This window comes from Panthera onca, chromosome A1 (assembly GCF_046562875.1).
Source record: "Panthera onca isolate mPanOnc1 chromosome A1, mPanOnc1 haplotype 2, whole genome shotgun sequence".
NCBI classification, from domain to species: Eukaryota; Metazoa; Chordata; class Mammalia; order Carnivora; family Felidae; genus Panthera; species Panthera onca.
In genome coordinates, this window is record NC_138339.1 from 154,698,030 (window position 1) to 154,842,208 (window position 144,179).

General features: G+C 39.0%; 1 long non-coding RNA gene and 1 pseudogene across 1 annotated transcript; one reads left to right on the forward strand and one right to left on the reverse strand.

The window, feature by feature from the left end:
* Positions 1–16,774: 16,774 nt before the first annotated feature.
* On the reverse strand, positions 16,775–116,483 carry LOC145715534 (uncharacterized). The gene is made up of 3 exons (XR_014137751.1): positions 116,387–116,483; positions 20,220–20,301; positions 16,775–17,115 (listed from the first exon to the last, which is right to left on the reverse strand). It is a non-coding gene; the product is annotated as an uncharacterized LOC145715534 (long non-coding RNA).
* On the forward strand, positions 69,497–75,197 carry LOC132680514 (5'-AMP-activated protein kinase subunit gamma-2 pseudogene; annotated as a pseudogene).
* Positions 116,484–144,179: the final 27,696 nt, after the last annotated feature.

The window sequence follows — 144,179 nt, forward strand, 5'->3', positions numbered from 1 at the left end:
GTGTGTGTGTGTGTGTGTGAAAGAGAGACAGAGAGAGAGAGATTCGCTTATTTCATACAACATAAAATCCTCAATGTTCATCCATGCTGTAAAATGTGCCAGAATACTCTTCCATTTTGAGGCTGAATAATATTACTTTGTATGCTTAAACTACATTTTACTTATAAACTCATATCAATAAATGTCTATGGACATTTGTGTTTTTTCCACTCCAGTCATATATTTAAGTAACTATTTAATAGGATTTTGAGTTACAGATGCTCATTATTGGTTATTTTGATTGGCGATATATATATATATATATATATATATATATATATGGCATAAAAATATAGTAATTTGCACTAAATTTTGCTTGCATCATGCAAGATAAGTGTATGCTTTTTTAGAGAATAATTACAGTTTACTTGAGAATAATCACAGTTTTCTAGGTTAAAAAATGCATTTCTTATCATCATGTTTCTACTTGTGGTTAAGTGTATCTTTAAATGTGAAATGGGGCACCTGGGGGGGGGGGGGTTCAGTAAGTTAAGCATCTTACTCTTGATTTCATCTCAGGTCATGATCTCATTGTCTGTGAGATCGAGTCTTGCATCTGGCTCTGCACTGTCAGCACAGACAGTGCTCCCTCAATCTGCTCCTCTTCTGCTATCATGCATATGTTCTTTCTTTCTCTCAAAAATGAACATTAAAAAATGTGAAATAATTAAGTCTTTGTTTTTCAAAAGATATAAGTGATAGCTATACACTTTCTTTCTGGTGAAATAAATATATAAAAACAATTGTCATAATCCTATTGACTACTTAGAACGCTCATAGTGTTTAGATTACTTAATGGAAAAATCAACTAAACATGTCAATTAAATACAATGAATAGAAGTATTTATATTTTCCTAAGATGTGATGATATTTATTTATATGTTTAATTAAAAATCCTATCTGGGGTGCTTAGGTGTCTCAGTCAGTTATGATGTCATGATGTCACAGTTCATGAGTTCCAGCCCTGCATCAGGCTCTCTGCCATCAGTGCAAAGCCTGCTTTGGATCCTCCATCCTCCCCTCTCTCTGCCCTTCCCCTACTCTCTCTCTCTCTCTCTCTCTCTCTCTCTCTCTCTCTCTCTCTTTCTCTGTCTCATACACACACACAAATAAGACTATTTGCCATTAATTGGAATGTTTATAAATTTACACACATAAGATAATAAAGAATAATTTCTAAGAAAATTCACATAAAGTGCAGTGGAAACTTATATGAGGAATTAACTTAGCTTGCAAGTAAGATATCTACAATGGTATTTAATAGAATGATGAAAACTCAACATTGACTAGTGTGGCAATATGAAAATTTAATACTGTGAAAAATAAACACTTTTTTTTCACCTTTGATATATGGCTTGATAATATTAGAGGTTTTTGGTCTTTTTATCTGTTTCCCTAATATTTCACTTAGAATGGTGGTAAAATTATGATATCATTACTTTAAACCACAAACTCATCTCTTTTGTAATACTATTAGAAGGAACAAATACATCTTCTCTTTTCTCTCATAAAATAATCAGAATATTTAGGAGGTTATCTAGAATTTTCCCTTCTGTATTTTTCTGATCCCCGTTGCCATCACTTACTATTAAAAGTATGACTCTTCTTCCCCAGGATACTGAGATCAATCAATTCTTTCTGTACAAAATAAAATAGTAACAGCTAAATCATTTATTTGACTGAATTGACAGGTTAGTACAAGAGTTTTAATCTTACTAAGCTAGCATTAATTTTAGCTCTTTGGATTGTAGGTTAGATAACAATGGATTTTATATGTAAAACTGTATAGAGGATATAGTATTACTATAGTTTTCTAGAGTGCAACATCCATTAAAAATACTAAATATTAAGAGATTAGTGTGATCTACTCACATAAAATTATGACTCCCAGTAGGCTGCATCTGCATCCTCTTTGAGCAGCATCACCCTAAATACCTCTTCTAGTCTGGCCACATCAAACTTGCTCATATCAGTGTCTACTGTGACCTATTAAGGGGATTACCCTCTTGACATCTTTTCTAAAAATACCTTCTTATTAATATGCCAATGCTGCATAAGTCTGACTCTTTCCATGACAATGGTATTTAATTGTCACAGATTTTAGCTTTTTTAGAACTTAAATATAATTTCCTCTGCCCTTTTGGAAAGTCATGATTCATTAAAATAAGAGACAATCATTTACAAGGAAAAGTAAAATGTACATAAGTGATCCTGGAAAAGGATGACTATTTAAAATACATTAAAGAATAGATTTATCTGATTCTGACATTACTTTTTAAAATTTGATAAGGAAGAAAGATTAAAGAATTTGTTGTTAAGAGACAAGCTTTTGTTAAACATAGTAATTAAAATGATGAAATGTATATATGGAATTTAAGAAACAAAACATATGAATATGGGGGAGGAAAGAGAGTCAAACCTTAAAATAGGCTGTTATGTATAAAGAATAAACTGAGGTTTGCTGGAGGTGAGGTGGGCAGGGTGACAGATTAAATGGGTGATGGCTATTAAGGAGGGTACTTGTGATGAGCACTGAATGTTGCATGTAAATGATGTATCACTAAATTCTACACCTGAAACTAATATTACACTGTATGTTTAACTGGAATTAAAAAAAAAAGACTTGAAAAAGAAAAAGAAATGTGAAATTCATTTTGAAATTCAGCTATTTTTTGGAACTTAAATTGACAGAATCTCTGTGTTCCATAAGTTTCAAAGTTTATATTTATATTATTGTGGGGAAATACGTTCAAGAATTCCTTATACTTAAATAAATGGGTTAAAAAAAAAAGCTTAGGGTGGAAAGCCACCGCCACAGGGAAAAAGCACCCAAGGTTATTTAGTGAGATTTATAATGCAATCACAAGTAACTTGTTATATTACCTGCAGGAAACTACTTTACATCGCGTGCCAATATACTTTGATCACAACTTCAAACTCCACTTGCCCCCCAGACCCTTTGCTTCTTACACACTGAAGTTAATTACTATCTGATTGTTTCCTTCTGCACATTCACCACATATGCAAAATCTTGAGAGTTCAATAAATATGAAGATGAAACCCCTGCTGGGGGCTCTTGTCTCCTCCCAGAGATTGGCCTCTCTTGTATTCGATCCTGTGTCTGCTCTCTTGCTGGACAAGAAAACTTCAGACAAATAGTCTGAGACATATTATGTCATTTTTATTTTAGAGTTTATGTTTCTTTGTATTTAAATAATAAAATAAATGGAGTGCCTAAGTGGCTCAGTCGGTTGAGTGTCCAACTTCGGCTCGGGTCATGATCTTGCAGTTTATGAGTTCAAGCCCCACGTCGGGCTCTGTGCTGACAGCTCAGAGCCTGGAGCCTGCTTCAGATTCTGTGTCTCCCTCTCTCCCTGCTCTTCCCCCACTTATGCTCTGTCTCTTTCTGTCTCAGAAATAAATAAACATTAAAAAATTAAATAAATAATAAAATAAATGATAATTGAAACTAACCTACAACAGATTGCATCTGTTGTGCCAATTAAATTTCAGTTTGATTCTATCTGAGTTGTTTCTTCATATTTTATCAATGTTTGGAGTTTAGTTTCTGGGAAAATCTTGGTTCTTGGATTCATTTTTAACACTTCTGTGACTTTGAATTTTGTAAGAGTAAATATAAGTATCACATTCCACACCTGTTAATATATGTATATATAAAATATATGCATCACAGAATATTTCATTGGAAAAAGCTACATCTGGACAAGAGTGTGTTTTAATTGCTTACTCCAGGTGATCTGTAATAATTGGTATTTTATTTGTTTAGAAAGAGAGAACATCATAGATTTTAAATGTGCTTATGCCTTTGGATGTTGAGTAGACTTTTTTCAATGTATATCAAATTATAAGTTCCCAGAGAACATGATAATGAAGATCACAGAAGCTTCATATCAAGAAAAAAGTGGAAATACCTTTCAGAACTCCATAAGAAAACTGAAATCACAGTGAACTGGGGTGTCTAAATTGAGATGCATTTAGTATTATTTTTAATTATGTGGGAAAATTTAAAGAAACCAAGAAATTTTGTACTAGACCTTAATCTTAGCAAGAATAGGATGTATTGTCCACCACTCCTCCTGAAGAAATGTGGGATGAAATTTCCAGACATCACTAAAACAGACTGTGTGGAAAAGTCCATCTAACAAGTGCTCAGACCTGGCCAGAGTGCAAAACCAAGAAGCCAGCAGGATAAAATATTCTGTTGTTATCCTACCCATGCACAGAAAACATTTCATGATGTTTGGGACACAGACTCTGAGACAGAGATAGGTATGCAAGAAGTTATTGTGGAGTTCCCTTAGGAATAAGTCCCTAAGAATGAAGGAAGCAGAATTGGGCACAAGGAGATGTTGAACTGTCTTGCAGTTATAACAAAGTTATCAGCTATCCCAGGAGGAGTTCTAACATGTTCCTTCTAAGTTGCCTTGCTATAGAGAAAGGGGTTCCTCTTGTGCCCCAACAAGAGCATTGGTAGGATGTGGCCTGTCCCCAGGAAGGGAGCATGACCTTGGCCTAGGCAGTGTTCCTCAAACAAGAACAATTCCTTGATAAAGACTTAGTTGAGGGTGTCTGATACTAGCACTCCTATCAAATGGGTAGCAATTAATTTAGTCTTGAAAGGGGAAGTGGAATATGGGAGCACAGAATAGTGAAGTGGATATTCCATGAGTTACACTCAGCCAGAAGTCAAAATGAAGGGAAACCTTAAATACCATTCACACAGTTTTATGTCTGCAAATAGAAAGTAGGTCAGGTGATTGGTGTGCACATAAGACAACCAAGAAGAACGACCAATTCTCAATAAAAATATGGTTTTCTTCCAATATAAGATACAAGGTAATTTGGAATTTGCCCACAAAGACTATGCTGGTATGTGGATCTCAATACATCTACTGGCATTCCCAGGTTTTGGTTTAGAAGAACTGTTAATATGTCTCTTATAAACAAACATTGGTACTCAATAAGTAACCTGGAACTTTATTCAGAAGAGCAAAAGTAGATGTGATGGAGAGCATGAAGTTCCCATATGGGTCAATTGTAGTGAGAAGGGCATTTCATTACAAAACAGAGTCCTCTAAGATTAGCTCAGATTCTGTAACTAACAGCTTTCAAGAGATATCAGGATTTTGCTTTCCCTAGGGTGTCTTGCTCTGTGCATTGCACCATCTCAAATTTCTATGTTGGATACCCTAACTGCAAATGCAGAGAGATTTGGGGATAAGAATGTTATAGAAGTAATTAAGTTTAAATTAGCTCGTATTGGTATGGCTTTGATTTAAGGATTAGTGTGCTTTTGAGGGATACCAGATATAATTCTCCTTCTCTTCATAATCATGCAATGCCATGTGAGGGAGCTTTCTGTAAAATAAGAAGAGAGGTCTCACTGGGAGCCAAACTGGCCTGTAGCTTGATCTTAGAATTCCTAGCCTCCAGAACTTGTGAGAATAAATATCTGATATTTAATCTACCCAGTCTATTGTATTTTTTTCATGTAAGCCTGATCTGACAAATCCATTCTTCTATTTAGGTGCAAGTTTCTTTGGAAAAGGATTGATATATAGTGCCCACATACAATTATTGTGGCATTGTTGGACCTTTCTTCAAGGTGAACTGGTGACTTTTTAATCGGATAAATTCTGGGACTGAGTATGGATTCAAAATAGGAGATAAGAATTTAATTTTTCCTGATGAAAACTGTCATCTGATTTTACTCGTCAAGTCTTTATTTTTAATTAGTTTTATAAATTAAGCAATATTCCTGGTGGCTGCACATATATCTTAGCTTAAGAGTATCAGCGTCCATGTCCCTTTTGTAACCTATGTTCACTATGCTTTTAAAGTGTTTATGGCACCACTTGGTCCATGTTATTCCTGTGTAATTTCTTTACCACTTATATATGTAGCTCTGGTTACACAGCAATATATTTGTCCATTAATTTTGGCCAAAACGGGCAGCTGAATATGAAATTCTCAATGATGTTTTGGTATTCCCAGAAAGCATTCCATAGAACTCTGGGCTCTTCTGGGGATCATAGTCAGATTGCAATGCGTAATAAATGCAAACATGTCCTCTGCTCTTTACTTTTTAATATTTTATTAAGTATTAACAATACTTAATAATACTTAATAGTTAATAATACATAATAATAATAATGCTATGATCAGTCAGGCATTGCCATATTACCTACTATAGGTCCTTGTGGTGGTTACTTTTATATCTCAAAAAATATATATAGTGTACTTTTATACCATATATAGTATACTATATACTATAGTACCCAGTTACTTTTTATTCTTAAGTAATTCTGCTTTTAAAAATATTTTTATTGAGATATAGTAGACATATATCACTGTGTAAGATTAAGGTGGACAATATTATAACCTGATACATGTATAGATTCCCAAATGGTTACCACAAGAAGGTTATTTACACATTCTACCCCTCACATAATTACCATTTTCTTTCTGTTGTTATGATGATAACATTAAATCTCTACTCTCATAGCACCTTTAAAATATACATCGCAGTGATTCTAAGTGTTTATTATAGTTATTATGCTATACATTAGATATAGAAAATGTAATTCTAGCAGTTAAATTCCAGGGCTGCTAAGTTGTTTGTCAATAATATCTGTGACAAGAAAAAGAGGGAAGTTTGCAAAATACAAATTAATTCTGTCAATTAACCACATTTTTTTCTTATTAATAGAGTATTTATTTGTCTTTCCTCTGTTAAACCCTGAGCCAATCACTCTTCCAAGGCTGCCTGGGGAGGTACAGGAAAAGGATAATACAGGGAAGGTGATTGGGGAAAGACCTATGGGAAATGGAGATGGCTCCTTCACATGGCAATAAACACTTTGTTATTATAGTTGTTGATATAATTTTTATAATTGAGGTAAAATTGGTGATAACATTATTTTAGTTTCAAGAGTAAAATATAATAAGACAATATTTGTATACACTATAAAGCGTTCATCACACTCTAGTTACCATTTGCCACCATTCAATTAACCCCCTTCACCCATTTTCCCATTCATGAAACCTGTTTCCTCTGTTCTCCCTGTTCCACCAATCTGTTCTCTGTATCTATGAGTATGATTTTGCTTTGTTTATTTAAATTCACCCTATAAGTGAAATCATGTTATTTTTCTTTCTCTGACATTTTATTCAGAAAAATACCCTCTGAGGAGATTGGAAAGTGGTTGCAGAGAGGGAGATCTTAGGCATGACTTGTCCCATGAATATAACTATATAACCATTAAATCATCCTAAATACCTCAGAAATCAAACTGTCAGAACCAGACTGGCAGAATAAACTCCACAACTAAAGTAAGAGAAGAGGCCGCATCAAAGAATGTGAAGACATGCTTTAGGAGAGAAATGGATCATAGTTTCTGCAGTTAGGAGGGAGCAACAGACATGTAGAAGGGCAAGAAACAGAGTAACATACAGGAGAGAGTACAAGGAAAACAAATCCCTATAGCAATTGTCTTGGAAAATGAGAGGGGCTGAATTTTGTGACTTCTGACAACAAACTGGACTTCAGCCTGAAGTTTCAAAAATCAGCAGCCTTGGCTGGGATAGAGCCTGATGGCAATGGGGCTACTTTTAGAAAAAAGACAGGAAAAGAACTTGCCAACACACAGCATGGAAAGACATTATGTAGAGAACATGGAGCACAGAGTGGAGGTTATTTGCTCATCTTGGAGCCTTTCCCAGAGAAGCAGCATTAATGGAGAGAACTCTCTGGGAGAAAAGGAACTGGCAGACAGCACCTCCCTCTCCACCACTCAGCATAGGCTCAGGACTACCTGTGGGAACCTGTGTAGTACAATCACTAGCTACCTAACTGCTTACACAGAGCTGTGCCCCCATTCTCTAGTAAAGTACCCTTCCTGGTCACACTTGTTTCAGTGCCAACACAACATGCCCCACCCTCAGAAGATCTGCCCAAACCACTGCCCACACCCCAACTCTGAAGAGTTTTGTGGGTGTCAGTTCCAGTAGTGGTGGCAACACATCTCATTTCACAAGCAGACCAAAACACCTATTTAAAATTCACCCCATTCAGGTAAGGGACCAAACACTGTTCACAACATGCAAAGAAAGCCTCAACAAATGATTGGACTGAAGGATAAAGTGATCATAAGGGTACAAACCAAACACATTGGATATATTCCCAGAAGGGTCATGCCCTGGGAAATAGGGGACACTATGTGTATGTGGGGGGGGGGGAGGGGAGACTACACCACGTATTCTCCATTAAGTGATCATAATCCTCATGAAAAGGAGATGTAGCAGACTTTCTTAATACACAGAAAGAGGCACAGAGATGGAGACAAAATGAAAAGACAGAGGAATTCATACCAAATGAAAGAACAACACAAAGGCATGGCCAGAGCAAAACAGATATGAGTAACATGAATAACATGCCTAATGTAATATTTAAAGCAATTATTTTACATATATACCCTGGATGTGAAAAAAGAGTGGAGGACATGAGTAAGACTCTTAATGCAGAAATAAGGATACCAAGGGCACCTGGGTGCCTCAGTCCATTAAGCGGGCTGACTTCAGCTCAGGTCATGATCTGGCAGTTTGTGGATTTGAGTCCTACATTGGGTTTTCAGATGTCAGTGCAGAGACTGTTTAAGATCCTCTTCCTATCTCTCTCTCTCTCTCAAAAATAAACATAAAAAATAAATAAGGAATAACATATAAGAGATAAAGTGTTCAGTAAAATAAATGAGAAACATGCTTGATGGAATGGACAGCAAACTGGAAGAAGTAGAATTAATTGCTGATCCAGAAGACAAAGTATTGGAAAGTAATCAATTTGAACAAAAGAGAGAACAAAAAATGATGCAAAAAGAGAAAAGACTGAGAGAACTCAGTGACTCAGTCAAGTGAAATAACCTTCATATTATAGGAGTCCCAGAAGAAATGAGAGATAAAAAGGGGACAAAAAAATTATTTGAAGAAATAATACCAGAAATCTTCTTAATCTGTGGAAGAAAACAAATATAGAGATCCAGGAGGCACAAAGAACCCTCCAAATATCAACAAAAGCAGATTCACACCAAGACATATTCTAATTAAATTGGCAAAGTATAGTGATAAAGAATACACCTTAAAAGCAGAAAGATAAGTGGCACCTGGATTGCTCAGTCAATTAAGCATCTGACTCCTGATTTTGGCTCATGTCATGCTCTCACAGTTCATGGGAATGAGTCCTGCAATAAGCCTCTGCACTGACAGTGCAAAGCTTGCTTTGGATTCTCATTTTTTCTCTCTGCCTCTCCCACATCCTTTCATGAGTGTGTGCTCTCTTTCTCTCAAAATAAATAAATAAATACATAAATAAATATTAAAAAATATATGGTTTCCCTGAGAGCCCAAGAGAGCCCACAGAATTAAAAGTTGAAATTTTCTGTGTAATTCCCCTTTTTTTTGATCAATAATCTTTCTTCAGGAAACATTGATGATCAACTTTATGTTATTACATCCCTCAAGGCCAGGATCTGCCTTGGATCCATCAATTCCCTCATTGCTAAGTATGATTATGCATCTTTTAACCTAAGGTTCATTGCTGGGGCCTCACTTATTTATACAGTAGATGATGAGAAGTGTAAATATTATATATGTTTTCTATTATTCCAATTGTTGAGCAAACATAATACGTGTGTTTGGTCTAGATTATCTTGTTTTACATTTGATATAGAATTCATAACAATGTTATATGGACAGAAAAAGAGCTCCAATAAGTTACACCTGAAAAAATAAATGCAATGGTGGAATGGCTTTAAATAAACAGGAAAACAACACAGAAAATTAATCACATATAACTTGATTTTTTTTAATTTAAATCCAAGTGAGTTAACATACAGTGTAATAATGATTTCAGGAATAGAACTTAGTGATTCATCACTGACATAAAACACCCAGTGCTCATCCAATAAGTGTCCTCCTAAATGTTCAACACCCATTAGCCCTTCCCCCTACCCAGTAACCCACCAGCAACCTTCAGTTTGTTCTCTGTATTTAAGTGTCTTATATGATTTGTCTTCCTCTTTGTTTTTATCTTATTTTTGCTTCCCTTCCCAAATCTTCATCTTTTTTGTTTCTTAAATTCCACATGTGATTGAAATCATATATATATATTTCTCTGACTTATTTCACTTAGCATAATACACTCTAATTCCATCCACATAGTTCCAAAAGGCAAGATTTCATTCTTTTTGATCCCAGCGTAGTGTTCCATTGTATATATGTATAGCACACGTTCTTTATCCATTCATCAGTCGATGGATATTTGGGCTCTTTCCACACTTTGTCAATTGTCGATAGTGTTGCTCTAAACATTTGGGTGCATGTGCCACATCGAATCAGCAATTTGTATCCTTTGGATAAGTACCTAGTAGTGAAATTGGTAGGCCATAGGGTAGTTCTATTTTTAATTTCTTGAGGAATCTCCATACTGTTTTCCAGACTATCTGCACCAGTTTGCATTCCCACCAGCAGTGTAAAGTTTTCCTCTTTCTCCTAATATTTGCCACCATCTGTCATTGCCTTAGTTAATTTTACCCATTCTGACAGGTGTGAGGTGGTGTCTCATTGTAGTGTTGATTTGTATTCCCCTGATGATGAGTGATGAGCATCTTTTCATGTGTCTGTTTGCCATCTGGAAATATTCTTTGGAAAATTGTCTACTCATGTCTTTTGCCCATTTATTCACTGGTTTATTGGTGGGGTTTGTTTTGGGGGTAGGGTGTTGATTGTGATAAGTTGTTTATAGATCTTGGATACTAACACTTTATCCCATATTTTACTTGCAAATATCTTCTCCCATTCCATCCGCCTTTTAGTTTTGCTGATTGTTTCCATCCCTGTGCAGAAGTTTTTATCTTGATGAGGTCCAAATAAAAAATGTTCACTTTTTCTTTTTCTCCCTTGCTTCTGGATACATGACAAGTAAGAAGTTCCTGCAGCCGAGGTCACAGAAGTTGTTGCCTGTGTTCTCCTCTATGATTTTAATGGCTTCATGCCTTTTATCTCTCATGCATTTTGAGTCTATTTTTGTGTTTGTTGCAAGAAAGTGGTCCAGGTTGATTGTTCTGCGTGTCACTATCATTTTCCCATTTGCTGAAGAGACTCTTTTTTCCATTGCATATTCTTTTCTACTTTGTCAAAGATTAGGGTCCACATGTATACATTTGTGGTCCATTTCTGGGTTCTTAATTCTGTTGATACATTGACCTATGTGTCTGTTTTTGTGCCAGTATCATACTGTCTTGATGATTAGAGTTTTTTTAATACAGCTTGAAGTCCTGAAGTGTTATAGCTCCAAATTTGGTTTTGTTTTTCAACATCACTTTGGCTATTAGGGATATTTTCTGGTTCCATACAGATTTTAGGATTGTTTGTTCTAGCTCTGTGAAGAATACTGGTGTTATTTTAATAGAGAATGCATTAAATAAGTAGATTGCTTTTGGTAGTAGTGACATTTTAACAATATTTGTTCTTACACCTCATGAGCATGGAATGTTTTTCCATGTTTGTGTGTGTGTCTTCATCAACTTTTTTCATATCTTTCTAGAGTTTTCAGCATATAGATTTTTCACCTCTTTGGTTTGGTTTATTCCTAGTTATTTTATAGTTTTTGGTGTAATTGTAAATGGGATAAATTTCTTGATTTCTTTTTATGTTGCTTTGTTATTGGTTGACTGAAATACAAACAAGTTCTGTACATTGATTTTATATCTTGAGAATTTGTTGAATTCATGTATCAGTTGTAGAAGTTTTCTGGTGGAGTCTTTTGGGTTTTCCACATAGAGTATCATGTTGTGTGGGAAGAGTTAAAATTTGACTTCTTCCTAGCCAATTTGGATGTCTTTTATTTCTTTTTGTTGTCTGATTGTTGAGGCTGCAGTTCTAATAGTATGTTGAATAACAGTGGTGAGAGTGGACATCCCTTTTGTGTTCCTACCTTAGAGGCAAATCTCTAAGCTTTTCCCCAATGAGGATGATGTAAGCTGTGGGTCTTTCATATATGGCCTTTATGACCTTGAGGTATGTTCCTTCTATCCCTACTTTTGTGAGGATTTTTATCAAGAAAGAATGCTGTATTTTGTCAAATGCTTTCTCTGGATCTATTGAGAAGATCATGTTGTTTTTATCCTTTCTTTTATTAATGCGATGCATCACATTGATTGACTTGTGGATTTTGAACCAGCCCTGCATACCAGGAATAAATCCCACATGATCATGGTGAATAAATCTTCTAATGTATTGTTGGATCTGATTTGTTAGTATCTTATTGAGAATTTTTGCATCCGTGTTCATCAGAGAAATTGGTCTGTAGTTCTCTTTTTAACTGGGGTCTCTTTCTGGTTTGAAATCAAGGTAATACTGTCCTTTTAGAAAGAGTTTGAAGTTTTCTTTCCATTTCTAATTTTTTGAAAAGCTTCAAAAGAATGGGTGTTACCTTTTATTTAAATGTCTGGTAGAATTTCCCTGGAAAGTCATCCAGTCCTGGACTCTTGTTTATTGGGACACTTGTGATTATTTATTCAACTCATTCAATTTCTTTTCAATCTGATCAATTTATTGTATTTCTTCCTGTATCTGCTTTGGCAGTTTATATGTTTCTAGGAATTTGTTCATTTCTTCCAGATTTCCCCATTTGTTGGCATATAATTGCTCATATTATTCTACTTATTGATTCTATTTCTGGGGTGTTGATTGTGATCTCTCCTCTTTCATTCATGATTTTATTTATTTGGGCCCTTTCTTTTTTTATTTTTGATCAATCTGGCTAGGGACTTATCAATTTTGTTAATTCTTTCAAAGTAGCAGCTCCTGGTTCTATTGATCTGTTTTACTGGGTTTTTGTTTGTTTGTTTGTTTGTTTGTTTTTGTTTTAATTTCTGTATCATTGACTTCTGCTCTAATTTTTATTGTTTCCCTTCTTTTGCTGGTTTTGGGCTTTATTTGCTCTTCTTTTCCCAGATTTTTTTAGGAGTAAGTTAAGTTGTCTATTTGAGACATTTCTTCCACCTTTAGGAATGCCTGGATTGCTATTTACTTCCTTCTTCTGACTTTTCTGTGTACCTAAGGTTTTGAATGGTCGTGTTTTCATTTTCATTGGCTTCCATGTACCTTTTAATTTCCTCTTCAATTTCTTTATTAACCCATTCATTCTTTAGTAGGACGTTCTTTAATCTCCAAATATTCATGGCCATTCCAAATTTTTTGTTGTGATTTATTTCGAGTTCCGTGGTTTTGCATATGTGAAAATACACAAGGTATGATCTTGATTTTTTTTGTACTTGTTGAGGGCTGATTTGAGACCCAGTGTGTGATATATTCTGGAGACTGTTCCAAGTGCACTTGAGAGGAATGTGTATTCTACTGCTTTAGGAAAAAGTGTTCTGAATATATGTGTTATGTCCATCCAGTCCACTGTGTCATTCAAAGCCATTGTATCCTTGTTGATTTTCTGCTTACATGATCTGTCCATTGATGTCAGTGATGTTTTGAAGTCCCCTACTATTATGGTATTATTATCAATAAATGTATTTATGTTTTTGATTATTTGATTTATATATTTGTGTGCCTCACATTGGGGGTATAAATATTACACTTTTTAGATATCTTGGTGGATAGACCCATTAATTATAATGCCCTTTTTTATCTCTTTTTATAGTCTTTATTTTAAAATTTAGTTTGTCTGATATAAATATGGCTACTACAGCTTCCTTTGATGAACATTAGCATGATAGTTCTCCATCCCCTTACTTTCAATCTGAAGTTGTCTTTAGGTCTGACATGTGTCTCCCATAAGGAGCATATAGATGAGTCTTATTTTCTCATCCATTCTTATACCGTATTTCATTCGTTTGTAGCATTTAGTCCATTTACCTTTAGAGTGAGTACTGAATTATATGAACTTAGTGCCACTGTGTTGCATATAGAATTGGAGTTTCTGGTGATGTTCTCTGGTCTTTTCTAGTCTTTGTTGCTTTTGGTCTGATTTGTTTTGTTTTATCTTTTCTTCATTTAAAGAATCCCCCCTTAAACATTTTTGCAGGGCTGGATTAGTGGTAACAAACTCCTTTAGTTTTTGTCTGGGAAACTCTTTATCTCTCCTGTTTTGAATGAAAGCAGTACTGGATAAAGAATTCTTGGTTGCATACTTTTCTGATTCAGCACATTGAATATATTCTGCCACTCCTTTATGGCCTGTCAAGTTTCTGTGGATAGGTCTGCTGTGAACTTCATCTGTCTTTGTTAAGTTAAGGACTCTTTTTTCCTTGTGGCTTTTTATGATTCTTTACGCTTATGTGTATTCTGTGAATTTGACAATAATAAGCCTTTGTGATGTTTGGTTTTTGTTGAATCTAAAGGCAGTTCAGTGTTTCTTTGATTTTGATGTGTGTCCTTCCACAGATTAGGAAAGTTTTCCCCTATAACTTTCTGCACACTTTTCTCTCTGTTCATCTTCTGTGACACCTATGATTCAGTTGTTATTCCTTTCTAATAAGTCGCTGAGTTCTCTAAGTCTTGTATAGTGTTCTTTTCCCTTTATTTTCCTCTTTTTTTATGTTTCATTATTCTCCATAATTTTATCTTCTATATCCCTGATTCGCTGCTCTGCTTCATCCATTCTTGCTGACATGGCATCTATTTGAGATTGCATCTTGGTTATAGCATTTTTAAATTTGGCCTAACAAGATTTTTTTTTTCTTTTATCTCTGCAGACAGGGATTCTCTGGTGTCTTCTATGCTTTTTTTCAACCCCGACTAGTATTCTTATTATCCTGGTTCTAAATTCTATTTCAGATATCTTACTTATACCTGTGTTGATTAAGTCTCTGGCTGTCATTTTTCCTGTTATTTCTTTTGGGGTGAATTCCTTTATTTTCTTATTTTGAAGACAAAATTAACAAAATAAATAATAAAAAATAAAACATTAAAACAAAACAAAAAATCATATAAAGGAAGTTAGATCCTAGGTGTGTTTTGGTCTGCTTGTTGAAAAAAGGTTTATAGACTAGAGAAAAATCTAAAGGAAAAAAAATCTAAAAATTAAAAAAAATAATAATAACACAATTAAATAAAAGAAATAGGAGAAACATTTTAAAACCATAAAAATAATGTAAAAAGAATAAAAATATTTTTTCTCTTTCTGTATCCAAGAAAAAGAAAGAAAAGAAAGAATGAAGAAAATAATATAAGCAAAATCAGAAGCAAGAAAATGAAAAAGAATAAATGAACCAGCCAACAGAATAAACCCTAATGACATTGCATCCAGTTTCCCCTAGAATTAAAACTGTGAAGCCCTCTATAGTCTGTACACTAAGGAGGTTGACTGACTTGTAATGGTATTCTGGGGGTTGTGCTTGGAAGGCACAGATCATCAGGGTTTGTTGTAACAGCATAGCTCTCCACTAGATGGCGCTACTTACTTTAATTGGATGGGTCAATGTGGTGTCCATGTGCATGTGCAGAGGAGGTGGAAATGGCTTCACCCAGCTCCCTAGTCTCTGGTATAGGTACTTCAAGCTCTCACTGACATGCAATCAAGCACCCCTCCTTTGCCTCAGGCTTCTGTCATCTCCCCACCTCTAGCCTGTCCTTGTCCAAACTGTCCATCTGCCAGGCGGTACCTCATACCAGGGTTTTATTTCAGATAGGTCTGTGTTTCGAAACCCCACCCTTCAGAGATTACCCATGGCTTGGACTCAAGCCTATTTTCTGTGGGAGGGCCTCAGTGAGCAATGTCCAGGTGTTTGTATGCCCCAGAAAATTTTCATGTGATCACACAGCAACAGAGGTTCAGAGATTATGACAACACAGCTGGCATCAGGTTACGCTGCACTCTGGTGTCTTAGTCCCAATACTAGCAAATATGGCTGCTCACCAGGGTCCACTGGGACCTTTGTCTGTGGGGAAAATGTATAGCCTCTATCAAATAATCCCCAAGCAGGGCAATCATTTTTCCCTGTTTTGCACATGGATCCCTCAGACCTCACAGTCTGGTCCTTAATTCTTCACCAGAGCATCGCCAGGCACTGAGCTCTGAAACTTCAGACTCTGTGCTCCACTGTTTATAGAATCCTGGTGGTATTGAAACTCTCTTTTCTCCCTGTCAATTGTTTTGGAGAAAGATTTCTTATTCATTCCCCTGTGAGTATTTTCACTCCATCTGTGTTTTTCTCTCCAGATACTTTTGGAGGGATTATTGCACAATCTGATGTGCTGCATTTTCCAGGTTTCATTTTCTCCCTGTTGTCTCTCTGTGAAAACCACTCCCTACTTTCTCTGGCTTTTCTTTCCCCCAGTTCACTTCTCCACATTGCATACATGCTGAGTTCTGTGACTCAGGTTATGCAGATGTTGTGTTAATCCTCAGATTAATCAAAATGGTTTGGTGGTGAAGTAGCTGCATTTCAGGGATAAGACAAGCCCAGGGTATACATGCTTTTCCACCATTGTATCCTCTCTTTATATTCTTGAATTAATTGTAAAACTTGTTTTCTTCTTTGTCAACATATTTTTGTACTTTATAGAATGTTTGTGCTAATTGATTAACATTTTAATTACATTATTAGTTACTATTTGTACATATTCTCTGTCAAATTGGTTTTCATAGATACTATATCTTGGGTGTATGTAGTTGTACTTCCCAGAACATCTGATAATCAACATATGTATATATGTTGGTAAAACTTTTATTAACCTGTGGTAATAGTGTTTGTGTGACAAATCTAGTTTTATACCAAATAGAGGTGAAATCATGGGGAAACATGGTTTCATTAAAATACAACATCAAGATTTTTATAGAGGTGTTCTGTTGACCTCCCCCCCAACAGAACCTTCCTTTACTCCTTTGCCATATGTTAGATTGAGCTGGTGTTATAACAATAAAGTTGGCTGTTGTAAATTCTGGACTCCTTTATTTTTCTGGACAGAGCTATATCCCTTTTCTCATCTCACAAACATATGTAGATATCCAGGTCCAAAAGGTATTATGATGCAGTAAAGATAATCCTGTTCCAATAAGAATACATGTAGAATTAATAATCATCCCAATATCAACAAATTCAACATCACAAATATTATTTGTGACTAATTTATGCATCAAGACAGTGACAGAACAAAAGTATAAGTTACAAGTTTGTTTAGTAATTTTCCATAGGTTAGGAAGACTATGTAATTTTCATAAAGTCATATTTGGGGCTGTTGTTGTTAATGCAGATGACCACTGCCATGGCCACTTTTGATTCCATATGAATTAACCTATCATATAAACCTTGTTTCATTAAACTTCATGCCCTTTCCCATTGCTGAGTGCAGGCATTTGTTTCCATAAGGTTTTGGGCTTGGTTTATCCAATTTATTACTTCTAAGTTATCAGCCCAGGTAGCTTTACAACCTTGACTCTCATCTTGAAGTAACCACTCTAGTTTCCCCTTTTCTACAAATTTGTTTTCCTTTTTGGTGTACCTTTGCTTAGTAAAGACAAATTCTGTTTACCCTAAAATTCCAAGTTCAACCCCAAGGCTCCCAAAGCTCTTTGTTCTTTGGAGCTAATGTTGATTAATCCACCATAGGTGTTGTTGCCATTGTAAAGTACAGTTTGGGTACAAATTTTGAACCCAAAAATTTTGAGCTCCCCATGTCAAAGTTAATTTGGTATTAGTTATTTTGAAGCACAATTTGTTTTGTGTGTATCAAAAGGCTTCCCATAACATTCATGGTCTTATACTTGAATTAGTATATGGGGGAGGTTTTGACCATCAATTTATTCCTAATAGGTTTTTTACTCTTTTCTTTCCTTTATTTTTTATATGTTTTTATTTCTTTTGTTTATTTGTCTTAATCTATTTCATCCAAACAGCATGGCTTGTGTATAGATTGAATATTTTGGCAGCTAGGGCAAGCTACTGCTAATCGTTGTCTTTCATATTCTGCAGTCTATTGCAAAAAAAATCATCCAAATTTATTGAAACACAGTGATCAGTTTGCTGAGTATTATAAATTATACAGGTAGGATTTGAATTTGGTGATATTTATTAGAACATTAATCCTAGCATGTGTTTCCTATAATACATATATCCAAATAAGTAGGCACCAAAAGTTAAATGCCTATATGAACTACTCTATGGAGTCATAAACATGTGGTGTAAGTTGTCAGTATAGTGTATAGCTGTGGTGCTCTTCCGGTGACATTAGTAAATCTAGCATGTAAACAGAAGATTTTATCACGGTGTAATAGAAAAGAGGGTGGAGATAAATATGCAGGCTTATGATAATCTAAGTTTACAGAGTTGCAAAGCATACTGAAAAATAGAACAGGCTTGGTCCTCAATCTGGGGATTAGCTGTCTACTCAGTTTTCGTCTGTTTCTCATCCTGGTTAACAGCAAATGTTGCTTTAGGAGGAGCCCAGTGTCATAAATAGGAGTTGAAGTCCACTCAGGTGAAGGTGACTTTTTTAAAGTGATAAACATGGATCCGTGAGCTTATTTCCCTTAACTTGGAAGCACAGGAATATTTTAAGAGTACCTGGTGAGGTTCTTTCCTTTGCTTTCTCTCTCTGTCTCTCTCTCCTTCATTTGAGAACTAATTTAGGAAGTCAGAAATCAAACCAGTACTTTGTTTTGGGGCCTGAATTAGGCCTTGACAATAGGATAGTATATTCCCTTTTAATAAGGTGGGCTCATATCACCCTTTTTTAAACCTCATAGGTCATCCTGTTATCATTTCAAATGGGTAAAGTTGATGTTTGGCTAAAGGAGTAGACCCGAGAATCAAACACACCAGTGGAAGAACTTTTGGCTATGGTTGGTTAAAATCTTCAGAAAATTTTGTTAATTAAATTTTAATTGCGCCATTAGTTCTTTCTACCAATCCAGAAGATTGAGGATGATAAGCACAGTGAAAATGCTGCATTATTGGCCAAATATTGCATATTGTTTCAATTATTTGTTCTGTGAAATGGGAGACTTTGTCACTATGTAGTTCTGAAGGAACTACCCAATCAGGAATAATTACTTTCAGTTAATATTTTAGCTACTGTGAAGGCAGCAGCTCTCTAACAGGGGAAGACTTTGGCCCAATGAGAAAACATGTAACTCATAATCAAAACATATTTATATCCTTGAGTAAGTGGTAAATGAATACAGTCGATGTGCCATATTTCAAAGGGACTCTTTGGGAATGGAAAAGACCTTGAGATCCACTCAGTAATTGTGTTTAAGACAAATTGTACAGTGTTTATATAGCTTATAAGCAGCTTTTGGGAGAATTTTCCAAATGTATTGTTTTCCCTGTTATTTTTCAGGTCCCCAATTAATTAATTGATGAAAATATAATAAAAGGGGCATCTGAGAGCTAAGAGAAACAATGGGTTTTCTATTGGCCCTTCCCATATCTGTGATAGGGAGTCTAATTCGACCCCGCCTTTTTTTTTCTTAGAAATATTTTCTTATGCCTTCAAAATAAGATTTTTAAAGTTTATTTATTTATTTTGAGAGTAAAAGGAAACAGGGGAGGGGCAGGGAGCAAGGGAGAGAAGGAAACCCAAGCAGGCTCCATGCTGTCATCATGGAGCCCAACATGGACTTGATCTTTTGAATCATGAGATTATGCCCAGAGCTGAAATCCAGAGTTGATCACTTAAACAACTGAACAACCCAGGTGCCCCAAGATTTTTTTTTTTTAATGAAAACGAATAGAGATTAAAGGAACATTCAAGAATATGTGTCAAGTCCACCTTCAAGGCTGCCAGGTTGGCAGCTGAATCAGCTAAATTGTTTCCTTTAACTTCTGTGGTGTCTGCATTTGCATGTACAAGAAGTTTTTAATAGAAAGTTGTTTTAGTAATTGTATAGCTTCTAGTAATTGGGCTACTTATTTTCCATTTTTTTAATAGGTTGTCTAGTAGAGGTCAGAAATTCTCTTTATTTCCATAGTATGCCAAAGTAATGAGTGACTCCAAAAATATAATGGCTGTAACTATACATATTAGCAATTTTATCTTTTGCTAGCTGGCAAGCTCTAATGAGAGCTATCAATTCTGCCTGTTGAGTTTACTTAATGCTTTGTAAATAAGAGCCTTCAATAATATCAGGTAGTGATATGATAGCATACCCAGCTTGGTAATGTCCTTGTTCATCCTTATATAAAACTTGATGGTGGACCATGTTAGATCTTCATTATCAAGAGGCATTCCCTGTAAATAATTTCCCGGTGTAAGAAGATAATCAGTTAACATAATACAATCATGAGTATTAACGTGTTAAGTGCCCTCTGGTGTGGGTAGTAAAGTGAAAGGAGGATTCAGAATATGACATTGCATTAGGTGATGGTAGTTGCAGATAAGAATGATTCATAAGAAGCAAGTCGGCTAGCAGAGAAATGTTGGGTATAATAAGCATTCAGAAGGGCTTCAGCTGAGTGAGGCACATAGATAATTAAAGAAGAGCTCATAATTATTTCTCCAGTGGCTTTACAGTGGAGGGATGTGGCAGAAATAGCCCTTAAACAAGAGTGAAGGGACGCTTTAGCCTCTGAATCTTGTTGCTGGCTATGATATCCTAGTGGATGATAGTAATCACTATGTTTTTGAGCTAATACTCATAGGTAATGCCCTCTATTTTCATGTATAAAGGGGAAAAAAGGTAATTTATAGTTAAGGTGACCTGAAACTAGGGTATGAGTTAATATATACCTTAGTGTTTCTGCAGATTATTGTCCTTCAGGGGTCCAGATCATGGGTCCAGATTGGTTTAACCTTAATAGAGTTTTTAAAGTTTACTTATTTGTGTGTGGGAGACAGAAATAATTTAAAGTAGGCCATGAACTGTCAGTGTGGAGCCCGACACAGGTTTGAACCCATGGGCCATGAGATCATGATTTGAGCCAAAATCAAGAGTCATATGCTTAACTGACTGAGAGACCCAGGTGCCACTATCTTAAATAGATTACATAAAGGTTGAATTATAATAGGAAAAATTAGGTATCTAGTTTTGGCAATAGCTTATAAGCCCTAGAAATCCTCTTAATTATCTCTTGGTTTTGGGCAGATGGAAAAAAAAATTCCTCTTATTTTTTCAGCATCTGTCAATAGGCCATCTTTTGATATCATCCTATTTTGATGGTATTTTACTATAGATAAGTAAAATTGCAATATGTTTCTTGAGACTTCATGGCACTGAGAGGCCAGGTGTTTTAACAACAACAAAAAATAGAGTCCTTTTGAGAATCTGTTTCTGTGTTTAAGCATAGCAGTAGGCGATCTACATATTGAATAAGAGTAGAGTGTTCAGGAAAAATTCATTTCTTCTAAATCAGCTCTTAAGATCAGAGAAAAATATCCCTGTGGCATTACAGTCCAATTATATTGACGACCTTCCCAAGACAAGGAAAATGGATATTGACTATCCTTACCTGCATGAATGTTAAAGAAGAAAAAGCACCACGTAGGTAAACTGGTTAAAAAAAAAAAAAACATATCTATCTGTCTGTATATCTATATCTATATCTATATCTATATCTATATATTTATATTTGTATCTATATCTATGTCATATCTATATCTCTATCTATCTATCTAGGCATCAGTGGGTATAGCAGAAAGTATTGCATGAGGATTAGGAACTATAGGGTGTGTTTGCATGACAATGGTGATTATGGATCTCAAATCTTTGACAAATCTCCATCCTTTATCATGAGCTTTTGTTCCAGAAATATTGGAGTGTTACAAGGGGTACTACAAGGAATGTTTCCTTTTTAATTAATCTTGAATAATTGTCCTAACTCCATTTATAGCTTCAGATTTTAGTGAATATTTGAAAATACTGGGCAATGGTTTGGATTCATCTATAGTTATTTTATTGGAGGGGCAAACTTAAATTTTCCTATATCATTGGAAGAAGAGGATCATAATTATTCTGGCACCTGAGATAAGAAATGCTTGTTAACTTTACAGCCTTTATTAGCTTGACATAAAACCATAACCCTTGCAGAAATATCCTTTTGAGCTTCAATTATATTTTCTGAATTTAAACGCAATTTTCCTTTCTGTGAGAAAGAGATATGAGTATTTTATTTTTGTAAAAAAATCATCACCAACTAGATGAATTGGATCACAATGTACCAAATGGAAAATATATTGTCCTGTTACATCTCTGAGTGGGAAAGTCATAGGTTTAGATTTATATACCTGGAGATGTTGATTTGAAACCCTATCATTTGGATAATTTCTTTAAAGAGGGCAGTGTATCACAGTAGGGTTAAGTACAAATAATGTGTCTCCTGTGTCCCTGAAGGCCTTATTAATTTCACCATCTATATTAATATCAATTTCTCCTAAAGTATTGGTAAGGAATAAGGGGGATATCTCTTGATTTTATATTATCACCTCTATTATTTCTTTTTTATTATGTTGTTTTCAAATACCATTTCAATTTATGACACTCTATTTTAATATGACCAAGCTTTTTATAATAATAACATGTATGGTCATAAGTTGAATTTTATTTTATCCTTTGGAATGATATTTTTCTGAGCTTTAGTTAACTGTTGAAGTTGAAAATTCATGACCTTGAATGGTTTAGATTTCTCTTTTGCTATTTGCATATCAGTCACCTGATATGGTGACTGATATGGAAAAGATATGAGGGCAGAAGTGGCTAAGGAGGCCCATTCCACAACACATTGTCTAATGACAGTAGCCAACTCTTCATCTAAGTCTTCTGAGAAGGTAGAATTTAGCAATGGGTTATTTTGATGATTTTGAAAACTTACAGGAGACATCCCTGAAAACTTTAAAATCATAAAAAATCAAACATGTATTCTCCTTATTTGTGTTTATATTGTTGAATTTTAGCCCAATCAATTTTTTAGGGAATATAGTAGATTTTGCCTGAGATAGTCTATGAGTAATATATCTCTTTCTAAACCAGCTGATTCATATTTAGGAAAATCCTCTATAGGATTTTTCCATTTCTATGTTTTTCATTTATACTTTGGCTTTGCTGTCAGAATCAGCATATGCATAAGTCACTATAACTCATGATACCCTGACTTCTTTGCCTTTAAAATAAGGTAAAATTCCTGAACAAACTTATAGGGATCTGCAATACGTTGGGCAAGTCCTTAGTCAGATTTTTAAGTTCTGTCCTTGTTCATGGAGCATAAATGAGGGCTGATTCACCTTTCCCTATAATGAGCTTTTCATTGAATGGAGCTGCAATAACCTTTATGTCTTTGGTAGCTAGGTTATGAGGCTTAGAGCTTTCAGAAGAAAAAGATTGTGGAGGTAGGGTAAACGAGTCAAAATACGAGTTCAGTTAGAAGTAGGTATAGAAAGGTAGGGAGAAAAAGAATTTCAGTAGTTGTTTTGGGCCCTTTTCCAGTTTTTCTATCACTTCTAAAAGTGTCTCATTAGTTTCCTGTAATGAAAGCAGCTTATCACTATCTCTTTTAAAAGTTACTATACACCAGTTAAAGTATGGTTCCCATTCAGATAGTTTAGTTTTGTAGCCGCTCTCTTAAATTGTACACTCAAGAAAATCAATTTAGACATGTCAAAAGAACCCCATTTGGACCATCTAAGGCTCAGGTTACCCTTGATTAGATCCTCTATTTAAACAATCACTTGCAGGTAGAGGATCCACGTGTGTTACAGACTGCCAGAGTTCCAGTGAGTGCTTGTTGCTTTCTTGGTTTTGCTTACCTTTGATGGATGGTTTCCCATAAATTTTCATTTCAGTTTACATTTAGAATAGAGCTTGAACCCCTCGCCCATCCCCCAGCCAAAATCCCAAAGGGAACCAGTTCCTGCCAGGGAATTTGCTTGCTCCCACAAACACCCAACGCTGTGCTTCTGCGGAGCCACCCCTCCAGCAGCAGGTCTGACTCCCTCCCGCTGCCACAGGGCCCCTCCTGAAGTGGATCACCGAAGGAGAATCGAGCTAAGCCTGCCCCTCCTGCCCCCATGCACCTTGCCTACTCAACCCAGCTAATACACTAGATGCCCAGCATCACAAGCCTGGCAGTGTGCAAGTAGCCTAGACGGGCCATGCCACCCCACAGTGAATCCCACCCTGAGGAGAGAGGAAGAGAAGGCACACACCAGTCTGACTGTACCCCACCGGTGGGCTGGGAGCAGACATCAGGTCTGACTGCGGCCCCACCCACCAACTCCAGTTATAACCACAGCACAGGGGAAGTGCCCTGCAGGTCCCCACCACTCCAGGGACTATCCAAAATGACCAAATGGAAGAATTCCCCGCAAAAGAATCTCCAGGAATTAACAACAGCTAATGAACTGATCAAAAAGGATTTAAATAATATAACAGAAAGTGGATTTAGAATAATAGTCATAAAATTAATTTCTGGGCTTGAAAACAGTATAGAGGACAGCAGAGAATCTCTTGCTACAGAGATCAAGGGACTAAGGAACAGTCAGGAGGAGCTGAAAAACGCTTTAAACGAGATGCAAAATGAAATGGAAATGATCACGGCTCAGATTGAAGAGGCAGAGGAGAGAATAGGTGAACTAGAAGATAAAATTATGGAAAAAGAGGAAGCTGAGAAAAAGAGAGACAAAAAAATCCAGGAGTATGAGGGAAAAATTAGAGAACTAAGTGATGCACTAAAAAGAAATAATATATGCATTATTGGTATTCCAGAGGAGGAAGAGAGAGGGAAAGGTGCTGAAGATGTATTTAAAGAAATAATAGCTGAGAACTTCCCTGAACTGGGGAAGGAAAAAGGCATTGAAATCCAAGAGGCACAGAGGACTCCCTTCAGATGTAACTTTAATCAATCTTCTGCACAACATATCATAGTGAAACTGGCAAAATACAAGGATAAAGAGAAAATTCTGAAAGCAGCAAGAGATAAACGTGCCCTAACATATAAAGGGAGACCTATAAGACTCGTGACTGATCTCTCTTCTGAAACTTGGCAGGCAGAAAGGATTGGCAAGAGATCCTCAATGTGTTGAACAGAAAAATATGCAGCCGAGAATCCTTTATCCAGCAAGTCTGTCATTTAGAATAGAAGGAGAGATAAAGGTCTTCCCAAACAAACAAAAACTGATGGAATTCGTCACCACGAAACCAGCCCTACAAGAGATCCTAAGGGGGATCCTGTGAGACAAAGTACCAGAGACATCTCTACAAGCATAAAACATACAGACATCACAATGACTCTAAACCCGTATCTTTCTATAATAACACTGAATGTAAATGGACTAAATGCACCAACCAAAAGACATAGGGTATCAAAATGGATAAAAAACAAGACCCATCTATTTGCTGTCTACAAGAGACTCATTTTAGACCTGAGGACACCTTCAGATTGAGAGTGAGGGGATGGAGAACTATTTATCATGCTACTGGAAGCCAAAAGAAAGCTGGAGTAGCCATACTTATATCAGACAAACTAGACTTTAACTTAAAGGCTGTAACAAGACATGAAGAAGAGCATTATATAATAATTACAGGGTCTATCCATCAGGAAGAGCTAACAATTATAAATGTCTATGCGCCGAATACCGGAGCCCCCAAATATATAAAACAATTACTCATAAACATAAGCAACCTTATTGATAAGAATGTGGTAATTGCAGGGGACTTTAACACTCCACTCACAGAAATGGATAGATCATCTAGACACACGGTCAATAAAGAAACAAGGGCCCTGAATGATACATTGGATCAGATGGACTTGACAGATATATTTAGAACTCTGCATCCCAAAGCAACAGAATATACTTTCTTCTCGAGTGCACATGGAACATTCTCCAAGATAGATCATATACTGGGTCACAAAACAGCCCTTCATAAGTATACAAGAATTGAAATTATACCACGCATACTTTCAGACCACAATGCTATGAAGCTTGAAATCAACCACAGGAAAAAGTCTGGAAAACCTCCAAATGCATGGAGGTTAAAGAACACCCTACTAAAGATTGAGTGGGTCAACCAAGCAATTAAAGAAGAAATTAAAAAATATACGGAAACAAACGAAAATGAAAATACAACAATCCAAACGCTTTGGGATGCAGCGAAGGCAGTCCTGAGAGGAAAATACATTGCAATCCAGGCCTATCTCAAGAAACAAGAAACATCCCAAATACAAAATCTAACAGCACACCTAAAGGAAATAGAAGCAGAACAGCAAAGGCAGCCTAAACCCAGCAGAAGAAGAGAAATCATAAAGATCAGAGCAGAAATAAACAATATAGAATCTAAAAAAACGGTAGAGCAGATCAACGAAACCAAGAGTTGGTTTTTGAAAAAATAAACAAAATTGACAAACGTCTAGCCAGGCTTCTCAAAAAGCAAAGGGAGATGACCCAAACAGATAAAATCATGAATGAAAATGGAATTATTACAACCAATCCCTCAGAGATACAAACAATTTTCAGGGAATACTATGAAAAATTATATGCCAACAAATTGGACAACCTGGAAGAAATGGACAAGTTCCTAAACACCCACACTCTTCCAAAACTCAATCAGGAGGAAATAGAAAGCTTGAACAGACCCATAGCCAGCGAAGAAATTGAATCGGTTATCAAAAATCTCCCAACAAATAAGAGTCCAGGACCAGATGGCTTCCCAGGGGAGTTCTACCAGACGTTTAAAGCAGAGATAATACCTATCCTTCTCAAGCTATTCCAAGAAATAGAAAGGGAAGGAAAACTTCCAGACTCATTCTATGAAGCCAGTATTACTTGGATTCCTAAACCAGACAGAGACCCAGTAAAAAAAGAGAACTACAGGCCAATATCCCTGATGAATATGGATGCAAAAATCCTCAATAAGATACTAGCAAATCGAATTCAACAGCATATAAAAAGAATTATTCACCATGATCAAGTGGGATTCACTCCTGGGATGCGGGGCTGGTTCAACATTTGCAAGTCCATCAACGTGATACATCACATTAATAAAAGAAAAGGTAAGAACCATATGATCCTATCAATCGATGCAGAAAAGGCCTTTGACAAAATCCAGCACCCTTTCTTAATAAAAACCCTTGAGAAAGTCGGGATAGAAGGAACATACTTAAAGATCATAAAAGCCATTTATGAAAAGCCCACACCTAACATCATCCTCAACGGGGAAAAACTGAGAGCTTTTTCCCTGAGATCAGGAACACGACAGGGATGTCCACTCTCACCGCTGTTGTTTAACATACTGCTGGAAGTTCTAGCATCAGCAATCAGACAACAAAAGGAAATCAAAGGCATCAAAATTGGCAAAGATGAAGTCAAGCTTTCGCTTTTCGCAGATGACATGATATTATACATGGAAAATCCGATAGACTCCACCAAAAGTCTGCTAGAACTGATACATGAATTCAGCAAAGTTGTAGGATACAAAATCAATGTACAGAAATAAGTTGCATTCTTATACACTAACAATGAAGCAACAGAAAGACAAATAAAGAAACTGATCCCATTCACAATTGCACCAAGAAGCATAAAATACCTAGGAATAAATCTAACCAAAGATGTAAAAGATCTGTATGCTGAAGGTAATTGAAGAAGATTTAAAGAAATGGAAAGACATTCCCTGCTCATAGATTGGAAGAATAAATATTGTCAAAATGTCAATACTACCCAAAGCTATCTACACATTCAATGCAATCCCAATCAAAATTGCACCAGCATTCTTCTCGAAACTAGAACAAGCAATCCTAAAATTCATATGGAACCACAAAAGGCCCCGAATAGCCAAAGTAATTTTGAAGAAGACCAAAGCAGGAGGCATCACAATCCCAGACTTTAGCCTCTACTACAAAGCTGTCATCATCAAGACAGCATGGTATTGGCACAAAAACAGACACATAGACCAATGGAATAGAATAGAAACCCCAGAACTAGACCCACAAACGTATGGCCAACTCATCTTTGACAAAGCAGGAAAGAACATCCAATGGAAAAAAGACAGTCTCTTTAACAAATGGTGCTGGGAGAACTGGACAGCAACATGCAGAAGGTTGAAACTAGACCACTTTCTCACACCATTCACAAAAATAAACTCAAAATGGATAAAGGACCTGAATGTGAGACAGGAAACCATCAAAACCTTAGAGGAGAAAGCAGGAAAAGACCTCTCTGACCTCAGCCGTAGCAATCTCTTACTCGACACATCCCCAAAGGCAAGGGAATTAAAAGCAAAAGTGAATTCCTGGGACCTTATGAAGATAAAAAGCTTCTGCACAGCAAAGGAAACAACCAACAAAACTAAAAGGCAACCAACGGAATGGGAAAAGATATTTGCAAATGACATATCAGACAAAGGGCTAGTATCCAAAATCTATAAAGAGCTCATCAAACTCCACACCCAAAAAACAAATAACCCAGTGAAGAAATGGGCAGAAAACATGAATAGACACTTCTCTAAAAAAGACATCCGGATGGCCAACAGGCACATGAAAAGATGTTCAACGTCACTCCTTATCAGGGAAATACAAATCAAAACCACACTCAGATATCACCTCACGCCAGTCAGAGTGGCCAAAATGAACAAATCAGGAGACTATAGATGCTGGAGAGGATGTGGAGAAACGGGAACCCTCTTGCACTGTTGGTGGGAATGCAAATTGGTGCAGCCGCTCTGGAAAGCAGTGTGGAGGTTCCTCAGAAAATTAAAAATAGACCTACCCTATGACCCAGCAATAGCACTGCTAGGAATTTACCCAAGGGATACAGGAGTACTGATGCATAAGGGCACTTGTACCCCAATGTTTATAGCAGCACTCTCAACAATAGCCAAATTATGGAAAGAGCCTAAATGTCCAACTGATGAATGGATAAAGAAATTGTGGTTTATAAACACAATGGAATACTACATGGCAAGGAGAAAAAATGAAATATGGCCTTTTGTAGCAACATGGATGGAACTGGAGAGTGTGATGCTAAGTGAAATAAGGCATATAGAGAAAGACAGATACCATATGGTTTCACTCTTATGTGGATCCTGAGAAACGTAACAGAAACCCATGGGGGAGGGGAAGGAAAAAAAAAAAAAAGAGGTTAGAGTGGGAGAGAGCCAAAGCATAAGAGACTGTTAAAAACTGAGAACAAACTGAGGGTTGATGGGGGGTGGGAGGGAGGGGAGGTTGGGTGATGGGTATTGAGGAGGGCACTTTTTGGGATGAGCACTGGGTGTTGTATGGAAACCAATTTGACAATAAATTTCATATATTAAAAAAATAAATAAATAAAAATAAAAAAATAAAAATAAAAAAAAATAAAACTTAAAAGCTTTGGGGAGCTTAGGTGGCTCAGTCGGTTAAGTGTCTGACTTCAGCCAAGGTCATGATCTTACAGTTTGTGAGCTCGAGCCCCACGTCAGGTTCAGTGTTGACAGCTCAGAACCTGGAGCCTGCTTTGGATTCCGTCTCCCTCTCTCTCTCTCTCCCTCCCTACTCACACTCGGTCTCTCTCTTTCTCTCTCTCAAAAATATATGAACATTAAAAAAATGTAAAAAAATTAAAAAATAAATAAATAAAGAACAATAAATGGTATTTGTTTTGTGATATGCTCTCCCAAGATATTTTTGGAAAAGTCAATGCCCAAGGTGTCAGCTGGGATTTCAGCCCTGGCCTTGAACCTCCTAATGGCACTGAGTAATTTTCCAGGATCACCGTCTCCCCCACAAGGGTTAAAATTCTTGTAAAGCCAGTTTAATTGTAATTATCTCCTTTATCTTTTGTTTGTCTGGAAACTCTTTGTCTCCCTTTCAATTCTGAATGATAAGCTTGCCAGGTAATTGGTTTTGGTTGCCATCTTTTGTTTTTTGTTTTTTGTTTTTTTGTTTTTTTGTTTTTTTGGTTTTTTTTTCCCCTTCAGCATTTTGAATATATCTTGACACTCCCTTTGGCCTGCAAAACTTATGCTGAAAAAAAAAAAAAAGAAAAGAAAAAGAAAAACAGTTGATATTTTTGTGGGGTTTCCCTTGTAGGTAGCTAATTGCTTTTCTCTTGCTACTATCAAAATTACTTTTTATCGTTAATATTTGATATTTCCTTTATTATGTGACATATTGTGAACCTCCTTGTGCTCATCTTGTTTGAAACACTCTGACCTTACTGAACCTAGACATGTATTTCCCTTCCAGGCTGGGGTAGTTTCCAGCCATTATTTTTTTTCAAGTGAGTTTTCTGCCTCATTCTCTATGTTCTCCTTCTTGGACCCTATAGTGAAAATTTTTATTTACCTGATGTTGAACAAAAGATTCCTTAACCTATCCTCATTTAAAAATATTTTCTCTTTTTTTCTTTTTTGGCTATTCAGCTTGGGTGTTTTCCATTAGCTGTCTCTAGATTTCTGATTTGCTCTTTTGCATCCCCTAATCTAATATTGATTTGCTCTAGGGTATTATTCATTTAAGTTATTGTAGTATTAAAAAATTATTGATTCTTTTAAAATATAATTTGTATCTATTTTGAAGATACAAATTGAAGAGTGTTGAAGAGTTCATTCATTCTTCTCTTCAGTCCATTATGTCCATTACTTTGAACTATTTATCAGGTGGATTGCTTATTACTGTTTCATTTAGCTCTTTTCCTGGGTTTTTGTCTTTTCCTTCATTTGGAGCATCTTTATATCTCCTATTTTTGCTTCACTCTCTGGAAGAACAGGTATTTCCTCTCAACTTGAAGGAATGGTCTTATATATGGACATCCTATTTGTAGGCTGTGTGTGATTGTTGTCTTTGGCTGGCTCACTTGATATGTGGTTCATGTTGGCTGTGCATCCCACTGAGCTCTCTGCTGGGGATTCCCTGCTGTATTAGCTGGAGATGAACTAGGAGTAGGCAGGGGCAGGCTGGACTCTCCACAGAAAGCTGGGCATAGCAGGACAGAATTAAATATAGTGTATACAAGCCAACAGGTCCTGGGGCTCCTTGTGCAGTAGTACCACTGGTGGGTTGCCTGAAGCAGAGGCAGGTGGGGGCTGGGTGACCTCAGCCACTCTGCTCAAAGGGCACTCTGGGAAGACACTGGGAATTAAAGTGGTGTAGGCTAGGAGTGATAAGGTGTGTTTTGTACTTGTGTCATCTTGGTGAAACAGCCGGAGACATGGTGAATACTAATCAGGAGTATTTTGGTGTGCACTGTGTTGGGGTAACCTCGGTGGAATGATTATGACTGGTGTGGGATAGGGGCCTGGAGCTCAGTGAGGCAGCAGGGAAGCTGGGTAAACTGAACACTGCTTCTGTTCACACTATCAAGGTTGATGGGAATGTAAACTGTGGAACTCATTAAAGGTTACTCAGACCTTCCAAATTGGAAAGAGTTCTAACTGCTCCCATGCTGTTGGAAGCGTTCTTGAGATGGTTCCTTTTTATTCTAGCTGTCATTTATACTGTGACCATTTACTAGTAATATAGGACTGGTTCCTTTATAGTCCAGTTACCAAATAAAATGCAGCTTTTATTGTTTTATTCCGTGTCCCATGTCAGAGGAAGCTCTTCAGGGTACCTCAGTACTATCCCTCCCTACTGCATCTTATGATGTTGGGGTAAGAATTTCCTTCTGTCTGGTGTCTTTATCTCTCTTGCCCTTCTCTGTGTGCTGTCTTTATTTGTTGTGTAGTTCTTCAGTACCACTCAGTTCTTCAGGGATAATTGTTCTATAAATAGGTTTATATTTGGTGTGTCTGTGGAGGTGGTTAGTGCAAGTTCTTCTTACATCAACCTCTTGGACATCATTCCCTATATACACAAATATAAAAATAATAAGGACTTCCAAAGTCATGCATGTTTCAGAAATTAGAACCCAGACAGCACGTCGGTGGGGAAAAGTGTGTTTCTGAAGTAGTAGGGCCAAGACAGTAGGACATTATGTGTCATAACAGAGTTATCATTGACTGGTAATAATTTATGGATATTACCTATAATTTATTTTGTATTCCCCCATTCTCTTAGTTACCTGTACTTTTATTTATTTGTTTGATTTCTAGGTAAAATTAGTCTAAACATTTGTCACAACATTTCACCTTCTTAATAAAACCCAGGACCAAATAACAATAAAGGGGCTTTCTACTCACTCTTTATTTCTGAAAATAGTCTGGATGGATTAATAAATTATTTCAAGAAGTTGGCACAGGACCATTTATTACTAGTTGGAACAGGGATCCCTGCCAGTGCGAGTGATTCTTTGATGAGTTGGTTACCCCATGTGTATGAAAAATCCTCAACCAGCCTGTCAACCATAAGTATTTTCAGCTTTGGTAATGCAGAACCCTGGCTTAGTGCTTGGTAAAGTAGTCAAACTGTAGGGAAGTCAGACCAGGACATTCTGGATATTCATACTTTTATTAATAGAGGATTATAGAGCCTGGATTAAGTGCAAGACAATATGCTTAGGACAATTAAAATTGCCAGTAGTGTAAGCAATAAGTCAACCTGCCCTGTAGGAAACACATTTTAGTTGGATGCTTTTAACAGCTCTGTTTTATAGCAACCAACATAGAAGTTTGTTCAGGGAAAGGAGACGTGGTAAGGTAAAGAAAGTGATATGAGGAGTCAGGCATAGGGGGTTAGATAGTTGCCAATGGTAATGGACAAAAAAATGGGTGGGTATGGTTATGGGGAAACAGAAGGATCCCAGAAGAGGAGCAAGATGAGGAAGGGCAGAGGGTAAGGGACACATACAGGAAGTCTGAGGAGTTTTCATGAGAAGGGAGAGTCCAGGTGGGAACCAGAATGTGTGTGTCCCTTGCCATATATCTCCTACATGCTGCCTTTTGTAGAAGATGAAGAGTTAGGAAGAAACGATTGAGCAGGAAAGTGGGTGAATCAGAGCTGAATTTTACAGTAGTTATATGGCAGTATTGTGTAGGAAGATTGGAACTCAGAGTTTCATATAAAGTAGACTTTTTATAATAATTCCTTTCAAGTCTTGGTTCTGAATTGTAAGCCTTCTACTTCTTTGAAACTGAAAGAGAGATGGCCTTTCTTAGAGATACTTTCAGCTTCTTACATTCAAGCACTAATCTACAGTTTCCCCCATTAAATTTAATTTTAACAAAGGCAAGGAAGATAGGATAAATCTTCTCAATCATAATGTTTCAGAGTTACATCTCATGTCTCCTACTAGTTTTTAGAACATTCCATGTACTATTCAGGGCACTCCTGACATCCCTGATGTATCCTGTGTACAGAGGTAAAACTTTCATTGATGAGAGGGGATTCCTAAATTCCTCTATTTTTTTTCTGAGGAAAGAAAGTGAGGATGGTGCCAATGGACTCCCTACCTTTCTCATTACCATAGAGACTATGTTTTGCAGCCACATTTGAAGCTTCACAGATCCTAGGTGACTTGAATTGTACTTTCTGCAAAAAGTATTATGACTGGGTCTCTGGGCACAAAACCTTCCTCTACTTGGTCAGGTCAACAGGATGTCATGGCTCCAGGATTTTGGTAAGCTTAGAGATGGAGATTGATGGGAGCCTGCTGGTTCTGTTCTACATTATTTTTTTAAATTTTTTTTTTATTACCTAGTATTTTCTATTGTATTAATACACCATATTTTATCTGTTCAATTCAAAATGGATGATAGACCTAAATGTGGGATAGGAAACTGTGGGGAATAAGCTTAGAAATTCCCTGAGTTTACACCCATGGGTTCACAAGGCATAAAGAAATACATAGTCATAGGATGCTTACACCAGAGTTTGGGTAAACAAGACTGGTACCACAGAATAGGGAAGTGCAAAGGCACCAAGAATAAGGAGGTGCAAAGGCACCCCAAAATAGAGAGGGAGTGCAGAGCCCCCAGAATAGAGAGGGGGCAAAGGCCCCAGAGGGGCGGAAAGGCACCCAATACAAAGGTATGTGAGGTAAGCAAGATTAGACGTTCAGGGTGGAAGCGTCCCCCAATTTAGTGCTATAGCAAAAAGCTGATGTCACAGGAGGAAAGGACCAAGTTAGGTAAACAGGTAAATTGAGCTACAGACCGTTGCACTGCAGGTGAAGCATCCCAGAGTGGAACTGGTTAGCAAAAGACAAGGTGCCTTGTTAACTCTGAGGTTATTACCCCTATCTGCCTTATCCCCTAGGATACCTAAGATAAACAGACATGGCACCTCCTGTCTGACATTAACAACCATTGGCCCATCTGCCTAGCACCAGGATTTTGTTTTATATTGACCCATACTCTAAACACCATATATCTTCAAAATCCTGCTTTTCTCTCACATCCCCAAGTTAATGTGCCCACTTTCTTTGTCTCTTTGTGTGTGCCCATCATGTTTGTAAGCCTTCTGATATTAATAAATATGGGGCAAGGACCCTTACTCAGGGCTCTTGTCTTTTCCCAGACATAGCCATCTCTTGCTTCTCATCCTGTGTCCCACTTTTTTGCTGGCCAAAAGAGAACTTTATACTTAGAGTCTATGACAGGAAACCATTAATATCCTTGAAGGGAACACAGGCAGTAATGTCTTTAACATTGGCTGTAGCAACTTCATACTAGACAAGCCTCCAGAGGCAAGAGAAACAAAAACAATGATAATCTATTGGGACCTCATCAAGATAAAATCTTCTGCACAGGGAAGGAAACAATAAGCATATGTAAATGGCAACCTTCAGGATGGAGAAGATATTTGCAAATGATATATCTGATAAAGAGTTCTTATCCAAAATATATTTTTAAAAAATTTATTAAACTCAATCCCTGAGGGGCACCTGGGCAGCTTAGTTAGTTGAACATCTGACTCTTGGTTTTGGGTCAGGTCATGATCTCAGAGTTTTGTGAATTCAAATCCTGCATCTGGCTCTGTTTGGTATTTTCTGTCTTTCCATCTGTCCCTGCACCTCCCCTGCTTGCATTGTCTCTGACTATCTCAAAAGAAATAAACTAAAAACAAACGAAAACAAAAACTCAGCACCTGAAAACTGAACAATCCAATTAGAACATGGGCAGAAGACACGAATAGACAGTTTTCTAAAGAAGACATCCAAATTTCCAACAGACACATGAAAGATGCTCAACATCACTTATCATCAAGGAAATACAAATTAAAACTACAATGAGGTATGACCTCATACCTTTCAGAATGGCTAAAATCTATATCATAAGGACTTTGGCAAGGATCTCAATTACATTGTTGACGGCAGTGCAAACTGGTGTAGTCACTCTGGAAAATAGCATATAGTTTACTCAAAAATTAAAAATGGAATGACCCAGCAATTTCACTAGTAACTACCCAAAGAGTATAAAAATACTAATTCAAAGGGATTCATGCACCCTGATGTTTATAGCATCAATACCAACAAAAAAAATATGTAGCTAAATTATGGAGAGCCCAAGTGTCCATCAACGTTGAAATGATAAAGAAGTTGCTCATATATACAATGGAATATTACTGAGAATAAGAAAAGAATGCATTTTTTTTTTCATTTGCAATGACATGGATGGAGCTAGAGACGACGATGCTAAATGAAATGAGTCAGAGTAAGACAAATGTTGCATGCTTTCAATCATATGTGGAATTTAATAAAGAAAAGAACATGGGGATTGGGGAAAGAGAGACAAAGGAAAAAACAAACTCTTAACTATAGATGACAAACTGATGTTTATTGGAAGGGAGGTAGGGGGATGGGTAATATAGGTGGTAGGTATTAAGGAGGGCATTTGTGTGATGCAAGTTTTATCAATAATCGCAGACAGGCCAGAGCTCAGGGGCATGTGACTTGCAGCAAACAGAGTAGACAGCAAGTGCTGCACTGAGCTCCTCTCAGGAGGTGGTTCTGCATCTATGCTGAGCCGCATGGGAGGGAAATGTCTGCTGAGTATTCTTTTGTCCCTGGAGAGACATCTATGCAAATGCCACTTCTCACAGATATGCTCCAAGAGTGAACACTGTCTTCCCTGTGAGCCTTAGGTGTTCCTCAAATAATACCTTGTGCCCTTAGGTTGCTTGCCTGTCTTTTCACCAGGAGTAGGACAGAGTCCTCAGAGGTCTATCCCAGGCAAACACACTAACCTTTAAAAATCCAGTCTGAGCCACACTGGTTTCCAAAACTGGTGAAAATCAGTCCCTCCAGTTTTCCCAGCCAATGGCTTTGAGGAAGTGTTGTCCTTGTGCATTAGTCTGTGTTCCTCTTTCTCTCTGCCTCTCTCCTTTCTATATTACCAGGGCTCCCTCCCCTCTGCAGAATCTGTAATCTGGTTCTCCCCCAAGCCACATCTCTGCACTTCCTACATTTCTTGATGTGGTATCTTCTCTCCCTCTACTTGTGCTGTCTGTTCTGTCAGTCCTCAGGTAAAATTTATGGGTATTCAGAATGGTTTCATAATTATCTAGTTCTGTTAGAGTGATGAGACCAGCTTAGGGTGTACCATCTTAGCTCCCTCTGAAGGTTCTATAATGATTGGGTCTTAGTTTCAAATGCTTTTAATATTTTTTTTAATTTTTTTAATATTTATTTATTTTTGGGAGACAGAGTCAGAGTGCAAGTAGAGGTGGGACAAAGAGAGAGGGAGACACAGAATCTCAAGCAGGCTCCAGGCTCTGAGCTGTCAGCATACAGTCAGACATGAGGCTCGAACTCACGAAGCGTGGGATCATGACCTGGGCTGAAGTCAGACGCTCGACTGAGCCACCCAGGAACCCGAAGTGCTTTCAATATTTATTGAAAGTATTAGTTTTAGTTATATAATCTATCAATATGGTGCATCACATTGATTGATTTGGAAATGTTAAACATTTGTCTTTGAGAGATAATACTACGTGTTCACTGTATGTAATTATTTGTAATTTCAATTTTATTAGTTAACATATAATGCAATTCTGGTTTCAGGAGTAGAATTCTGTGATCCATCACTCACTGTATGTAATTGTTTTTATATGCTGCAATTTGCACGTTTTTAAAAAAATAATTCATGTGTCTACATTTATGAGAGATAATGGTCTGTAATTACTCATGATGGTTTTATCTGACTCTCTTTTCTGGGTCTCATACTGGCAGGTCTCATAAAAAGAATTGGCAAATGATTGGTCAATTTCCCAGTTCATTCTCTGTTTTTGAAGGGTTTACAAAGGATTGGCATATATTTTTTAATGTTTCATAAATTAAGAAGAAATCCATATGAGTTTGGACTTTTGTGTGTGTAAGAAATATTTCTTTACTCTTTTTACTTTTTATAGATTTATTCATATATAATATTCCCTCTTGAATTTAGTCAGATAATGTGTGTTTATCTATATAGAAATATAAATTTAGTTTGGAGTATTTCATGTATGTATATACTCAGTTGAGATGGATAAATAAGGAATAATAATATAGAAGAACGAGATTTTGGGGAGACAATGAATACTACTTTCACAGGGTTTTCTGTTTTAGGAAACAAGTATAACTACCACTGGTGTACTTTTTTTTAAATTTTAACTTTATTTATTTTTTATTTTTTAAAATTTACATCCAAATTAGTTAGTATATAGTGAAACAATGATTTCAGGAGTAGATTCCTTAATGCCCCTTACCCGTTTAGCCCATAGCCCCTCCCACAACCCCTCAGGAAACCCTCAGTTTGTTCTCCATATTTATGAGTCTCTTCTGTTTTGTCCCCCTCCCTGTTTTTATATTATTTTTGTTTCCCTTCCCTTATGTTCATCTGTTTTGTCTCTTAAAATCCTCATATGAGTGAAGTTATGTGATTTTTGTCTTTCTCTGACTAATTTCACTTAGCATAATACCCTCCAGTTCCATCCATGTAGTTGCAAATGGCAAGATTTCATTCTTTTCGATTGCCAAGTAATACTCCATTGTGTGTGTATGTATATATATATACATATACATATATATATATACCACATCTTCTTTATCCATTCATCCATCGATGGACATGGACATTTGGGCTCTTTCCATACTTTGGCTATTGTTGATAGTGCTGCTATTAACATGGGGGAGCATGTGTCCCTTTGAAATAGCACACTTGTTTCCTGTGGATAAATGCCTAGCAGTATAATTGCAGGGTCGTAGGGTAATTCTATTTTCAGTTTTTTTGAGAAACCTCCATACTGTTTTCCAGAGTGGCTGTACCAGCTTACATTCCCACCAACAATGCAAAATACATCCTCTTTCTCCTCATCCTCGCCAACATCTATTGTTGCCTGAGTGGTTAATGTGAGCCATTCTGACCGGTATAAGGTGGTATCTCATTGTAGTTTTGATTTGTATTTCCCTGATGATGAGTGATGTTGAGCATTTTTTCATGTGTCGGTTGACCATCTGGATGTCTTCTTTGGAGAAGTGTCTATTCATGTCTTTTGCCCATTTCTTCACTGGATTCTTTGTTTTTTGGGTATTTAGTTTGATAAGTTCTTTGTAGATTTTGGATACTAACCCTTTATCTGATATGTCACTTGCAAATATCTTCTCCCATTCTGTCGGTTGCCTTTTAGTTTTGCTGATTGTTTCCTTCGCTATGCAGAAGATTTTTAGTTTGATGAGGTCCCAGTAGTTCATTTTTGTTTTTGTTTCCCTTGCCTCCAGAGACGTGTTGAGTAAGAAACTGCTGCGGACAAGATCAAAGGGGTTTTTGCCTGCTTTCTCCTCGAGGATTTTGATGGCTTCCTATCTCACATTGAGGACTTTCTTCCACTTTGAGTTTATTTTTGTGTATGGTGTAAGAAGACGGTCCAGGTTCATTCTTCTGCATGTCGTTGTCCATTTTTCCCAGCACCACTTGCTGAAGAGACTGTCTTTATTCCATTGGATATTCTTTCCTGCTTTGTCAAAGATTAGCTGGCCATACGTTTGTGGGTCCATTTCTGGGTTCTCTATTCTGTTCCATTGATCTGAGTGTCTGTTCTTGTGCCAGTACCATGCTGTCTTGATGATTACAGCTTTGTAGTATACCTTGAAGTCTGGGGTTGTGATGTCTCCTGTTTTGGTTTTCTTTTTCAAGATTGATTTGGCTATTCGGGGTCTTTTCTGGTTCCATACAAATTTTAGGATTCTTTGTTCTAGCTCTGTGAAGAATGCTGGTGTTATTTTGATAGGCATTGCATTGACTGTGTAGATTACTTTGGGTAATATCGACATTTTAACAATATTTGTTCTTCCTATCCAGGAGCATGAAATCTTTTTCCATTTCTTTGTGTCTTCTTCAATTTCTTTCATAAGCTTTCTATAGTTTTCAGTGTATAGATTTTTCACCTCTTTGGTTAGATTTATTCCTAGGTACTTTATGGTTTTTAGTGCAACTGTAAATGGGATCGATTTCTTGATTTCTCTTTCTGTCACTTCATTGTTGGTGTATGGGAATGCAACCGGTTTCTGTGCACTGATCTTATATCCTGCAACTTTGCTGAATTCATGAATCAGTCCTAGAAGTTTTTTGCTGGAATCTTTTGGGTTTTCCATTTAGACTATCATGTCATCTGCGAAGAGTGAAAATTTGACCTCCTCTTGGCTGATTTGGATGCCTTTTATTGCTTTGTGTTGTCTGATAGCAGAGGCTATGACTTCCAATACTATGTTGAATAACAGTGGCGAGAGTGGCCATCCCATCTTGTTCCTGACCTTAGGGAGGAAGCTCTCAGTTTTTCCCCATTGAGGATGATATTAGTGTTGGATCGCTCATATATGGCTTTTATGATCTCGAGGTATGCTCCTTCTATCCCTACTTTCTTGAGGTTTTTTATCAAGAAATGATGCTGTATTTTGTCAAATGCTTTCTCTGCATCTATTGAGAGGATCATAAGGTTCTTTTCCTTTCTTTTATTGATGAGATGAATCACGTTAATTGTTTTGTGGATATTGAACCAGGCCTGCATCCCAGGTATAAATCCCACTTGGTTGTGGTGAATATTTTTTTAATGTATTATTGGATCCGGTTGGCTAATATCTTGTTGAGGATTTTTGCATCCATGTTCATCAGGGAAATTGGTCTATAGTTCTTGTTATTAATGCGGTCTCTGGTTTTGGAATCAAGGTAATGCTGGCTTCATAGTAAGAGTTTGGATGTTTTCCTTCCATTTCTATTTTTTGGAACAGTTTCAAGAGAATATGTGTGTTAACTCTTCCTTAAATGTTTGGTACAATTCCTCTGGAGGCCATCTGGCCCTGGACTCTTGTTTTTTGGCAGATTTTTGATTACTCATTCGATTTCCTTATTGGTTATTGGTCTGTTCAAATTTCTATTTCTTCCTGTTTCAGTTTTGGTAGTGTATATCTTTCTAGGAATTTGTCCATTTCTTCCAGAATGCCCATTTTATTGGCATATAATTGCTCATATTCTCTTGTTGTTTTTATTTCTGCTGTGTTGGTTGTGATCTGTCTTCCTTCATTCTTGATTTTATTTGGGTCCTTTCCTTTTTCTTTTTGATCAAACTGGCTAGTGGTTGTTTATCAATTTTGTTAATTCTTTCAAAGAACCATCTTCTGGTTTCATTGATCTCTTCCACTGTTTTGGGGGTTTTGATAGCATTAATTTCTGCTCTAATCTTTATTATTTCCTGTCTCCTGCTGGTTTTGGGTTTTATTTGCTGTTCTTTTCCAGCTCCTTAAGGCATAAGGTTAGGTTGTGAATCTGAGATCTTTCTTCTTTCTTTAGGAAGGCCTGAATTGATATATACTTTCCTCTTATGACCACCTTTGCCACATATCAGAGGTTTTGGGTTGTGGTGTTATCATTTTCATTGAGTTCCATATACTTTTTAATTTCCTCTTTAACTTCTTGGTTAGCCCATTCATTCTTTAGTAGGATGTTCTTCAGTCTCCAAATATTTGTTCCCTTTCCAAATTTTTTTCTTGTGGTTCATTTTGAGTTGCACAGCACTGTGGTCTGAAAATATGCGCGGTTTGATCTCGATCTTTTTGAACTTACTTAGGGCTGATTAGTGCCCCAGTATATGATCTATTCTGGAGAACGTTCCATGTGCACTGGAGAAAAATTTATATTCTGCTGCTTTAGGATGAAATGTTCTGAATATATCTTTTAAGTCCATCTGGCCCAGTGTGTCATTCAAAGCCCTTGTTTTCTTGCTGATTTTTTTATTAGATGATCTGTCCATTGTTGTGAGTGGGGTGTTGAAGTCTCCTACTATTATGGTATTACTATCGATGAGTTTCTTTGTTTGTGATTACTTGATTTATATATGTAGGTGCTGGCACATTTGGCGCATAAATGTTTACAATGGTTAGGTCTTCTTGGTGAATAGACCCCTTGATTATGATATAATGTCCTTCTGCATCTCTTGATACAGTTTTTGTTTTAAAGTCTAGGTTGTCTGATATAAGTATGGCTACTCTGGCTTTCTTTTGTTGACCATTAGTATGATAGATTGTTCTCCATCCCCTTATTTTCAATTTGTAGGTGTCTTTAGGTCTAAAGTGGGTCTCTTGTAAACAGCATATAGATGGGTCTTGTTTTCTTATCCATTCTGTTACCCTACGTCTCTTGATTGGAGCATTGAGTCCATTGACATTTAGAGTGAGTACTGAAAGATATGAATTTATTGCCATCATGATGCTTGTAGAGTTGGAATTTCTGGTGGTGTTCTCTGGTCCTTTCTAATATATTTTTGCTTACATACATACATATATATATATATATATATATTCATCTTTTCTCCCCTCAGAGAGTTCCCCCTTAAAATTTCTTGCAGGGCTGGTTTAACCACCACTGTACTTTCTACTTACATTTACTGTGTGGACAAATACAGTACATAATCAAAAACAAAAACAAAAAAAAAAAAACAAAAATAGGGAACTGTGCCATTTGATTGTGAATTTTATCAAGACCAGAGACTAATCTGACCTTCTCTTCTACATCAATAATTAGAGAGCCAAAATAAATTTGAATAAAGACATACAAAATGACATGAATAAAGAATGGTGTTGAGATGTGAAAATTTTATGCAAGAAGTGGTTAACAATTACACATGCGGGACACCTGGGTGGCTCAGTTGGTTAATCATCCTATTTCCACTTAGGTTATGATCTCATGGCTCCTGATTTTGAGCCCTGTTTCAGGCTCTGTGCTGACAGCTCATTGTCTGGAGCCTGCTTTGAATTCTGTACCTCCCTCTCTCTTTGCCTCTCCCCCACTCACACTCTCTTTCAAAATAAACATTAAACAAAAATTTAAAAAAGGGGTGCTTGGATGGCTCAATTGGTTAAGTATCTGATCTCAGCTCAGAGCATGATTTTGAGGGGCCCAAATTTAAGCTCCACATCATAGTGTTTGCTCAGTCTCTTTCCCTCAAAAATAAAAACGCATTTAAAAATTATTTAAAAATAGAACAATTACACATGCAAGATGTATACTCATATAGATATAATTCAAATGAGTTCAATATTTAAAACAAAAATTCATGTAAGACAGACACTAAGACATTTAAAATTACATTAGATGACAAAAAAACCATCATAGTCATAAAGTAGTTTGTATATATGGCAAACAAAACACTCTTTACAAGTGCTAAATAGCTTTATTAGAAAGTTTGAGTAATTCAGGAGATAAATTGGAAGCATTTTTGATGAGGAAAAGGAGGATTCCAGAGAAACACATGCCAGAGAAATTAATTCAAAAGGCACATTTTAAGGCTTAAAAAACCATAAAATATATGAAAGTAGAAATCTTACGTGTCATATTTCTGGGCTCTGTGAAATGACAATAGAAGCTATCAATTTAAGGAAAATCAACAAGTAGCATCTCACTAAATAAATATCTCAAATAACATCTTTTGCATAACTACCAGGTAGAAAATCCAAATCGAGATTACTTCTACAACTTGTATATACTAATAAATCATATTAAGTGAAGCAAAAGGACTTGAATACACAAAGTAGTTCTACCAAGAGTAACATAATGTTATAGGAAAACAGTAATGCATTGTGATACACAGACACACTTCATTAATAGTGACTGATTACCCAATCAGAAATTTGTGCAAAACACGAAAATACTTACAAGTATTATTAAATTAATTATGTTGTAAAAATTATATTGTGATACAGTTACTTAAAATATGGAAGAAATTGCCCATATGTATTAAAAATAAATATTTATAAGATTTTGTTGTCTGTCAAAAAGTATGTATATGAAATATTTTCCTCATGTGTACTTGTGAATATCTGCAGTTTTAGTAAAATAATAATAATAATAATAAATGTGTTCCAAATTCCTTTAGTGCAGATAACTAAAAGTACTCAAAATTTAAAAGAACCCTTAAAATATCCAACAAAGCTAACAAAATATAAGAACATTCCAGGACCTGAAGTGAGTCCATAGCAGGATCTAAAAGAGTAATCAAACTAAGAACCCACTTCTCCATCCAGATCCTGGTTGACCACAAGGCAATAGATTGAACCTGTGTCGATTTTCCAATCTGCCCTGAGAGTGGAACAAACAGAGAGAGTGGAGAAATCCAAAATGTGATATGTACAAAATTTGTAACCAAATTAGAAAGGGTGAGACACACAGATAAATAAGCTAATGAATAAAGGGTTACATAATACAGATATAATCAATATATTCAAAATATTTAAAAAATAAGTTTATTTATTTTGAGAGAGAGAGAGAGAGTGCACAGGAGCGGGGAGGAGCAGAGAAAAGGGGAGACAGAATCCTAAGCAGGCTCCATGCTGTCAGCACAGAGCCTGATGCAGGCCCAAATCCACGAGCTGTGAGATCATGACCTGATCCAAGATCAAGAGTCAGAGGCCCAACCAACTGTGCCACCCAGGTGCCCCTGTTCAAAATATTTCAGTAAATACAATGGAAAAATAGGAAATCAAAATACATGGAAAGAGAAACAAGCTATACTCTGGTGAAGAATATTGGTAAAAGAGCTTATATAATTAGGCTAAAATAAGTTAATTTAGAAAACAAAATTGTAATTAAACATTAAATGAGTCCAAGTTTATGAAAGAAATAGTAAACTAGAATATTGAGCAGAAATATCTCAACCAAGGACATTAAAGACTGGACATTCATGTAAAATACAGTAGTCACTACAGATAAATAAAGATCAGGATAAGAAAAAAATCATTTAATTGTTGCACTAGAGTATACAATAACAATAGTATAAAATACAAGAATGATTAATAAGTTTCTAATTTAAAAACTAGACAAAGATGTTCAAATCAGAAATGCACTGTAACAAAATAGATAAATAATGAAACAGCAAAGAAAAGGAATATCCATAGGGTATACTAATTGAAAGGGATACATGCCCTCAGATATTTACAGCAGCATTATCTACAGTAGCTAAATTCTGGACACTGTCCAAAAGTCTATAGACTGATGAATGGATAAAGAAGATGTGGTGTGTACACACACACACACACACACACAATGGAATATAACTCTGCCATTAAAAATTAATGAAATTTTGTCATTTGCAACAATAGCAAAGGAGCTAGAGCATATTATGCTAAATGAAATAAGTCTGTGAGAGAAAGGCAAATACCATCGGATTTTACTCATATGTGGAAGTTATGAAATAAGACAAACAAGTAAAGGCGAAAAAAGACAGAGAGGCAAACCAAGAAAGCGACTCTTAACTATAGAAAACACATGGCTACTAGAAGGAAGGTGGGTGAGGGGATGGGTTAAATCTGTGATAAGGATTAAGGAATGCACCTGTTGTGATGCATACCAGGTGTTGTATGGGAATGTTGAATCGCTATATTGTACACCTGAAAATAATATTTCATTGTATTTAATTATCTGGAATTCAAATGAAAACCTTAAAAAAGAAAAGGAAAAAAAAATAAAAGCATTTAGAGAAAGAGAAACACATTTGAAAGTAGTGAAAGGTAAAATAGAGAAAACATACAAATGTGGGAACAAAAATCTTTGTAGCCTTAAAAGAAGCCAGAACAAAAGAGAAATAAATGTAAATAGTGCAGAGAGAAAATGTCATTTCATCTAAAATTGTATACATAAGTAAATATCTTGAAATTAAAATTGAAATTAATATGAAAATATTATGCTATCTATAAGGAATACCAACATTGTACTAAAGTACAATAGTGCTGTATTAGAGTATAACTTCATTGTATAGAGAGAAAATTTTCCTTAAGGGAGATGAGAAATAAAATGCAAAATGAATGAACTTGTAAACATGGGACTACCAAATCTTCCTGAATACTAAACTACTGACACTGGAATGTCCTTGGCATCATAAGTTTCAAAAAATTTAGATAAATTAGGATATGATGTTAAATTATACTTAAATTAAAATTGAATTTTAAATGTTACATAAATACTCTGCTGTTTGAATAAAAGCAAAATAATCAGTTTTGGAGGCAACTATTTCATGAATATGTAGTTATACATTGGTTGAAATTTTTCCACACTTTTGAAGCACATTTTTATCCTTTTATCAGGACAAATTACCACCAATGCATTGACAGTGGCATACACATTGGACACAAGCTTCTGAAAATCCAGGATGACTGGATAATATCCCCGTAACAAACATGAAGAGAATGAGATGATGATGTCCACCCGGTATATGACCACAGAGAAACTCACCAACAGGACAGTCTGGTTGGCCCTTCTCTCTGTGGAGACTCTTGAGGAGGGGCTGGTACTGTGAAGGTGCTGGTACTGCCTCTGATGAATGGGCAAGAGAATTGCCATGTATTCACTTGACAACAGCATGACTCCTATAAAGAAAACATCCCTGGGTAATGTCAAAATGAGGAGTCCCCTGTTGATAGAGCTTATGGAGGAAAGTGAGCCATATTTACTGACATGCAGTAGATATCTCTGGGTTACAGTAGAAGAAGCAGCAGTATAGAAGATGCAGTTACTATCAAGAGACAAACAGAACTCCTAGGATGATAAAAAAAAATGCAAGATGTACTGTATGTACTTATGTTTAAACCCTGCCAACCAGGAGGTGCTGGGGCTGCTGCTGATGTCCTGGAGGATGCTGTAGTGCTCATGGAGAGACCACACAATACAGGCCTGTGCTCGCTTTGGCAGCACATATACCACACAATACAGGCCACGAAACTCATCTCACAGCTTACACCATGCTCAGTGGTGGAAAAACTAAAGCTTTTCCTTATATAATTTAAATAAGGAAAAAAATGTCCATTCTCATGCCTCCTATTCAATATTATATTGTAATTGCTAGCCAAAGTAATTGGATTAAAAAAAATAAGGGCATCCAAGTCTGAAAGGAGACAGTAAATATATATTTGTTTGCAGATGGCTTAATTCTAAATATATGTACATAAAACAACCACAGTTAGAACAAAAACAAATTTAGTAAAGTTCTAGACTAAGATCAACACATATAAAGTCTTTATACTAAGAACCCTAAAACAAAAAGATTAGTAAAACTAGACAGGAGGAGGCAGGTAAATTTGTGAGTTGTGTGGGGTAGTGTTCCCCATCAAGGGGAGAATTAGGCAAAGGCCAGGAATGGAAACCATATGGACTGAATAATGACCTAATGCACCGGAGGATATGGGTCAACAGGGGAGAGTTGTAGGATGCAGCAGGAGAGGCAAATGGGAGTCCCACCAGGTAGGACCTTATAAACATGGTATAAGGTATTTGAACTGCACTACAAAGACAAAGGTGCCTCTGGAAACAGGTCCTCTGGGAGCTGTGAATTCATGCCCACTCCCATATGTCCAGGAATTGGTTATCTCCATAGGGATTCAATGCATGGTTCACCCAACAATGGAAAAGGAGCACACTGTGTCCTGGGAAATACACTGTCCTGTTCACTGGGACAGTGCTTTGTGGCACAGGCACTTAATACAGTTTAAAGAAAGAACCTGGATGGATAGCTCCTGTTCAACTACAACTCTATACTGCATAGTACTAAATTGGCTTTGTTTCTTTAAATGTGGCCTGCCCTAAAGAACAATGCATCTGTTAGGGCAAAATACCTACTCTGCATGGACTAGATTGAGGAGTTCAGTCCCTGTGCCCTCGGAGGTCACATTCTGGGGGTAGGGGAACTATAGATAGAAGAAGCAATCACATTTACTGTAGCATCCTGATGCCACCAGTGTGTGTGCACAGGAGAGGGGCAGGGTGGTCTGGGATATAGGCTAGATTGGGGGGGGGGGGGGAGGGCGGCACTCTCTGTGAGGATCCTAACGGAGGTCACCAGGGGATGAAGAAGATGGAGGCAACAGAGAGCACATGCTCTCAGGTCATGCACTCATACAAAGAAGAGCATATGAGCAGACGGAAAGAAGTTCTTGTTTTAGTTTCCTTGATGTCTTCTCATTTTTATTTTTTTCCTTCCTTCTGCTTAGCTTGGGTTTATTTTGTTTTTCCTTTTTCTAGTTTGTTGTAGTACAACTTTAGCTCATTGACATAGACACTTACAAAACAATCCTACCAATAACTACAAAATTTATATTGTTTTCTAGTGCCTGCAGAACATATAGGAAGTTAGGCTGTATCTTGGGTCATAAAACAAACCTCAACAAATTTAAAAGAATTAAAATCATACAGACTATATTGTTCAACCACAATAAAATCATACTAAGGAATGAAAGAAAAAATATAAGAAAACCCCTAAACAATTAAAAGATAAAATAAAACTCTATATAATCCATTGGTGGAAGAAGAAGTCTCCATTGAAAGTAAAACAATTAAATTATAATAATATATGGCATACTAAAATTTGTGGGGCACAGTTAAAGTTGCCCTGAGAGGGTGTTAATGCAAGGATTAAGTGCTTACATTGAGGAAGAAAAGCCTCAAAGCAATAATCAAAATTCACATCGTGAGAAACTTATAAAACAGAAGGGCAAAATTAGCCCAAAATAAGTAAAAAATAACATTAATAATAAAAATTAGAGCAGAAATTAATGAAATTGGTTGAAAAAAAGGGGGAACTCAGTGAAAGAGTGATCCGTAAAGTTAACCAAACTCTGGCAAACGGATGAAAAGAGAAAACACAAATTCTCAGGATCAGGAATGAACTAGTGGTATGAATTCAGACTCTGCACATACCAAAAGATTAATAAGGAAATACTGTACCTACACAAATAGGACATCTGAGAAGAAAGGACCAAGATTGCAAAAAGCACATACTACTCCATGCCCTCCGTTGAAATAGGTATTTGGGATACTCCTATAACTATGAAATAAATCAGATTTGTAATTTTAATACTTTAAAAATGTTACATCCAGATGTAGATTATTTAAATGGAGAATTCTTCCAAGCATTTTAACAAAATTGACCTCTGTTTTGCATATTTTCCAGCAAATAGAAAGAAAACAAGGAAGTACACTTTTTTTTTTTTGATGAAGCTGGCATTACCTTGAATCTAAACATGAAAAAGAATATAAATAAAAAAATACAGGCTAACATCTTTCATGAATACACCTCCCAAATTCCACACAAAACATTATCAAATAGAATTCATTCCTACAGAAAAAGATCCATACACCATGCCCACCTGGAGATTATTTCAGAAATGTGAGACAATTACAATACTTAAAAATCAATTAAAAAAATAACCCATCCTATCCGCAGGCTACTAAAGAATAACCACATGATGACGTCAGGTGATGCAGAAAAGCAATTCACAAAATTCAATACACATTCACAAAAAAACCCTCAGAAAACAGAAAAAATAGAAGGAATTCCTCAACTTCATGAAATATGTCTATAAAAAACTCTACCCACATTAAACACAATAGTGAAAAACTGATGTTTTCTTCCTAAAGATCAGAAACAAATCAAGGTCATGTTCTCCCACCATTCTTATTCAATGCAGTGCTAAAATTCTAGACTAGCAATAAAGCAAAGAAAGGTGTGAAGGAGGTATGTAGACTGGAAAGAGAAAAATAAAATTGTCCATACATTAGTATAGCATGTTTGCATATGTAGAAAATTCCAGCAATTATCTATCTAGAAAGTTCTAGTGAACCACAACAAAACAGAAACTGCTTTAGATCTAACGTGAATTCAGGAAGCTGTCAGGGTACAGGACAAACATAGAAGAATACCTTTATTTCTATTCACTAGCAATGAAAACATTGCAGATGAAATTTTAATACACAATTTGTCATCATTACAACACTAAGATCAAAGACTAAAAACCATGCACAAGACTTGTATGCTGAAATCTATACAGCACTGATGAAAGAAATCAAACATCTAAATAAATGAGAGACATATCATGCTCACAGGTAAGAAGATACAACATAGTAAAAATGTCATCTCTCCATATTGATAGATAGGTTTCACACATTTCCTGTGGAAAGCCAAGTAATATTTATTTTATAGACACAGCCTCATCTTCTAGAAATGAAAAATGAAATGGAATGGAATGGAAATGAAAAGGAATTAGGAGAGGTCAAACAGCTTTGAAAAGGAATAAAATTGGAGAAATTAATATGCTCCATCTGAAGATGTGGTGTTGGTGGAGACAAAGACACAGATTCAACAGGGAAGAGGGGACAAAGAAATAGAACTATGACAATATGAATCACTGATTTTTGGCAAAGGTAAATAATGCACTTTGTGAGGAGAGTCTTGTCAGCAACAGGTGTCAAAGCCATTAGACATTCATTGGCAAAGAAACAAAACCAAAAGAAACAAAAATACCTTGATCTAAACTTCACTGTTTATACAAATGTGAACTCAAATTATCACAGCATAGATTCAAAACAAAACATAAAGCTATAAAACTTTTACAGTGGAGGCACAGGAGAAGATCTTTAAGACCTAGGGATTGGTGGGTTCTTAACCCAAGCACTAAAAATGAAAACACTTGATAAACAGAACTTTACCAAAATTGAAAACATTTATTCTAGTAAGAGCATTTGCTCCTATAAGGAGCATGAAAAGACAAGCTATAGACTAGGTAAAAATATTTGCAAACCACATATCTGATAAAACAAACAAACAAACAAACAAAAAAACTTCTCACTGGAATATTTAAGGAACATTCAACACCCAAAAGGAAAAAAAAAAAAACTACTCAAAGAGAAAATGGGCAAAACAAATGAACAGACATTACATCAAAGAGAACATGTAGGTGGCAAATAAGCACATGAAAAAAACAAAAAAAAAACATCAACATCACAGCCATGAGGGAAATGTAAATGAAAATGCCACCTGTTAGAAGAGCTGGGGAAAAAAAAAAAAAAAAAAAACACAGTACGAACATGAAATGTTGGAAAGAAGCAGCTCTCTCAAACATCATTGATGGGAATATAAATGAAATGGCACAACACTCTGGTAAGAGAGTTTGATACGTTCAATACAAGCTATTTTTAAACTTTAAAACACAGCAATCAGTCTCCTGGACTGATTGAGATACCATAAAACACTGTGCACAGATATTCACTGAAGGTTTATTTGTAATAGCCAAAAGAGTAGAAAACAAACAAAATATCCCTCAAAAGGTGACTGGATGAACAAACTGTGACATATCCACACTAGGGAATCCTACTCAGTGATAAAGAGGCCATAAAGCTGAAGCTGTGATACACAAAACTTGGATGGATCTGTAGGGTATTACCCTGAGTGGAAACAAACAAATAACATCACAGGTCATGGCTTTAGGATTCCCTTCATGAAACAAAAAAGACAAAACTCCCCAAATGTAAAATAAATGGTTAATTGTCATGGCCAGTGATGTTGGCGGGGAGGGGTGAGTAGCATGAGGGGGATCTTTTGGATGATGGAGCTGTTCCACACATGGATTGTGCTGTTGGATATGTGAATGTACATGACAAACTGACAGAGCCAGACATGCCCATTGTGCCACTGTCAGTTTCCTGATGTTAATATTGTCCTGCAGTGATGTAAGATGTTACACTGGGGCAAAATGAATAGATGCTGCCTTTGTGAAATGACCTTTCTGTACTACTTGCAGCTCCCTGTGAATCTATAAATCTACCTACCTACATACCTACCTATATTAATGCTCTACCTGTCATCACTTCTCAGAATAGTTGCCTAAATCTAGCAGTCCCACCCTGGCTCCCTGGAGCTCCAAGCCTCCCCAGAACCATAACCTGTGGTGTCAAGCAGCAGGGAAAGAGATAAAAGGGGTCTGATGCTGGGCTGTGACTGGGCAGGTGCTGAGCTGTGACAGACTTTAACCAGGTGTGTAACAGAAGCAGAACCCAGACTACTCCTCTAGAGCTGATGCTTTTCCTTTGAGATGGATGGGCCAGAGCCAAGACCTGGCTCACAGTGGACTGTCCCAATTTTTATCTTTCCTTAGGAGACCACCTCTCATTTGCCCTTTTTATCCTCTCCTGAACCCTGACATCTCCTGTGTCTCCTTTTCACTTGACCACACCCCACTCCAGGTTGTCTGCATTTTACATATAAAGGAATGGAGACTCAAGGAGTGAAGAGTTCTGAGCTCTCAGCCCATCCAGGAGCCTGATATTTCTGGAAAACCAGGGTGTGCTGAACAGAGTCTGAGCTGCTATAACCAGGAGTTTCCAAAGGATGGGATTACAAAAGCGACCCACATCCCCCTTACATCTAAGTGACTTGGACTCCACTGACCTCCCCACAGGCTCCTAAAAGCAGGAGCCCTCATGTCATGTCAGATGCCACCCACCTTAGAGAAACAAGCTTCCTACTTCCCATGTCCCCCTGAAATTCATGTTCCACCTCCAGAGTTATCTTTCTCATGGTTTCCATCAGTTTATGCCCAGGTGCTAGGAGCACCCTGTCCTGAGCACAACTCAGTAGCCATGGGACTAGACTTTTCCCCTGCACCTCAGCTGGAGTCACAGATAGGCCCCAGCCTACTGTGATCTGCACCTCACCTAAGCTTCAAATCCACATTCCTGGAGCTAAGAGGGACCATTTTCCAGGAAGAGCTGAGCCTGGAACCTTATAATTCAATTCCCTTCTAATCCCAAGTGCCCAATTCATCATGGAATCTCAACTCTGTTCTTTTTGTTTAATTTTTTTTTATTTTTTAAATATTTATTTATTTTTGAGACAGAGAGAGACAGATTGTGAATGGGGGAGGGACAGAAAGAGGGAGGGAGACAAAGAGGGAGGGAGACACAGAATCCAAAACAGGCTCCAAGATGTGTCCAAAACAGGTTCCACAGAGCCTGATGTGGTGCTTAAACCCACAAACCATGAAATCATGACCTGAGCTGAAGTCCAATGTCTGACTGACTGAGTCACCCAGGTGCCCCAACTCTGTTCTTGAGAGTAGCCACTTTCCTTCATGCCCATGCACACCCTACAGTCTCCAAGGCACACCTGTTCCCACCTCTCTCACTCTCTGCCTTACTCTGCCTCCCAAACCCTTAAAGACCCAATTTGAATCCCACATGTCTCTCCCAATAACTGAATTGCTTCCTTGGTCAGAACAAAGCCCACCATCATAGCTCCTCGCACCTCTTTCTTTGCCTACCACACTGATACCACACACTCTCAAACAGAGACAGGGAATGGTACAATGCCTCTGGCCTCCCTCCATCCTGGTTCTCTGCTCTTGTCACATTTGCTCTCATACTGCTTTTTACTTTCTATCAGAATGTGCTGACCTCAGCAGCTGTGCTTGAGTTCTATAAGTCAATGTTTGAGAAAGTGTTGATGCGTACAGGCAGGTTGTACTCAGTGTCAGCTCTCTATAGTTCAATGACACATTCTCAGAGCTGTGAGACCCCTATCCACCACCATGACAATATGATGAGTCATAAGATGCAATATTGCCTGCAACCTGGGATGTGCATTACAATAACCCATGGATTGTTTCTCTTAATTATTCTGAAATGACCACCTTAAATTATTTATTTAAAATTCATGTAAATTGTAAACTCATGCAATGCTCCCACTTCTGGAGATGATCACACTTTTCTCAGCCCCCCTTTTATGCCATCTTTAGTGGGTGGGAGTACGTTACCCCTTGGACAATATTGCCTAGGAAGCAAAATCTTCCAGGAAGTCCTTTGTGTGCACAATGAATCTCTGCACTTCATGTAACTGAGTCTTCCTGTCACCCCACTAATACACCTGTTCTAAGGTCTGCACCTCTCCCTCCAGGTGGAAGCACCTCCCTTTAATCTGGAGGACCTCAGACAGTGACCCCTCTGTGCTAAGGGCCTGGGTCGCCTCTACAAATTCCTCACAACCCCCTCTTCTCCTGTCCTGAAGTTTAATACAAAGTCTTCAAATTGCAGGTTTGTCTCATCTTTTAGGGCCTGGTATTGTTTTCTTCTGAGGAGAACTCCCTGAAAGAAGAAAACTTCAGGTGACAGGCCAAAAGGACTTAAGGCTGAAGTCAATCCTGGGTGATAAGGACTCAATTGTCCTGTGCTCTGCTGGCATGCAGAGATTTTGGTGGAAACTCTCCTGGTCAGCACACTGTCCAGGGTACTCATTGGCCCAGTGCCAATCTAGAACAGAAGGCCTGGTCTCACAATGCTCTTAGTGGGCCTGTTGTCCTGGGAAATCAATTGCTTACTTGTCTGCTGAGTTGGAGGGCTCCCAGTCAAAGAGCTACCAGTTCAGGCTAGTTTCCCAGTGAGTTTTCTGTCCAATGCTAAGCTGAGATGGAGGGCTTATAGTTTGAAGGCTCATTGTGGGCAATGGGTTTGCCATCAACAGGGGAAGACAACCAGGCAAACAACAGGAGGAATAGCAGGAACAGTTGTGGCTGAAGTGTCATCACTCTCCTCAGTGCCACTTGGGTCTTGACTGGCTTTTATAACAGCACTGGTGTGTCACAATGTCTTTTAGTGATGTCACAACCATGCCTGGAAAATCACCAGGGCTCCCTCAGGTTGGCCTTGTTCAGCTGGCCAATCACTGAAGGCTTTCTCATTGGCCTTCCTGACATCATCACCTGAACACTACATTTTAAAGGAATGTTAACTTTCCTTCATGATGAAAAATTAATATGTGATATCTATTTTTACTAAAGTCATGGTGAGGCCAAAAGAGTCAAACAATACAAACCCAAATGTGTCACTCAGAGTCATCTTTAAATACAACACAGCAAAATGAATCAATACATGGATCATGAGACCCCATGAAAGGTCACATGTCAGTATTAAATCTAACAACATGACTTTAGAACAAATGCTAATCTCAACTCATCCATCAAAGCCTAAAAATAAGTCGAGAAAATGGTACATACTATGCATTGTATATCTTACCATAATAAAAACATTAAACCTAAAGAAGATGAAGCTGAGACAGAAATTATCAACTAATTGCCAAAATGGCATTCAGCACTCATAAGAAGGGTATAAAAAAATCCAGATTTTCAACACTGTCACAGTCTCATGTCCACCCTCCAATAAAAAATTACTTGACATCCAAATAAGCAGGGTAATGGGACTCATGACAATGAGAATAAGCAGTCCACAAACAAAGACCCCAAATGGCCGGTGAAAATGTGAAAAGAGCCATTATAAATATGCTCAGGAATTAAAGGAAAATATACATGTGATGCAGGGACAAAGGGAAATCATAAAGAATAATAAAATAGAATTTACAGAGCTGAAACTAGGATATGTGAAATGAAAAACTATACCAAATGGGCTTTAAGAATGAAGGGATGAGCGGCACCTTGGTGGCTGAGTCAATTAAGCATCTGACTTCGGTGCACGTTATGATCTCATGGTTTGTTGGTTCAAGCACCACGTCTTGTTCTGTGCTGACAGCTCAGAGACAGGACCTTGCTTCAGACTCTGTGTTTCCCTTTCTGTCCCTCCACTACTCATGTTCTGTTTGTTTCTCAAAAATAAATAAACATAAACAAAATCAAACAAGAAAGAATGATGGGTTGATGCAGACAAATAAAGTGTGAGAACTTGAAGATACAGCAATAGGAACTATGCAAATGTAAGCCCAGAGACACTAAGAGATGGGAAATAAATGTAAAGAGCATCAGTGATTCATGGGACAACACAAGAATGGGTGAGACCCAACAGTAATTGCCTTAAATCTCCAAACAGGATAAAACCATAAACCCATCCATGCAAAAGTTTCTGTGAACCCCAAGCAGAAAAACACAAACACAAAATCAGACAGTGACCTATAATAATGAAATTGTGGAAATGAGTGAGAAAGAAAAATCTGAAAACACTCAGAAAGCACACATGATACATATGTATGTACATACATACACACATTTACATATGGGTAAAGGCTAAATGGGCTGCCAACTCTTTATTAGAATAAACTATAAACCAATAATGTTAAATGACATCTTTAAATCATGAAAGAAGGAAAATGCCAATGACAATCTCAAATTCCACATCTAGAAAAATTTCCTTAAGTAAATGAAGACAAATAAATCCATTTCAGGCATATCAACACTGCAAGTGTCATAGAATAGACTCATACTACAAGAAATGTTGATGAGAGTTCTTCAGGCCAACAGACAATGGTAACAGATGGGCACTGGTACGTAGGAAGTAATGAAGAGGGTAGAAATAGTAACTGGAAAAATATCAGATTTTCATCATCTCATTTAAAATTTTCCTTTAAAAGATACTGTAAGGTTTAAGGAAATGTAAAAGCAAAATACTGCTTAGCCTATAGCAAGTGTCAAGTAAAACAGAAGACATGAATGGCACAAAGGTCAGAAAGGGGAAATGGAAGTTTATTATTGTGTTCGGTTGTATATTGTTCATCTAGTGAAGTAACATATATATGTGAGGAAATATTATTTGATGGCAGAGGTGACAGATTAAAGAATCAAGTTATAAATCCTTGAGCACATACACCCCAAAGTTTATAGTAGTTATATGAATAAAATATAAACTATGGAAAGAACCCAAATGTCCAAGAGCTGATGAATGGATAAAGAAGGTGTAGTGTATATAGGCAATGGGATATTACTCAGGCATAAAAAAAGAATGACATCTTGCCTTTTGCAATGACATGGATGGAGTGTCAGAGAAAGACAGATATCATATTTCACTCGTATGTGGAATTTAAGAAACACAACAGATGAACACAGGGTAAGGGAATGAAAAATAAGATAAAAACAGAGAGGGAGCAAACCATAAGAGATCTTAAACACACAGAAGAAACTAATGGTTCCTGGAGGAAGGGTGGGTATGAGAATGGGTTAAATGGGTAATGGGCATTAAGAAGTGCAATTTATGGATTGAGCGCTATGTGTCATATGTAAGAGATGAATCACTAGGCTCTACTCCTGAAGCTAAGAATACAATTTATGTTAACTAACTTTAAATTGAAAAAAGAAGGAGAAGAAACATGAGGAGGAGGAGGAGAAGAAGAAGGAGAAGGAGAAGGAGAAGGAGAAGGAGAAGGAGAAGGAGAAGGAGAAGGAGAAGACAAGGAAAACAAAAAGGAAGTATGCTTAGGATGGAGCCATTGCCTCAATAGTCAGAATACCTAAGTGCTGGTCCTCATTTGCACAAACCAAGGGTTTGTCTTTAGGCAAGTAATTTCTCTGCTGAGAATCAGTTTGTCTATCCATAAAAGGAGGGGATGAACTCCAAATTTTCCTCCCACAATAACAGTACATGATCACAACAAAGTCATTCCACCACAAGACATTTACCAAGCAAGTAGAAGGAAAAGACCAGAGACCTCAAAGGGAAGTATACTCATAGAAATTAAAAGCTGGCAAGCAGCTGCCATGACCCACTGGAGGGAGTATAATAGAGGCTCACACAGATCACAAGGAGGGAGATAAGAAATGAGAATGAGGCCATGGAGCTCAGTCTTGAGAGAAGACAGGGTGGGTGATTAACCACCAGCAGAGGGAGCCTACAGTAACTCCTCTCTCTTCCCTTTCCCCTGGCTTTGTGCAAATACCCTTTTGAGTTTCCTTTTCTCTGTGAAGGTGTTTTTGACAGACACACCCATGTGTTTTCTCAGAGTGCCCTGGGTTTTCTTCTGCTAGAGCACTGATCCCACAGCACAGCTATCTGTTTCTTCCACTGCACAGTCAGGAGTTCCTTGAAGACAGGGATGAAAGACAGGGTCTGACACAAAACTGCCTCCTTCCCTGATTTGCGAACACTCCTCAAGCACTTGCTATCTGCTACTACTGTATTAGCAAAGAGACACATGAGGGGCAGAGGGAACACAGGTGGTCTCTGCTTCATGGAGCCTGGTTTACTGGTACATGTTAAAAAGGGCACCAGGGACAAGTCCACAGAGGAGGCGATGCATGTGTTGGGGGAGGGTAATTGGAAGACCAAAGGAAAAAAAAATGCCTCATTGGTCAGAGGAGGGATTGGTTCTGGAGTAAAGAATGGAATACACAGAGCTAGGGAGTCCATGGTCAAAATTTGGTCTTATCTCAAGAAAACATGTAGCCACTAAAAGGTTTTATGTTTTACAGCCCTAGTGGTCAGCTTTGGTCAAGACATCTACAGGGCTAGTCTTCCAGCAAATACTCATGACAGAGCCACTTCTGTCATGCTGCTAGATGCTGCTTACTTTCAATAGCCAAATTATAGAAAGAGCCTAAATGTCCATCAACTGATGAATGGATAAAGAAGATGTGGTTTATATATACAATGAAATATTACTTGGCAATGAGAGAGAATGAAATATTGTCATTTTCAGAAACATGGATGGAACTGGAGGGTATTATGCTAAGTGAAATAAGTCAGACAGAGAAATACAGATACCATATGTTTTCACTCATGTGTGGATCTTGAGAAACTTAACAGAAGACCATGGGGGAGGGGGAGGGGGAAAATGTTACATAGAGGGGAGGGAGGCAAACCTTAAGAGACTGAGAACAAACTGAAGGTCAATGGGGGGGTGGGGGAGAGGGGAAAGTGGGTGATGGGCATGGAGGAAGGCATTTGTTGAGATGAGCACTTGGGTGTTGTATGGAAACCAATTTGAAAATAAATTGTATTTTAAAAAATAATAAAAAATTAAAATTTACAAAAATCTAAATTCTGCTCTACATCTTTCCCACCCCTTTTCTTTATGGCGTAGCACACCACAAATATGTCCTATCCTCCTCCCAGACAGAATAGATTCATCTGTGCTATAAATCAGTTATCTCAAACCTTTGAATGTACACTCCAACAGGAAAATCTTTTTGCCCATGCAGCCTGAAACACACATCCATTTTCAAACTATATTCATGCTCAACTGTGTTTTTATACATAGCGTCAAACTCACATGACCAGGATTTAAGATATGGGGAAGTTGGCGGCAGTTAAAGTTTCTTTATCCGCACACAGGAATGTCTCTTTTTCTCTGAGTCTGACTCCCATTTGTGAGCTGGACTTGGGCATCACCAGGAGACAACCTGCCCCTGTGCCACTTACTAAAATCCCCTATCTGCTCATAACATAACTACTATCAAAATACAAAAGCAACTCCAATTACAAAGAGATATTACACAAAACAGCATGGTACTGGCATAAAAATAAGCACATGGATCAATGGAAAAGAATGGAGAGAATAGAAATGAAACCACATACATATAACTAATGAATTTACAATGAAGGAGCCAAAAACACACAATGGGGAAAGGAAAATCTGTTCAATAAATGGTGCTGGGAGAACAGACAGCCACATGCAAAGCAAACAAACAAAAAGAAGGAGCCTGGGCCCCTGTCGTCAACCACACCCAAAAGTCACTTCAATATGTGTTAAGGAGTGAAACATAAGACCTGAAACTATAAAACTTCCAGAAGAAAACATAGGTGGGCATCATCTTGACATCAGTCTTTGAGATGATTTGAGGGGAGGGGGGGAGGTTGACACCACAAGTAAAGGATAAATATAAAATAAACAAGTGGGACTACATCAAACTAAAAAGTTCAGCACATCAAAAGAAACAATCAGTAAAAATTAAAAGACAACCTTTTGAATGGGAGAAAATATTTTCAAATCATAATGTGAAAAGAGACTTGTGTGTGTACTGGATAGGACTCAATAGCCAAACAATGAAGCTGTGGAAGGTGCTGAAATTACTAACCAGCATGGAAATGATAAGCAACATCACAAAGGCTATCACCTCACACCTGTGACAACAGATCTTACTAAAAAAGACAAGAAATAACAAAGTTTGGCAGGACTGTGGATAAAAGGAATCCTGTGCACCATTGGTGTGAAAGTAACTTGGTACAGACCTTCTGGAAAACAGCATGGAGGGTCCTCAAAAACATTAAAAATGGAACTACCACAAAATCCAGCAATTCACTTCTGGGCATTTATCTGAAGGAAACAAAAACACTAATCCTAAGAGATATGCCCACCCTCACATTCACTGCAGCAGTATTTACAATAGCCAACATCTGGAAACAGCCTATGTGACCATAGATGGATGAATGGGTATAGGAGACATCACACACACACACATACTGCAGTTACTATTTAGCCATGAAAAGAATGAAATCTGGCCACTTTGTCAACATGAATTGACCTTGAAGTCATTATGCTCATGGAAATAAGAGACAAATACACATGATCACTTATATGTAGAATCTCATAAAGAGAAAAAGCTCACAGATACAAAGAAGAGATTAGTAGTTGACAGAAGTGGGGTCAGGAGGTGGGCAAATTGGCTGAAAGTGGTTAAAAAGCAGCATGGTGACTCTAGCTAGTGATCTTGTCTATTTAATACTTGCTAAAAGTTGATTTTCACTATGAGAGATATTGTGAATATTCATGGTGGTGAATATTAACATGTATTTTGTTGGTATTTTTACACTATATATCAAATCATTATTTTGTACACATAAAACTAATGTAATATATCATTTACATCTCAATTAAAAAAGCACCATACAAGGTGTAAGAAGATACATTGGAAGAACATGAATATTTAATGATTAAGGGTATATTACCCTTACTGGTGATCCTTATTGGGTACTTTCTTAGGATAGACAATGTGCTCAGTATTTAACTCAGATTATCTCATTTAAACAATAAACAACCCTAAAAAGACCTGCACACTAGCTCATTTTGTAGACAATGACACTCAGGCTTACTGAAATTAAGCAATTTTCCCAAGACAGCAAACAGTAGGGCAAGGATTCAAACCCAGGACCTTCAAATAGCAAAACTAATTCAGAGCACAAGTGATGAACATTCCCTAAAAAGTAACTCACCTGAAGCAGATAACTGCAGGCTCAGGTGACAGGATATCTGAGGAGATGTGGGAGGGAGGGACTCCAGGGGGTGGAACTACAGGAAATATGCGGCATGCCCACTGTGGGGAGGTTCCCAGGTCCAGGACTGTGGGTACCCTGGAAACTCCTGCTTCAAACTCTGTCTTCACTCCCAACCACCGCCACCCACCAGAGGACCACAGGCTGGGGAGGATTCTGATTGGCTGGTCCTCTATGACATCATGTATGCCCAAGGCATACTGCTTGGGATGTTGCCATGATGTCATTTGTGATGCAATCCTCCATTATTCTTCCTAGTGCACACGCCTAGCACACACTAGCATGCACACACACACACACACACACACACACACGTATACGCTAGTGTACACATGGGTGTACATTAGTACACATCTAGTACACACAGTAGACCACAGCATCATGTCTAGCACACTCTACTACTCACTAGGATACAATAGCACACAAATTAGTACTCATATTAGCACAAATACAAGTAAATGGCTAGTAAACACATGAGTACACGCTAGTATAAAACTGCTATGTCAGTACACACAATAGTATGTCCAGTACATACTACTACGCATAATACACTGTAGCACACAAGCTATGCTCAGTGTAGCACAAATACTAGCACATAGCTAGAACACATGCTAGCTAGCACACAGAGTTGTAAACCTATTACACACTATCAAACACTAGTATATATGTTAATACTAGTGCATGCTAGTATATACACTGTCATTTACTAGTACACACACTAGTACATATTAGCATATATTAGCACATCTCATATACACTCATACACACTTGTACACATGCTAGTTCCCAAATGTTATTTCACACGAGTACAACTATTAGCACACACACAAGCATATGCAAGTACACATGTTAGTATAAACAAGAGCACACTCCAGCATTATTTCTACACTCACTGGCACACCTAGTACACATACAAGCAAACACAATAGCAGACACAAGTACACTTGCTATCTACACATGAGTGTGCACTAGTGCTAGTTGTACACTCTTTGGCACACTTAGTACACATACTATCACACACTCTAGTACATATGCTGGTATACACACAAGTGCACACTGGCACACCTACAACACATTAGCACACACACGTATCACATGTTAGTATACACATTATGACACACTAGGATTAGTTGTACACTTACTGGCACACTGAACACACATACTAGTACACACACAAGCACACACAAATACACATGCTAATATGCACATGAGCGCACCCTAGCACTAGTTGTACACTCACTGGCACACCTAGTACACATACTAGCACATACTGTAGTACATATGCTATTATACACACTAGTACACACTGGTACACCTAGAACACATTAGCACACACAGTGGCAGACATAAGTACACATGCTGGTATATACACTAATGTAGTGAACACAACTATCAGTGCACACAATAAAACTCCTGATACGCATCAAGTGGCATGTCTGACACAAAACTTGTGTGTCTAAATACTGAATTTACTGTTCTCAGTACCAAAAATATACACTGCAAGGGGAGCCTGGGTGGCTCAGTTGGTTAAACATCCGACTCTTGATTTCAGCTCAGGTCATGATCTCACACTTTGTGGGTTTGAGCCCCACATCAGGATCTGCACTGACCGTGTGGAGCCTGTTTTGATTCTCTTACTCCTCTCTCTGTCCCTCCCTGACTCTCATCCTCTCTCTCAAATAAATAGTTTGGTTTACAATTAAAAGTAGCTGGCAATTGAAGAATGTCATTTGAGACTTTTCAATTAAATTTAGTCTCCTGCAGGTATAGTATGTATAAGTTCATGTGTGCAAATAATAGTGGGTAGGTACAAAATATCAATTTGTGGCTTCCAGCAAGAAATTGAGTAATTTATTATGATTAACAATAATTTCCAAAAAGACATTTTTGGTTTGTTTTGCTGTTGAATAACATAAACCAAGAAATGAAACAATTTTTTCAGGTTAAGACCAGTTCTTTGATAGAAACATAATTTTGTGTTATGAAAGAGAGAAATAGAAAACACTTTTCTAAAGCAGTTTTTTCTGTTAGGAGCCATGATCATAAATGTATAAATACCAACACTCACACACACACAACCTGTGGAAGCTGCTCTGATCATCTAGAAAAGGAGATGTGGGGCAAACAGAAAAAGAAAGGCAAACAAGGTCACCACAGAGAGAGGACACATGCACACATCTGATGAAGTAGGGCATTAGTTTTCTACCCATTTTAACATGTTTATGCTAAAGAGTTTATAGAGGTGTGGTGCATTTCTGGGACACAGAACACTTCAGGGTTCTCCTTGGCAAACCTGCCCTCTTGACTGTATGGAATCAGAGTGTGACCCAGTGAGTGTATGAGAATTACCCTCTCTGTACTTACATTAGCACAGAGTGTGTTTCTGAAGGACAAGTGCCTGGATCACTGCAGTGTAACTCCCGTCCTTCCAGTGTTGCTTATCATTAAACACTGTCAGTCTTAGTGACATAAATTTCAAAGTGTTCCCAACACAGAAAGGGTTAAGGGCATTTCTGTTTTCACCAGGCCCCTTACACAAATTAGTATTAATAGTATTCAAAAACAAAGAAAGCTGGATTGAAATCCAAATAAATTTAAAACACCTTGATTTCAGTGTATTTTTGGAAACAAGACTATTATTATAGCATGCTTATTCAATATATTTAGCTTACACTTGTGAAAACAAACAAACAAGACAGCAAACACGGTTTTCCTGGGCTAGGTTTAAACGAGGGAAGGGAAGTATCAATATAATAGGTGACCCTGGTGGAAAACCTCATCATGGATTACTTAAATGCCTATCTATGGGTGCCTAACATTTACAACAACATAGGATTATATGCAAAGAAGATGAAATCTCTCTTAAATGATACTTTTTGGTAATTGTATGGGGTACAGGCACTGAAACACTTATAACAAAATTTTTGAAATGGCTTTAAATCACTTATATTTCAATGGATGCAGATTGAAATGAAATAGCCACACCGTTGAGTATCTTGACATTGACCAATGGTCCACTGTGAACAACTGGTGGGTACTAAGCATATTATATTTATAATTCAATTGAATCAGACAAGCTCTAAGTAGCAAAGTTGAGAACCCACTGCTGGCATGAAAGATACAGAAGAACACCTTTCTGAAAGTCATCAAAACGTAACAGAGTCACAACAGTTGTATAATGTGTGTGTCTATTGTGGGTATACATGAAATCTTAACAAAACCTGAGCTACATTAGTGACTGACTTTATTCAAGTAACATTTCATTTTACAATATGCTAAATGTATGTGCTTTTTTATGGTTAGGTGTTTTCTATTTTATATTTCTATGTCATACATGTGTCCCTGTGTTATTTTCATCTCTATATAGTTTATTTTTTCCACTGAGAATTAAATTATACTGTTTTATTAATTGATCAAGAGCAGGATTGGTCATTGATACATATGTTTTTCAAACTCATATAACTGTTTCAAAGCATACACTGAGGAACATTTTCAACTTGTACGTACAAAATGAATTCTGTTACACATTTCAGTGTCATTGATGAGAAGTTGCTACAACCAATGTCAAAGAGGTTACTGCCTCTGTTCTCTAAGATTTTGATGACTTCAGGTCTCATCTTTAGGTCTTTCATTCATTTTGAATTTACTTTTTTGTATGCTGTAACAAAGTGCTCCAGTTTCATTCTTCTGCATGTTGCTTTCCAGTTTTCCCAATACTAGTTGCTGAAGAGATTTTTTTCCCATTGTTAGTTCTTTCTTGATTTGTCCAAGAATAATTGACCATATAACTGTGGGTTTATCTCTGAGTTTTCTTTCCATTCCACTGATCTATATGTCTGTTTCTATGATGTCATCATATTGTATTGTTTATGACACTTTTGTAATGTAACTTGAAGTCCAGAATTGTGATGCCTCCAGTTTTTCATTTTTAAGATTGCATTCGATATTCTTGGTCTATTGAGGTTCCATATAAATTTTAGGATTGTTTTCTCTAGTTCTGTGAAAAGTGCTGGTGGTATTTTAATAGATATGGCATGGATTTGTGGATTGCTTGGGGTAGTAGATACATTTTATTAATATTTGTTCTTCCTATCCATGAATATTTAATGGCTTCTAATTTATTTGTGTCATCTTCAATTTCTTTCATCCATATTTTGTAGTTTTCAGAGTATATTTTTTTCTGGAGGAAAGACTGAATTCTCTTTTTATTCTCTCTTTGCAAAACGTAACAGAAAAGCATTGTCACGTAAAAAGCAATCAAAGAATAGGCAAGCGAAAAACATAGAAAAAATATGGAAACTTGACAGGTAGTTATTTAATAAAAACATTATATTTTCTGAATTTTTTAATGTTTATAGTATTTGACAACTTTGTTAAATTTGTAATTTGTTATAATTTCTTTGTTATTCTAAGTAAATTCTTATTTCTATCTAAAATTTTATTTGCAACTTTGTATTCTTATTCTTTTCCTTTTTTTTTTTTTTTTTACTTTGGATGAGTATGATCTTTCATATTCACGTTGATTATTTTTTATATTAAATATAATTTATTGTCAAATTCGTTTCCATACAACACCCAGTGCTCATCCCAACAGGTGCCCTCCTCAATGCCCTTTCACCCCTTTGGTTAGGTTTATTCTTAAGCATCTTATTATTTTTGGTGCAATTGCAAGTGGCATTGTTTTCTTAGTTTTTCTTTCTGCTATTTCATTAATAATGGATAGAAATGCAACAGATTTCTGAACATTCATTCATTATCCTGAAATTTATTGAATTCACTTATCAGATCTAGTATTTTTTGGTAGAGTGTTTAGGGTTTTCTCTATAGAGTATCATGTCATCTGCAAATAGTGAAAGTGTTCATTCTTCCTTAACAATTTGGATGCCTTCTCTTTCTTTTGGTTTCCTAATTTCTGTATCTATGACTTCCAGTGAATCATAGGGCAATTGAGTGCCCACACACCAGGCTTACCAGCAGCACTCTTGCCAAACCCCTACAACCAAGCTTAGCACCGGACAAACATGACACCTGGACAATGGAGCCATTAGGAGCCTTAAGAGCATAAGAACTGCAACCCATGTCTGCACTGGGAAAAAGAATCACCCAGACAGTGGGCCAAGTGGGAGCCCTCAAATGCAACAAAGGACAGGAAAATTGAGTGCCCAGAACACCAGGCCTTCTGGGACACCTGAGACCTCCAACCCAGCTGGGCAATGTGCAAGTGAAGACCCTGGGCACCCGGCTGAGGGACATTCCTCTGAAGAGTAGCCCTCCAAACAAGAAGATCAGAAGGCAGGGGCGCCTGGGTGGCTTGGTCGGTTAAGCGTCCGACTTCGGCTCAGGTCATGATCTCACGGTCCGTGAGTTTGAGCCCCGCGTCGGGCTCTGTGCTGACAGCTCAGAGCCTGGAGCCTGTTTCAGATTCTGTGTCTCCCTCTCTCTCTGCCCCTCCCCTGTTCATGCTCTGTCTCTCTCTGTCTCAAAAATAAATAAACGTTAAAAAAAAAAAAAAATTAAAAAAAAAAAAAAAAAAAAAGAAGATCAGAAGGCAGCCAAGTCCAAGAATACCAGGCTTGGGAGGAACCTGAAAACCATGAGCCCTCCAACCCAGATGGAAACTGGCAAAGGAGACCCCTAGACATGGTGAGTGGGAGTTCTCTAACTTGGAGTTCTCTTTCCCAGAAGAGAATAATGCTATTGGGTCCTCACAACACCAGACCAACTGGAATCCTTCGGCCCATGTCCTTGTACCCAGCTCAGCACTTGAAAAAGGAGTCATCTGTACACTGTGCTGACAAGGAGCCCTCAGCTCATGAGCCTTTCATCCAAGCAGAGCACAGGGTCATCGAGTCCCCAGAACACTACACCCACCAGGAGCCCTCAAACCACAAGCCTACCAAAAGAGCTGAGCACTGTACACAAGAATCCCCTGGATACCAGGCTGACCAGAAGCCCTCTTATCAAAAGGCCTGACCAACAGAGCACAAGGCAGTTTCCCCAGAAAACTGGTTGACCTCAGGCTGGGAGACCTCCAACCCCATCTGGCACTGAGCAGATGAGTTTCCAGGACATTGGACAGTGCAGGAGCCCTCAGACAACAAGCTCCCCAACCCAGCAGAGAATAAGGCCATCAAGTCCCAAGAATACCAAGACTTCCAGGAGTGCATTGACCCAAACCTCTGCAACCAAGCTTGGCATTGGGCAAATGAGTCCCTCAGACATTGGGCTTACTGGGAACCCTTACATAATAAGCCTACCAGCCAAGCTCAGCACTGGGCAAATGTGTTATCTGGACAACAGGATGACCAGGAACCTTAGGTGCATAAGTCCTCCAACCCAACTCTGCAGCAAGAAAAGAAGTCACCTGGACTCTGAGACAAATCAGGGGAGCCTTCTAACTTAGCAGAGAATGGAGCAACCAAGTCCCCATAATACCAGGCCCACTGGAATCCCTGAGACCATGACATTTCCATGACACACGGACAACTCAGACACCAGACTTACCATATGCCCTCTATGGGAGACCTCCAAGCCAGCAGAGACCTGGCAATCTAGTTGTGAGAACACCAGACAAACTTGGAGCCCGTGGACCATAATTACCACATCCCAATGCTGGAATAGAATCCCCCCAGACAACAGGCTAGCCAGGTGGCTTCAGAACAAAACCCTTGCCACCCAACACATTATACAATCGGATGCACAGAATACCAGGTCTATGGGGAGCCCTTTGGTAATGACTCCTCTAACCCAGCTTTATACTCGGCAAACAAGTCTCCAGGACACCAAGTCAACTGGGAAACCTTCAACACAGGAAGAAACAGGGCAACTGAGTTCCCACTGGCCTGAGATGGACTTCAGCAAGAGGTCCTTGTGGACTGTCACCTGTGCAACCTTTCTCTTTTGGGGAGTTCTCCTCACAAGAAAACACCACCATTCAATCAAAGAAGAGAAAGACAAGTGGTTCAAAGGCTTTTTATTAAAACTCATTTCCAGACATAAGGATGGGGGATGGGAGGAATTTGCAGAGGAGACTCAGGCCTTGGGTACAGAGGAGTAATTGGCTGAGGTCCTCCAGATAAAGGAGAGGTGTTCCCACCTGGAGGGAGAGGTGGAGGCCTTAGAAGAACAGGCCAAGCAGTGGGGAGAGAGACAGGTTCAGCTCCATGAGGTGGAGAGATTCTTTGTATACACTATGGACTTTCTGGAAGCTTTTCCCTTCCAGGAGATGTTGTCTAAGAGGTGATGTCTCTGCACTCACCCACCCAAGATGTCATAAAATGGAAGCAGGGAAATGTGGGATCATCTCCATGACTGGGGGCATGATATGAGTTTACAATTTATATGAGAGTTAAAAAATAATTTTGAATGATCATTTCCAAATAATTAATTTAGGAAAAACAACCCCTGGGTGATACTGATGTGCAGTTCAGCTTATAGTTATGAACACATCTTATGAATCATCACCATTGTCCTAATTGTGTGAGGAGGTCTCCATGGATCTGAAAAAGTGTCAGTGAACTACAGGGAGCTGACACTGAGCACTGAGCACAACCTGCTTGTCCCCATCAATATTTCCCAATACATTGACTTCTAGAGCCCACCACCACCTGCTGAAGTTGACATTCTGATAGAAAGGAAAAGAGAAGCAGTATGTCTGTACAGGTATTTCTGCATAGAATATTTCTAGGCTGAGACCTCCCGGAAGATTGTTGCTAAACTTGAGGTTGGACCCTGATGTGAAGTTTCCAAACTCTGGCCACCACAGCAGATATTTCCTGACTATAGGTTCCTGTCTGATGCAGACCTTCTAAGATCAAATGTGACAAGACAACTAGGCAACCAGGGCAGAGAGATTCCGTAGACCAAACCCTGTCTCTGGATGAGATGCTGTGGGGTAAGGCAAGCAGTTAGAGGCTAGAGGAAGTCACATGAAGGGTGGGCTTTCTTCACTGAGCCACAGAAGCACTGCAGGATTTGGGGGAGACATCCACATTCCTACTGGTGGATCCAGGTGGAGGGGTAGCTGGATAAAGTAAGGCAGAGAAGCAGACAGGTGGGAACAGGAAACAGATGCATCTGGGAAACTAGAGGTAGTCTGAAGATATGGAAGAAGTTGGACTCTTCTAAAAGGCAGAGATGAGAATCAGTCATGAATGGGACAGAAAGAAGGTGGAAAGTAAGGTTATCTAAGAAAACCTTTATCCATGCCAATCTTAAGTCTTTTACAATTTACAGTCAGTTATTCTTTTACTCAAATCTTTTCACAAAAGTGTTACTGCAAAAATGCTTCATCTTCAAGGAGTTCATGAAAAAGATCCTAGAGAACAGGTTTCTGTTAATGTTAAGGTCATAAAACTGACCTGGGTAAAACTTTCTAGGACTAATTTAAAAATTTGAAAGTGCAAAAATTAATTACATGAGCGAATAAACTATGGATGATCAGAATTGTTATCAGATGATCAGAATTGTTATGACTTGTTGGAAAACTTGTTGCTGTTTCCTTAGTATTTTGTTGCCAGATATAAGAACACCTTTCCTTTCCAGCTAACTATGACTTACAGAAATTTGGGAAATGATACCTTAGTCAGCAGAATGAACACATTTATTTTTTCTCCCTCCCCCTCTCTCCAATTCTTCCAGAACTCAGACCTGGGGTTATAACCTTCTCCAGTCTATGATCTGCTCCAATCTCAACCTTTTTTTCCTTTTGTTTCCACAGAAATTCCCTTTAAAAACTGGATCCAAACACTTACACCCCAACTTTGGTGCATCTGCACCCCTACCACCTGAAATGAGACACCTGCACTGATCTCTTCTCAGGATTAAGAGACTGGCTTGATGACATAAGAAACACAACCGATGCAGGACAGGTCCAACCCTGATCACACTGCATCCCCCAGGACCTGTGAGCCTCAGGTTACTGTCCCACCTACAGTTTCTCACCTGGGACAGGAAGGCTGTGCCACAGGGGATATGGGGAGAGGACATGCGTTCATGCTGTTTCCTCTACTGCAGGATCCATGATGGTCCCTGGGGAATGAGAGAAGGAGGGTGGGGTGAGAGCTGCCTGGTGCTTGGACACAGGAGTGACACCATTGTGAGAGCTGCTTTGTGATTGGCCATTTGAGTTAGAAAACGCTGAGAGTTTCCTGGTGATTGGCCCAGCAACCTGTCTGATGAATGGCTGGTCGATCTGCCTAATGATTGAAGAATTTAGTGAGACCACAGCTGACAGCCACCTGCTGATTGTTCAGAAAATGAAGGGGACAGCCATCTGGTGATTGGTCCTGTAAGCCAGCCCATGCTGAGAGCCGCATGGCGCTGTAAGTGATGCTAGGGGCAGTAGGCTATTATAAAATCCAGGCACTCAAGACTCCCAGTGTAGAGAGACAGGGTTACATTGCCCCTCCCATGCCAATGGTTCCTTACCACACAGTCAGCAAGGGACAGCCCCCAATCTGCCCTCAGAGATTCATGAAACAAGCCCACATCCCTTTTCTAATTGTATGGTTTTCACAACACACTCCATGCTCAGCAAAGGGAAAGTTATTGTGTACATGGAGAGACACTTGCACCTCTGTGCCCCTGCAGACACTGCACACAGTAAGGCCAGCTGCCTACCCATCCCTCACCCTCTAAGACCCACCCACATGCACAGTGAGGGTCCAGCCCCAGGCTTTCCTTCACTGTTCTCAGAGCTGTTCTCTGCCTGTGCAATTCAGTATCACTGGCTGTTCCAGGGGAGCTGGCTGGAGGAGTCTGCTACCAGTCCCCACCCATCCCATGCTGCCTTCCATGAACGTGAGCCCAGAAGTTGCAGGCAGTGAGGACAGGGGCCTCAGAAACCTCCCACTGCCTCCTAATAGCCCTGGCCATGAACACGTTCTTGGCCCCCCAAATGGTGCCCCCATTGTCAGAAATGGACAAACTGGACCCAGGGCCCCTTCCACCCTAACACGATCTGTGACTCTGTAAGGCACATGGAAGGTCAGGACACAGCAGGAAGAACAACCCAAACCCAGAAAGGTGGGGCATGTGTACCCAGACATGAGGAATTTGAGGCTATTGCTCAGGCACAAATCCTCCCTCCAGCAGAGGGCGAGGTGTAGGGTCCCCTGTGGAAGTTGAGGTTGTTCCATCTGTTGGGGGTTTACTCCCACATGTCAGTGATTCATGGCTGGATGCCAAAACTCAGCTGGTGCTTTCAGCTATTCAAAGTTCAGTACACACATTGGATCTCTGTGCCCAGGTGTTGGTGAGTCTATGACCTGCAGGCCTGAGGCCAACTTCAGTCTGATGGCCTGGTAACATACCACTTGGGGAAAGTTTATCTTTTGGGGAGTTCTCTCTGCCATGACTAAGGACAAGAGAAAAACCTGCATCTGGGAAGCTGTCTTTGGGAATGAAAGCCATAGATACAGCTTTGGGAGAATTGGGTACAAAGCTCACATTTATACAAATGGCTTATAACATAGGCAGGCACAGTAATAATTAACTCTCCAAAAAAGTCTGAGCTAAAGAATTCCCTCACAGTGTGTGTAAAAGAACATCAAAGTATGTAAAATCTGCTTTTTAATTTTGTGTACCTGAAGGACAATATTGAAAGACCTTGCCAGAGGGTCAGGGCTCCCTGGACATGGCCCAACATGAGACAGGGGCTGGTAGAAAGGGAGGAGACCCAGGACCTGAGAGCAGAGGAGTCACAGGCTGAGCTACTTCAGTCTAAGGAGAGGTCATCCAAACTGGAGGTGGGGATGGGATGTCAGGGCCAGGCTTATGTCCCTGAGCTTCAGAGATTCTTTTTCCAAATTCAGTGCTTCCTTGGAATTTTTGACTTCCAGGCCACATTTTCAAAGGACAGAGGTCATGACACATGCTTACCCCAGGAGGACATAGAAGGAAAGCTGTGGTGGTGTGTGATTTAGCTTCTGGAGTGGGAGTGGCATGACATTCAGGGTGTCTACCAGTTTTAAATAAATAGATGTGTTGGAATGCAAACGAAGAGTTTCTGGTATTTGTAATGCACAGCTCAGGATCATAGTCACCACTGCACAACACTACTCACTGCATTCTCCAGAGAGTGAGCAAGGGTCTCCATGGCTCTGAGAAAGGATACTACAGGGAGGTAACACTCAGCACAACCTGCCCATCGTAGTCAAATTTATTACACATGTTGACTCCTCTAGAACTCAAGGACAGCTGCTGAGGTGAGTGCCATTCTGACAGAAAGGAAATTGGAAACAGAATGTCTGCACACAGGTATTTCTGCATAGACAATTTCTGACCTGAGACCTCATAAACAGTTTGTGACAAAACTTGGCCCTAAGATTGGGCCAGTAAAATTTGTGGTTTCCAACTATGCCATTCACATCCCATTGACCAAAGCCGGTCAAACAGCCAAGCCCATTTGAAAAGAAAATTAAATGTGGTCCACCAGGAGGGCCGTGTCCAAGAAGGAAAGGTGAAAATATGGGGACAAATAAGACAACTTATCTTTCTCTTCTAGCCTATAATCCCTAAAGGGAATTGTCTTATTTATTCTGTTTTTCCAGTGACCAGCACCAAGTCTGGCGTTAATAAAGAAGTCAAGAATATTCTTTTTTTTTTAATGTAAATTAGAGTTAGCCAACATGCAGTACAATATTGGTTTCAGGAATAGAATTTAGTGATTCAACACTTACAACACCTATTCCTCATCACAAGTGTCCTCTTTAGTGCCCGTCATCCATCTAGCTCATCTCCCACCCACCTCCCACATCAATCCTCAGTTTGTTCTCTATCATGAAGAGTCTCTGGTGATGTTTCCCTCTCTCCTCTTCTCATATATTCCTCTGTTTTGTTTCTTAAATTCCACAAATTAAATAATGATATGGTATTTGTTTTTCTTCTTTCCAGCTCCATAATGCATTTGTTGTAAAAATCTTGAAGGAAATAATATGACCAGCTTTCTTCTAGACATAGTTATGGTTCTATTTCTTCTCATTTTGGATCCAGAAGGATTTAGGTTTGAATCAAAGCATATTTTTAGCACATGATTTGTGGAAATAACATCAATAATAGTAAAAATAAGAACAACCAGCATTTCTTAAGTGTTTACCATGTGCTATAAACACTGCTAAGGATTTAAAGTTTTTATGTCATTTTAATCTTCAAACAAATTTATGAGGTAGGCATTGCTCTCTCCATGTTGTAGATGACATGACTGAAAATCAGAGAAGTTCAATAATGCACTCAATGTCACACAGCTAGGAAGCAGTGGAGCTATGATGCGAATCCAAGCCCAGTAGGCTCTATAGCCTCCTTTTATGCATCATGCTACATCGCCTCTACATGTTAAGTGAAGTCCAACCAATGTCACTTTCCTCATCTATAAAATAGGGATAAACAAGAAAATGGCCACTTTGTGGAACTGTTTGAAGGTTAACGGAAAAGTCCTATATCAATTCCCTTATCCTTACCCTGAAGCTTACACTGTGGGCACATAACAAATATTATGCCCTTTTGTCCTTGTCCATTTCACATCTGATTCCTGCTGCAAGATTTGTTGGAAACTCTCCTCAGGGTGTGATGCTCATAATCCATATTATAGCTTTGTTAAGCCTATAGTTCTCAACCTCAAACTTCCACATAGGCCCTCTACTGACATTTTCCCCAAAATCAAACCATTAGCAGTGGGTTTCTAAAAACCTTGGGAAGACTTTCCAACTCTCAGTATTAATCTTGGCTGCTAAGTTATGAATGAACCTTGATGAATTCTGAAGTTAGCTTCCTTCCAAGGAGGAGGGTTGATAGAGGAGGCTGGAGTAAGTCATTTTCACATTTCAGTTGACTAGATGGAGAGAAAGCAGGAAAGTGGTATGGGTAAAGTTGCCAAAGTGACCTGTGGTGACCTGAGGTGCCAAGCCTAGGAGGAGGGTGGGTCTTCTCAAACTCTGCTCAGAAATTTCACACATTGAGGGTGGGAGGAGCAATTTGTATCTGCAAAAACAAGGGTCATGTTTGTTTTGGAAAGCACAATGTTGGACAAGAGGAAGAAGAAACATTTAATAAGTACCTACTGTGTGCCAGTAACCTTAGACATGTAATCCTATTAGATCATCAAAAAAAAAGGTCTATTTCACAGACAGGAAGATGATACTAACAAGTGAAATAGCTTGAGCAAGTTTATAAAGATGAGTCGGGGTCCAAGATGGGGACCTAACTCACCTAATCTAAGGTGAGGAGGTAAACTCACTTCCTCCATGGACACACCACACTTACATCTATTTATGGAGGAGTTCCTCCTGAAGAGGAGGTGAGGGCCCTCCAGATAGATTCAGCACAAGGTAAGATGCAGATACAGCACAGAGAGAGGCAAGAGAGACAGAGACCCAATAACACAGAGGATCCCACCCTCAGCATGCCAACCTCAGTGCGGAGGGATAGTTCTGGAGAGCTGTAAGCAGATTTGTCTGCCCTGAGACACAGATAAGAAGCTGCAGTTGAAAAGAGCAACCAGAAGGTAAAGTATCCACCTCTAGAACTTCCCCAAATGGAGGCGAACTACTGGATTTCTTTCTGTGTCAAGGAGCTGACAAGCACATGGTTCACATTCCCCTCAGCCTTGATAACCTGGGCACCAGCGCCCCATGCATCCCACCTGCACTCCTGCACTGTCCCAGACACTGCTGACCCCACTTACCTTGTGCAGCACCCCCAAGTCTCTCACAATCCCACTCCCACCTTCTCCTCCCCCCTGCACCCTCGCATCTCTGCACCGCCCACCTGCATGCCCCCATTGTACTCTCGAGTCTCCTCTTCCCCCATTCCCACTCCTCCCCCATTCCTCCATCCCCACACTCCCACTTCCCTTATCTATACTCCCACACCCCCATATCCCCTCTCCACCACAGCTCCATTTCTCCCTGCACACCCTCATGTCCCACTGGTCCTACCTCATCCCTGGTCTGGTTGGTATCCCCCACGCACCCATGTGCCCACAAACCCTCTCTGGTACCCTCCACTCCCTTCCATAACCCCATATCTCCGTGGACCAGGAAACTGGCACACTGAAGAAATTCCAGTTGGAAGAAGAGGCACAAGACTCAGAAAGTATGTTTACAGGAGATTCATGAGGTCACATAAGTGTTACCACATCAGTCCAACCAGTTCAAAACTTGTTGTCTCTGGTAGTGCATGGTAAGTTAGAAAGGCCTTCTTTATCTTAGAAGCCAATGGTGTTCCAGCAGCATCACTGTGGGAGAGTTCAGAACAAAATCTTGTAGGAATGCTAACAATTAGAATTCATAAATACACCAGTAGATACTATCCATCATGGTACATTTTATGAATTAGAGGAACATAGGACAGAAACTTGGAGGGAGTTTATTTACAAGAAACATTTACCTTCAGTGAATACAGCTTCAGATGCAAGCCTCTTTCATGTTGTATACTTGATCAAAAATGAAAATCCACACATTGCCAATTGTTGATCCTATAAGTGGAATGTACTTCATATACGTACCCACAAAAGAATCCTCAAGTTCCTCAGGTTTGTGTGTCTGATATTCCAAAGTCTGCTTTCATGAAGCGGGGCCTAGATGCTCTTGCATTTGGGACCCACTGCAACATCGCCTTTATCCGCCCAGACACTCCCTTCAGTGGAGCCTTGAACCTCTGTGTAAACAAGTATCAGGCTTGCTTATGTTGCATGAGTCATGAAAAGTTGTAGATATTTACTCTAAATCTGATGTTATTAACCTTGCTGCTGAAAAAACATACACTAACCTAGATATCACAGTGGCCCAGACCCATCAGCATTTCTCACAGCATTTCATGGGTGTTGTGAGGTGCAGTAATCTGGAGATACGGGAGATATCCTGGACAGCATATGGTGGGCTGAGGTGCATGCGCTGCTGGTAGTGAATGATGCAGATAGCATCATGAGTAATATTTCCCTGTCAAACATTCTACAGATTCTTATACTCACACCTGCAGGTGTCAACAAAGGGAGACAGAAACAGAATGTCCACTGTGAATGGAGAAGCCCTTGTAGGAAAACATGAACAAGGATTCTGGGTCTCCTTAAGAATGTATATCAGGGATTGGTGATTGGTATCTATTTCCAGTGATGTTGAAATCAAGCATAAGTAATACATTTATGTGCTTGAAGATTCAGGCTTGCATTAAAAGACTCTTTTCAGACCTTCTTCTGAACAATTTCTGATGCTGTATGTTATTAAAATGCAGTGTCCTGAAATTTTTATATTTTTTGTCTCTAAGAATTCACTGGTCTGTAATAGGTAATATGACATAAGGGGAGTGCATGGCCTATTGAGACCTACTGCCTATGTCAGAACATGCGGTATGTCATCACTGTGGCCCATTGCAGCTGCAGCCATACAGTAGTGAGGTGTGAAATTCTTTGAACCTTTACCAAATCAGTTTATTTTATTTTTTTTTATTTTTAAATGTTTATTTATTTTTGAGAGACCAAGAAAGATACAGTGTGATCAAGGAAGGAGCAGAGAGAGAGGAAGACACAGAATCAGAAGCAGGCTCCAGGCTCTGAGCTGTCAGCACAGAGCCGTACATGGGTCTCAAATTCACAAACCATGAGATTATGACCTGAGCTGAAGTTGGACGCTTAAACAACTGACCTACCCAGGAACCCCACAAATCAGTCTTTTCATCAGATTTGTTGAACACCTATAATTTTAATATAAATAGTTGCTTTATAAAACTTCAATGGCAGCTTTATTTTTAAGTGTTCTCAACTATAATGTAAAGACTTCTTATGATAGCTTTAATGATTTTTACTTACATGCAATATTTCTTCACATTGTGCTGGATAAGCTTCACCATACCCATTAAAAAAATTGGTTGTTATTTGAAAATGGCAAGTTCCTCATTTAAATTTGAATCTGGAAAGAATGGGACTTCAAAAATATCTGCTGTTAGAGATTAAGAGCTGTAGTTTCTACAAGCAAGTTATAAAACATGTACTAGACTGGAAATAGGCAGTGTTTATGGGGAAATATAGTGCTGGGAAGATGTATATATTTCTTTGTTAGGTATTGAAATGTAAAATCATGATGTATGTGTGACTGCTGATGTGATTGTTTTCTAAAATTTTATTATGGCATATGTAGTATTTTCATGTGGTTGAAGAGAAACAATGCTTCCTCATGTAAGTGCTCTGAAAATATTAACGCTCTATATATGAATATATATAATATGGAATCTCTGATGCTCAGGACTTTTGTCCCTTCCAGACCTCCAGACCCTGTGTATGTGCTTGGGATGAGATGGCTCCATTTGGCACCTCACCCTTTCAACAAGTAATACATGGGAGCTTATTATATGACAGTGGGGACAAACATGGAAGGTTCTTGAACACATTTTTGATATTGGTTTAAGGTGCTAAACTTTCTCTACCCATATAAACCCTGTGCTCCTCAGCTCACTTGTCTCCTTCTAGGGTGAGAGAGGTTTCCTCTGGCATGACATACAGCCGATGTCCCTCTTTATCAACCAACAACACTGTCATTTTTTTTGATTTTTAAAGTTTCCTCTTCTCAAAATAATCAAATTTATATGTGCATAAACTTTCACATGCCATTCAGCAGTCTACAAGAGTCAATAGTATATTTTCCCATCGGCATCCACTTTCAACCTTTGGCTGCTTCATCTACTATTTAGTCATCACTCAAAATAACAGCTTCTAATGATACTTTCCAACTTTTTACTCTTGGGTCTTTGACCACAGTGTGTTAGAACAATCTGTTTGTGTATGTCTCTCCCACTGCTGATGGGCCCTTTGTTAGCTCAGATACTCAATGTCTTTATATCCCCAACACCTGGTTGCTCTGTAGCCATTGAGTGGAGGAGAAAGGAGAGCACTTTGTCTTAAGCTGTGGTCTTCAGTGATGAAGTTCCAGACATGTGTTTCTCAGTACACCATGGCCATAAGCTTCATGATCACTTTACCTTGATCCAATCTGCAAAGCTGGGATGCACTATAGGACACCAGTTTATTAGTATAAACTGACACAGCTAATATTAGTGTCATCATTTTAAGAAATTCTATACAAATATGTGAGAGTATTTTATAACACTCTCAGTTTCTTTTATAATTCTAAAGTAAATCTTTTAAATAAGTGAAGTGATTCTGGAGCTTATTGTATAATATCATGTTTTAAAGTCAGAAGAGTTCTTTCCTTCCTAAATTGAATATGCCAGTGCTGTGATTTTATAGAGGACCAGACATGCTTAATCCTGCCTTCCAGCTATTATACGTATTTCTTCTCTAGGCCAGCATTGAAACAGGGGACTATGTCTGGAGGATACCTTTCTTTGAACATATTCAGATGAGATGTAGATTGCCAACTTGTTGATCTTCATAATATTAGAAAACATAGGTTTGTAACATGAGTTATAAAAGTACATTTTTGCAATCAATATTTCCCCAAATGACCAGTTTATGTCTGTTCACATAATTAGGTTTAACTTTCCAATTTCATTTTTTTAATTCATTAATTTATTATTTTTTTTAATTTACATCCAAGTTAGCATATAATGCAACAATGATTTCAGGAGTAGATTGTTTAATGCCCCTTACCCATTTAGCCCATCCCCCCCCCACAACCCCTCCAGCAACCCTCTTTTTGTTCTCTATATTTAAGAGTCTCTTTTTTTTAAGTTTATTTATTTTTTGAGAGATAGAATGCGAGCAGGAAAGGGAGACACAGAATCCAAAGCAGACTCCAGGCTCTGAGCTGTCAGCACAGAAGCCAATGTGGGGCTCAAACCCATGAACTGTGAGATCATGACCTGAGCTGAAGTCAGGTTCTCAACCAACCAAGCCACCCAAAGACCCCATATATTTAAGAGTCTCTTATGTTTTGCCCCCTTCCTGTTTTTATATTTTATTTGTTCCCCTTACCTTATGTTCATCTGTTTGGTATCTTAAAGTCCTCATATGAGTACAGTCATATGATATTTGTCTTTCTCTGACTAATTTCACTCAGCATAATATGCTCTACTTCCATCCATGTAGTTGCAAATGATTCAATTACCTTTGATACAGTGCCTGTAAGCACTAATTTATAATGCCTTTAATTATCAAAGTATTTTTCAACTGGTTCTCAAAATTTTGCATGTTTTCAAATCTAAAGTTCATTTTCAGCAAATGGTAAGGGGAAAAGATGGAGAAGATGGAAATTCATTAACATGTGGAAAAGGAAACTAGAATTTTTCCTTTACTGCTTGAAGCTATTTTTTTTATTTTTAATGTTTAATTTTGAGAGAGAGAAAGAGCAAGGAAGTGGGGGAGGGGCACAGAGAGGGAGGCACAGAATCCAAAGTAGGCTTCGGGTTCTGAGCTGTTAGCATAGAGATCAACACAGGGCTCAAACTCACAAACTGTGAGATCATGACCTGAGCTGAAGTTGGACTCTTAACTGACTAAGCCACCCAGGTGTCCCTAAGGCTATTTTTGAGGAAGAATTTTCTGACAGTCATTTCTGGGTTAACTTCTGACTATATCTCCTAAGCTTGACTTTTGCTCTCTGGTCATAGAGGTTCCTTAGTAAGAATGGAGGATCCTAATGAAAAGTTTGGTGCACATTTATATGGGGTTATACAATGACTCTTGTCTTTCTCTTCAGTTCTGCAGAAGTATGTATAGCTTCAGCATTCCTGAAGGAATCTGTGGCTCACCTAAATGGACACATTTAGACATAGTAGTTGTGATGACCAGCAAAGATGAGGTTCCATATCTGCAGAAGGGCAAGACTGGGAAGCCAGAATGACCCTGACAGAGTTCCTGCTTCAGCCCCATCAAGACAATGTTTAGTTCATATCCTCTAAAATTCCTGCATTCTGCCTTAAATGGGCAAGTGAACTTCAAAGTATGTTTGAATGAATGCATGGAAATCTTTACAAAACAACAGAGAATGGTATTTAAAAATGTAGAACAAAAGGAAATATGATTGCCTTGATTTTTTTTCATTTTACATTGATATTTATAAAGGGAAATATCTTCATATATCTTTCTATCTATATATTGCTTGGCAAAGATTTTTAGGACATTCTATAAATGATAAGTGTTTAAAATCTATGTAATAACTTTTCAGAGTATATATTTTTAATTGAAAAGAAAAATTGTATTCCACATTTGTAATGGTAGAAATTCACTATGTAACTGTCAGAAATGATAAATCCAACTTTTTGTGTCTCTGGTGTGGCTGTGGGATTTTCTTCACTTTACTGTAAACTCAGTGACTTCTATAACTTGTCTCTTTGGGATATGTTATGTGAACTAAGTAATTAAGTTGGGCCATGGTGGTATAGACATTTTCTCAATGTTAATAACTACTTTGGGACACTCAAGGATGCACTTATCAGTTTGTGAGGTATGCACTGTTGTCTCTATATTACAGATAAAGAATATAAGGCCCAATTGAAAGCTGGTAACATGCCAATGATGTCACAGACTAGTAAGGGGAGAGCAAATATTTAAACCATATGGTCTTCCTCCAGAGCTGGCATTCTGAATTATTACATTGTAACTCTTTCCATCAGTTCAGTGACTTGATTGAATGTGGAATATATTTGAAATACTTAAGTAAGGAACAAGTCCATAAAAGAGACTGCCAGTGGGTAAATTGCTTGCTGACCACCTGAAACTACCTGCACACAAAAAAATTCTACTAATGCAGTTCTGAAAAATTTCCCTTCTCTTTTACTTTTATATCAAGTGACTCAAATTTCCCACAAATGAGATCTATGCCCTTAAATTTTTTTACAGAAAACCTGTCTACTGGAGTTATTGTAACATTTAAATTAACACATGAGATAACATTATATGTCCAAACTGGTTTATAAGGAAGGAACACACATGACCATGCATATTCATATTATTAGATTAAGGAAAATCGTGCAAGAACAGTGAGTAAACAGGTTCCTCTGGGAATCTATGTCGAGAAGCAACGTCATCAGGAAAAGTGGAAGAGGAGAGGTAGAACTGCCAGCTTATAAAGGTAAACTAAGCATATTTAGATTTCTTTCTTTCCTTTATAAGTATAGAAAGAAATGGATTTATTTATTTATTTATTTATTTATTTATTTATTTTCTGAAGGCACCTGGGTGGCTCAAGTGGTTAAAGGTCTGGTTCTTGATTTGGGTTCAGTTCATGATCTCATAGTTCATGAGATTGAGTCCTGCACTGGGCTCCATGCTGTAAGCATGCTGTAAGCATGGAGCCTACTTGGGATTCTCTCTCCCTCTCACTTTATGTCCCTCTCCCTCCCCACTCACATGTGTTCTCTTTCAAATTAAAAAAAAAGAAAAAAGAAAAATAGGAGCACCTAGGTGGCTCAGTTGGTTGAGTGTCCAACTTCATCTGAGGTCATGAACTTGTGGTTCATGAATTCAAGCCCTACATCAGACTCGCTATTGTCAGTGCAGAGCCCACTTTAGATCCTCTGTCTGCTTCTCTCTGCCCTTCCCCCATTTGTGCTCTCTCTCTTTACAAATTAAATAAACATTTAAATAAATAAATAATAAGTCATTTTTTCTAATGATTTTTTTTCTTGGTGCATCATGAGGCCCAGTAGGACTGTGACAGTAAGCTTTCATCAAAGTCTTTTTATAAATGACAGAATAGTAGAATTCTTGAGTTTACTAGAGTGTGAGAAAGAAAATACATGGCTGAGCCCAACATTCACATGCTCATTTACTCTGGTGGAAATAAAATTGTGATGTCCTTGCACATGCATCTGCTGGCCAAGTATTTCACAGATTCTTGACTGATCCTTGGAGCCACACCCTGAAGCAGGTGGTATTAGCTCTCTTTGTATCAGTGAGAACTAGGCATGGGTTCAGGGAGCAGCAAATCCAATACTGAAGTTGTTTAGTACACAATAGGGTAAAAAGACAGCTAAAATAGGGAGTCCAAAACTGAAGCATCCACATGACCATTGGAACTCCAGCCTGGGAATGTGTATCACCTCCCAGCCTCAAGAATCCCTCAGTTCCAGGTGGCTGTTGTGGTTGAAGACTACATAAAGATAACAAGCATTAAAAGCATTGGCAAACAAGTAATATCATTTCACTCTTTTAACATTTTTGGTTTTATAAATTCTATATATTAATGTAAGTATTATTTACAGGGGAAAGGAAAATGGTGGCAGAATAAGAGGACCTTAGGCTTGTCTTGTCCAATGAACACAACTAGGTAACTATTATTCATCATAAACCCACCATAAATTGACCTGAAGACTAAAAGAACGAAGTCCAGAACTAAAGGGAGAGAAGAGGCCACATCAAGTAAGGTAGGAAGAATGGAGACATGGTTTAGGGAAGAAATGGACCATGGATTTTGCGGAGGGAACAGAGCCAAGATCATGGAGACAGTTGAGATAGAGAGAGAAGCACACAGGCAAAAGCACAAGCAGAATATTTTCCCAAGGACTCTGGCTTGAAAAATGAGAGGGGCTGAATTTCATGAGTTCTTGCAATCAGCAAGGAAGAAAGCCTGACGTTTTAAAGGGCAGCAGGCTAGGCTGCAATAGAGCCCCAAGGGCACTTCTCTACTCCTGGAGATAAGTCAGGCAAACAACCCAGGGGCAGACAGCATTGAAACAAAAAACAGTGATCAGAAAAACCATTGGGAAACACAGAGGGAGATAATTTGCTTTTCTTGGAGCATGTATCAGAGAAGCAGAATTCATGGAGATGTCTTTCTAGGAATAAAAGAGTTGCTGGAACCATTTTTTCCCTGTCCCTCAGCATAAACACAGAGCCACTCACAGGAAGCATCGTGGCACTGACACTGGCTACTTTACTTACTTACCTCAAGACCCAGAGCCATGTGCTTTAGTGGGACTGCCCTTCTCAGTCAAACTTGTCCAGTGCCAGCATGGTAGGACCTTCCCTCAGAAGACTAGCACAAACCCCTGTTCACACCACATCCCTAACCAGAGAGTTCTGAAAGGCCTCAGTTCTTATGGAGGTGGTGTCAGGTCTCATTTCACAAGCATACCAGAGAACACCTAGTTAAAATTCACAGCATGCAGGCCAGGGACCAAAATTCACACTGCAGGCAAGCAGGCCCTCTGTAGACAACTAGCCTAAAGGATAGAGCAACGAAAACACAACAGGAGAGACACACATCACTCACCAGATCTACTCCATGAATTGTCAGGCCTAGACACGACATGACTTATTCTTCATAAGGTAATTACTCACAAAAGCAGGCAATGTAACTGGCTTTCTTCAAAGAAGACATAGACTTAGACAAAATGTCAAAACAGAGGAATTCATCCAAAGTGGAAGACCAAGATAAATTCATAACCAGACATTTAAGCAGAACACATATAACATTCTTGATGGACAATTTAAAGCAATATTCATAAATATACTCACTGGAATTTAGAAAAGAATAAAAATCATCAGTGAGACTCTTACCATAAAGATAGATGAGTCAAAAAAGCATCAGTTAGCTTGATGCAATGAACATCAGACTGGAGAAATTAAAATAAAAATGGATTAGTGACTTAGAAGACAAAAAAAAGGAAAATACTGAATGTGAACAAAAGACAGAAAGAATAAATATGAGTCATGAGGGTAGACTTAGGGAACTCAGTGACTCCATCAAACATAATGATATTTGTATTATAGAAATCCCAGATGAAGAGAGAGAGAAAAGGGGACAGAAAAGGTATTTGAAGAAATAATAGGTAAAAACTTCCCTAACCTGGGAAGGAAACAGACATCCAAATTCAGGAGGCACAGGAACCCTCATCAATTTCAACAAAAGTAGGCCAACACCAAGACACATTTTAATTAAATTGGTAAAATATAGTGATAAAGAAAAATCCTAAAAGCACCAGGACAAAAGATAACTCTTACTTACAAGAGAAGACCCATAAGGCTAGCAACAGATGTCACCACAGAAAACTTGGCAAAACATAGGGTAGTGGCATGATATATTCAATATGCTGAATAGAAAAATTTTCTAATCAAGAATACTCTATCCCAAAAGGCTGACATTCAGAATACAAGGAGACATAAAGAATTTTCAAGACAACAAAAACTAAAGGAGTTTGTGACCTTTAAATAAAGTACTTCAAGAAATATAAAAAGGACTCTTTGAGTGGAAAAGAAAGATCAAAAGTGACAAAGACAAGAAAGAATCAGAGAAAATCTCTGGAAACAATAATATAACAAGTAATAATATGGAAATAAATACGAATCAATAATTATTGTGAATATAAACTCACTAATGCTCCAATAAAAAGACACAGCAGGGTGCCTGGGTGGCTCAGACAGTTGGGCCAACTCTTGAATTTGGCTCAGGAATGATCTCATGGTTGTGAGATCAAGCCCTGCATTGGACTCTGTGCTGAGCATAGAGCCTACTTGAGATTCTCTCTCACTCTGCCACTCCATGACTTGTGCTTTCTCTCTCTCTCTCTCAAAATAAATAAATAAACATTTAAAAAAAAAAGACATAGAGTGTAAAAATGTATTTGAAAAAGGCCAATCTATTTGTTGCCTACAGGAGACTCATTTTATTTTATTTTTTTAATTTTTTTTAATATATGAAATTTATTGTCAAATTGGTTTCCATACAACACCCAGTGCTCATCCCAAAAGATGCCCCCAAAACCCATCACCCACCCTTCCCTCCCTCCCACCCCCCATCAATGCTCAGTTTGTTCTCCGTTTTTAAGAGTCTCTTACGCTTTGGCTCTCTCCCACTCTAACCTCTTTGTTTTTCCTTCCCCTCCTCCATGGGTTTCTGTTAAGTTTCTCAGGATCCACATAAGAGTGAAAACATATGGTATCTGTCTTTCTCTGTTTGCCTTATTTCACTTAGCATCACACTCTCCAGTTCCATCCACGTTGCTACAAAGGGCCATATTTCATTCTTTCTCATTGCCACATAGCACTCCATTGTGTATATAAACCACAATTTCTTCATCCATTCATCAGTTGATGGACATTTAGGCTCTTTCCATAATTTGGCTATTATTGAGAGTGCTGCAATAAACATTGGGGTACAAGTGTCCCTATGCATCAGTACTCCTGTATCCTTTGGGTAAATTCCTAGCAGTGCTACTGCTGGGTCATAGGGTAGGTCTATTTTTAATTTTTTGAGGAACCTCCACACTGTTTTCCAGAGCAGCTGCACCAATTTGCATTCCCACCAACAGTGCAAGAGGGTTCCCGTTTCTCCACATCCTCTCCAGCATCTATAGCAGGAGACTCATTTTAGACCTAAAGATAACTGCACATTGAAAGTGAGGCCATGGAGAAATATTCATCATGAAAATGCTTGTCAAAAGAAACCTTTAGTAGTAATACTAATATCAGACAAACTGGACTTTAACCAAAGACTCTAACAAGAGATTAATAAGAGCACTATATAGTCATAAAGGGGATAAACAAGAAGATCCAACAATAGTAAATATTTATACACCTAACATGGAAGTACCCAGTCATATAAAACTACTGATAACAAACGTAAAAGAAAGAGGAAAATTAAGTTGGATAAGCAGTAGAGGAACTCTCAGCTTTCTTCATCACTCTAACACATCAAGATAAATACCAAATCATTCTGAACACCCAAGAAATCTATCTGAATCCTGAGAGAACAAACTGCAGAACTAGGCAGAGTAAAGAAGGCACATCATGGAAGGTGCATCCTTCCTAGAGAAAGACAGCCTGAGAATGAGCACAGCCAGCTTCTCCCCCAGAATACCAGCATAAACCTCTCATATACACTAAGATAATGATCATTGCTGCAAAGCTTCACCTGTACCGGAAATAAGATCAAGCTTGTTTTAGCAAATAGTGCAAGCACACCTAGTCAAAATGCCCAAACCTGGACAAGACCCAAACACTCCCTACTACAGGAAAAGAGACATTCTGCAGAGGACTGACCTGAGGGAAAGAAAGACCAAACACAAGAGAGTGCACACTCTGAAACACTTTCTGAGGTGCTAGGCCCTGGACAGTATAGCGCCTCTTGATAATACGGATATTACTCTCAGGAGCATTAAATACAACAGGCTTGCCAACAAACACACATACACACACACACACACACACACACACACACAAACACAATACCCTAGAAAAAAATGACAAAAGATGAAGTAGAAATTTACCTCAAAGAAAGAACAAGAAGAGGTCATGGCCAGGGATATGAACCAGAATTCAAAACAGCAATCATAAGGATACTATCTAGGCTTTAGAAAAGGCTAGAAAATAATAGAAAATCACTTAGTGCAGACATAAAAGAACTAAAAACTAGTCAGGTCAAAAAATTTTTTTTGTAACTGAGATGCAAAACCGATTGTATGTAATGACAACAAGGAGGGAAGAAGCAGAGAAATCAAATCAGACATATAGAAGATAAAATTATGGAAAATAATAAAGCTGAAAAGAAGAGGAGAAAATTATTGTGTCACTAATGTAAACTTAGCAAATTGAGCAAATACATAAAGCATAATAACATTTGTATCATAAGAGACACAGATTAAGAAAAGGTAAAGGGGGAAGAAGGTTTATTTGAGCAAATTATAGCTGGAAACTTCCCTAATCTGGGGAAGAAAGCAAACATCTAATCCAGGGGGCACCGATAACTCCCATCAAATTCAATAAAACCCGGCCAACACCAAGACATAGCATAGCAAAATTTTCAAAATATAGAGATGAGAAAAGAATTCTGAAAGTATAAAGAAAAAAAGGAATCTCTAAACTACAAAGGAAGACAAATCAGTTTAGCAGCAGATCTCTCCACAGACACCTAGCAGGCCAGAAAAAAAAGGCAAGATATATTCAAAGAGATAAGGGGGGAAATCTGCAGCCAAAAATACTTTATCCAGCATTACTGTCAGTCAGAATAGAAGGAGAGATAAAATAATTTCTCAAACAAACAAAAACTGAAGGAGTTCATTCACACTAAACCACCTCTGCAAGAAATATTAAATGGGAGTCTTTGAGTGCTGAAGAAAACCCAAAAGCAAACAAAACAAAACAAAACAAAACAAAAACAAACAAAAAAAAAAAACTAGAAAGATACAGAGAGAATCTCCCTAAATAGCAACTTTACAGGTAATACAATAACACTATTATGTATTGATAATTACTCTGAATTTAAATGGACTACATCTATAAAAAGCATAGAAGACTTCAAAGAATCCCTCTCTGCAAAAAAACACAAAAATATAGTCAGGCCAAAATTAAAAATGTCTAAACCAAGATGCAAACCCAAATGGAGGCCATAAAAGCAAGGATGGAGTAGGCAGAGAAGCAAATTAGTGATGTGGAAGATATATTTATGAAAAATAGTAAAGCTGAAAATAAGGAAACAAAGGTGAGATCAGGAAGTCAAACTTAGGAAAATCAATAATGTATTAAAATGTAATAACAATACCTTTCAAAGGAGTCCCAGAAAATGAAGACAGAGATAAAGGGGCAGAAGGTTTATGTGAGCATATTGTAGTGGAAAATGTCCCTAATCTGGGGAAGGACAAAGACACCAAAGTCCAAAAAAAAAAAACAGAGAACCCCCATTAAATTCAACAAAAGCTGGCCAAAACATATCATAGTCAAATTCACAAATTATACAGATAAAGAATGAATCCTGTAAACACCAGGGGGAAAATAATCCTTAAACTACAAGGGAAGTCAGATAATATTCATAGGAGAGCTGTCCACAGAAACTTGGCAAGCCAGAAAGGAATGACAAGATATATTCAATGTGCTGAATGGAAAAAAAAATGCAGCCAAGAATACCCTACCTAGCAAGTCAGTCAAAACAGAAGGAGGGAAAGGGGTGATGAGATGGTAGAGCAGCATGGAGACCCTGAGCTTGTCTCATCCCTGAAATGCAGCTAGATCAGTATCAAACCATTTTTGAACACCTACAAAATTGATCTGAGGATTAATGCAACAATGTGCATAAACTGAGTCACAGAACTCAGCAGGTACACAATGTGGAGAGGTGAACTGGGGGATAGAAAAGCCACAGAGGATAGGGAGGCATTTATGCAGAGTGAAGACAGAGAGAAAACAAGAAAAGGGGAGAGTGCAGCCCATCGGGTTTAGGCAGTAAAAGCATTACCCTCAAAAGTAGCTGGAGAGAAAGAGTGAAAACACTCGCAGGGGACTGAACAAGAAATCTGTTCACCAAAATCAATGATGGGGAGAGTGGAGAAGGTTTCAATACCACCAGGATTTTATAAACAAGGGAGTGCAGAGTCTGAAGTTTCAGGGTTCAGTGCCTGGCTGTGCTCTAGTGAGGAAGTAAGGCAAACCCCCAAGAGCAGGCAACACAGTCTGACAGTCCATATGGCACAGGGGGAGAAGTGGTTCCCTGCTTAGTGTGCATTTGGTAGAAGCCGTATGGCCACTGCACAGGCAAAGGTCCCAGTGAACTCTGGAGAGGAGACACGTTTCGTGGTGTTGGGACAAAAGTGCCAGAGTGCAGGGAGAAACCTGGTGCTGGCTACATGTTATGATTTGCCATAATCTCTAAACCTCTACTGCTCTGAAATCACATGAACGTTTTCTGAGGCAAGCCAGCACCTTCCCATTGCTGAGGCAGACCCTCCCCCAGAAAGTTAGTATGTGTCCTAGTTGGGGGGGGGGGTCTCTGAAGTGTGGGCTTTTGAAACTCAATCCCATCCAAGATGAAACTCTTGAAGGAGGTTCTGCCTGGTAGAGGGACAGCTTGGACATGGACAGTGTAGAGATGGGGAGAGGAAATGGATAGAGTAGAGATGAGGAGTGGATGGATGCCTGAGACAAAGGAGGGGTGCTTGATTGCGGGTTGGTGAGAGCAGGACATTCATGCCCCAGAGATTTAGGAAGCTGGGTGAGGCCTTTTCCACCTCTCCTGCATGGACTCTGATGCAACCCAGTAAGCTAAGCAGCGCCACCTGGTGGAGAATGGAGCTATTACACCAAGCCCTGCCCACCTACACCCTCTAAGCAATCCCCCAGAAGACCAACACAAGTCACACCACCTGCTTAGTCTATGGATTATAGACTGATTCAGAGTTCCAGGGATAGGGGAAACTAGATATAATTTCATTCAGTTTTCATTCTGTTTGCTGGTTCAATTATTTGTTTTCTTTGCCTTTGTTTTGCTTAAATTTTCTTTTTTTTTTACCTCTTTATTTTCCTTCTCTTTCATGGGTACAGGAAGAGAAAAAATACTTTTAATTTTTTACATGATTTTTATTTTTAATTTTTTTATTCTACTTCATTTATTTTATTTATTGTATTTATATAATTTTAATTAAAAATTTTCCTTCTTTTTTTTTTCTTTTCCCTCCTTTCTTTTTTTAAATCTATTCTATTAAGCTTTGTTCAACAAGCAGACCAAAACACTTGGATCTAGCTTCCTTTTTGATATTTTTGTTTTGTTTTAATTTTTTAGCTTTTATTTTTTATTTCATTTATTTTTTTCTTCCTACAAAATGACAAAACAAAGAAATTTACACCCAAAGAAAGCACAGGAAGAAATGACACCCAGGGGCTTAATCAACACAGATACAAGCAAGATGTCTGAACTTAGAATTTAGAACCATGATAATAAAAATACCAGCTGGGGATGAAACACACCAGAGAAGCCTTTTCTGCAGAGAAAAGAGAAATAAAATCTTGTATGCCTGAAATTAAAAATGCTATAACTGAGATACAATCTCAAAAGGATACCACAATGACAAGGATGGACGAAGCAGAGCAGTGAAATAGCAATATAGAAGATAAAATCATGGAGAATAGTGAAGCAGAATAAAAGGGAAACAAAAGCATTAGGTCAGGATGCAAGACTTAGAGAACTCAGTGACTTGTTAAAAAGGAATAACATCTGAGCCATAGGAGTCCCAGAAGGTGAAAAGAGAGAGAAAGAAGCAGAAGGTTCATGTGAGCAAATTATAGTGGAAACTTCCTAATTTGGGGAAAGACACAGACATCAAGAACTTCCCTTAAATGCAACAAAATCCAGCCATCACCAAGGCATATCATAGTCAAATTCACAAAATACACAGACAAGTAAAGAAGTATAAAAGAAGCAAGGGAAAAAACAAAGTCCTTAACCTACAAGGGAAGACAGATCAAGTTTGCAGCAGACCTATCCACAGAAACTTGGCAGGCCAGAAAAGAGTGGCAGACATATTTAATGTGCTGAATTGGAAAAATATGCAACCAAGAATTCTTTTTTTTTTTAATGATGGTTTAAACTTTTATTTATTTATTTATTTATTTATTTATGTATTTATTTATGTATTTATGTATTTATGTATTTATAATTTATTGTCAAATTGGCTAACATACAGTGTATAAAGTGTGCTCTTGGTTTTCAGGGTAGATTCATGTGGTTCATCACTTAAATACAACACCCAGTGCTCACCTCAACAAGTGCCCTCTTCAAGCACATCCCTCATTTTACACTCTCTGCCACCCCCCCCCCCATAAACCCTCAGAGCATTCTCTGTATTTGTAACTATTTTTTTCTGTTTTCTGTTTGTGACAGTTTTTCCTCATCCCTTCCCCCATGGTCTTCTTTTAAGTTACTCAAGATTCACATATGAGTGAAAACATATGATATCTGTCTTTTTCTGACTGATTTATTTCAGTCAGCATAATATCTTCCAGTTCCATCCATGTTGCTGCAAATGGCATGATTTTGTTTATAGCAGCACTTTCAATGTTAGCCAAATTATGGAAAGAGCCTAAATGTCCATGAACTAATGAGTGGATAAAAATGTGGTCTATATATACAATGAAATACTACTTGGCAATGAGAAAGAATGAAAGAAACCAAGAATTTTTTATCCAGCAAGGCTGCCATTCAAAATAGGAGAGTGGGGCACGAGGGTGTCTCAGTTGTTTAAACGTCCAACTTCAGCTCAGGTCATGATCTCACAGTTTGTGAGTTTGAGCCTGATGTCGGGCTCTGTGCTTACAGCTCAGAGCCTGGAGTTTGCCTCAGATTCTGTGTTTCCCTCTCTCTCAGCCCCTCCTTGGCTCACACTCTATCTCTCCCTCTCAAAAATAAAGATTAATAAAAATATTTTTTAATTAAAAAAATAGAAGGGATAAAATTTCCAAGACAAGCAAAAATTAAAGGAATTTGTGAACCAGGTCTGCAGGAAATTTTAAGGGAGACTCTTTGGGTGTAGAAAAGATGAAACAAAACACAAAAAAGGCCAAAAGCAACACAGACTAGAAAAAACCAGAGTCATCACCAGAAACACCAACTACACAGGCAACAACAATGCCACTAAATTCATATATTTCGGGACTCACTCTAACTGTAAATGGACTAAGTGGTACCTGGGTGACTCAGTCAGTTAAGCATTTGACTTCAGCTCAGGTCACGATCTCATGGTCCATGGGTTCAATCCTTGTGTCGGGCTCTGTGCTGACAGCTCAGAGTCTGGAGCCTGCTTAAGATTTTATGTCTCCCTCTCTGTATGCCCCTCCCCCACTTATGCTCGTTCTCTTTCTGTCTCGCAAAAATGAATAAAAATAATTAAAAAAGCAAATGTAAATGGACTTAATGTTCCAATCAAAAGACGTAGGTATCAAAATGGATAAGACAACAAGACCCTCTATATGCTGCTTACAAGAGACTCATTTTAGATCTAAAGGCAGCTGCAGACAGAAAGTAAGGGGATGGAGAACCATCTAGCATGCTAATGGTGGTCAAAAGAAAGCTGCAGTAGCCATACTTATATCAGACAAACTAGATTTTAAATTAAGACTGTAAAAAGAGATTAAGAAGGTCATTATATTATAATTAAGCAGTCTTTCCACTAAGATCTAACAATTATAAATATTTATGCCCCAAATATGAGAGAACCTAAATATATAAATCAATTAATCAAAAACATGCAGAAACTTACTGATAATAATACCATAATAGTAGGGGACTTCAACACCCTGCTCACAGCAATGGACCTACAATGTAAGCAGAAAATCAATGAAGAAACAATGGTTTTAAATTACACACTGGACTGGATGGACTTAACAGACCTATTCAGAACATTTCATCCTAAAGCAGAATTCACATTCTTCTTGAGTGCACATGGATAGATCACATACAAGGTCACAAATGAACCCTCAACAAGTACAAAATGATTGAGATCATACATTATATATTTCAGAACACAATTCTATGAAACCCAAAATCAACCACAAGAAAAAAATTTAGAAAGACAATGAATACTTGGAGATTACTTCTTACTATAGAATGATTTGGTTAAAAAAGAAATTAAAGAGGAAATTGAAGGCACATGGACAGCAATGAAAATGAAAACCTGACAGTTCAAAACCTCTGGGATGCAGGAAAGGTGGTCATAAGAGTGAATTATTGCAATCCAGGTCTTCCGAAGAAGGAAGAAAAGTCTCAAATATATAACCTAGCATTACACTTAAAGGAGCTGTAAAAAGAACAGTAAATATAGGCCAAAACAGCAGAAGAAGGGAAACGATAAAGATTAGAGCAAAAATCAATGATACTGAAATAAAGAAAAATAGAACAATAGAACATATCAATGAAACCAGGAGCTGGTTCTTTGAAAGAATTAACAAAATTGATAACTTGTTAGCCAAATTGATCACAAAGAAAAACGGAATGACCCAACTAAATATAATCAGGGATGAAGGAGAAGAGATCACAACCATCACCACAAAAATGCAAATAATAAGCAAGTAGTATGAGCAATTATATGCCAACAAATTGGGCAATGTGGAAGAAATGGACATATTGCTAGAAACATATAAACTGCCATAACTTAGGAAGAAATAGAAAACTCAAACAGACAAATAGCTGCAAATAAATTGAATCAGTTTTCAAAAAACTCCTAACAAAAGTTCCGTACCTGAAGGTTTCATAAGTGAATTCTACCAAATATATGAAGAGGAGTTAATGCCTATTATTCTCCAAAATTTCAAAAAATAGAAAAATAAGGAAAACTTCCAAAATCATTCTAGCAGGCCAGCATTATCTTGATTCTAAAATGAGAGAGAATCTCCACTAATAAAAGAAAACTACCAAAATCATTTACCAAGATCAAGTGTGATTTATTCATGGGTTGAAAATGAGTTTCAATATTCACAAATCAATCAAATTGATACACCACATTAATAAAAGAAAGGATAAGAACCATATGATCCTTTCAATAGATGAAGAAAAAGCATTTGACAAAATACAACACTCGTTCTTGTTAAAAAATCCTCAAAAAAGTGGGGTTAAAGGGAACATACAAAATAAAATAAACAAACTAAAAGCCACCTATGAAAAACCCACAGCTAGTATCATCCTCAATTGGAAAACCTGAGAGCTTTTCCTCTATTATCAAGAAAAGACAAGGATATCCACTCTCACCAATGTTATTTGACATAGTATTAGAAGTCTTAGCCACAGTAATCAACAACAAACGTAAATAAAAGACCTCCAAATCAGTAAGGAAGAAATCAAGTTTTCACTCTTTGCCAATGACATGATACTGTATATACAGCACCCAAAGTCTACACCAAAAAAAATGCTAAAACTGATACATGAATTCAGTAAAGTTTCAGTGTACAAAATTAATGTGCAGAAATAACTTGCATATCCATACACCAAAAGTGAAGCAACCAAAAAAGAAATTAAGTAATGAATCCCATTTATGACTGCACCAAAACCATTAAGATACCTAAGAATATACCTAACCAAAGAGGTGAAAAAACTTTATTCTGAAAGCTATAAAATACTGATAAAAGAAATTAAAGAAGACACAAAGAAATGGAAAAACATTCCATGCTCACGGAATAGAAAAACTGATATTGTTCATAGGTTCCATGCTCCCCAAAGCAATCTACACATTTAAGGCAATACCTGTCAAAACACCAAGAGCATTTTCCAAAGTGCTACCACAAAAAGCAAAATCTTAAAATTTGTATGGAACCACAAAAGACGCCAAATAGCCAAGGCAACCTATAAACGTAAAGCAAAGCTGGAGGCATCACAATTCCAAACTTCAAGTTGTACTACAAAGCTCTAGTGATTAAAGGATTATGGTGTTACCATTAAAATAGACTCATAGATCAGTGGAACAGAATTAAAAAAAAAAACAGAAATGATATGGCATTTCTAGTATGGCATCTAGAAATGATATGGCATTTCAGACTAGTAACTGACTAAGTTAATCTTCCCCAAATCAGGAAAAAATATTCATTCGAAAAAGGGCTATCTCTCAACAAATGATGCTGGGAAAACTGGACAGAAACACACAAAATTAAACTGGACCACTTTCTTACACTAAACACAAAATATAGGCAATATACCTAAGTGTGGGGTCAGAAACCATTAAAATCCTGGAGGAGAGGGGTCTTGGGTGACTCGATTGAGCCTCCAACTCTTGATTTGGGCTCAAGTCATGATCCCAGGGTCATGGGTATTGAGCCCTGTGTCAGACCCCACGCTGAACATGGAGCCTATTTGGGAATCTCTCTCTGCCTCCCTCTGCAACAGGTGCTGGCAAGGATGTGGAGAAAGGGGAGACCCCTTGCACTACCACCAAGAATGCGAACTGGTGCAGCCATTGTGCAAAACAGTATGGAAGTTCCTCAAAAAATTAAAAATGGAATGATTCTATGATCCAGCAATTTCATTACCAGTCATTTACCCAAAGAATAATAATAATTTAAAAACATTTATTCAAAGGATATATGTACCTTGTGGCTTATATCAGTATTATCTGCAATAGCCAAATTATGGAAACCAAAAAACTGTCCACATAGTGATCAATGGATAAAGATAAAGTGGTATTTTAGTCAGACATCAAAAAGAATGAAATCTTGCCATTTGCAACTTTGTTGGAAATAGAGTGTATTATGCTAAGCAAAATAAGTCAATCAGAGAAAATACCGTATGCTTTCACTCATGCATGGAATTTAAGAAGCAACAAAAGACAAAGGACAAAAAGAGAGAGAGGCAAACCAGAAATATACTCTTAACTAAAGAAAACAAACATGATTACCAGAGGGAAAATGGATAATCAGATGGATTAAATAGGTGATGGTTATTAAAGAGTGCATTTATCGTGTTGAGCACGAGGTGTTGTATGAAAGTGTTGAATCACTATATTATACAACTGAGACTAGTATTACACTATCTGAAAACTAACTGAAATTTGAATAAAAACTTTAAAAAGGGGAAAACTTTGCTTTATATAACATCATGAATGGATCTTTTTTTTTTTTTAATTCCAGTGTAGTTAACATAGAGTGTTATATTAGTTTCAATTGTGGAATATATTAACTCAACAATTCCATACATCATTCACTGCTTATCATGACGAAGTCACACCTAGTTCAATCATCCACCTCACCCCTTTTCCCTTTGTTAATGGTCAGTTTCTTCTCTGTAGTTCTGAGTCTGTTTCTCGGTTTATCCCTCTTTCTGTTTTCTTTTTTTCTTCCTTTATTTTTTCTTAAAATTCCACATATGAGTGAAATGATATGGTATTTGTTTTCCTCTGTCTCACTTATTTTGCTTAGCACAATATTCTCTGGCTCCATCCACGTCATTGCAAATAGCAAGATTTCATTATTTTCATGGATGAATAATATTTCATTGTATATACATATATAGAACATCTTGTTTATTCCTTGCATCTGTCCGTAGACATTTGGGATGCTTCTATAATTTGGCAATTTCAAAGATTCCATAAACATTGGGTCGCAATAATCCCTTTGAATAACTGTGTTTTGTATTCTGTGTGTAAATATTTTGTACTGTGATTATTGGAATGGAGTGTGTTTCTATTTTTGACTAGTTGAGGAATCTCCATACTGTTTTCACAGTGGCTGAACCAGTTTTCAGTGCAAGAGGGTCCCTTTTTCTCCACATCCTCACCAACACGTTTCTTTTTTTTTTTTTTCTCTTATGTGTTTTATTTCTTAATTTTACCCATTCTGAGAGGTGTGAGGTAATATCTCATTGTAGTTTCTATTTGCATTTCCCTGATGAGACTAATGTTAATCAAATTTTCATATAGCTATTGGTCATGTGGATGTCTTTTTTGGATAAATGTCTATTTATTCCACTCTTTTAAAATTGGATTTTTTTCAGCCATTGACTTAATCACTTCTTTATATATTTTTGTTACTAACACTTTATTGATATGTCATTTGCAAATACCACCTCCCATTCTAAAGTTTGCCTTTCACTTTTATTGATTGTTTTCTTCCCTATGAAGAAGTTTATATATATTTAAAGGTTATTTATTTATATGGGGTGGGGGAGGGAATAGAGAGTGAGGGAAGAAAGAGAAAATCCCAAACAGCCTCCATGCTGCCTTGAAACCACAAAATGTGAGACAATGACCTGAGGGGAAAAAAAAATCAGACACTTAACTGACTGAGCTCACCTGGTGCACCAGAAGCTTTTTATTTTGATGTGATCTAAATTGTTTATTTTTGCCTTTGTTTCTCTTGCCTCAGAAGGCATATCTAGAAAGATTTTGCTATATTTAATGTCAGATAAATTACTGCCTGTTCCCCTCTAGTATGTTTATGACTTTAGGTCTTACATTTAGGTACCTAGTCTATTTTGAGTTTATGTGTATGGTGTAAGAAATTGTTCCAGTTTCATCATTTGTATGTGGCTGTCTAGTTTTCCCAATACCATTTGTTGGTGTTGTTGAAGAGACTGTCTTTTTTTACCATTGGATATTCTTCTTTCTTTGTTGAAGATTAATTGACAACATAATTGTGGATTTTATTCTGGATTTTATTTTCTGTTTCATTGATCTAAGTGTCTACTCTTCTGCCAATAGCATACTGTTTAATTTACCACAGATTTGTAGTATAACTTGAAGTCTGGAATTGTGATACTTCCAGTTTTGTTTTTCTTTTTCAAGGTTACTTTGGCTTTCTGGGGTGTTTTTTGGTTCCATACATATGTTCTAGGTCTGTGATAAATTCCATTGGTAATGTCATAGGGATTTAATCAAAAGTGTGTATTTCTTTGGGTAGTTTAGACATTTTAACAATATTTATTCTTCCAATCCATGAGCATACAATATCTTCCATTTCTTTATGTCTTCATTTTCTTTCAACTTTTTTTAAATAGTCTTCAGATTACAGGTCTTTTAGCTAATGGTTAAGTTTATTTTTAGGTATTTATATATCTACATTTTTAGGTATTTATATATCTGCTGAGACATTATTAGTGTTTAGAAATGTAACTGATTTCTGACTATTTATTTTGTATCCTGTGACTTTACTGAATTTATTTACCAGTTCTAGTACTTTTCTGTATGTGTTTGTTCAGTCTTCAGGGTTTTCCATACATAATATCATGTTAGGTGCAAATAGTGGAAGTTTTACCTCTTCCTACTGATTTGGAGAATTTTATTTTATTTTATTTTATTTTATTTTATTTTATTTTATTTGTTCTCTGATTGCTGTGGTTAGGATTTCTAGTACTATATAGAATTAAAAGGATGTGGGTGGATATTCTTGTCTTATTCCTGACCTTAGGGAAAAAGCTTTAATTTTTTTCCCCACTGAGTATGAGGTTAACTGTGGTATTTTTCATCCATGGCCTTTATTTCCTTGAGATATGATCCCTCTAAACCTACATTGTTGTGGGTTATTACCATTAATGGATGTTGTACTTTCTCAAATGCTCTTTTTGCATGTATTAAAATTGTATATAATTTGTATCCTTTCTATTAAGGATATTGTGCTAAGTGAAGTAAGTCCTTTCTAAGCTTTGTAGCTTTTGGTATATATTTATCTTTTCTCCCCTCAGAAAGTCCACCTTAAAATTTCTTGCAGGGCTGGTTTAGTGGTCACAAACTCCTTTAATTTTTGTGTGTCTGGGAAACTTTTCATCTCTCCTTCTATTTTGAATGACAGCCTTGCTGGATAAAGAATTATTGGCTGCATATTTTTTCTGATTCAGCACACTGAATATATCCTGCCACTCCTTTATGGCCTGCCAAGTTTCTCTGGATAGGTCTGTTGCAAACCTGATCTGTCTTCCCTTGTAGGTTAGGGACTTTTTTCCCTTGCTGCATTCATGATTCTCTCTTTGCCTGAGTATTTTGTGAATTTGACTATGATATTCCTTGTGGATGGTCGGTTTTTGTTTAATCTAATGGGGGTCCTCTGTGCTTCCTGGATTTTGATGTCTGTATCTTTCCCCAGGTTAGGAAAGTTTTCTGCTATGATTTACTCACATAAACCTTCTACCCCTATTTCTCTCTTCCTCTTCTGGGACCCATATGATGTTGTTCCTTTTTAATGAGTCACTGATTTCTCTAATTCTTAGATCGTGCTCTTTTGCCTTTATCTCCCTGTTTTTTTCTGCTTCATTATCCTCTATAACTTTTTCCTTGATATCGCTGATTCTCTGTTCTGCCTCATCCATTTTTGCTGCCACAGCATCCATCCTTGATTGCAGCTCAGTTATAGCATTTTTAATTTCATTCTGGCTATGGTTTTACTTCTTTTATCTCTTCAGAAAGGGATTCTAATCTATTTTCGACTCCAGTTAGTATTCTTATTATCATGATTCTAAATTCTGGTTTAGACATCTGCTTGTATCTTTGTTGGTTGGCTGTTGTTTCTTTGTCCTCTTTCTTTTGGCATGAATTCCTTTGTTTTTTCATTTTGAATGGAGTAAAGAAATTAATGAAGAAGAAAAATTAAAATTAAAAAAATTAAAATTAAATATTAAAATTAAAAAATTAAAACACACCCACACACACAATAAAAAATCTAATAAATGATGCTAGATCCTGTGTGTGTTTTGGTCTGGATGTTGGAAATGGTGTGACAGAGTAGAGAAAATAGAAGGGGGAAAAAAAGGAAATCATTTGAGAATTTGAAAAAATGATACACTGAATTAGACTAAAATGAGATGATGGGAGTAAAATAGAATCTGAAAAAAATACACAAAAGTAAAGAATATAGTAGAGATGGTCCGGAAGATGGCGGCATAGGAGGACGCGGGGCTCACAGCGCGTCCTGCCGATCACTTAGATTGCACCTACACCTGCCTAAAGAACCCAGAAAACGGCCAGAGGATTAGCAGAAGGGAGTCTCCGGAGTCAAGCGCAGACTAGAGGCCCACGGAAGAGGGTAGGAAGGGCGGCGAGGCGGTGCGCGCTCCACGGACTGGCGGGAGGGAGCCGGGGCGGAGGGGCGGCTCACCGGCCAAGCGGAGCCCCCGAATCTGGCTGGCAAAAGCGGAGGGGCCGAACAGACTGTGTTCTGACAGCAAGCGCGACTTAGCGTCTGGGAGGTCATAAGTTAACAGCTCTGCTCGGAAAGCCGGAAGGCTGGAGGACAAAGGGAGGGAGAGCTGCTGAGCCCCCGGACGGCAGAGCTCAGCTTGGCGGGGAACAAAGGCGCCAGCGCCATCTCCCCCGCCCATCCCCCAGCCAAAATCCCAAAGGGAACCAGTTCCTGCCAGGGAACTTGCTCGCTCCGCGCAAACACCCAGCTCTGTGCTTCTGCAGAGCCAAACCTCCAGCAGCGGATCTGACTCCCTCCCGCTGCCACAGGGCTCCTCCTGAAGTGGATCACCTAAGGAGAAGCGAGCTAAGCCTGCCCCTCCAGCCCCCGTGCACCTTGCCTACCCACCCCAGCTAATACGCCAGATCCCCAGCAACACAAGCCTGGCAGTGTGCAAGTAGCCCAGACGGGACACGCCACCCCACAGTGAATCCCGCCCCTAGGAGAGGGGAAGAGAAGGCACACACCAGTCTGACTGTGGCCCCAGCAGTGGGCTGGGGGCAGACATCGGGTCGGACTGCGGCCCCGCCCACTAACTCCAGTTATACACCACAGCACAGGGGAAGTGCACTGCAGGTCCTCACCACGCCAGGGACTCTCCAAAATGACCAAACGGAAGAATTCCCCTCAGAAGAATCTCCAGGAAATAACAACAGCTAATGAACTGATCAAAAAGGATTTAAATAATATAACAGAAAGTGAATTTAGAATAATAGTCATAAAATTAATCACTGGGCTTGAAAACAGTATACAGGACAGCAGAGAATCTCTTGCCACAAAGATCGAGGGACTAAGGAACAGTCACGAGGAGTTGAAAAACGCTTTAAACGAATTGCAAAACAAAATGGAATCCACGATGGCTCGGCTTGAAGAGGCAGAGGAGAGAATAGGTGAACTAGAAGATAAAGTTATGGAGAAAGAGGAAGCTGAAAGAAAGAGGGATAAAAAAATCCAGGAGTATGAGGGGAAAATTAGAGAACTAAGTGATACACTAAAAAAAAATAATATACGCATAATTGGTATCCCAGAGGAGGAAGAGAGAGGGAAGGGTGCTGAAGGGGTACTTGAACAAATTATAGCTGAGAACTTCCCTGAACTGGGGAAGGAAAAAGGCATTGAAATCCAAGAGGCACAGAGGACTCCCTTCAGACGTAACTTGAATCGATCTTCTGCACGACATATCATAGTGAAACTGGCAAAATACAAGGATAAAGAGCAAATTCTGAAAGCAGCAAGGGATAAACGTGCCCTCACATATAAAGGGAGACCTATAAGACTCGTGACTGATCTCTCCTTTGAAACTTGGCAGGCCAGAAAGGCTTGGCACGATATCGACAGTGTGCTAAACAGAAAAAATATGCAGCCGAGAATCCTTTATCCAGCAAGTCTGTCATTTAGAATAGAAGGAGAGATAAAGGTCTTCCCAAACAAACAAAAACTGAAGGAATTTGTCACCACGAAACCAGCCCTACAAGAGATCCTAAGGGGGATCCTGTGAGACAAAGTACCAGAGACATCACTACAAGCATAAAACATACAGACATCACAATGACTCTAAACCCATATCTTTCTATAATAACACTGAATGTAAATGGATTAAATGCGCCAACTAAAAGACATAGGGTATCAGAATGGATAAAAAAACAAGACCCATCTATTTGCTGTCTACAAGAGACACATTTCAGATCTGAGGACACCTTTAGATTGAGAGTGAGGGGATGGAGAACTATTTATCATGCTCCTGGAAGCCAAAAGAAAGCTGGAGTAGCCATACTTATATCAGACAAACTAGACTTTAAATTAAAGGCTGTAACAAGAGATGAAGAAGGGCATTATATAATAATCACAGGGTCTATCCACCAGGAAGAGCTAACTATTATAAATGTCTATGCGCCAAATACCCGAGCCCCCAGATATATAAAACAATTACTCATAAACATAAGCAACCTTATTGATAAGAATGTGGTCATTGCAGGGGACTTTAACACCCCACTTACAGAAATGGATAGATCATCTAGACACACAGTCAATAAAGAAACAAGGGCCCTGAATGATACATTGGATCAGATGGACTTGACAGATATATTTAGAACTCTGCATCCCAAAGCAACAGAATATACTTTCTTCTCGAGTGCACATGGAACATTCTCCAAAATAGATCATATACTGGGTCACAAAACAGCCCTTCATAAGTTTACAAGAATTGAAATTATACCATGCATACTTTCAGACCACAATGCTATGAAGCTTGAAATCAACCACAGGAAAAAGTCTGGAAAACCTCCAAAAGCATGGAGGTTAAAGAACACCCTACTAACGAATGAGTGGGTCAACCAGGCAATTAGAGAAGAAATTAAAACATATATGGAAACAAACGAAAATGAAAATACAACAATCCAAACGCTTTGGGATGCAGCGAAGGCAGTCCTGAGAGGAAAATACATTGCAATCCAGGCCTATCTCAAGAAACAAGAAAAATCCCAAATACAAAATCTAACAGCACACCTAAAGGAAATAGAAGCAGAACAGCAAAGGCAGCCTAAACCCAGCAGAAGAAGAGAAATAATAAAGATCAGAGCAGAAATAAACAATATAGAATCTAAAAAAACTGTAGAGCAGATCAACGAAACCAAGAGTTGGTTTTTTGAAAAAATAAACAAAATTGACAAACCTCTAGCCAGGCTTCTCAAAAAGAAAAGGGAGATGACCCAAATAGATAAAATCATGAATGAAAATGGAATGATTACAACCAATCCCTCAGAGATACAAACAATTTTCAGGGAATACTATGAAAAATTATATGCCAGCAAATTGGACAACCTGGAAGAAATGGACAAATTTCTAAACACCCACACTCTTCCAAAACTCAATCAGGAGGAAATAGAAAGCTTGAACAGACCCATAACCAGCGAAGAAATTGAATCGGTTATCAAAAATCTCCCAACAAATAAGAGTCCAGGACCAGATGGCTTCCCAGGGGAGTTCTACCAGACATTTAAAGCAGAGATAATACCTATCCTTCTCAAGCTATTCCAAGAAATAGAAAGGGAAGGAAAACTTCCAGACTCATTCTATGAAGCCAGTATTACTTGGATTCCTAAACCAGACAGAGACCCAGTAATAAAAGAGAACTACAGGCCAATATCCCTGATGAATATGGATGCAAAAATTCTTAATAAGATACTAGCTAATCGAATTCAACAGCATATAAAAAGAATTATTCACCATGATCAAGTGGGATTCATTCCTGGGATGCAGGGCTGGTTCAACATTCGCAAATCGATCAACGTGATACATCACATTAACAAAAAAAAAGAGAAGAACCATATGATCCTGTCAATCGATGCAGAAAAGGCCTTTGACAAAATCCAGCACCCTTTCTTAATAAAAACCCTTGAGAAAGTCGGGATAGAAGGAACATACTTAAAGATCATAAAAGCCATTTATGAAAAGCCCACACCTAACATCATCCTCAACGGGGAAAAACTGAGAGCTTTTTCCCTGAGATCAGGAACACGACAGGGATGCCCACTGTCACCGCTGCTGTTTAATATAGTGCTGGAAGTTCTAGCCTCAGCAATCAGACAACAAAAGGAAATCAAAGGCATCAAAATTGGCAAAGATGAAGTCAAGCTTTCGCTTTTTGCAGATGACATGATATTATACATGGAACATCCGATAGACTCCACCAAAAGTCTGCTAGAACTGATACATGAATTCAGCAAAGTTGCAGGATACAACATCAATGTGCAGAAATCAGTTGCATTCTTATACACTAACAATGAAGCAACAGAAAGACAAATGAAGAAACTGATCCCATTCACAATTGCACCAAGAAGCATAAAATACCTAGGAATAAATCTAACCAAAGATGTAAAAGATCTGTATGCTGAAAACTATAGAAAGCTTATGCAGGTAATTGAAGAAGATATAAAGAAATGGAAAGACATTCCCTGCTCATGGATTGGAAGAATAAATATTGTCAAAATGTCAATACTACCCAAAGCTATCTACACATTCAATGCAATCCCTATCAAAATTGCACCAGCATTCTTCTCGAAACTAGAACAAGCAATCCTAAAATTCATATGGAACCACAAAAGGCCCCGAATAGCCAAAGTAATTTTGAAGAAGAAGACCAAAGCAGGAGGCATCACAATCCCAGACTTTAGCCTCTACTACAAAGCTGTCATCATCAAGACAGCATGGTATTGGCATAAAAACAGACACATAGACCAATGGAATAGAATAGAAACCCCAGAACTAGACCCACAAACGTATGGCCAACTAATCTTTGAGAAAGCAGGAAAGAACATCCAATGGAAAAAAGACAGTCTCTTTAACAAATGGTGCTGGGAGAACTGGACAGCAACATGCAGAAGGTTGAAACTAGACCACTTTCTCACACCATTCACAAAAATAAACTCAAAATGGATAAAGGACCTGAATGTGAGACAGGAAACCATCAAAACCTTAGAGGAGAAAGCAGGAAAAGACCTCTCTGACCTCAGCCGTAGCAATCTCTTACTCGGCACATCCCCAAAGGCAAGGGAATTAAAAGCAAAAGTGAATTACTGGGACCTTATGAAGATAAAAAGCTTCTGCACAGCAAAGGAAACAACCAACAAAACTAAAAGGCAACCAACGGAATGGGAAAAGATATTTGCAAATGACACATCGGACAAAGGGCTAGTATCCAAAATCTATAAAGAGCTCATCAAACTCCACACCCGAAAAACAAATAACCCAGTGAAGAAATGGGCAGAAAACATGAATAGACACTTCTCTAAAGAAGACATCCGGATGGCCAACAGGCACATGAAAAGATGTTCAACGTCGCTCCTTATCAGGGAAATACAAATCAAAACCACACTCAGATACCACCTCACGCCAGTCAGAGTGGCCAAAATGAAGAAATCAGGAGACTATAGATGCTGGAGAGGATGTGGAGAAACAGGAACCCTCTTGCACTGTTGGTGGGAATGCAAATTGGTGTAGCCGCTCTGGAAAGCAGTGTGGAGGTTCCTCAGAAAATTAAAAATAGACCTACCCTATGACCCAGCAATAGCACTGCTAGGAATTTATCCAAGGGATACAGGAGTACTGATGCATAGGGGCACCTGTACCCCAATGTTTATAGCGGCACTCTCAACAATAGCCAAATTATGGAAAGAGCCTAAATGTCCATCAACTGATGAATGGATAAAGAAATTGTGGTTTATATACACAATGGAATACTACGTGGCAATGAGAAAAAATGAAATATGGCCTTTTGTAGCAACATGGATGGAACTGGAGAGTGTGATGCTAAGTGAAATAAGCCATACAGAGAAAGACAGATACCATATGGTTTCACTCTTATGTGGATCCTGAGAAACGTAACAGAAACCCATGGGGGAGGGGAAGGAAAAAAAAAAAAAAAGAGGTTAGAGTGGGAGAGAGCCAAAGCATAAGAGACTGTTAAAAACTGAGAACAAACTGAGGGTTGATGGGGGGTGGGAGGGAGGGCAGGGTGGGAGGGAGGGCAGGGTGGGTGATGGGTATTGAGGAGGGCACCTTTTGGGATGAGCACTGGGTGTTGTATGGAAACCAATTTGACAGTAAATTTCATATATTAAAAAAAAAAAAAAGAATATAGTAGAAAAAATAAAGAAAATATTTAATAAAAATTAAAATGAATTTTTTCTCTTTCTGTATTCAAGACAAAGAAAAGAAACAAAGAAGAGAAAAAAAGAGGAAAAAAAATCTTTTGAATATTTGAAAAAGTGAATACACTGTAGTAGACTAAAATAAAACGGTGGAAGTGAAATAGAATATGAAAAATTTACATAAAAGCAAAAAATATAGTGAAAATTTAAAGAAAAATATTTATAATAGAAATTGAAATTTAAAATGAAGTGTTCTTTCTGCATTCAAGAAAAAGAAGAGAAAAGAAAGAGAAAAAAGAAAAAGAAAAAGTAAAAAAAGGAAATCATTTGAAAATTTGAAAAGGTGAATACACAGAAGTAGACTAAAATAAAATGATGGGAGAAAGATAGAATTTGAAAAATTTACACAAACATAAAAAATATAGTAAAAAATTTTAAAGAAAAATATTTTTAATAAAAATTGAATGTGAAAAAGAATTTTTTTCTTTCTGTATTCAAGAAAATGAAAAGTAGTGTAAAGGAGAAAACTGAAATAAAATTGAATAGATGGACCTGCTAAAAGATTGAAATAGCACTGAAATTACTTTGTTTTCCCCTAGAAGTCAGACTATGTAGCACTTTATAGTTCATAAACTAAGTAGGTGGTGAGACTTGTGTTCTTGAAGAGTGAGGTTGGCCAGTTGGGCAGACCTCAGTGTAAAGGCTCCATTCTCCACTAGATGGTGCTGCTAGCCTACTGGGGTGGATTGTTGCAGGGCTAGTAGGTGTATGATGAAAAGGAGTGGTGAAAATGGAGTCACCCAGCTACCCAGTCTCTAGTATCCAAACTTTGTTCTCCCCAATCAACAATCGTGCACCCATCCTCTCTCTTCAGCTTTTGTCAACTCCCTGCTTCTTCACTGTCCGTGACCAAGCCCCAAGCAGTACCTCTCTCCCAAGTTTTGTCTCAGATGCAGCTGTTTTCCCTGGCCTCTTACTTCTGAAGGACTGCAGCTTTGACCCATTCTGCCCCTCTGCGGGAGGGTCTCACTGAGCAATGGCCAAATGCCGGCTGCACCCAGGAACACTTGCGGGACCCTGCTGCTGCCAGGTCCCTGAGACTGTGGCCAGGTACCAGCCAGCCCCAGAAAAAGTTTGCGAGATAGTGTAGCAACAGCTTTTCAGGGATTATGGAAAATCACAACACACATCTGATTTTAAGCCTTCACCCTTAATGACCTTGTTCCAACACCAGCGAATGTGGCCGTTTTCTGGGGTCTACTAGGACAAGGTGGCTTCGACAGTCTCTACCAAATGTCCTTCCAGCAGTGAAGCCCCTTTTCCCTGTGTGATCTGAGAACCTCCTGAACCCCACTCTGTTCCTGTGGATTCATCCTTTCCCCCAGAGCACCACCAGGTATCAATCTGTGGAGTTGCAGACTTTGTGCTCCCCTTGTTTACAGTCTTAAAGGAATTTAAACCCTCTCCTTTCCCCCTTTTTAGTTTAGTCCCTGTGGCTGTTTCCAATTTTCCACTTTCTCTCCAGCTGCTTTAGGGGAGGGGTACTTTACCCATATTGTGCCCCCCCCAGTCTCTGTCCTCTCTCTGCCTGCAAAAACAGCTCCTTGCCCACCATTTGTTTCTCTCTCCCTTCACCTCTCCATGCCACATACCTGTTGAATTCTGTGGTTCAGGTTGTGCAGATTGTTGTGTTTATCTTCCAATCAGTTTTCTAGGTTTGTAGGATGGTTTTGTGTTGGTCTGGCTGTTTCATGGACATGGGACACACAAAAAAACTTTCCTGCTGTTCTGCCATCTTGGCTCCTCCCCATACAGCTCTAATAAAAACACTGACCTGCCACTTCATACTCTCTAAAATGTCTATAATTGAAAAGGAAGATAAAATTGTCATTGTTGTGGAGAAATTCATAACCCTATACTTGCTGGTGTGGATGTAAAATTGTGCAAAGAGGCACCTGGGTGGCTCAGCCGGTTAAGCATCCAACTTCAGCTCAGGTCATGATCTCACATCTTGTGGGTTCAAGCCCCACAACAGGCTCTGTGCTTACAGCTCAGAGCCTGGAGCCTGCTTCAGATTCTGTGTCTCCCTCTCTCTATGCCCCTTCCCTACCCATGCTCTGTCTCTCAAAAATAAATAAACATTGAAAAAAATTAAAATTGTGCAAAAGGTATGCAAACCACCCTGGTGGTTTCCTAATAAGTTAAGACTGTGTAACCCAGTATTTCACTACTTGGTATATACACAAAGAAGTGAAAGAATATTTGCTCAAAACGTGCACAGATATTTACAGAACTTTTTTCACAACAATCAAAAGGAAACAACCTAAGTCTTCATATGTAATAGATTAATACAAAGGAAAATTGCTCCACCACAAAGATTAATGAAGTACTGAGAGATGCCACAACATGGATTAACTTCAAAAATGTTAAGTGAAATAAGCCAGATAATAATTGCCATATATTATGCAATTCAATTTATATCAAATGTCCAGAAAAGGCAAATGAATAGGGAGAGAAGGCAGATTAGTGATGCCAGGGACAATATGGAGGGAGGAATAGGGAATGACTGTTTATTGGTTATGAGTCATGTTTTATGTGTCAAAAAAGCTGATGGTTGTACAACTTACTATATTGAAATGCATTGAACTGTACCTTTTTAAATGGTCACAGTGGTGTGTTTTATGTGCATTGTACCATAAAAAAAGGCCACATAATATATACTAAATATATAAAACAAAGACAGAGTTTCCAATGAGTGTATAGGGCAAATAAAAACATAACTGATGAGAGTTTAAAAGCAAATTATTTTGCATAGGAAGGTGGATCATACTATACATATATACATACATATATATACAAATATATAATATATACATGATTATCAGTTAATTGTTATTCTTTATTATAATGTTATTTTGATTTTCCCTCTGATATTTGTATCAGAAAATGTATTTCTATGTTTTTCTATAAAATTGAAAATTTATCAAAATTCCTTTATTTACATGAGTAAGTGTACATTCTTAATAATCACTCAACTCTGGCTCATATTTTTTTAAGGTGATTAATCTGGGTTGCAAATCACAGAATGGTAATATATATATATATATATTTTTTTTTTTCACTAAGGAATTGCACCCTCAAGAGGCCAAGTAATATGGTTATCCATATAGTTCACTGTGTGTTCAGATCCATAAGGCCTAAAATTCTAGTGACATAGAGAATATTATCAGTGAATAGTCACTGAAAAGTAAAATAAGTAAATGCATTCTAAAGGATGATTTGACTTCAGGAATGACGTGGTTCAGGGCTGAAACCATAAAACTCCTCATTGGTTGAGCAGACATGTTAACTTATAAGCTGATCTCCAGTAACCACACACACTAATGGTTTAAATATTTGAAAAAGGTTAAAAATAACTTAGTGAAGTAAATCAACTATAATAAAGTAGAGCAGCAGCCTATTAGGTTAACAAGGAATTAAACCTGCATTTAAATGGAGAGATAAACTCATACAAATATAGAAAATGTCTAAAGAGATATTAGCACAGCTAGAGCAGCACCGATATAGTTCTAAAATGAATTCTGTCTCTATGAAATTGAAGAAGATATTTAAGATAATTATTGGTTTTAATTTGTTAATGGTCAGAACTGGCAGAAAGAGTTGTTCCCACACTTTCAACAAGAATAAATCTTTAAAAACTGCAAATTAATAACTTTTCCTGAATACATAAGATAACTGAGGTCTCAGGGCAGGCAACTAACATTGCATTTGAGGAAATAAGAGACTGCATGTTATACAGGACCCAAAATTTGCACCCAGAAGGTCATATAAACTACTAAAATTGAATTGAAAGTTTTTAATGAGCCCCTGGAGGGGGCATGTGTAACAACATGCAACCTTAAAATCTACAAACATGGGGTTTGCACCACCTGAATCTCTGGAAAGAGTTATCTCTCATAAGGGAACCAAAGCCTTAATTTATATAGGCACTCTTGCAAGTCCTTTTCAGCTTGGTAAGAGAGAGGCAGATAAATAGAGCACCTCTACCTCTGGGGAAAGGGCAGGAAGGGTCTGTCCTTGAACAAGCATTCTGTCTGGAGTGAATGTCCCAACACCCTAGTAAACAGTTTTGACCAAGATTGATATTTAGTGAGAACATTAAAAAAGAAAAAAAAAAAAAAACATTAGCACTACATGAGCAAGCATGGAGTACAATTACAATAGAATATAGTGAGTCCATTGCACTCAGCAGACTATATCTTGTAAGAAGAACAAATAGAAATCACAGAAGTTCAAGACATAAAGGCAAGGTTACCTGAAAAGAATTTGAATGATCTAATGCTCACAGGGTAATAATTGCAATAACAAATATTAATCCTAGCATAACTCTCATCTAGACTAGTACAAATCTCCACCCCAGGCTTATACAATAGGGGAATCTGAGTTCACAAATACACTTAATAAGTATTTACCTTAAATCCACTACTCCATACTGTATGTCCTGCTTTCAACAACAAAAATTATAAGATAAGCCATCCAATTATTTTTATATTCCACCATTTATTTGGTTGTTCGATTTCTGTTACATATCAGTATGTAATAAAGGTCTGTTGGCCAAATTCTATGTTTTAAAAAATGGTAGTTGGCACTATAAAAAGAATTTCATTGAATTATTTTATTCACTTATGAATACTGTGACCTTTATAAAATTAAGTATTAATATTTTTGAATACTGAATGTCTCCTTTTATTAAGATGTATGAATTCTTTCATCACGTGTTTTACATACTAGTGGCTAAGGCTTAAATTTTTTAGTAAATTTATTTCTAAATATAATTGATTTTATTTTAAGTAAAATTGTTTCTTAATATAATTTTGAGATTGCTCATTGTTATTGTATAATAATTATTCTTATTTTGTATGTTATTTCTCTGTATTGCCAACTTGTACAAGTAAGTAATTAGTTTTAGGGTTTTTTACTCATTTCCCTAGAAAATTGTATGTACAGGATAGTGTCATCTACATAGGCTTCCACCAGGTTGGCCATTTGTTTCTTCTCGTTAGATGATACTCTATTCAGTATAATGCTGACTAGTGGTGGTAAAATTGGGCATTCTTCTCGTCATCCCAAACTGTGGTGTAACATACCTGCACTTATTACTTTTAATTGTTTTCTTTATGTTTTTGTTTTTTTGTGGAGTCTTTAGGGTTTTTACCCTATAGGGAAAAAAAAAAACACTAAAGGCTTTAGGGTTTTTACTATGTAGTATCATGGGCATCTGCAAAGAGTGAGAGTTTAACTACTTCCTTTCCAACAGTCAGGGTAGGGGTAGAGAGAGAATCTCAAGCAGGCTCCGTGCTGTCATAGAGCCCAACGTGGGTCTTGGACACAGGAACAGTGAGACCTAAGCCAAAATCAAGATTTGGATATTTAACTGACTGTGCCATCCAGACCCTCTCCAAGCTTTTATTTAAATTTAAGTTATTAACATACAGTGTAATATTAGTTTCAGGTATAGAATTTAGTGATTCATCCCTTACATAGAACAACTGAAGACCCAATCATTTCTTTTTAAGTTTAGTCATTATTTTGAGACAGACAGAGACAGTATGGGCAGGGGAGGGGCAGAGAGAGAGGGAGAGAGGGAATCCAATTTGATAGTAACTTATATTAAAAAAACAATAGGTAAATTGTTGAAAGAGCCCACATATTCATTGACTGATGAATGGATAAACGTGTGGCATACAAATACAATGGAATAATACGTGGTGATCAAAAAGTGAAATCTTGCCATTTGGAACAATGTGGATGTAACTAGAGTGTATTATATTAAGTGAAATAAGTCAGAGACAGACAAATATATGATTTCTCTCATAAGTGGAATTTAAGAAACAAAATTTATTAATATAGGGGAAACGAAAAAAATTAAAATGGAGAGGGGGCAAACAAGTAAAGACTCAAATAGAGTGAATAAACTGAGAGTTGCTGGAGGATAGAAAGGAGGGTGGATAGGCTAAATGGTGATGCACATTAAGGAGGTCGCTTGTTGGGATGAGCACTGGTTGTTATATGTAAGAGATGAATCACTGTGTTCTACTCCTGAAACCAATAATACATTGGATATTACCTACCTTGAATTTAACTAAATATTTTCAAATAAATTAAATAAATAAATAAATAAAACAAATAAACAAACATAAATAAATACATGGAAAAATAAAAATAAAATGGCTAGCCCTTTGTTATGACAAATTCTTTTTATATTTATTGAAATAATTATTTTTTTTTTATTTTTTAATATATGAAATTTACTGTCAAATTGGTTTCCATACAACACCCAGTGCTCATCCCAAAAGGTGCCCTCCTCAATACCCATCACCCACCCTGCCCTCCCTCCCACCCTGCCCTCCCTCCCACCCCCCATCAACCCTCAGTTTGTTCTCAGTTTTTAACAGTCTCTAATGCTTTGGCTCTCTCCCACTCTAACCTCTTTTTTTTTTTTTTTTCCTTCCCCTCCCCCATGGGTTTCTGTTATGTTTCTCAGGATCCACTTGCTACAAAAGGCCATATTTCATTTTTTCTCATTGCCACGTAGTATTCCATTGTGTATATAAACCACAATTTCTTTATCCATTCATCAGTTGATGGACATTTAGGCTCTTTCCATAATTTGGCTATTGTTGAGAGTGCCGCTATAAACATTGGGGTACAGGTGCCCCTATGCATCAGTACTCCTGTATCCCTTGGATAAATTCCTAGCAGTGCTATTGCTGGGTCATAGGGTAGGTCTATTTTTAATTTTCTGAGGAACCTCCACACTGCTTTCCAGAGCGGCTGCACCAATTTGCATTCCCACCAACAGTGCAAGAGGGTTCCTGTTTCTCCACATCCTCTCCATGGTTTCACTCTTATGAAATAATTATTTTTAATTTTATAATCTACCAATATGATGCATTACATTAATTGATATTTGGACATTAAACCAAATTTTCATTTGAAAGATAATCCTGCTTGTTCATAATGTGTATTTTTATACAATGGTACATTCAATTTGCAAAATTGTTTGGAAAATGTGTGTGCCTATACACATGAGATATATGGTGTGTAGGTTAATTGTGGTGGTGTTGCTGTTTCTGTTATCTGGATAATAACTCGTCTCATAAAATAAATTGATAAATGAATTGGTAAACTTCCCAATTCTTCCCCACTTTTGGTCGTGTTTCTGAAAGACTGGTAATTATTTTTTATTAAATGTTTGGTAACTACCAGTGAACCCATAGGGGGTTGGGCTTTTCTTTGTGGGGAAATATTTAAACTCCTTTCTTTCTATAGGTATTCATATATTCTATCCCTCCTTCTGCTTAATTAATTTGTTTCAATCTAGGAATTTAATTCTAATTGGTAATTTTCTATGTTTCTAACTTTCCATGTCAGTTGATATGGAAAAATGAGGAATAAAAATGTAGTAGAATGAGACTTTGGGGGCAATTTATGGGCACCGTGGTCATGGGTTCTATTGTAGGAAGAATATACCTATCACTGCTGTAATTACTGATCATATTTCTTGTTTGGGCAAACAAAGTGCAGAACCTAAACAAATGGGGAAATGTTCTATGAGATAGGCACTACTGCAGATAGTTTTAAAGCAATAAACTCTGCCCAGTAGAGTCGAGGGCAGATTTAGGGACCCTGAAGGATGTATAGAAGTCTGGCAGTGGCAATGGTGAGAAAAGATGTCCTAGGCAACAAGAATAGCGAGAACAATGGCAGACTAAGGGCAAGATGAGTGTGAAGACTGAAGGAAGGATCTATGTTGGAGGAGGACAGGAAAAACCACAGTCTTGGGGCAGGGGTGGTGGTGAATTAGGTTGGGTCTTAAATATGGGAAATACAACTATTAAAGATGTCAGGGAAGAGAAGTGGGGCCTTGAGCATATTTGGGATTTAGAACACTACTTCTGTACATCCTGGCCCAGGGAGAATGTAGAGGCAAGAGACGCAGGACAAGGGTATTATAAGACTCTAGAAACATCAAAAGACAGCCCAAGACCATCAGAACATCTTCCCAGCTTTACATGAGGAATATTTGGATAAGAGACATTAAAGATTATGGAATTACTTACATTGTGTCTTGTTAAGGCTCATGAATATTCAAATGAGTCACATACACTGTTCATGTAGTATCTATAAAGAAAGAGTCTAGTGCTGGCTAGAGTCCAGAGCTAGCTTCTGCATGGCCCCCATCAGTTTATGCCCAGCAGGAACAGACTTCCTTGAGCTCAGCTCAGGTGCCATAGCTCTAGGCTCTTCCCCTGCACCTCAGTTGGAGCCACAGGTGGGCCCCATGTCACTGGAATCTGCACCTCACCTGAGCTTCCACCCCATATCCCTGGAGCTAAGAGGGATCATTTCCCAGGAGGGGCTGAGCCTGGAAACTTAACCTCCAACTCCCTTTTAAGCCTCAGTGCCAATTCATCATGGAATCTCAGCTCTGCATCTTGAGAGTGGCCACTTCATTCCCATGCACACCCTACAATCTCTAAAGCACATCTCTTCCCACCTCTCTCACATTCTGCCCTTCCATCCCTGCATCAAAAGCACAAAATCTGAATCTCACATATGTCCCCCAATTCCTGCAGTGCTTCCTTCTGTTCTGAAGTTAGAAAAGAGCCCACCATCATGGCCCCTCACATTCTTCTCTGCTTACTGCACCTCCTCAAGCAGAGACAGGGAGTGGTTCAATGCCTCTGGCTTCCCTCCTGTCTGGTTCCCTGGTTTGTCACATTTGCTCTTCAAAGGACTGCATCAGACCAGAACCTGAAGTGGAGAAACACCTGCTGTGGCGGCCAAGTGTGGAGACTTCACCCTGGGGACCAAACTCAAGTTTATCAACAATCTGGTTGGGAGCCCTCAGGCCAGGAATGATTTATGAGAAATACCTGTGTGAGGACATACTGCTTCTCTTTTCCCTTCTATCAGAAAAGATCTGACTTCAGCACTGTCATTGGGTTCTAGAAGTCAATATGTGGGTCAGTGTTGATGAGGGCAGGTATACTGTGCTCAGTGTCAGCTTCCTATAGTTCACTGACACTTTCTCAGATCCATGGAGACCTCTGCCCTCACATCAGGACAATGTGAGGAGTTATAAGATGCAATAGTGACTGCAAGCCAGGCTGCACATGAGTATCACCAGGGATTGTTTCTCTTAATAATTCTGAAATGATCATTTTATTTATTTAACACTCATGTAAATTGTAAACTCATGCCATGCTCCCACTCCTGGAAATGAATACACTTTTTCCAGCCCCCCTTTTATTCCATCTCATGTGAGTTAGTGGTGGACTTCGCCCCGTGTAAATTGCCTTGCAAGCCAAAGCTTCCAGGAAGTCCTTTGTGAGCACAAGAATCTCTCCACCTCATGCAGCTGATCCTCCATCTCACCCAACTGCTGGGCCTGTTCTTCTAAGGCCTCCACCTTTCCCTCCACTTGGGAGAACCTTCCCCTTATCTGGAAGATCTCGGATGGTAACTCCTCTGGGCTCAGGGCCTGGGTATCCTCTGCAATTTCCTCCAAGCCCCTCTCCTCATGTCCTGTCTTGAAATTTAATACAAAGTCTTCAAATACAAAGTCTTCAATTTAATACAAAGTCTCATTGTTAGGGCCTGATATTATTTTCTTATGAGGAGGAGAACTCCCCCAAGCAGGAAGGTTGTACAGGTGACAGACGTCAAGGACCTCAGGCTGAAGTCAGTCCCAGATGAGAAGGGACTCAACTTTTCTGTGCTTTGATGGTATGCAGGGATTGTGGTCAAGGGTCTCCTGGTAGGCACAGTGTCCAGGGGACTCAGTGGCACAGTGTCAAGATGGAATAGAGGGCTTGAGGTCACAAGGTTCCCAATAGGCCTGATGTTCTGGGAATTTGATTGCCCACTTCTCTGCTGGGTTGGAGAGCTCCCAATCAGAGAAGTCTGGGTCACTTCACTGTCCTAGTGATGTTTTTGCCCAGTGCTAAGCTGAGATAGAAAGTTCATGGTTTAAAGGCTCTCATTTAGCCATGGGTCCAGGGGACATGTGGGTACAGTGCTGAGCTGGTTTAGAGGTCTCATATCCTGAGGCCAACTAGGAAGCCTAGTGATCAATTTCCCTTGACTTTGCTTGATTAGAAGGCTCCAGGTAAAAGTGTACATAGTGAGCCTGTTGCTGAGGTGACTTCTTGGCCTAATGCTGATCTGGTTTGGAGCCCTCCAGGTCCAAGGGCATGTGGTGAGTCCACTGTCTAGGTGACATCTTGGCTTAGTGAAGAGCTGGGTTGGAAGACTCATAGTCTGAAGGGTCCTGGCAAGCCCAGTGCTCTGGAGACTTGATTTCTCTATTCTTTGATGGCTTGGAAGGCTCCAGATTCAAGGGCACATAGTGAGTCTGCTGTCCACATGACTCCTTGACTTAAGGCAGAGCTGGATTGGATGGTTTCTGGTATGTATGCTCCTGGAAAGCATAGTGTTCTGGAGACTTGATTGCCGTTGCTCTGCTGGGTAGGTGGTCTCCAGGACCAAGGGCACATATTGAGCCCACTCTCCAGGTGACTCCTAGGCCAAGTGTAGAGCTGTATTGGAGGGCTCATGGCCTGAAGGCTTTTGGCAAGACCAGTGTTCTGGAGACTTTATTGCCCTGTGTTCTTATCTACTGTAGGGCTCAAGATCCAAGGACACATGGTGCGCCAACTGTCCAGGTGACTCCCTGGACTAGTGCCGAGCTTGTTTTGGAGTCGTCCAGGTCCAAGGGCAAGTGCTGAGCCCACGTGGTCTGGTACAGAGCTGGTTTGGATGGCTTCTGTCTGAAGGCTCTGGGCAAACCTGAGGTTCTGAAGACTTGATTGCCTTTCAATCTTCTTTGCTGGAGGTCTCCAGGTCAAAGGGCACATGGTGAACTCATGGTCCAGGTGACTCCTTGGCCTAGTGCTGAGCTTGGTGGGAGGAATCATGGTCTTATGGTTCTTGGCAAGCCCAACGTTCTGGAGATTTGATTGCCCTCTGCTCTGCTCTGTTATAGGGATCCAGATCCAAAAACACACGGTGAACCAAATGTCCAGGACACTCCTTACCCTAATGCTGAGCTGGTTTAGAGCCCTCCAGGTACAAGGGCAAGTGGTAAGCCCACTTTATAGATCACTACTTGGCCTAGTGCAGAGCTGGATTAAATGGATCATGGTCTGAAGGCTCCTGGCAAGCTTGGTGTTCTGGAGACTTGACTGTCCTATGCCCTGCTCTGTTGGAGGGCTCCAGGTCAAAGGGTACTTGGTGAGCCTATTGTCCAGGTGACCCCTTGGCCTAGTGCAGAGCTGGGTTGGAGGAATCATGGTCTGATGTCTCTTGACAGGCTCTCTATTCTGGAGACTAGATTTCCCTGTGCTCTGCTCAACTAGAATGCTTGTGCTCTGAAAGCTCCTGTCAAGGCCAGTGTCTTGGGCAATCAATTGCCCTCTCTCCTGGATTACAGGCTCTTGGTTGGAGCGCCTCTGGTCATCTTGGTGTCCAAATGACTCTTTTGTCCAAAATTGAGGTAGGATGCAGTATTCATGGTAGGGAGGCTCCTGGCATGCCTGATGTTCTTAGGACTCAATGGTACTATGCAATAGTGGGTTGGAAGGCTTGTGGTCTGTGGGTGCCTGGTCAGCCTAGTGCCTTGGGGTTTTTTTGTCAACTACTGAGCTGGATCAGATAGCTCATAGCCTGAGGGCCTGTTTTCCAAGCACTCCCACTGTGTCCAGTGCTGTCTCAGTCCTTCTCCCAGTAGTTAACTGTTTCAAAAAATTCCCTCTCTGCCAGGTGTCTGTGGGCATTGTCCACATTGTGAACATCTTGGTCAGCCTGATGTTCAGAGCACTTATATCACCTGTGCTGAGCTGGGTTGGAGAACCTCAGGGGTGAAAGTTGTGCAGGGTTCCCTCAGGACGTGGCCTCAGCTTTCCTGTGCTGAGCGTCACTGTGACCACAGTGTTTTTTGGAGGAGCTCTATCCAGATGGCTTAGAATCCACTTTACTGTGATTCCAAGTTCCCCACTCCCACCTGCCAAATGGGATCACATACCTGAGTGGTACAGTCAACTTCACAATAGAAAGTGGGTCCAGGAGTAGCCAGATGCAGGTATTCAGATTCTCAGGAACAGAGGGCCACAAAGTTAGGTGCAAACATGAAGCTGGGGCACAGAATGTCAGCAAGTGGCCCTGGGAAGGAGGAGTGGGAAGGGGACTTACCATCAGCAGGGGCATGGAACAGGGCAGAGATTGTGAGGAATATCAGGAAGAGCTGTGGTGGAATTGCTATCTCTTTCTTCAGGATGGCCTGAGCTGTTGCCTGGATTTTTAAACAAACCTGATTCATCACATTGCTTTCTTGTGATGTCAACATTGTATGTGGCCAATCATCAGTGCTCTCTTAGATTGGCCTTGTTCAGGTGGCCAATAACTGGGCAGCTCAGCTGGCCAATCACAGATGGCTTTCACAGTGGCTCTCCTGACATCATTGTCTGGACACCATGCTTATTTGTGTTTTTTTTTTATTTATTTATTTTTGTTTCTTTTAACAATGAGTAAATTTTTATTACATGAACTTCATCTCAATAAACAAAACCTAAAACAACACACAGGCACTAGACTGGATAGGGCTCTGGGCTGCAGTTTTTCTGACTCATAAACTAGGTTAATCTTTAAGGTGTCCTACTACTAAGATTCTTTTTTGTACAAGTTATTTATTTATTTATTTATTTATTTATTTATTTATTTATTTTTCAAGATTCTTAATTTTTATTTTTATCTTTTTATTTTTAAATATAATTTATTGTCAAATTGGTTTCCATACAAGACCCCGTGCTCATCCCATGTGCCCTCCACAATGCCCATCACCCATTTTCCCCTCTTCCCCACCCCTCATCAACACACAGTTTGTTCTCAGTATGCAAGAGTCCCATATGGTTTGCCTCCCTCCCACTCTGTACTTTTTTTTCCCCTTCCACTCCCCCATGGTCTTCTGTTAAGTTTCTCAACATCCTCATATGAGTGAAACATATGTTATCTGTCTTTTTCTGCCTTATTTCATTTAGCATATAGCCTCCAGTCAGATCCACATTGCTGCAAGTGGCCATATTTCATTCTTTCTCAATGCCAAGTACTATTACATTGTATGTATAAACCACATCTTCTTTATCCATTCATCAGTTAGGGTGGACATTTGGGCTCTTTCCATAATTTGGCTATTGTTGAAAGTTCTGCTATAAACATTGGGTACATGTGCCTATGTGCATAAGCACTCCTGTATCCTTTGGGTAAATTCCTAGCAGTGCTATTGCTGGGTCATAGGGTAGTTCTATTTTCAGTTTTTTGAGGAACCTCCACACTGTTTTCCAGAGAGGCTGCACCAGTTTGCATTCCCACCAACAGTGCCATGAGGGTTCCTGTTTCTCCACATCCTCTCCAGCATCTATAGTCTCCTGATTTGTTCATTTTAGCCACTCTGGCCAGCGTGAGGTGGTATCTCAGTGTGGTTTTGATTTGTATTTTCCTCATAATGAGTGATGTTGAACATCCTTTCATGTGTCTGTTGGCCATCTGGATGTCTTCTTTTTTTTTTTTTTTAATATTTTTTTTCAACGTTTTTTATTTATTTTTGGGACAGAGAGAGACAGAGCATGAACGGGGGAGGGGCAGAGAGAGAGGGAGACACAGAATCGGAAACAGGCTCCAGGCTCCGAGCCATCGGCCCAGAGCCTGACGCGGGGCTCGAACTCACGGACCGCGAGATCGTGACCTGGCTGAAGTCGGAGGCTTAACCGACTGCGCCACCCAGGCGCCCCTGGATGTCTTCTTTAGAAAAGTGCCTATTCATGTCTTCTGCCCATTTCATCGTTGGAATTTTTGTTTTTCATGTGTGGAGTTTGGCAAGTTCTTTAGAGATTTTAGATATTTGCCCTTTATCCAATATGTCATTTGTAAATATCTTTTCCCATTCTGCTGGTTGCCTTTTTGTTTCCTTTTCAATGCAGAAACTTTTTATCTTGATGAGGTCCCAATAGTTCACTTTTGATTTTAATTCCCTTGTCTCTGGAGATGTGTTGAATAAAAGATTGCTGCAGCTGAGGTCAAAGAGATTTTTTTTCCTGCATTCCCCTCTCAGGTATTGATGTTTCCTGTCTCACATTCAGGTCCTTTATGCATTTTGAGTTTACTTTCGTATATGGTGTAAGAAAGTTGTCTAGTTCCATTCTTCTGCATGTTGCTGTCCAGTTCTCCCAGCACCATTTGCTAAAGAGACTTTTTTCCACTGGATACTCTTTACTGCTTTGTCAAATATAAGTTGCCCATACATTTGTTGGTCCAATTCTGGAGTCTCTATTCTATTCCTTTGGTCTATGTGTCTGTTTTTGTGTCAATATCATACAGACTTAAAGATTACAGCTTTGTAGTAGAGACTAAAGTCTGGGATTGTGATGCCTCCTGCTTTGGTTTTCTTCTTCAATATTACTTTGGCTATTGGGGCTCTTTTCTAGTTCCATACAAATTTTAGGATTGTTTGTTCTAGCTTATAGAAGAATGCTGGTGCAATTTTGATGGGATTGCCCTGAATGTGTAAACTGCTTTGGGTAGTATTGACATTTTAACAATATTTATTCTTCCAATCCATGAGCATGGAATGTTTTTCCATTTCATTGTATCTTCTTTTATTTCCTTCATAGGCTTTCTATAGTTTTCAGCATACAGATCTTTTACCTCTTTGGTTAGGTTTATTCCTAGGTATTTATGGTTCTTGGTGCAATTGTGAATGGGATCAGTTTCTTTATTTCTCTTTCTGTTGCTTCATTATTGGTGTATAAAAATGCAACTCATTTCTGTACATTGATGTTGTACCCTGCAACTTTGCTGAATTCATGTATCAGTTCCACAGACTTTTGGTGGAGTCTGTAGGGTTTTCCAGGTAGAGTATCATGTCATCTGCGAAAAGTGTAAGTTTGACTTTGTCAATATGGCAAGCACTGCTATATTAAAGGGGGGTCATACAGTGTCCAGGGTCTTGTCCTTCAGGAGGTGTTTTTTGTTACTTGCTCTCTGTTGTTGTGACATTGGTTATTTTATTTCTCTACTCGTAGTGATGTTTTGGACCCTCCAAGAGGTGTGCTTGGAGTAGCCTTGGAAAGGCAAACAAATAGGAAACAAAGACACACAAACACACAGACAAATAAAACAAACAAACTGACAAAAATAAATAAAGCGCACACACACACACACACACACACACTCCAAAATCAAAAAAAAACAGAAACTCCAGCTGCAAGTATAGAATAGGGTGGAGGTGGTGCTGATGGAAGAGCACATACAAAGAGAGAAATGACAGGGGCGGGAAAAGAGAAAATGAACATTGACCCAGCAGAGAGACTAAATGGCTTATTCTAGAGAGAGAGAGAAAGGAAAATAAGGAAGGATACAGGGGGAAAATTAATGTAAATAATTTTAGCCAGACAGAGAAAATATACGGCTTGATTATTCCAGAGAGAGAGAAAGGAAAGTAGAGAAGGACATGTAGAACATGTATCAAATTAAATATGTCTGCTTAAACCAACAACCAGAGTAACCAGCCTAGAGGAGGGAAGAGATAAGAAGGGAGAATATATCCAAATAACAAGAATTGTCCTGGAGTTAATCCAGGCTATGCAGCAACACTGGTCTGGATGATGGAGCTGTCTGCTTCCACAGTACTATCCCGCTGCAGCAGACACACAGTTACCCGGTGTGGAGGGGCTTGGTTTCGTGTAGGCTGGTCCCACCTCCCCTATGGGTCCAGGGACCATTCTCTGAGGCCCCGCATTGGTATGTGTGGGGAGGGGGGATGGCGATCCTCCAGTCTCTTCTCCACAGACCCGGTGGACTCTGTTCAAGTCATCCTCACTGTGCCGTGGACACAGACAGGGCAGTCCTTTTTGCTCCACCGACTACCTGACTCCCTGCTTGTCTAGGATTCAAAGCCCTGCTTCATGCACTCTGGCACTGGGGAAGCACCTCTCTGTGCAGCCCAATATGTGGTCCCAGCTGGCTTTGGCTGTGCTGCAGCACTTCAAGGAGGACTGCCATTTCCTGCTGTGGACTGCACCACTGACCTTGCTGCTGAGCCGGAGGTGGTGGATGCAGGCAGGCTTTGTCCTGTCTCACAGCACTCCTGGGAGGGGGCTGCTTTCTCCTACTGTGGACTGTGCCCTCAACGTGGCCATTGAGCCCGGGGATTGTGGACGCAGGCAGGCTTTGTTCTATCGTGCAGCACTCCAGGTGGGGGACCGCTTTCTCCTACAGCGGACTGCACCCCTGACCTACCACCAAACATGGAGCAGACTCCCTTCCTCCCCAGGTGCATGAATGGGTCAACTGGCCCCAGTCCAAAGAAAGCCCCACAATTAGAGATGGTATTCCTCTCAGTCCCAGTCCGAGGTTTGTCTCTTGTCCAGACACAGTCCCATGCTTCCCCAGATGTTCTTTCTCTTACCTTTGCCTCTCCGCAAAAGGGGATCCCTCCTTTCTGTGCCTGTGTGGCCTGTTTTATCTCCCCCAGTTCACAATAACCCACCTATAGCCCATCAAGGATGTCCCGGTGTCTCCCTTTTAGACTCAGTCTCTTTTCCTCCCAGACTCTTGGGCTTCAAAGTCCTTTGACTACAGCATTTCTTTGTTTGAGAGACGTGGGGAGTACAGATCCCCCTACTTCTCTGCCATGTTGGCCTCTCCACCCTCTCACTTTCAACCTGCAAGTACCTTTATGTTTAAAATGAGTCTCCTATAGGCAACAAATAAATTGGCCCTTTTTTAATCCATTCTGACACCTATGTCTTTTTTTAGTGTTTACTAATTTTAAGAGGGAGAGAAAGCACAAGTCAGGGAGTGGGAGAGAGAGAGACAGAGAGAGAGAGAATCCCAAGCAGGCTCCATGATTAGCCCAGAGTCCAAAGCAGGGTTTGATCTTATTACCATGAGATCATACCTGAGCCAAAATCAAGAGTTGGCCCAACTGACTGAGCCAACCAGGCACCCTGCCATGTCTTTTTATTGGAGCATTAGTCCATTTATATTCAGAGTAATTATTGATATGTATTCATTAGCATATTATTACTTGTTATATTATTGTTCCCAGAGATTTTCTCTGATCCTTTCTTGTCTTTGTTACTTTTGATCTTGCTTTTCCACTCAAAGGGTCCTCTTTACTATTTCTTTAAGGGCTTATTTAAAGGTCACAAATTCTTTAATTTTTGTGGTCTGGAAAACTCTCTATGTCTCCTTCTATTCTGAATGATAGCCTTTTGGGATACAGTATTCTTGACTGAAAAATTTTCCTATTCAGCACATTGAATATATCATGCCAGCACCCTTACTTTTGCCAAGTTTCCGTGGTTACATCTGTTGCTAGCCTTATGGGTCTTCCCTTGTAAGTTAGAAACCTCTTTTATCTTGCTGCTTTTAGGATTTTTTATCATTATACTTTGCCAATTTAATTACAATGTGTCTTGGTGTTGGCCTACTTTTGTTGAATTTGATAGGAGTTCTCTGTGAATTTGGGTGTCTGTTTCCTTCCCAGATTAGGGAAGTTTTCACCTATCATTTCTTCAAATATATTTTCTGTCCCCTTTTCTCTCTCTTCTTCTGGGATTCCTATAATACAACTGTCATTATGTTTGATGGAGTCACTGAATTCCCTAAGTCTACTCTCATGACTCATATTTCTTCTTTCTCTCTTTTGTTCACCTTCAATATTTTCCTTTTTTTTTTGTCTTCTATGTCACTAATTAATTTCTCTGATACTTCCAGTCTGTTGCTCATTGCATCAAGCCAACTGATGTTTTTTTGACTCATGTATCTTTATGGTAAGAGTCTCACTGATGATTTCTATTCTTTTCTCAAGTCCAGTATGTATATTTATGAATGTTGCTTTAAATTTTCCATCAAGCATGTTATATGTGTTCTGCTTAAATGTCTGGCTATGAATTTATCTTGTTATTCTATTTTGGATGAATTCCTCTGTTTTGGCATTTTGTCTAATCCTTTGTCTTCTCTGTTTGAGAAAAGCCAGTTACATCTCCTACTTTTGAGAGTATGGCCTTATGAAGAAGAGGTCATGTCATGTCCAGCCCTGGCAATTTAGGGAGCAGCTCTGGTGAGTGATGTGTTGTTTTGTTGTTGCTGTTGTGTTGTCATTGCTCTATGCTTTAGTCCAGTTGTATACAGAAGATCTTCTGCCTTGCAGTGTGAAGTTTCGTCCCTCTTCTGAATGCTATGAATTTTAACTAGGTGTTCTCTGGTCTGCTTGTGAAATGAGACCTGACATCACCTCCACAAGAACTAAGGCCTTGCAGAATTTTCTGGTTAGAGATGTGGTGTGAGCAGGGCTTTGTGCTAGTCTTCTGAGGGAGGGTCCTGTCATGCTTGCAGTGAGGCAAATTTGACTGAGAAGGGCAGTCCAATGAAAGCACGGGGCTCTGGAGCTTGAGGTAAGCAAGTAAGGTAGCCAGTGTCAGTGTCAGGTTGCTTCCTGTGAGTGGCTCTGTGTTTATGCTGAGGAACAGGGATAAAAAATGGTGCCAACAAGCTCCTTTATTCCTAGAAAGGCACTTCCATTAATGTTTCCTCTCTGAGAAATGCTCCAAGAAAAGCAAATAATCTCCCCCTATGTGTCCCAATTGTTTTTCTGATCACTGTTTTTGTTTTGATGCTATCTGCCCCTGGGTTGTTTGCCTGACACCTCCAGGAGTAGAGATGTGACTTGGGGCTCTATTTGAATTCCAGCCAAGTTTGCTAACCTTTAAAATGCCAGCCTTTCTTCCCTGCAGGTTGCAGGAACTCATGAAATTCAACCCCTCTCATTTTTCAAGCCAGTGGCCTTGGGGAAGCATTCTCCTTGTGCTTTTGCCTGTGTGTTTCTCTCTCTTTCCCTCTCATCTGTCTCCATGACCTCGGCTCTGTCCCCTCCACAAAATGCATGATCCATTTCTCCCCTAAACCATGTCTCCACTCTTGCTACCTTACTCGATGTGGCCTCTTATCTCCCTTTAGTTCTGGACTTTGTTCTGTCAGTCTTCATGTCAATTTCTGGTGGGTTTAGGATGATTTGGTAGCTATCTAGTTGTGATCATGGGACAAGAGAAGCCTAGGGTACTCCCATTCTGCCATCATGTTCCTTACCCTCACATCAACAGTCATACCTACATCATGATTTTACATTTCAATACCTAAGAAAAAAAATACATCTTCTTAGCACTATGTTTCCCTGTAAACACTGCCTTTTTTCCAGTCTAGAACAGCATGTTTTCACACTTGCTTTTAGAAACTTCAACTTTTAGATTCTAACAGCAGCTATTTTGGAATTCCCATTATTTCCAGATTCAAATTTAAATGAGGAACTTGCCATTTACAAATAGCAACCAATTTTTTTTATGGGTATGGTGAAGCTTACCCAGCAGGATGTGAAAAAAATATTGCATGTGAGTAAAAATAATTAAAGCTGTCATAAGCAGTCTTATCATTATAGTTCAGAACACTTAAACAAAAAATTGTCATTGAAATTTTATAAAGCAGTTATTTATATTTAAATTATAGCTGTTCAACTAATCTAATGAAAAGACTGATTTATGGGGTGCCTGGGTAGGTCAGTCAGTTAAGCATCTGACTTCAGCTCATGGTTTGTGATTTGAGACCCATGTAGAGCTCTGTGCTCATAGCTCAGAGACTGAAGCGTGCTTCATATTTTCTGTCTCTCTCTGTCTCTCTGCTCCTTCCCTTCTCACACTTTATCTTTCTCTGTTTCTCAAAAATAAATAGAAGTCTAAAAATTTTTTAAAAGTAAATTGATTTGGTAAGGATTCAAAGACTTTCATGCCTCACCACCATGTGGCTCCTGCTGCAATGAGCCACAGTGATGACATACCACATGTTCTGACATAGGCAGTAGGTCTCAATAGGCCATGCACCCCCCTTATGCCATGTTACCTATCACAGACCAGTGAATTCTTAGAGATGAAAAATAATAAAAACTTCAGGACAGTGTGCACTCTAACATACAGCATCAGAAATTGTTCAGAAGAAGGTCTGAAAATAGTCTTTTAATGCAAGCCTGAATCTTCAAGCACATAACGTGTTTCTTACGATCAGTTTCAACATCACTAGAAAAAAATACCCATCACCAATCCTAGATATACAGTCTTTTCCTGCAGTACCCACTGATTTGAGTTAGCTCTTTCTTCTTGAGGTCTCCAGAATATCCTGACTTCTTGCACATGCCCAGAAGTGGGTTCCTTCACTCATTTGGTGGGGCTGCTGGGAACCTTGCAAGCAAGGGATCAGGCTGTTATATCCTGGGGCTTCATTCCTTCAGACTGTCTGGTCACATCTGAGTGTATTCACATCTCTCTCAAATACACATTCCCCCCAAAGACTTGGTAACAGGACAGATGTTTCCAATTGTTCTGTCACAAAGAGACCATGTTCTTATTGAACTTGTGCAAATAAAACTATTGTCAAAACAGTAGGAATACTCACTAAAGTTCTGAATTCTGCAGGGATTGGGAAGGGAAAAAAAATAAATGTTTTTATTCTACTTACAAAGGTATCATTTTCCAAATTGTTGTGATCATAATTAGCTTGACAGGAAAAGTGTCCTTATATCTGGAAACAAAATATTAAGGAGCCAGCAATATTTCCAACAAGTTATAAGAATTCTGATCATCCTTAGTTTATTCACTCATGTAACTAATTCTTGTTCTTTTATGTTTTTTTCAGTTACTTCTGGAAAGTTTTACCCAATTCAGTTTTATAACCTTAAAATTAACAGAAGCTTGTTCTGTAGTCTTTTTTATGAATCTCCTTGAAGACGAATTTTTGCAGTAACACCTTTGTAAAAGTATCTGAGTAAAAGAATAATTGTCTGTGAATGGACATAAGTCTGGCATGGTTAAAGGTTTGATTAGAGTTAATTACAGGGAATTGAGGAAATTTGGTTATATTTGTGACATAAGGTTGTCCTAGGATTACAGGTGTAAATAATACATTAGCACACAAAGACCTCTAAGAATTTCATACAATTTCTGAGATTCTGACATTAAATAGCACATATCCACATAAACATGATCTAAGTATTAGCATCACCTGTTTGACTATGCTTCCTGTATAATTTAACATACCCAAATAGCCTGATTATTTAAACACCTCGCTTTTTATAGGAGAAATAATAAATTCATTTTAATCTTAGCCAGCTTCACTACACGTTAAAATTCCTTCTTAAAGATTGCTTTTCCACAAGTTTTCTACAATTTTTTTAATTCAGAATTTGTCCTAAATTTTCCCTCTTTATTTATTTTTTTTTTGTTTTTTATTTTGAGTGAGAGGGAACCAGAGGGGGAGGGGTAGACAGAGAAGGAGACAGAGGATCCTAAGTGAGCTCTGTGCTAACAGCAGAGAGCCCAATGCGAAGTTCAAACCCACAAACCTTGAGATCATGACCTGAGCTGAAGTTGGATGCCCAACCCACTGAGCCCCCTAGGCAACCCTAAGTTTTCTTTCATTATATAATCAACCTGACTTTAGGATACAATTACTTCTTTTTTTCTCAACAAAAAGTGCATTTTCTTTTCTTTGAAAGCATGCACCCTAGTTTTTTGTATATAAAGATGTTTCCCTTATTCATTCTAGTAGCTTCGACTACTACATTAATTAGAATTCTTAACCCAAATTTTTAGTAAAGCTAAGTGGAAAGCAGTTGTGAACTCTCTGCTGTATCACCATCCATTAGACAGACAGATTTATGAATAAATTTAAGTCCCAGTAACATGTGCATCTTCACAGTACAATCTTTCAATAAAGCACAAAATGAGTATACTAAGAGGCCAAAATTTACCTTTAGTTTTTCTATATTGAGGAAGTCAAAAATAGATAAACATAAGTTCACTAAGAACATTTAATTATTTCATCATATTTTGAAATTGTCCAGGTATGCTGTAGAGAATTTAACTTAACTGAACCCTTAAATTCACCCTAATTAAAGATTTCAGGTTACCAAAAAGATGTGGGGAAACTATGTGAAAAGTGTTCCTAAAATTTCTGGTGTAATGTCAGAGTAAAGTGGACACAGTGGACCTGGAGGTGGGTGAGGTTGTGGCCCCTGCTGAGGGCTGTGCTGGCCCTGGGTCAGCGTGGAGTTCCCGGGAATCAGCTGGCTGGAAATGCAAGTGCCCATGCTCCATCCCATCACATAGAATGACCCACTCTGGAGGTGAGGGATTGCTTTCAGGTGCTGCTGATAGGAGCCCAGGGCTGAGACATGCTGGCAAGGACCTAGTCCACAGCAGTGAGTGAGGCCCAGTCACACCAGGCTCCTGCACTTACCTGCATGGCGTCCTGTGGACTCCCATCACCTGCCCCTGTTCTTCCAGGTGCATATAGACACTGACATGGAGAACCCCATGCAGGAGGAAGTGAGGTGTCAATTGAGTACTCTAGCACCTGCAGACCTGGAGGTCCCCTGGAGCTAATACCTCCCCTCACCTGCTCCTCCCTGGTGAGGCCAGGCCCACTCACAGCCTCACTCTCTCCCTGCTGTCATACTTTAGCAGAAGATGAATCTGTGTGTCCTCAGGACAGAGCGTTCCAGACATGCCTGGGAGCCTGGAGGCCTTTGCTGTGTGTCCATGCAGCGATCAGCAGGGAGGTGGGCAGGGCAGTCTTTCCTCTTCACTGTTAGACTGTGCGTGTCAATAATTAAGCTGTGGATGAAAGGCCACCATCTGTACCAACATCACAGAAGCTGATCCCTGCATCCAAGAGAACACAAATTCAGTGTGATCTCAGTGCACTGCATCCCCTAGATGAGTCCCAGGGGGTTCATGGGAACCAGGGAAAGGTAAATCAGACCATGTGGGCTCTTTCTCAGAAGGTTGTGCCCTGGTCTTAAAGTGACTATTCAACTTGTCAGTATGTTTCACTGCTTCTGCCAAGATTGTTTACATTGATGACTTGTTTGTACTGGAAAAGTAAATGGAAGACACATGCACAAAAACACTGAGTTACAGAGATAACAGAGATGAAAAGAAAACAGGAAAATCAAGAATCAAGTTAATTCTGTCTCATCAGCAGGCCACCTGCTCCCCCTGCCCACTGCACCTGCACGATAACCCCATGTGAAATGTTTGCTCTTCAACATGTCAGGAGAAAAGGACTGAGTTTTCATTTAGCAGTTCATTCTGGGGACCTCAGTCCAAGGAGATTGGTGTCTCGTGCCAGCAGCACATGGCTGACTGTGCAGAGACAAGGCCTCAACCTAAGGATCCCAAATTCATGGTGCTCCTCCATGCTCCTTCTCCTCATGCATACTTGGGCTTGGTGGGGTTACAACTCTGAAAGCTCAGATACGTTAGTGCCCAGAGGGAGCCATGTGTTCACTGGAGCCCTGGCCATAGCTGAAAACACCTTTTATCCAGCTGATGAGGCTCCATGCTGGTGGACAGGTCTAAAGCTGTCACCAAACCCCATCTCCAAATCCTATGTCCTGAAATTTCCTCTGCCCCCCCCCCCCCATAACTACACTGAGGGCAGGAGATTCCAGGTCCTGGTGCTGATATTGATGGTGCTTGAAGTCCCACAGAGTCTGGTTTCAGTCTGTTAGGGGGTGTGTAAGTGGAGGAGGGATGAGGGCTAAGGGGCCAACCTGGTGCTGTGTGAATGAGCCTCTGATGTTGGTTCTCAGTGCTTTTGAGATCCCTTTTTCCAAGAAGAGGACTCAGCAGTGTCCAGAGACTGCAGTCCAGCCCTCACTACATGAGCAGGCTCTCTTCCTGGGAATCTCTTCACCCACAGCTGGCACAGCCATATGTCCTCAGCCCCACTGAGACTTGAAGAGTCACAAGGCATCCAAGACTTTCCCTAAATGATCACGTGGTTGAAGAAACGTGGGAGCAGAGATGACGACAGACAGGGGACATTTACCTTATAAAAAAAGGGCACTAAAGTAGTTAAAATACCTAACATTTCTTTACAAAAGGTGAGAAGCCAGTTAACCTGCCATTCCACTCACCTTTGTCCAAGATCTTGTTATGCCCATTGGCTTGTGTTAAAGGAACCAGTAAGCCTGTGACTTGAGGATATGCCATATCCTGGGCTGTCCTGTCTAGATACAGAGACTTCTCCAGCCTCACCCTGTGTCTGCGTGGTCCTCTCAGCTGTCCTGGATGGAAGAACTGATTACCCAACAGCCTGCAAGTCCATCTGCAAGGCAAGCCAGAGGCTATATCCTGTATGGTCACCATCTGATCCTGCAGGGCTCAGGGAGGAAGTTACTCTTGCATCCTCCAAGGCCAGCCAGTCAGAGGCTTAGGGTATCCTGGGGGCAACCTACATAGTTAGATACATCTGCCCCTTAATCAGTGGCATTAGTGAGCCGGTTATTCAGAGTAGTCCATGCAGCAGGTTTCAGAGGCCCAGGATGCAAAAGCTGGAGGTTGGCACAGAACCCAAAAAGGAACACGAGGACACCAGTGGCCACCTCACCCTCACCTGTTGCTCTGAGCATGGACTGAAAGGACCCTATGGGCAGTGCATACTTGATGTCTGTGTGAGGCACCCAGAGTCTGAAATGTGCCCAAAATGTGTGGTCATGTGTGGGAAATCAAATAGCTGTATCCTGGTTAAGGAGATTATAGGGAACACATTACACTGCTTTATGGCCTTGCTGAACACAGGTGACCAGTGTCTAGTTAATGAGTATATAGGGGTTAGATCCTGCCTGTGTACATGAATTCCTTAGACCATGTTTTCTATGAACTATCTTGTTTGTTCTCCACCCTACTTTTGGTATTTGCTCTTTGTAGTCTTGGGAATGCCTTATTATTATTTTTTTTTAACATTCTCTACAAATTCTTACTGGTAAGTAGCCACTGACATATAATGTATGTTTAATGAATACAGGAACTTGAAAGCAGCTCAGAGAGACTTCCCTTAGCCTTCTTCTCATCTCTGTTGACTTGTGGAGTCTAGAGAAATCCTTTCTGTCATCCTCGGCTTTGCTGGAGAAAGCATAAAGCTGATTCTACAATTGGGGACCCCAATATGAAAAGCTGAACCCACAGTCATGGGTCTCTCAGAGTTGTGGATTTACTCCCCAACCCCCTACCATGGTCCTTTCCTTAGAGCCATATGCCCTCTGGTCTCATCTCCATTTGGACTTAAGGCATGGTTTGCCCAACAAAAACAGGTTCACTCTGGGTTCAGAACAATACTCTATCCTGTTCACCAGGACAATGCTTTAAGGCAAAGGCATTTATTAAAGATGTGGGGTCAAGGAAACTCAGATGAACATGTACTGTACAGATATTACTCTGTATTGCGTAGAACCAAATTGAGTCAGACTGTATCTTTCAATGTGGCTTGCCCTAAAGAGCGATACATTCAGTAGTGCAAAAATATCTACTGGACACCAGATTGAGAGGTTCAGTCCCTGTGCTCATGTAGATAACATTCTCAGAGAAGGAACACAGTGAAATGAAGCAATCACAATGACTCCTGGTGCCATTGTGTTAGGTCAGGCAATGGATTGAGAGGGCTAGGTGGTGGACTAGTTTGTGGAGGGACACCTTCTCTAAGGGGTTCCTGAGGGAACCCTGAGGGGACCAGGCACATGTAGATGGGGAAGAGCACTTCAGGGAAGATATCTAGTGACAGAGGGAGTGACTGCAGGCCTAGTGGGCTGTAGTAGTTGGGGTTGAATGAGGAACCTGTGTCTTGTAATCCACAGGAGGTCCGAGCTGGTCCAAGGTGGGATACAGGGGATTTGCTCCACTTTCACTCAGGCCCCCACAGGGAAAACAGCTGCTCAGTCAGAGAGGAGAAAAGCCAGTGAGATGGGTGTGTGCTGGAAGGTCATCCATGAGGACACTTTGGTTTGGTGCATGAGTAGGTAAGAGAATGGGGCCATTTGGTGAAGTGTAGTTGAGGTGACCATTGATATGGATTTGTATAGCATCGCCCCACAGTGTGTTCTTCATTTTCACAGCATAAAGCAGGTATCTACAAAGGCTTCTACAAGTTTAGGTGCAACCATGCTCTCTTCAGATCCACTGTCCAGGGAAACCTTCACAACACTGTTTCTGGTGAGTCTAACTGGGGGATCACTGCAGCTGTGCTTGGATCATCCCCTGCAGTCTTCCACCCTGCAGTCCAGTCTTCCCACTGCTGCCACACTGAGGAGCACAGCATGAACAAGATGAACTCATCTTCAGTTTTCCTGTGTGGAATTGAAGTGTTTGACTTTGAGAAGCAGATATGGACATAATTTCCATTTCAAGAAACCCACTCCTTGAAGGAAAGGGTCAGGGTTAATTTTGGCAAAAAAAAAAAAGTTTCCCAAAGATATGTTTTACTTAGCCTAGAATGAATGTACATCCCCATAAGTAGGGCAATACTGATGGAATGTAAGTGGAGGTGTTCTGGTAAAGACAGACTTGGGTTGAAATGATGGATCCATACATTGGGAGGTACAAGGATATTCCTCTCATTCTGTCTAATTGGGGCAATCTGAAAAGTCAACTTACTCCAGCCGTTCTGTGTCACTGTGGAGATGCTGGCTTTGTCTAAAGAGAGAAAGAACTACCCTGTCAGGAAACAAGTACCTGGGGGTTTTCAGCCCAGAAAAGGATGGACCAAGACTGGGAATGGTCCTGGGTGTATACTTTTAGGGAGAACATGAGGCCCCTGCATGCTGTAGTCAATGGTAAGAAGTCCAAATACCACCGATTATGCCAAGGTGAATGTCAGAAGACCCCAGACCTACCCCAGGTTAATGCAGAGAGATTCAGAGGCCTTGAGGTTTCCAGGTGAGCTGACCACCAGGCTGTTCTTCCTCTGTGACTCCATTGTGTTTTTGAGAATGAGGACAAAGGTCATTCACAAACAGTCATCTGGGAATAATGAGTAGAGGAGGTGTGTCCCATCTCACACAAGTCAGCACACCAGCTCAGGACTCACTCCCCTACCTGACCTGGTCTTCCTTTGGCAGGTCTTGGGGGGATGATACCTAGGCTAAAGACGCTAGTAAGAGGAGCACCAAGAAGTGAGTTTTTAGCAAGCCCAATATCAGTGACAACCATCCCAGTAAATCCCATCCTTACCTACTTCCACCAGCATAAACTAAACTTCTCAAATATTCTCAACACACAGAAGACACTTTTCCTGAAATATTCGCATTTCAAACCTGAAATTTAGTCTTTACAATGTCCTCATCCTTCCATCCTTAGAAATGCATTCAGAAAACAACATGTTTTTAGCTTCCTTATGCACTCATCTTGGAGGGAAGAAAGCCACAGGATGTGACTTTCCACATAGGTTGCCCTGTAACTTCGCAGCTGTGTCTGGCCAAGATTCACTTTGCTCCTTCTGGTTTGGGCACAGAACTGGGGCTGCATTTGCTAGTCACATTCTTACATACCCGCCACCTTCTAACACAACAGATTTAAGAAGATCCAGAGCCTCATGGCAACATCCCAAATATGAAAGATGTATAGTTTTGAACATTCACCAAGTAAAACTCAGAAAAATGTCATCTTGAACACATCACACAATCCATATACCCCAAAATCCAATGATGACCTAAGTGTTAGGATTACCAATGGATTTGAAAGAACCATCATAAAACAATTTGGAGCATAAGTTTAGAAATTCCTTGAGCTTGCAATAATGGGTTAAGAAGGCTTAGAGCGGAAAATGGTCACTGGGTGAAAGCGTCCCCAACATAGAACAAAGCATAGAGCAGAAACGCGCTTCCGCAGGATGAAAGTGTCCAATAATAGGTAAACAGGTAACGGCAAAAGACCACTGCAGCAGGGAGAAATTCCCTGGAGCTAATTAGGAAAAAAAAGTGCCTGGTTGACCGTGAAGTAGCATGCTCTATCTGTATTATCCCCTAGACAAGTTAAGATAAACAGACATGACACATGGTGTCTGCTGTAAACAGCCATCTGCTCGGCACCAGGATTTTCTTTTGTATTGACCCAAATAGCTAACACTGCATATCTTCAAAACCTCCTTTCTCTCACACACATGAGATAATAATCACTGTTTTATTGTCTTTTTCTGCACGTCCATCATGCTTGTCAGCCTTCTGACCCTAATATATCCAATTCAAGGACCCTTACTTACAATGCTTGTCTCATCCTTGACATTAGCCTCTCTCATATTTAGTTCTGCATCCACTATCTTGCTGGACAAGAGAGAACTCCAGGCTCAAAGTCTGTGATAGGTGGTGACCCCCAATGTGACTGCAAGCTAAGGTAACTAGAAGCTTATGTGGCCAGAAGCTGACGTGACTAGTAGGGGTGTGACTCAAGGAATGCAGAACGCCATGGGACAACTAAAGGGCTCTACAAAACACACACCATGCATAAATTTCTTCCTGACAAGGTAAGAGTAGAGAAAAACTGTATTATGAGTCACTGCCATGGAACTTTTGAGAGAATTATTGTGGGAGACTCCCTATTCCCAGAACAAAAACAATACACCTGTATTTTACAATCTTTGAGAAAGGTGTCTGGCACTGTATTCAATCAAAAGCACTCCAGAAATTATTAATGATTACCCAGTAGCACTGTCCTTGGTTCCCAAAACAAGGAACTTATGATCTTGATATTTGGGAACGAGTAAGGAAAACATTAAAAGCTCAGCATTCTGAGTGGGCTAATGTCCCCTGAAGGTAATCCTCACTTGGTCAATTGTCTGTACTGCCTTTCTCCCCTTGAGCTCAGATGATGTATATGAAGATGTAGACTGTGGTTTCCCTGGGTCTCTGTGTATCCTCTCTGCTCCAGACCCATTGCCTCCTCTGGCTTGATGAGTGTTTGCCAAATATGGAAGGAGGCAGTTGTGTGTCAGGCCCTGTATTTGGTGCTAACAATAAGGAAACCATCCCTGTTTCAAGGAGCTCCTGACAGTGCAATGGAAAAAAACAGCTGGCAAGCAGTTGCTGTGCTGTAGGATTAGTGCTCTGGTAGAAGAAAACCCAGGACACTCTGAGAATACACATGGACCTGGCTGTCAAAAATACCTCCCAGAGAACAGGAAATTCAGAAGGGCATTTGCACATAGCTAGGGGAAAGGGAGGGGAGACAGGTGTTACCTGTCTTTAGCATACTGCATGTTAAAATGGATTGAAAATAAGTGACCCACTTCATCAGATGTATGTAAATGTACTCTCTGTGTGGATACCTTCTGCTTCCCTTTCTTTGTCTCTTTGCTTACATCTCCTTTCCTGGCTGATCAGAGCACCTGCCAGGTTGTGTGTGTGTGTTGATATTTATACATTTCTGTGAACATGGCTACTAACTGAACAACTGTTTTAGCTAAGTGTTTAATATTTCTCTCTTTCATAACAACACTAAATTATGTTTCTAACAAAGAACCAGTCTTACCTGAAAAACAAAACCATTTCATTTCTTGGTTTTTGGTATTCAACAGCAAACCAAAATATCATTTTGGAAATTACTATGTTAATCATGATAAATTACTGAATTTCTTGCTGGAAGGAACAAATGGATATTCTGTACCTACCTGCTATTATTTGCAGACTTGAACTTATACATAAGACACCTCCAGGAAAGTAAATTCAATTGAAAAGTCACAAAAGACACTCTTCAATTGCCAGCTACTTTTAATTGTAAAAATTATTTATTTATTTGAGAGAAAGTGCGAGCTGGGGAGGGATAGAGAGAGAAGGAGCAAGAGAATAGAAGCAGGTTCCCAACTGTCAGTGCAGATCCTGATGCGGGGCTCAAACTCACTATTAGATCCTGACCTGAGGTGAAATCAAGAGATGGACACTAAACTGACTGATCCACCCAGGTGCCCCTTGCAGTGCATATTTTTAGTGCCAAGAACAGTAAATTGTGTATTTAGACACACATGTCACAAGTTTTTGTCAGACACATCACTTGCTGTATACCAGGTATTTTAGGTATGTGCTGGTAATTGTGTTCACATGTACTAGTGTATATACCAGCATGTGTACCTGTGTCTGCTACTATGTGCTAATATGCCCTGGGTGTGCCAACATGCACTAGTGTGTATACTAACATATGTACTAGAGTGTGTGCTGGTATGTGTACTAGGTGTGGCAGTGAGTGTACAGCTAGAGCTAGTGTGTGCTCATGTGTATACTAGCATGTGTACTTGTGTCTGCTATTGTGTGTGCTAATAGGTGTACTAAGTGTACCAGTTAGTGTACAACTATTCCTACTGTGTGCTCACGTGTATACTAGCATGTGTACTAGTATCTGCCAGTGTATGTGCTAATATGTGTACTAGATGTACCACTGGATGTACAACTACTGCTAGTGTGCATTCATGTGTATACTAGCACATATACTTGTGTCTGCTATTGTATGTGCTAATAGGTGTACTAGGTGTACCAATGAATGTACAACCAATGCTAGTGTGTGCTCATGTGTATACTAGCATGTGTAATTGTGTCTGGTAATGCATGTGCTAGTATGTGTACTAGGTGTGCCAGTGAGTATACAACCAGTACTAGTGTGTGCTCATGTGTATACTAGCATGTGCACTTACATATGCTAGTGTGTGTGCTGATAGGTATACTCGTGTGAACTAATATTTGGGAACTAGCATGTGTCCTAGTGTGTCTTAGTCTGTATGAGATGTGCTAATGTATGTGAATATGCACTAGTGTGTGTACTAGTAAATGCCAGTGTGTTCACTAGTGTGCACTAGTGCCAGTATATTTAGTAGTGTGCACAAATGTGTAATAGGTTTGCAAATCTGTGTGCTACCATGTTTACTAGGTGTGTGCTACTATTTGTGTTAGATTGAATATACCTTGTGTGCTATTATGTATTAGTGTGTAGTAGTATGTACTGGACATACCACTGTGTGTACTGATATACACCAGCTGTACACTAGTGTGTACTAGTGTGTGTACTAGCTGTGTACTTGTGTTGCTGCTGGTATGAGTACTAGTTTGTGTTATATTGTGTGCTAGAGAGTAGCAGTGTGTGCTACACATGCTAGCATGGTCTAGTGTGTGTACTGTGTACTGACGTACACACATTTGAAAACTAGTGTGCACTAATGTGTGTGTGCTAGTGTGTGCTCATGTGCAGTAGGAAGAATAAAGGATGATTGCATCATAAATACCATCATGGCAGCATCCCAGGCAGGATGTCCTATACACACATGATGTCATAGAGGACCAGCCAATCAGAATCCTCCCCAGCCTGAGGTCCTCAGGTGGGCAGTGATGTTGGAAGTGAAGGCAGAGGTTGAAGCAGGAGACCCCACAGTCCTGGGGTGGGGGGGACTCTTCCCACAGAAGAGGTCCTGCACATATCCCATGGTTCTACCCCCTGGAGTCCCTCCCTCCCATCTCCCTGCAGAGATCCTGTCACCTGAGCCTACAGTTACCTGCTTCAGATGAGTTATTTTTTTATGGAACGTTCATCACTTGTGCTCTGAATTAGTTTTACTACTTAAAGGACCTGGGTTTCAATCCTTGCCCTACCATTTTCTGTCTTGGGAAAATTGCTTAATTTGTGTAAGCCTGAGTTTCATTTTTTTTAATAAAATGAGATCATGTGTAGATTGTTGGTTATTTGTTGTTTAAATGAAATAATTTGAGTTAAACCCTGAGCACATTGTCTATCTTAAGGATGTGTCCAGTAAAGATCACCATTATTATTACCCTCAGTGTCACTAAATATTCACGTTCCCTCAATGTATCTTCTTACACATTGAATAGTGGTTTTGTTTTCTTGGTTTTAATTGTGATATAAATGATATATGACATTCATTTTAGGTGTACAACATAATGATTTGATATTTGTATATAGTGTAAAAATATCAGCAGAATACATGTTAATATTAATCGCCATGCATATTTACAATTTTCTTGCAGTGAAAATAAACTTTTAGCAACTATTAAATAGACAAGATCATTAGCTACAGTCACCTTGCTGCACGTTAAAAGCCCCGGAATTATGTATCTTGTAACTGGAAGTGTATACTTTTTTACCACCTTCAGCCATTTCGCCTACCTCCTGACCCCACTTCAGGGAACTACTAATCTCTTTTTTGTATCTATGAGCTTTTTTTTTTCTTTATAAGATTCCACATATAAGTGATCAGGTGTATTTGCCTGACTTTTCTGTTAGCACAATGACCTGAATGTCAATCCATGTTGACTCAAATGGCCAAATTTCATTATTTTAATTGCCTAAGAGTATTGCAGTGTGTGTGTGTGTGTGTGTGTGTGTGTGTGTGTGTGTGTGATGTTCCCTGCACCCATTCGTTCATCTGTGGTCACTTGGGCTATTTCCAGAGGTTGACTATTGTAAATAATGCTGCAGTGAACGTGGGTGTGTGTATATTTTTTAGGATTAGTGTTTTTGTTTCCTTCAGATGAATACCCAGTAGTGAGTTGCTGGATTGTATGGTAGTTCCATTTTTAGTTTTTTAAGGAACATCCATGCTGTTTTCCAAATGGGCTATATACCATATTATGTTCCCACCAATGGTGCCCAGGATTCCCTTCTCTCCACAGTCTTGCCAACACTTATTATTTGTAGTTTCTTTAGTAAGAGCCATTGTGACAGATGTGAGGTGATAGCTTTTGTGGTGTTGTCATTTCCCTGCTGATTAGTGATTTGAGCAACTTCCATGTTTTCATTGGATGGATTGTTGTTTTGCTATTGAGTTATATAAATTGTTTTATTTTTATATTAAAAGGGGAGATATTATCCCCTTTTCAGATTATGATTTGAAAATATTTTCTCCATTTTAATAGGTTTCTTTTCATTTTAATTGAAGGTTTCTCTTGATGTGCAGAATTTTTTACTTAGACCAACTTGTTTATTTTTACATTTATTTCCTTTACTTTTGGTATCAAATCCCCCCCTTCAAAAAAAAATCATCACAAAAACTTATGTCAAGACGCTTCCCACCTATGTTTCCTTCTGGCAGTTTTATAGCTTCAGGTCTTATGTTTCACTCCTTAACACATTTTGAAGTGACTTTTGGGTGAGGTTGGAGATAGGGGTCCAGGATCTTTTTTTTTTTTTTTTTTTTGCATGTGGCTGTCGGTTCTCCCAGCACCATTTATTGAAGAGATTGTCCTTTCCCCATTGTTTGTCCTTGGCTCCTTTGTTGTAAGTTAACTGTATGCATGTTGGGTTCATTACTGTTCTCTCCATTATGTTACTTAGATCCATGGGCATATTTTTATGCCAGTACCATGCTGGTTTGTGTACTATATCTTTGTAAGTGGAGTTGTTTTTGTGAGTTTGATAGGAGTTACTTTATGAGCATGTAGTGAATTTTAGTTAGTGGCACAGGTGCAGGTTGTTTCCTTAGTGATGCCCACACCCAGCTCACAAATGGGAGACAGGCTCAGTGAAGAAGAGCCATTCCTTTGATCAAATAAAGTAACTTCTAACTGCAGCCACCTTCCCCACATCTTAAACCCTGGTCATATGAGTTTTATGCGTATAAAAACACAATTAAGCATGAACATAGTTTGCAAATGGATGTGTGATTCAGCCTGCATGGACAAAACCTTCCTGGTGGAGGGTACATTCAAAAGTTTGAGATAACTTATTTAAAGCACAGATGAATCTTTTCTGTCTGGGAGGAGGATGAGACATGTTTGGGGTGTGCTAAGCCATAAAGAAAAGGCGTGGGAAAGATTTACAGCTGCATCTAGCTTTGAGGTGAGGTGACTCTCAGTCATGAGTGTTTGCTTAAAGACCATTCCAGTAGACATTTTGCCAAAGCTGACCACCAGGACACTAATACCTAAAACCCTTTAGTGGCTACATGTTGTCCTGGGATAAGGCCAAAATCTTAACTGTGGTATCCCTGGCTCTGTGTGTTCCCATCTGCTCCAGACACAATCCCTCTTCCTATGGTCAATGAGATTTTTTCTCTTTGGGCTTCCAAGTACGCTCCCCCAACTCATGGATCACTTCCTCTGTGGATCTGTCCCTGGTGCATTTTGTAGCATGCACCAGTAAACCAGGCTCTATGAAGTCAGAGACCACCTGTAGATGCCCCACATGTATCTATATTGCTAATAATGTGGTAGGAGATAGAAAGTGCTTGATGAGTATTTGAAATCAGGAAAGGAGGCAGTTGTGGTCAGGCCCTGTCTTTGGTGCTAACAATAAAGAGAAAATCATCCCTGCCTTCAAGAACTCCTGACAGTGCAGTGAAAGGAACAGATAGCTGGTAGGCAGTTACTGTGTTGTGGGATCAGTGCTCTGGAAGAAGAAAACCCAGAGCACTCTGAAAACAAATGTAGACTTGGTTGTCAAAGACACCTTCCCAGAGCAGAAAAAACTCAAGAAGGCATTTTGACATACACAGGGGAAAGAGAGGGGAGAGTTGTTACCTGTAGGCTTCCTGTGCAGGTGGGTAAACACCCACTGTATCTTCTGCCAAGACTCAGCACCATGGCCACATTCTAATTTCCTGTCTACCTCTCTATGGTCTGTGTGGATCTCTGCTCCACTCCCTCCAGTGGCTTATGGCAACTGCTTGTCAGCTTTTCATTTCTAATAAGATACTTCCCTTTGAGGTCTCTGTCTTGTCCTCTGAGTTGCTTGGTAAATGACTTTTGGTAGAATGATATTATTGTGATCATGTACTCTTATGGGAGGAAAAATTCTGTATCATGCACTCCTTGTATGCATGGAAAGACTGAGGCTCAGAGGAGAAATGACTTCCCAAAGACAAACTCTTAGTTGGTTTAAATGAGGACCAGCACTTATGTGTCCTGACTGTTGAGGAAAAGTTTCCATCCTAAGCATACTTCCTTTTTTTTCTCATGTATTTTTTTTTTGTTTTTTAATTCAACTTAGTGAACATACAGTGTTTTTGGTGGCCATGAAGATGGCAGCGTAGGAGGACGCTGGGCTCACCGCATCTTTCTGATCACTTAGATTCCACCCACACCTGCCTAAATAACCCAGAAAACTTCCAGAAGACTAGCAGAATGGATTCTCTGGAGCCAAGCGTAGATGAGAGGCCCATGGAAGAGGGTAGGAAGGGTGAGAGGTGGTGCGCACTACACAGACTGGCGGGAAGGAGCTGGGGCAGAGGGGCAGCCCGCCGGCAAAGCAGAGCCCACGAGTCTGGCTTGCAAAAGCAGAGGGGCTAAATGGAGTGTGTTCTCACAGCAACCAGGACTTAACATCTGGAAAGTCATAAGTTAACAGTTCTGCTCGGAGAGTGGGAGGGATAGAGGACAACGGGAGGGAGAGTTGTTGAGCCCCGGACAACAGAGCTCAGCTTGGTGGGGAACAAATGTCCTCTCCAGCACCATCTCCCTCACCCATCCCCCAAACAAAATCCCAAAGGGACCAGTTCCTGCAAGGGAACTTGCTTGCACCACGCAAACACCCAAGGCTGTGCTTCTGCGGATCCATATTTCCGGTGGGTCTGACTCCCTCCTGGTACCACAGGGCCCCTCCCAAAGCAGATCACCAAAGGAAAAGCGAGCTGAACCTGCCCCTCCAGCCCCTGTGCACCTTGCCAATCCACCCAAGCTAGTATGCCAGATCCCCACCACCACAAGCCTGGCAGTGTGCAAGTAGCCCAGACAAGGGCCATGACACCCCACAGTGAATCCTGCCCCTAGGAGAGGGGAAGAGAAGGTACACATCAGTCTGACTGCGGCCCCAGTGGTGGGCTGGGGGCAGACATCAGGTCTGACTGCGGCCCTGTCCACCAACGCAAGTTATTCAAGACAGCACAAGGGAAGTGCCCTGAAGTTCTGCACCACTCCAGGGGCTATCCAACATGATGAAACGGAAGAATTCCCCTCAAAAGAAACTCCAGGAAGTAGCGAGAGCTAACGAACTGATCAAAAATGATTTAAACAATATAACAAAGTGAATTTAAAATAATAGTCATAAAATTAATCACTGGGCTTGAAAACAGTACAGAGGAGAGCAGAGAATCTATTGCTACAGAGATCAAGGGATGAAGAAACAGCCAGGAGGTGCTAAAAAATGTCATAAATGACCTGAAAAATAAAATGGAGGAGAGCACAGATCAGATTGAAGAGGCAGAGAATAGAATAGGTGAACTAGAAGATAAAATGATGGAAAAATAGGAAGCTGAGAAAGAGAGAGATAAAAAAATCCAGGAGTATAAGGGGAAAATTAAAGAACTAAGTGATGCACTAAAGAGAAATGATCTATGCATAATTGGTATTCCAGAGGAGGAAGAGAGAGGGAAAGGTGCTGAAGGTATACTTGAAGAAATAATAGCGGTGAACTTCCCTGATCTGGGGAAGGAAAAAGGCATTGAAATCCAAGAGGCACAGAGCTTCAATGGATCTTCTGCAAGACAAATCATAGTGAAACTGGCAAAATACAAGGATAAAGAGAAAATTCTGAGAGCAGCTAGGGGTAAACGTACTCTAAAATATAAAGAGAGACCTATAAGATTCGTGACTGATCTCTCTGCTGAAACTTGGCAGGCCAGAAAGGAATGGCAGGAAATCTTCAATGTGATGAACACAAAAAAATATGCAGCTGAGAATCCTTTATCCAGCAAGTCTGTCATTTAGAATAGAAGGAGAGATAAAGGTCTTCCCAAACAAACAAAAACTGAAGGAATTCGTCACCGCTAAACCAGCCCTACAAGAGATCCTAAGGGGGATCCTGTGAGACAAAGTACCAGAGACATCACTACAAGCATGAAACCTACAGACATCACAAATACACTAAACGCATATCTTTCTATAATAACACTGAATGTAAATGGACTAAATGCGCCAACCAAAAGACATAGGGTATCAGAATGGATGAAAAAAAAAGACCCATCTATTTGCTGTCTACAAGAGACTCATTTTACACCTGAGGACACAGTTAGATTGAGAGTGAGGGGATGGAGAACTATTCATCATGCCACTGGAAGTCAAAAGAAAGCTGGAGTAGCCCTACTTATATCAGACAAACTAGACTTTAAATTAAAGGCTGTAACAAGAGATGAAGAAGGACATTATATAATAATTACAGGGTCTATCCATCAGGAAGAGCTAACAATTATAAATGTCTATGCGCCGAATATGGGAGCCCCCAAATATATAAAACAATTACTCACAAACATAAGCAACCTTATTGATTAGAATGTGGTAATTGCAGGGGACTTTAATACTCCACTTACAACAATGGATAGATCATCTAGACACACGGTCAATAAAGAAACAAGGGCCCTGAATGATACATTGGATCAGATGGACTTGACAGATATATTTAGAACTCTGCATCACAAAGCAACAGAATATACTTTCCTCTCAACTGCACATGGAACATTCTCCAAGACAGATCACATTCTGGGTCACAAAACAGCCCTTCATAAGTATAAAAGAATTGAAATCATACCATGCATACTTTCAGACCACAATGCTATGAAGCTTGAAATCAACCACAGGAAAAAGTCTGGAAAACCTCCAAAAGCATGGAGGTTAAAGAACACCCTACTAAAGAATGAGTGGGTCAACCAGGCAATTAGAGAAGAAATTAAAAAATATATGGAAACAAACGAAAATGAAAATACAACAATCCAAACGCTTTGGGATGCAGCGAAGGCAGTCCTGAGAGGAAAATACATTGCAATCCAGGCCTATCTCAAGAAACAAGAAAAATCCCAAATGTAAAATCTAACAGCACACCTAAAGGAAATAGAAGTAGAACAGCAAAGACACCCTAAACCCAGCAGAAGAAGAGAAATCATAAATATCAGAGCAGAAATGAACAATATAGAATCTAAAAAACTGTAGAGCAGATCAATGAAACCAAGAGTTGGTTTTTTAAAAAAAAATAAACAAAATTGATAAACTTCTAGCCAGGCTTCTCAAAAAGGAAAGTGAGATGACACAAATAGATAAATACATGAGTGAAAATGGAATTATTACAACCAATCCCTCAGAGATACAAGCAATTAGGGAATACTATGAAAAATTATATGCCAACAAACTGGACAACCTGGAAGAAATGGACAAATTCCTAAACACCCACACACTTCCAAAACTCAAACAGGAAGAAATAGAAAGCTTGAACAGACCCATTACCAGCGAAGAAATTGAATCAGTTATCAAAAATCTCCCAACAAATCAGAGTCCAGGACCAGATGGCTTCCCAGGGGAGTTCTACCAGACATTTAAAGCAGAGATAACACCTATTCTTCTCAAGCTATTCCAAAAAATAGAAAGGGAAGAAAAGCTTCCAGACTCATTCTATGAAGCCAGTATTACTTGGATTCCTAAACCAGTAATAAAAGAGAACTAAAGGCCAATATCCCTGATGAATATGGATGCAAAAATCCTCAAGATACTAGCAAATCGAATTCAACAGCATATAAAAAGAATTATTCACCATGATCAAGTGGGATTCATTCCTGGGATGCAGGGCTGGTTCAACATTCACAAATCAATCAATGTGATACATCACATTAATACAAGAAAAGGTAAGAACCATATGACCCTGTCAATCGATGCAGAAAAGGCCTTTGACAAAATTCAGCAACCTTTCTTAATAAAAACCCTCGAGAAACTCAGGATAGAAGGAACATACTTAAACATCATAAAAGCCATTTATGTAAAGCCCACAGCTAGCATCATCCTCAATGGGGAAAAACTGAGTTTCCCCCTGAGATCAGGAGCATGATAGGGATGTCCACTCTCACCGCTGTTGTTTAACATAGTGTTGGAAGTCCTAGCATCAGCAATCAGACAACAAAAGAAAATCAAAGGCATCAAAATTGGCAAAGATGAAGTCAAGCTTTCACTTTTTGCAGATGACATGATATTATACATGGAAAATCCGATAGACTCCACCAAAAGTCTGCTAGAACTGATACATGAATTTAGCAAGGTTGCAGGATACAAAATCAATGCACAGAAATCAGTTGCATTCTTATACACTAATAATGAAGCAACAGAAAGACAAATAAAGAAACTGATCCCATTCACAATTGCACCAAGAAGCATAAAATACCTAGGAATAAATCTAACCAAAGATGTACAAGATCTGTATGCTGAAAACTATAGAAAGCTTATGAAGGTAATTGAAGAAGATATAAAGAAATGGAAAAACATTCCGTGCTCATGGGTTGGAGGAATAAATATTGTTAAAATGTCAATACTACCCAAAGCTATCTACACATTCAATGCAATCCCATCAAAATTGCACCAGCATTCTTCTCGAAGCTAGAACAAGCAATCCTAAAATTCATATGGAACCACAAAAGGCCCCGAATAGCTAAAGTATTTTTGAAGAAGACCAAAGCAGGAGGCATCACAATCCCAGACTTTAGCCTCTACTACAAAGCTGTAAGCATCAAGACAGCATGGTATTGGCACAAAAACGACACATAGACCAATGGAATAGAATAGAAACCCCAGAACTAGACCACAAAAGTATGGCCAACTAATCTTTGACAAAGCAGGAAAGAACATCCAATGGGAAAAAGACAGTCTCTTTAACAATTGGTGCTGGGAGAACTGGACAGCAACATGCAGAAGATTGAAACTAGACCACTTTCTTACACCATTCACAAAAATAAATTCAAAATGGATAAAGGACCTGAATGTGAGACAGGAAACCATCAAAACCCTAGAGGAGAAATCAGGAAAAGACCTCTCTGACCTCAGCCGTAGCAATTTCTTACTTGACACATCCCTAAAGGCAAGGGAATTAAAAGCAAAAATGAACTACTGGGACCTCATGAAGATAAAACGCTTCTGCACAGCAAAGGAAACAATCAACAAAACTAAAAGTCAACCAACGGAATGGGAAAAGATATTTGCAAATGACATATCAGACAAAGGGCTAGTATCCAAAATGTATAAAGAACTCACCAAACTCCACACGTGAAAACCAAATAATCCAGTGAAGAAATGGGCAGAAAACATGAATAGACACTTCTCTAAAGAAGACATACAGATGGCTAACAGGCACATGAAAAGATGCTCAAC